The following is a 144,179-nucleotide window of genomic DNA, read 5'->3' on the forward strand; positions in this document are numbered from 1 at the left end:
TCCTAGTGGGGTCCTGCGAGTGGGCAGCTGGTGTAGGGGATCACGCGACTTGCTGCGCTTGTCCAGGCAGGGCAGGCAAGTGACTCTGGGCTGGGGTCCGGTCTGGGGATGGAGCTTAGGCTAGTGGCCAGTGTGATGGCGGCAGCCTAGTGACCGAAGATGTCCCAAGAGTCCTGTTTCACTGAGACCCCTGCTTCGGAGAAATGCATGGGGTGGGGCTGGGGTGCTGTCCCTGGGGGGATATTTCACTCACCAGATTCCTACCATTAAGCTACCTGGATACCAAACTCGGAGGAGCTCTCAGAATATGTGGATGCTCCGGTCGGCCATCTTCTTTATTCCTGTTTAATCATTTTTTTGAGCTCTTACAAATATCATAACATTTCATAATTCAGTCACATGGAGCAGTACTGTACAATTGCTACCACAGTTTCAAAACATTTTCTTCTTGACTTCCTTGATATCAGCTCCCCTTTTTCCCCTCCCTTCCCCATCCTCAATTTCTTTATTTTGGAAAACAGAACCTGGATGAAAGCAGCCTTATCTCTATGCTCCTGATCACAGGGCTTGGAAGACAGTACTAGTGTTAGAAGAAAACCTCCTCAAGCTCCAAGGATAAAGCTAGAGCCGAAATGCACAATCTCCAGATGGAGTTTTCTCCACAGCTACCCTATACTAAGATGTTAGTATACAGCTCCTACAGGCGCCTGACTTCTTGCTACTCAGCTAAGAGATGCCTAGCTTTAAAAGCAATCAGCTTCCCTTTATCACTTCTTCTCCCAAATGCCCTCTGGATCAGTCCTATGGGACGGTTGTATAATTGAAGGGCAGAAATAAAAAAGGCGTTATATTCTTTCACCTATTTATGGATAGCAATAACCCCCACCCCCAACACACACACACACACACACACACACACCTACCAACCTAACAACGTAGGCACAACTTTTACCCTGGGGGTTCTTGAAATAATTGGGTGAGCAACTTAAGACTAGTGCCGAGGGCAGGTGAATTGGAGTAACTGTCTCCTGAGTGGAGAGAACAATGACATGTCTGCTCTTGTAGTTAAAACTGCTGGCAGATAGGAATAAGCCATGTGCTTGTATGAGGTATCATTAAGGTAACACTATAATGAGAGGATATCATGAGGATAATTTTTAATTAGGGGAATGTGACTGGGACTCTTCTTCAACTTAAAAATGTGAATTCCTCTCTCCATCCAAATACTTGGCCTTGCAATCTTCTTTAATTTTGAGAAAAAATAATTAGTCTGTATCCTCTCTTCATGGTCCTCATTTTCCCACAGCCTAAAACTTATCATGGAGTGTTTAAAAAGAATTCAGGATATTTCAACATTCACATTTGTCCATTCTCTTTGTGTCTGTGCCTTCTGGAGTCTTGCATGACTCGCTTCTATATAAATTCACTGTTAAATGACCTTGCTATCTTATTCCGGTATTGGAGATGAGGCCACTCTACTAGGTTTTGCTGTCTGCTTTATCTTCCTTAATTATACCCACTATTCCTAAGGGCCCAATTGATGGTGGGGCTGGATCCCATGGTTTACGTTTGCTTAAACAGTTGGTGTACAAATCTAAATATCACTTGTAAGTGGTCTTACTTACAGGCATATGCATATTAACCTTCCACTGACAGAATTATTCTTCAGGGAAGATCTTGCCATGAACTGTGTGATGATGAATACGATGCCAAGCTTCTTTCATTTGTCAATCTCAGCCTTATAAACTACTTGATTATCTAAGTATAAATAGACAATACCACACTAAGTTTAATAATTCATAAACAATTGATTTTTAAACATTCCATTTTATTTTGACAACTTGCAGATTTTTCTTGATAGCACTTCATATATACCATCTTCACATTTTGATAATATGTGTGCAGCTATTTTTTTTCTCATTTTCAGTGTTTTCCTCCATCCACGTCATTAATGTTGACTTTACTTTGAGGATTTAGTACTTCGTCAGTATTATTTCCTTGTCATTAAACCTAAAGGGTTCATGTTCCAGAAGTAGATCACCAGGTCTTCCTCCCCACCCTTATTTCTGGAGATTCCACTAAGACCTCTCTACCATGGGTGATCCTGCTTCTATTTGAAATACTGGGTGGCACTGCTTATGGCATCACAGTAACATGCAAGCCACCGCAGGACAACACTGAGGGAGAAGTGGTGTAAGCTAGAATACAGGTTCCCTAAACATGCTGGCTCATCCATACCCGAAGATATTAGACCACCACGTTTGCCCATCAGAGCTCAGGTTTAGAAACTTCCTCACTGTTATCCTTTATCTGAGCAGTGTCAGTGTTGGATTATGAATTTCCTGAGGAAGCAATAAGGCTCAATTCTGTGCATAATGCTGAGTCAGTCTCGCTGTTATTTCCCCGGTGTAAAACACCATTTGGTAAGTGAGAAAATTTTCCCAATGACATTACCTTTTCAGGCAGGCACTGGAGACTGCTGTAGGGACAAATCTGAGGTGTTTGCTTGGATACAACGTGATCATCAAGGGTTGCACACTACCACTCTATGTGTGTGTATATTTCTTTAAAATTTTCCCTTTTCAATTTCTTTCCCATTTCTGCCTCCCTGTGGCTCTGCTCCACTGAGAGAACAACAGTGGAAAGGGGAGCAGTTAACCTCCCTGGCTGTCTAATTATGTCCATAATTTTGTAACCAAATTTTTCTTTATTTTTGAAGTGAAAACATTTCATAATCAATGAATATCAGTATTCTAACATGAAGGTTGCCAAAAATGGAGTTGAAAGTAATTTATTCGTGGTCCAATAACATTTCTGCATGCATTGCGCCACCAGTCCCTGGAGTAGGATCAGGCCCAGAAATTTGCAAATGATGTATTTGTTCACAGGATAGTTCTTTCTGCTTCTAGTAAACTTGTGAAGCATAGTAGCAGATTGTTGCTCTTCAACCGGTTTGTCTCCATAATAATTTTTTCAATGACCTCATCAATCAAAATAATTGTTACGCCAAAGGGTTGTAGTGGTCATCCTCTACTTGCATACCTGGTGCTCCAGTAAATGGGAATCTTGGTGGAGCTGGCTCTTCCATACCTGAAGACAATAGAGCACCATGTTTGCCCATCACAGAGCTCAGGTGTAGAATCCGCCTCACTGTCATCCTTTCTCTGAGGACTGGCATTGTTGGCTTAAGAATTTCCTGAGGAACCACTGTCGCGCTATTCTGTGCATAATGCTGAGTCACTGTTGCTGTTATTTCTCTGGTCTAAAACCTCTGTTGGCTTAAAATGAAACGTTTTTGATGCCATGGACAAAAATTTCCAGTCAGAAGATGTCCGGAGCAATGAGGCCCGGCCATTTGCTTGGAATTTACTAGCCTGAGCTCTGGGCATTCTTCTACCCCAGCCTACGTGACAGAGCACTGCAGCTGTAAAGCTTGAGCAAACAAGGGTTAATGCTCTTTAGATAAGCACCCATTTCCTGCATCCCTTTGTTTGGGCAAAAGATCGTCTTCCCCTATGCTTGATTTGCATGTACATGCCACTCCTCTGCGTACCTAATTGAAGACTGTAAGCCCTTACTGACTCATGGGCAGGGCACGCTCCCCTGAACTCCCTGATTGGCCTGTTGCCAAGGTAGCCTAATCTGCATGTGCGGCTGAGGCTGCCCCCTTGGCTGGCCCTTATAAGCTGTGACTCTTTGTTCATTAAAACAGGACTTGATCAGGATATTGTCTTGTCCTCATTCTCCATGCCTCTTGTACCCCCCAATTCCCACTCTCTCCCCCAGGACCTACGGTGAACGTCCCGCTGGCCGGGACATACTGGCGCCCATCGTGTGAACTGGGTATGAGGGATAAAGTGAGGGATGAAGGCGCAGGAATAAGCCGGCGAGTTAAAGTGGAAGAAAATTCCTTCGGCCGCCACGGGAACCTGCTGCGGTGTGACTGAAGGTGAGAGCGCCTAAAGATGGGTCAAGAATTGAGCAGCCATCAGATTTATGTGAAACAATTGAAAGAGGCTTTAAAGGCACGGGGAGTAAAGGTCAGGAGTTGCGATTTATTTAGATTTTTTGACTTTATAAAAGATACTTGTCCTTGGTTTCCACAGCAAGGGACAATTGATATAAAAAGTTGGAAAAGAGTTGGTAATGCTTTAGAGGATTATTATGAGGTCTTTGGACCGGAAAAAATTCCTGTCACAGCCTTTTCTTATTGGGCTTTAATTAAAGATTTAATAGATAAGAAGGAAAAATGTCCGCAAATAACAGCGGCCATTGCCCAGACAGAAACAATATTAAAAATCAGTTCTAAAACAGATCTTAGAGAGTCTCAACCAGGGAAGAAGATTGACCTTACTTCCCTAGATAGAGATGAAGAGGAGGCCAAGGACCCTCCTATAATAACAGATGAAAACGATAAAGAAGGGACAAAAAACTCTTCTATTAAAATTAAAGACCAAGAAGACACAATAGGCCGAAAATATATCCAATCTTAAAAGAATTCCAAGATAATCAGGATGAGTACAATCCTGACCCTTTAGAGAAAGATTGGGATGATTTTGAAGAGGAGGCAGCTAAGTATCATAATCCTGACTGGCACCCTCCTCCTTGTAATTTGCCCTCAGCACCTACAGTGATGGCAGTAGTGGACCCAAACGAGGAACTCAAAGAAAAAATTAGTCAGCTCGAGGAACAGATAAGACTAGAAGAGCTGTATCAGTCCTTGATTAACAGACTGAAAACGTTGAGAACAGGGAATACAGGCACATCGGACCCAGACAGGCAAGGGAAATTTGTCCGCCCACCCCAGCAGCACAGGCAGCACTCCTTTAAAGAGGAGAGGTATGCAGAAGGAGGGGGGGAGGGTCTCTCCCCTCTGCATGCTTTCCCAGTCACTGAAAGCACAGATGAGCAGGGGGAACCTATCAGAAGGTATACTGGTCTCACTTTTACCCTTATCAAGGAATTAAAGAAGGCTGTTTCTCAATATGGGGCCACTTCCCCATATAGCATAGCCCTTTTGGATTCCTTGGCTGAACAATGGCTCACCCCGGGAGATTGGAATGTGCTGGCAAGGGCTGTTCTCGCTGGAGGAGACCATTTGCTCTGGAAATCTGAGTTTTATGAGTCCTGCCGAGAAACGGCAAAAAGGAACGCTCAAGTGGGAAAGGATTGGGATCTTGACATGTTGATAGGCGAGGGTGACTATGCCGCAATTGAAACCCAAAAGCAGTATGACCCTGGGTTGTTTGCACAAATCCAAGCAGCCGCTACAAAGGCTTGGAAAAAACTTCCCGTTAAAGGGGATCCCGGAGCTTCACTCACAGGAGTTAAGCAGGGGTCAGATGAGCCCTTCGCAGACTTTGCTCATAGACTCATGACAACAGCGGAAAGGCTCTTCGGTAATGCTGAGGCTGGTCTAGATTACGTAAAACAACTGGCATATGAGAACGCCAATCCGGCCTGCCAAGCAGCAATTAGACCCCACAGGAAAAGGACAGACTTGAAGGGATATATCCGCCTTTGTTCAGACATCGGGCCTTCCTATCAACAGGGCCTGGCTATGGCAGCAGCCCTTAGTGGGCGAACAGTAAGGGATTTTCTTAACGACCGAGATAAAAATAAAAAGGGTTGCTTTAAATGTGGCAAACTTGGACACTTTGCTAAGGATTGTCGAGGGGACCCACATAGGAGCGCTGAGACGAGGGCTCCAGGCCCTTGTCCAAGATGCAGAAAAGGAAAGCATTGGGCCAATGAATGTAAGTCTAAAACTAATAGTCAAGGGAATCCTCTGCCACCCCAGCAGGGAAACGGCATGAGGGGCCCGCCCCAGGCCCCGAAACAAGCTTATGGGGCAGTCAGCTTTGTTCCAGCAAACAGCAACAATCCATTTCAGAACTTAATAGAGCAACCCCAGGGAGCGCGGGACTGGACCTCTGTTCCACCTCCCACACAGTACTAACCCCTGACATGGGAGCACAAGCCTTAAGCACTGGGGTACATGGTCCCCTCCCACCTGAAACCTTTGGATTGGTCTTAGGGAGAGGTAGTGTCATTACGAAAGGCATACAAATCTACCCAGGGGTAATCGATAATGATTATGCTGGAGAAATTAAAATTATGGCCAAAGCTGTTAATAGTATCATTACTATACCTCAAGGAGAAAGAATAGCTCAGTTAATTCTACTACCATTTGTTAAGACTGATAATAAGAGCCAATGTTCTAAAAGAGGGACAGGAGGCTTTGGATCCTCTAATGTATATTGGGTACAACCAATTACTAATCGGAAGCCTTCCCTGACCTTATGGTTGGATGGCAAGCCATTTACAGGACTAATAGATACCGGAGCTGATGTAACTATTATCAAACAAGAGGATTGGCCTTCTACATGGCCCACTTCGGAGACGCTGACTAATTTGAGAGGAATTGGGCAAAGTAGTAACCCTCGTCAAAGTTCTAAGTATATCACCTGGAAGGACTATGAAAATAATTCAGGCCTCATTAAGCCATTTATTATACCTCAATTGCCTGTTAACCTCTGGGGCAGGGACTTGCTCTCCCAAATGAAGGTCATGATGTGCAGCCCCAATGATATAGTCACTGCACAGATGCTAGCTCAGGGTTATAGCTCTGGAAAAGGACTAGGGAAAGGAGAAGATGGCATCCGGCAACCAATCCCAGCCTTGGGACAATTGGATAAGAAGGGCTTTGGAAATTTTTGATCTCGGCCATTGACATGCCTGCACCCCTAGGGTGTGCTGATCCAATCACTTGGAAATCAGATGAACCCGTATGGGTTGATCAATGGCCTTTAACAACCGAAAAACTGGTTGCTGCCCAGCAGTTAGTGCAGGAACAATTAGAAGCAGGGCATATCACAGAGAGTACTTCTCCTTGGAACACCCCTATATTTGTCATTAAAAAGAAGTCTGGTAAATGGAGACTCTTACAGGATCTGAGAGCTGTAAATGCCACCATGGTACTCATGGGTGCCCTGCAGCCAGGATTACCTTCCCCAGTAGCGATTCCTCAAGGATATTTTAAAATTGTTATAGACCTTAATGATTGCTTCTTTACAATCCCCTTACATCCGGCAGATCAAAAAAGATCTGCTTTTAGTGTGCCATCTACGAATTTTAAAGAACCAATGAAACGGTACCAGTGGAAATTTTTGCCTCAGGGAATGGCGAACAGCCCCGCCTTGTGTCAGAAATATGTAACTGCAGCTATACAACCCGTCAGAAACCTTTGGAAAGACATGTATATTGTACATTATATGGATGATATATTAATAGCAGGGCAGCTAGGAGAGCAGGTCTTGCAATGCTTTGCCCGGCTCAAGCAGGAATTGGCAGCGGCTGGGCTACAAATAGCTCCAGAAAAGGTACAATTACAAGACCCATATACTTATTTGGGGTTTCAAATAAATGGACCAAAAATAACCAATCAAAAGGCTGTCATTCGTAAAGATAAGTTAAAAACACTCAATGATTTTCAGAAACTTTTGGGAGATATTAATTGGCTACGACCATATCTGAAGCTAACCACAGGTGAATTAAAACCTCTGTTTGATATATTGAAAGGTGACTCCCATCCTAAGTCTCCCAGAACAATTTCAGAAGAGGCACTTATTGCACTTAAACGGGTAGAAGATGCTATTGCTGCTCAATTCGTTACTAGTATAGATTATTCTCAGCCCTTGACATTTATAGTCTTCAACACAGCAGTTACACCTACTGGTTTGTTTTGGCAAAATAATCCCATTATGTGGATCCACTTGCCCTCTTCACCTAAAAAGGTTTTACTCCCATATTATGATGCTATTGCTGATATGATCATTTTGGGCAGAGAAGATAGTCGAAAATATTTTGGAATAGAACCTTTGAAAATTATACAACCCTATTCTCGCTCACAAATTCACTGGCTTTTCCAAAACACTGATACATGGCCTATAGCTTGTGCTTCTTATGCTGGTGAATTAGATAATCATTACCCACCGGATAAATTTATTCAATTTTGCAAATTGCATGCGTTCGTCTTTCCTCGTATTATTAGTAAGGAACCTTTAAATGATGCGTTGTTAGTGTTTACTGATGGGTCATCTACAGGAGTTGCTGCCTATGCCTTTTCTGACAAAATAATTCAATTCAAGACTACGCATACATCAGCTCAATTGGTGGAATTACAAGCCCTTATTGCAGTTTTTTCAGCCTTTCCCGATCGGGCACTCAATATTTATACTGACAGTGCTTACTTGGCTCATTCAGTTCCCCTCCTGGAAACTGTTGCACAGATTAAACATATTTCAGAAACGGCTAAGTTATTTTTACATTGTCAGCAACTTATTCGTAAGAGAACTGCCCCCTTTTTCCTAGGGCATATTAGAGCTCATTCAGGTCTACCAGGGCCCCTCACTCAGGGTAACGAAATAGCAGATGCCGCCACAAAAATAGTGGCCACAGTTACCAATGAAGGCCTAACCTTAGCACAGGCCGCTCATGATCTGCACCATTTGAATGCTCAGTCCCTAAGACTGATGTTTAAAATAACTAGAGAACAAGCTAGACAGATAGTTAAACAATGTAATAACTGTGTGACATACTTGCCAGTTCCCCACCTGGGAGTCAACCCCAAAGGGCTTGTTCCTAACATAATTTGGCAAATGGATGTTACCCATTATGCAGAATTTGGTGATCTAAAATATATTCATGTATGCATAGATACTTATAGCGGGTTCATACTTGCTACCCCCCAAACAGGAGAGGCCACCAAACATGTTATAGCTCATCTGTTGCACTGTTTTTCCATCTTAGGTATTCCTAAACAAATAAAAACAGATAACGGTCCTGGCTACACAGCAAAGGCCTTTCGGAATTTCTGTGATAAATTACAAATAAAACATGTCACTGGGATCCCTTATAATCCTCAAGGACAGGGAATGGTCGAAAGAGCCCATTTATCTTTAAAGATTACCATTGACAAAATAAAAAAGGGGGAATGGTACCCCACTAAGGGTACCCCCAGAAATATCCTTAATCATGCTCTCTTTATAAAAAATTTTTTAACATTGGATGATCACGGAAAATCCGCCGCTGATCGCTTCTGGCACTCAGAATCTCAAAAACAATTCGCCATGGTAAAATGGAGGGATCCATTAAACAATTCATGGCATGGCCCAGACCCAGTGTTGATCTGGGGGAGAGGCTCGGTCTGTGTGTTCTCTCAAGAACATGATGCAGCCAGATGGCTGCCAGAGCGACTGGTGAAACAAGTCGACAATAACAATCAATCCAGGGAAGAGGTCATTCCCTGAGAGTACCCTTTCTTATCATTTCAGAAATGAGTCCTGGCACAATATTCCTGTGGATTGTCACCCTGCGCATCTACATGACTGGAATCCACGCTGGCTTCGATGACCCAAGCAAGGCTCATGCCTTACTATAAAATCGGTATGGCAAACCCTGTGATTGCGAAACAGGATATGTGTCAGCACCCCCAAAGAAAGTCAGGTCTATAGTGGACTGCGCCTCTCATACAGCATATCAAGACTGGACTTCTAATATGTGGCAGTGTGTTAAAAAACCGAACATAATCCCTTCCGAGGATGGGCATCCTGGGCCTTGCCCATGCACAACATTTTACCAAGCTATGCATAGCACCTGTTATGCCTCTTATCAGCCATGCACACACGGGAGTAATACTTACTTTACTGCCACCTTAGAGAGGACACGCCCCGGGTCCATTGGGGGTGATTGGAGTGTCATACCTCAAACCACAGGAGTATCTAACAACTTGGGAGTTGCCTCCTGCACAGGTACAGTGGGACAGCCTGTGTGTTGGGAGATCAACCCTCCTGTTCACATATCAGATGGAGGAGGTCCACAGGATAAGGTCAGAGAGATTGTTGTACAGAAGAAAATTGAGGAGCTACATAAAGCATTATATCCTCAACTTCAATACCATCCCCTAGCATTGCCTAAGGCTAGAGGTGAACTGGAACTCGATGCTCAGACTTTTGATATCCTTGAAGCCACATATAAGTTGCTTAACGCTTCTAATTCAAGCCTTGCTAAAGAATGTTGGCTTTGTATGAGGCAAGGATACCCTGTCCCCCTTGCCATACCTACACATTCCATGAACTATACAAATAATAGTTCTTGCATAATGATTCCTCCCCTACAGGTACAACCTTTACAATTTTCCAATTCTTCCTGTTTCTTCTCCCCCTCTTACAATAATACTGATGAGATTGATGTAGGTTTAGCTACATTTACCTATTGCAGTGCAATAATTAGTATTTCAAAGCCCCTGTGTGCTCCCAATAGTTTAGTTTTTGTCTGTGGTAACAACCTGGCTTACACCTACTTGCCTGTGAATTGGACAGGGTTATGTGTATTAGCCTCCCTCCTTCCGGACATAGATATCATCCCTGGAGATGAACCTGTCCCTATCCCTACTATTGATCACATATTGGGAAAAGTTAAAAGAGCAGTGCAATTTATTCCTTTACTTGCAGGATTAGGAATCTCTGCCGCGGTTGCCTCCGGAACTGCCGGCTTAGGTGTCTCTATTACTCAATATACCAAACTGTCCGGACAATTGATTTCAGACGTGCAAGCCTTGTCAGGCACCATACAAGATTTGCAAGATCAGGTAGATTCTTTAGCAGAAGTAGTGCTGCAGAACAGAAGAGGCTTAGATTTGCTCACTGCAGGGCAGGGAGGTATCTGTTTGACCCTACAGGAGAAATGCTGCTTCTACACAAACAAGTCTGGGATCATCAGGGACAAGATCAAACAGCTGCAAGATGACCTGGAGAAGCGAAGAAGAGAGCTGGCTGCTGACCCACTCTGGACTGGGCTGAATGGAATTTTACCCTATCTCTTACCACTTTTAGGCCCTATACTCAGTCTGTTACTAATGTGCTCACTGGGACCGGTGGTTTTCAATAAGCTCATGGCTTTCATCAAACAGCAGATTGAGGCCATCCAGGCAAAGCCCATACAGGTCCATTACCATCGCCTTGAGATGTCTGAACAGGGTGGCTCATACGAGTAGTTATGATAAGACCCCCTGCCCTTGTGAGCTGAACTGGCAGTCAATGACGGGTAAGATCGGCACAAGACATACCAACCTAAGACAGACATTGGTTTGCTCTTATTTTATGAAGGCATTCCATTGATCAATGACGGGTAAGGATGACCCTTGATGCCTGACAACCTAAGACAGACGCAGTTCCCGAAGGGATCTCTCTTGGCTTTGAATAATATATAAAAGGGGGACCTGTCCGGAGCCATGAGGCCCAGCCATTTGCTTGGAATTTACTAGCCTGAGCTCTGGGCATTCTTCTACCCCAGCCTACGTGACAGAGCACTGCAGCTGTAAAGCTTGAGCAAACAAGGGTTAATGCTCTTTAGATAAGCACCCATTTCCTGCATCCCTTTGTTTGGGCAAAAGATCGTCTTCCCCTATGCTTGATTTGCATGTACATGCCACTCCTCTGCGTACCTAATTGAAGACTGTAAGCCCTTACTGACTCATGGGCAGGGCGCGCTCCCCTGAACTCCCTGATTGGCCTGTTGCCAAGGTAGCCTAATCTGCATGTGCGGCTGAGGCTGCCCCCTTGGCTGGCCCTTATAAGTTGTGACTCTTTGTTCATTAAAACAGGACTTGATCAGGATATTGTCTTGTCCTCATTCTCCATGCCTCTTGTACCCCCCAATTCCCACTCTCTCCCCCAGGACCTACGGTGAACGTCCCGCTGGCTGGGACAAGAAGATTTTCAAAATGACATTAAAAGGCAAGCGGATACTGGAGAGTGGTCTATGGATAAATCTGAGGTGCTTTGCTTGGGTACAATATAATCCTCAAAAATTACACAGTAGCACTCTATGTGTGTATGTCTCTAAACGTTCCCTATTGAATTTCCCGCTCAGTCTCGCCCCCCTGTGGCTATACTCCACTGGGAGAACAACATTGGAAAGGGGAGCAGTTAACCTTCCTGGCTGTACAATATCAGTAATTTTGTACCCAAATACTTCATTATTTGTGAAGTCAAAAAAATTCATAATTAACTAATATCGGTATTCTAACATGACGGCTTCCCAAAACCGAGTGGCAAGTTATTTATTCCTGGTCTAATACCATTTCTGCAGGCGTTGCACCCTCCACTCCCTGAAGTAATGATCAGGCCCAGAAATTTCTAAAGGTTATTTTGTTCACTGGATCCCTCTCACTACTTCTAGAAATCTTATAAAACCGAGGAGCATATTGTTGCTCTTTGACCGAGGTTCCTCCCCGTAATCATTTTTTTTCGATGACCTCATCGGTCAGAAATAATTGTAAGTATGCCAAAGCTTTCTTCTGTTCAACGTCTACATACATAACAGGTGCTCCAGAAAATGGGAATCTTAGTGGAGCTGGCTCATCCATACCTGAAGAAAATAGAGTATCTCATTTGCCCATCACAGAGCAGGTGTAGAATTTTCCTAACTGTCATCCTTTCTCTGAGTAGTGTCGTTTTCGGATTGTGAATTTCCTGAGGAACCACTATCCCGCAATTATGTGCATAATGCTGAGTCAAGGTCACTGTACTTCTCTGGTCTAAAACCCCTTTTGGGTCAAAATGACACTCTTTTGAAACCATGGACTATAATTTCCAGTCAGAAGATTTTCTCAATGACTTAAAAGGGCAAGCAAGCACTGGAGAGTGGTCCATGGATAAATCTGTGGTATTTTGCTTGGATACAATATAATCCTGAAAGATTACATTGTACCAATCGTTGTTTGTATGACTATTTAAAACGTGCCGCATTGAATTTCCCACACAGTCTTGCCCGCCGGTGGCTATCCTCCCCTGGGAGAACAACACTGAAAAGGGGAGCAGTTAACCCTCTGGCTGTCTAATTATGTCTGTACTTTTATACCCAAATTCTTCTTTATTTTTGAATTGAAAAAATTCCATAATCAACGAATATCAGTATTCTAACATGAAGGTTCCCAAAAATTGAGTTGCAAGTAATTTATTCATGGTCCAATGCCATTTCTTTCTTTTTTTAAAAAAAACATTTTATTAGGGGCACATACAACTCTTATCACAATCCATACATATACATACATCAATTGTATAAAGCACATCTGTACATTGTTTGCCCTAATCATTTTCTTTTTTTACATTTTATTAGGGGCTCATACAACTCTTATCACAATCCATACATATACATACATCATTTGTATAAACACATCCGCACATTCCCTGCCCCAATCATTCTCAAAGCATTTACTCTGCACTTAAGCCCTTTGCATCAGGTCCTCTTTTTTTTCCCTCCCTCCCCGCTCCCCCCTCCCTCATGTGCCCTTGGTAATTTATACATTGTTATTTTGTCATATCTTGCCCTATCCGGAGTCTCCCTTCCCCCCTTCTCTGCCATCCATCTCCCAGGGAGGAGGTCACATATGCATCCTTGTAATCAGTTACCCCTTTCCAACCCACTCACCCTACACTCTCCCAGCATCGCCCCTCACACCCTTGGTTCTGAAGGTATCATCCACCCTGGATTCCCTGTGCCTCCAGCCCCCATATGCACCAATGTACAACCTCTGCCCTATCCAGCCCTGTAAGGTAGAATTCGGATCATGGTAGTTGGGGGGAGGAAGCATCCAGGAACTGGGGGAAAGCTGTGTTCTTCATCGGTACTACCTCACACCCTGACTGACCCATCTCTGTTTTGTTCTTTGTCAGTGGTTTGTTTTTGTTGTTTTGTTGTCTGATTGTATACTGTTGCTTTGTTTTCCTCTGTCTTGTTTTCATGCATGTTAGTGTCTCCACAGGTCTGTCTGAGTAGGACAGGCTGAATGAACTATCTGGAGGAAAAACAATGGGACTGATAGTTCCGGGGGATTTGGGGTGGGGGGCTAGGGGGGTAAGGAAATGGTGTTAACAAACACAGGGACAAGGGAACAACATGGGACCCAAAATGATAGAGAGGGGGGAGTGGCAGGCCTGATGAGGAATGATCAAGGGTAAGGTTGCATAGAGTGGCAGGCCTGATGGGGAATGATCAAGGGTAAGGTTGCATAGCTGTAGCCCAGGTGGTGATGGAGCATGGTAGTAGGGCAGGAGGAAAGTCAAGGGAGATGGAGGAAAGAGCTAGGAGTCAAAGGGCATTTATGGAGGTCTAGACAAAGTATGTACATGCAAATATATATATGAGGATGGGGAAATAGATCTATGTGCCTATATTTATAGGTTAAGTATTAAGGTGGCGGAAGGACCTTGGGCCTCTACTCAAACACTCCCTCAATGCATGAATACTTTCTTTTATTAAATTGGAACTCTATGATGCTCACTCTCCCGACACAACTGCTGAAGCCAAAGTGGGTGAAAAAGTAAATGTGGTGAAGAAAGCTGATGGTGCCTGGCTATCAAAAGAGATAGTGACTGGGGTCTTAAAGGCTTGAAGATAAACAGGCGGCCATCTAGCTCAGAAGCAACAAAGCCCAAATGGAAGTACACACCAGCCGGTGTGATTGAGTGGTCCCAAAGGGATCAGTTATCAGGCATCAAAGAACTAAAAATCATATAATTGGCTGCACAGCTCCATGATAGGATCGCTGAAGACAAAAGGGTGCATAAGCAAATGTGGCGAAGAAAGCTGATGGTGCCCGGCTATCAAAAGAGATAGTGTCTGGGGTCTTAAAGGCTTGAAGGTGAACAAGCGGCCATCTAGCTCAAAAGCAACAAAGCCCACATGGAAGAAGCACACCAGCCAGTGCGATCACGAGGTGCCAAAGGGACCAGGTGTAAGGTATCATGCAAAAAAAAGGATATATATATATATATATATATATATATATATATATATATATATATATATATATATATATATATCAGATTGAATGAAGGGGGAAGTGCAGAGTGGAGACCCAAGGCCCAAGTGTCGGCCACAGGTCCAATGCCATTTCTGCAGGTGTTGAACCACCAATTCCTAGAATAGGATCAGACCCAGAAATTTCCAATTGTCATATTTATTCATGGATAGTTCTTTCTGCTTCTTGTAAACTTGTTAAGCAGTGTAGCGGATTGTTGTTCTTCAACCAGTGTGTCTCCGTAATAATTTTTCTTTTTTAAAAAAATTATTAGGGACTCATACAATTCTTATCACAATCCATACAGACATCAATTGTGTAAAACACATCTGTACATTCTTTGCCCTCCTCATTTTCAAAGCATTTACTCTCCACTTAAGTCCTTTGCATCAAGCTCTCTTTTTTCCTCTCCCTCCCCGCTACCCTCTCCCTCATGAGGCCTTGATAATTTATAAATATTATTTTGTCATACCTTTCCCTGTCTGGCGTCTCCCTTCACCCCCTTTTCTGTTGTCCGTCCATCAAGGAGGAGGTCACTTGTAGATCCTTGTAATCAGTTCCCTCTTTCCAACCCACTCACCCTCCCCCTTCCAGTAACGCCCCTCACACCCCTGGTCCTGAATGTATCATCCGCCTTGGATTCCCTGTGCCTCCAGGTCCTATCTGCACCAGTGTACATCCTCTGCTCTAACCAGAGTTGCAAGGCAGAATTCGGGTCATGGTTGTTTGTGGGGAGGAAGCATTTAGGAACTGGAGGAAAGCTGTATTCTTCATTGGTGTTACATCAGACCCTGACTGACTCATCTCTTCCCCTAGACCCCTCTGAGAGGGGATCTCCAGTGGCCGACAAATGGGCTTTGGGTCTCCACTCTGCACTTCCCCCTTCATTCGCTATGGTAAGATTTTTTTGTGTGTGGATGATTCCTTATACCTGATCCCTTCGACACCTCATTATCACACAGGCTGGTGTGCTTCTTCTATATGGGCTTTGTTGCTTCTGAGCTAGACGGCCGCTTGTTCACCTTCAAGCCTTTAAGACCCCAGACACTATCTCTTTTGTTAGCCGGGCACCATCAGCTTTCTTCACCACATTTGCTTATTAACTGGTCTGTCCTTGGCGATCGTATCATGAAGGTGTGCAACCAATGATATGATTTTTTGTTTTTTGATGCCTGATAACTGATCCAATTGGAACCAAGTGATCACAAAAGCTGGTGTGTTCTTCCATGTGGGCTTTGTTGCTTCTGAGCTAGATGGCCGCTTGTTAATCTTCAAGGCTTTAAGACCCCAGACACTATCTCTTTTGATAGCCGGGCACCATCAGCTTTCTTCTCCACATTTGCTTTTTTACCTGCTTTGGCTTCAGCGGTTGTGTCAGGAGGGTGAGCCTCATAGAATGCCAATTTAATAGAAGAAAGCATTCATGCATTGAGGGAGTGCTTGAGTAGAGGCCCAAGATCCTTCCGCCACCTTAATACTAAACCTATAAATATAGGCACATAGATCTATTTTCCCATCCATATATATATATATATATATATATATATATATTTGCATATGTACATCTTTGTCTAGACCTCTATAAATGCCCTTTGCCTCCTAGCTCTTTCCTCTCTTTCCCTTGACTTTCCTTCTTTCTCACTATCATGCTCCGTCCCCACCTGGGTTTCAGCTATACCTTTTCGTCACCTTACTCTTGATCATTCCCTATCAGGCCTGCTACATCCACCTGACTACCAATTTGGATCCCTTGTTGTTCCCTTGTCCCTGGGTTTGTTAACACCACTTCTTTACCCCCCACCTCCCCCTATCCCATGTCACTCTGGAACTGTCGGTACCATTGTTCTTTCTCCAGATAGTTAATCCACTCCATCTTATTTAGGCAGACCTGTGGAGATAATAACATGCACAAAAACAAGACATATCAAAACCAAGAAACACTATACAACAAAACAACAACAACAAACTACTGACAAAGAACAAAAGAAACACAGCAAGAAAGAAACGCTTGCAGTTATTTCAAAGATCATTTGTTGGCCTTTAGGAGTCTTTTCCAGTCCAGTCTCTTGTGGCACCACGCCCTGCCGCAAAGTCCACTTAAAGCATTCCCTGGGGACCTTGCTGCTCCATTCCCTTGCTGTTCCACTGCACTCCCCCAGTGCTTTGCCTCGGTGTGGTGGGATCAGTTTGGGCGCAATTCTCACACTGTGTCTCCCATGCTGTCCCCTGCAGGGCCATCGGTCAATGAGGGACATCATATCTCATAGTGGGACTGGCAATGTGATTGTTCAGTTCTTTTACTTCATTGTTTCTCTACCGCTTTAGTTTTTTTTGTTCTAAAGCAAGTGTCAGAGCTTCTTCTGACATCTGCTTTGGTCTTTTCTTTCTTTTTAATGACCTTTCAAGTTCTGTATGTATGATGTCCTTGACGCCATCTCACAAGTTGTGTGGTCTTCTGTCATTAGTATCCAATGTCTTGAATTCATTCTTGAAATAGTCTTTAATTTAGATAGAATGGATTCAAGACTGTAATTTGGCTTCCCTGGACTTGTTTTGATTTTGTTTAAGTTCAGTGTAAACTTCCATGAATTGATCATATGGAAGTTCAAACCTAAATTTAGTCTATTTCAAGAATAAGTTTGATGTAGTTGGCCCCTGATTTTATTCAGACAGATGATATTGAGCCCTTCCATTGTCTCTTTCCACAGATGTAGTCTACTTGATTCTTGTTTATTCCATCTGGCAGGACCTGCATGCATAGCTGTCATTTATGTTGTTGAAAAAAAAAGTAATTGCAGTGAATAAGTGATTGATCTTATAAAGTTTTATTATGTGCTCTCTGGCATAATTTCTATCATCAAGGACTTATTTTTAAACCAGACTTGGTGGTGTAGTGGTTATGTGTTGCGGTGCAGTCCACAAGGTTAGGAGTTCAAAACCACTAGTTGTGCCAAACAGCAGCTTTAGGCCTTTCTCTTCTTGTAGAAAGAGTTACAGTCTCAGAAACCCACAAGGAGAGTTCTACCCTATCCTAAGGGTCACTATGAGTTGGCATTGACTAGATAGAAGTGAGTTTTGAGTTATCCTTCATTTCTGTTTGCCACTTTTACATCCCAATAATCAATAATTATCAACACATCTTGATTGCAACTTGGATTAATGTCAGATGTATTAACCCCTTCAGGTAAACTTCCTGATTTCCTGGAGCGCAAACCCCAGTGCTTCCTGAATGCCTGCACAGGAAGTTAAAAGTTACGTAGCACTTTTACAAATGGAAGCGCACATAAATTCACCAATCCCTAGTCTTACCTCACCATCTTTTGTGAGTATGTATAAATTACCTCTCTATTTCCCTGTACTTCTGAAAATCTCTAGATATTTGAAAACCCAGGAATCTTCTTGGATCATTGCTCAGGGCTTCTCAACAAATTAATTTTCTTTCTTTCTTAAAAAAAAAGCTATGTCTAGAGATTGGATTTCTGTGCACATTACACGTAGGGACACTTTTTGGTTAATTTACAGCTCAGTGAAACCAACTGACAGACAAGTAGTCTAGTGAGGGTGATAGTGTTGTTATTTTTGGTAGGTACCATTGAATTGGCTCCTACCCATAGTGACCCTATTTAAAACGGACTCAAATGCTGCATGGTCCTGTGCTGTCCTCACAATTGATCCTTAACGCCTGAGTGCATTGAGACAACTACTGTGACAATCCCTCTCCTTGAGGACCTTGCTCTTTTTTGCCATCCCTCCACTTCACTCAACATGATGTCCTTCTCTAGAGCCTGGTCTCTCCTGACAATATGTCCAAAATATGTAAGATGAAGTCATGCTATCCTTGCTTCTAATGAGCACTCTTGCCTTATTTCTAAGACAGGCCTGGTTTTCCCTTTTTGTCCATAGTACTTTCAATATTCTTTTGCAGCACCACAGTTAAAGTTCATCTATTCTTCTTAGTCCTTCCTTTTTCAATGTCCAACTTTCACATGTATATGATGCAATGGAGGGTACCATGGTTTGGGTCAGGCACCTTAGTCCTTAAAGAAACATCTTTGCTCTTCAATACTCTAATGAGGTTTTGTGCAGCTGATTTAACTACTGTAATACATCAATTTTATCTCTTGGTGCTGCTTCCATGAGCATTTATTGTTGTTTCAAGTAAGACAAAATCCTTGACAATTTCAACCTTTACTCCATTTATCAAGATGTTACCTATTGGTACACTTGTGAGGATTTTGGCCTTCTTTACACTGAGTTGTAATCCATACTGAAGGCTACTATCCTTGATCTTCATCAGCAAGTACTTCAGTTTCTCCTCACTTTCAGCAAGTAAACTTTTGTCATCTGCTTATACAGGTTCTTAATAAGCCTTCTCCCGGTTCTGATGCTGCACTCTTCTTCATATAGTTCAGCTCTCCTGATATTTGCTCGGAATGTAGATTGAACAAGTATGGTGAGAAGAGGCAATCCTCCTGAACAACTTTCCTGATTTTACACCATGCAATATCCCCTTGGCCTCTTTGCACACTGCCGCTTGATCCACGTACAAGTTCCACATGAGCACAATGAAGTGTTTTAGAATGCCCATTCTTTTCAAGGTTTTCAGCAGCTTATTACGATCCACAGAGTCAAATGCCTTTTTATAGTCAATGAAACACATGTAAGTATCTTTCTGGTATTCTCTGCTTTGAGCCAAGATGACCTGACATCAGCAATGTGATCAGTATAGAATAAGAGTGTACTGAAAATTAAGAAGGATGTCCATGCATTACATTGAATAATGTTATGTAAATGAACATGCTTAGTAAGTATAAAATAATATTTAGGGGCAATGCAAAGGCTGAACAAATGAAGTTATTCTACGTTTGACACTGTTCTTTTAAAAACAAATGTCACAGGTTGGTGGTCAGCTAGATAAAAATCTAGTGTCAACTGACATGCTTTATTTGATCCAAATATTTAGACCAGGCACATTTATTTGATCTCAACAATAAAATAAAAGATAATCCAGGCCAGTCTTGATTTCCAATTTAAAGTCGTTGGAGAGTAGACATGAGCTGTAACAATGCTAGACTGGAGCTGAGCAGTTATGAACGAATCCACATGCCACAGCCCTTGCACTTGTCATGGCCGCCTCTGAGCGCGTGTCGGTATTTATGCTACTGGTCTGGCCCCTGTGGGCTTTGTGGTTTACAACCTCTGTCTCAAAGCACTGTGTCTAGTTTGTACCTGGGATGTAAAGGAGTTGGAATAGGCCGTCAAGAAGCAAAGACTAAAGGGATAGATACATTTAAATTTAATGGCCTGTTTTAAGGAACACTTTTTATTGTTATCAGAGAGAAGTAAATGTGGTCACTGGGCTTTGGCTGTGTGCCTTGCTTTTGGCTGGAGCAACCCTGGAAATAGATCAGGCTACGAGTGTGCTCACAAAGCCCTGGCTCCTGCTCCCACTGTCAGCTCTGCAGACCAAGGAGTCCCTGCGCATGGCAGGGAGAGAAGGAGGGCTGGCTGCTTCTGTGCACCACGTGGGCCTGATCATGGAAGACACCCTGGCTTTTCCAGGGGCTGCCCAAGGAGTTGGGTAGCATGAGCTGCACCTGTGGGGCAGTTAGCAAGCCAATAGGAGAGACAAAGGCACCAGCAAGTGACATCATTCCTGGTGGCCATTCTGGATATGTTCCAAGTCAAAGCTTAAGCTGTGGACTGCAACCCCATCTGGGGTCACCTAACTGAATGTGGGGTTGTGAACAATTTGGCCACAGTAAAAGGTTTCTGAATATGCCATGACCAAAAATTAATTCAAAATCAAACTTGTAATGAGTGCGAGGGGTTTCTGGTAGTGCGTGGCAGCCAGCGTTGCAAATTTCTTGGGTGATAAGTGGTTAAGAGTGAGGAAAGTGTGCAAAGCCCTGTCGACGTGACCAAGAAATCAGGCACGTTTTCTGGTGAAGCTGGGAACAACTCCCACCATTTGGGATATGTTTATGGGGCCATGGCGGTGCAGTTACGCTGTAGGAGAATGATGTGCTGTTTGCTTTTGTAAATATGGTTGTCTGGAAAGCCCTGTGGGGATGTGCTAGTCTATTCTCTAGGGTCTCTATGAGCCGATCAATTGTTTAACACTTTTATTGGCAAATAATTCAAATATCACACAATTCAATAATTTACTCATATCAAGAAGTTATACAATTATCACTACAGTCAGTTCTAGAACATTTCTTCATTTAAAAATTCATTTTATTTGGGCTCGTACAACTCATCATAATCCATACATCCATTGTGTAAAGCACATTTGTACATTCGTTGACCTCATCATTCTCAAAACATTTACTCTCCATGTAAGGCCCTGGCATCAGCTCCTCATTTTTCCTCCTCCCTCCTCACTCCCCACTCCCTCATGAACCCTTGATAATTTATTATTTTGTCATATCTTACATTGTCCAACGTCGCCCTTTACCCACTTTTCTGTTGTCCGTCCCCCAGGGAGGAGGTTATATGTAGATCCTTGTAATCAGTTCCCCCCTTTCCACCCCACCTTCGCTCCACCCTCCTGGTATCACCACTCTCACCACTGATCCTGAGGGGTCCAGAGTGCCCTGGATTCCCTGTGTTTTCAGTTGCTATCTGTACCAGTGTACATGCTTTGGTCTGGCCGGATTTGTAAGATAGAACTGGGATCATGATAGTTTGGGGAGAGGTGCATTTTCTTCATTCTGGCACTCACTGTTATTAGCTTTCCATTTCCACCCAACCTTCCCTGCCACAGCCTCCAACTGATGGCAATGGGTCTGGATTTCTAGACGCACTTTCACTTTCCCGAGAATGCTCCTCCAGTCAAGTGTGAAGAAACAAATTTTATCGCACTCCTTTTTCCTAGGGACACTGACCAAGCACATATCTTCACTGACAACAAGTGGTAAAATTCCAAAAAACAGAGAACCCAATAAAATAAGATCACACACACTCCTACCGCACAGGGCTCACCACTGAGATTACACGGGAGTGTTTGCTGATGCGGCTGCTGCTCCCTCGCTGTCCTGTCTCCTCTCCTCCATTCTCACCGCAGCCTTCTTTGCAGGGGGAGGATTGGGCAAACTGCAACTGAGAAGTCACTTGGGAAGATATGACTATAAGATGGCTGAAAAGAAGGAGCTTTTGTAATGAAGATGTGGAGTAAGAGGAAAACAAATTAAACTGCACTAGCACAGGAGAAGTTAGGTACACGAAGAGTTTCAAGATTGCCTGGAGGGGTCTGCCCTGAAGGGCATCCCACTGGCCTGCAGAAAGCTTCGGCGGAGGGCAGGAAGAACAAGGACCACCGTGGAAGGCCCATTTCTGGTGAAAGAGACATTAGCTAGGAAATGCAAAGCACCTGGACATCCTCTCACAGAGAGGTCCCAGGGAAGACATGAGCCAGTATAGCACTGGTGAAATACAAACTTTCCTCTGGCTCTTTAATGCTTTCTTCCCCCCACTATCATAACGTCAATTCTATGTTACAAATCAGATTAGACCAGAGCATGCACACTGCTACAGATAAGAGCCAGCAACACAGGGAATCCAGGACAGATACACCCCTCAGGGCCAACAAGGAGAGCAGAGATACCAGGAGGATTAGGGGAGGGTGGGGTCAGAAAGGGGGAATTGATCACAAGGATCAAAATAGGACCCCCTCCCAGGGGGATGAATAACACAAAAGTAGATGAGGGGCTATGGAGGACGATGTAAGACATGAAAATAATAATCTATAACTTATCAAGGGTTTGTGAGGGAGTGTGGGTCCGGTAGGGAGAGGGAAGAAATGGGGGGAGGGGCTGATATCAAGGGCTCAAGTGGGAAGAGAATGCTTTGAAAATGATGATGGCGGCATATATGCAAATATGTTTGACAAGCTGGATGAATGTATGGATTGCCATAAGAGGTCTAAGAGCCCCTAATAAAAGTATTAATAAAATAAGAGGGAGAAATGAAAGTGGAGAGAATGCAAATTGAATTTACTGTGTTTACAAAAATTCCTATATGGTTAATTTTACTTTCTGTTTTCATAAGAAGTGGTTTGACAGTGGAAGGAAAGGAATTGTAAATAAATATGAATAATATGTAAATGCATTTGCAATAATACACCTGTGAGTGTCAAATGATGCCACTGGTCTGAGGGCATAAGTGCTCTATAAGGGGTTAGTAATAATAGCAAGACAATTCACTGCTAGGCTAAACACTAACTTGTTGGTATGGTTTGTTAATTATTTCTGGAGGTGACTTCGGATGAATGGCAATAAAAGTTTGGGGGAATGAGTTTTTGATTGACCCCAAAATGATTTTGCTGCAAAATTCAAATATGGTGAGCATAATGTGGAGTTTATCCTCCTCTAGAGAACTCTATAGGTTTTCATATCCCATTCTCATCAATAGCAAGATAATTTATCTTGATTACAAGGAGTACTGAAGGAAGTAATTGTCATGTGCTGCTTATTATAGTGCTTCTAAATAAATTAAAAACTCCAAAGATACAGAGGTTTGAAAGCCAGCCATAGGAGAGTTGTATGAGTCCCTAATAAAATGTAAAAAAAGAAAAGAGGAGAAAAAAATGATTAGGGCAAAGACTGTACAGATGTGCTTTATACAATTGATGTATGTCTATGTATGAACTGTGATAAGAATTGTATGAGCCCCAATAAATTGTTAAAAAAAAAAAAGAAAGCCAGCCATAGGGCATGCACAGTTGCATGTGTTTCGATGACCAATAGTAAATGATCCATGGACTAGCAATGCTTTCTTAAAATGACTGTAATCGTTTTAATTCCTTTCTTTTCCAGCTCATTTACAATCAGCTTTTAAAAACAATTCTGAACCTGGGCGCCTTTTCCCCAAAAAGAGGCTCTGGATCCTGACACTGGGCCCATGGTACAAGGAATCCCTTTGGGGATGAACCCAGTCTCACCAGTGACCCCAGGGTGGCCTCTACATCCAGCTCTCAGGTGCAAACACATAAACCTTGCATAGGGTTTGTTTGTTTTATAATTGGACTTCATTGTCAGCATTCAAAAACCAGAAGCTATCACACGAATGAGCAGACCTCTCAGGTCTCTTTAAAAATCAGAAACTGGTCACATTGGGTCTTCCCTGCCACGTATAGGTAGGAGAGAATAAGAAGCAGAAAGGAGGACAGGCGCCCTCTCTTTCAATTTGGAGGGCGGGGTCTCTCCCTTAGGCGAGGCCTGCATACACGCCCTCTCCCCCTATTCGGTTCCACAGCTTGCTCTCTTTCTGCAGGCGCTCTCCTTGGGTCCCAGCACTTCTCACTGAGTTTCTGGGCCTCCTCTTAACCAGCCATTTTCCCACGTGGTTTTTTGAACTACTCCAAAGTGGCCATTTTCAGTTGTGAACCCTCCCCGCACACCATGAGGCCTTACACACTTTCTAGAGATAGCATGTGCTATCTGCATGTAGCACATTCGGATTGTAGTGTATTACCTGAAACTTTCCTTTCCCTCCTAAAAGTTACTAGATTTACAAAAAAAAAAATGCTCCTGCCCCATGAATTCTTTCAGCATTGAGAAGCAGGAACAAGGGGAACCCATCCGAGAAACCTACACCATGACCGTCTCTCCTAAATGGGGTGGGTTCCACAGGCATATTGGTCCCCTCCCTTCTGTCTCATCTCTTCTATCTTCCAGGACATGTAGCAGTTCAACTTGGGACCATTACTCTGTCCTCCATCATCTTTAGTTCCTTGCACTTCCACCTGTCACTATGCTCAGAAAAAATGAAGGCTCCTCTTCATGACCCAGTCATCTAGGAAAGGGCAAGGTTGTCACAAAATGTCATCAGAATCCTCATCCTCATCTAGCCATTGTCTCCCAACCTGTGGCCCTTCCTAAATATGCTGATGTACTTTTTGACAAACTAGCCACTGAACAACTTGGTATCTTCATCAGCTCTGTTCAACAGGTAGAAAACTTGGAGGGCTTGGGTTCAGATGTCTGCTTTCTGCAGCACTGCCTCTTCTGTTGTGTCCCTCTGGTTGAGAAGAAAGGCTAGAATAAGGTGCGGGTAGTTAGTGTGCAGATACTAAAAGCAGGAACATCCACAGGGCCTCTTGTCCTCTGACTCAACCCTCCCAGGAGATCAAACGCAGCCCTCTGGAGGGTCATGAGGCCTGCTGCACATGAGACGATGCATTTTCTACGTTTATAGGCATGGTAACTACCTTCTTGAGACTCTGTTTCCTGATCTCTTTGGGTGGGCAAAGCTTTCCGTGGCGTTTTCATTGATGTCCGCATCAGAAGGAAGACCGAAAGAATGTGCAGTAGAGACCAAGGTGTCTATAATACTTCCACCATATGAACAAGCAATTGGATCACTCTCTAGTTCTCTGTTCCAACTTTCGCTGCATGGTCTAGTGGAAAGGAGTAGCCTGGAGTCCCGTTCCAGGAATCTTGATATGGCTTGAGGGTTCAGGCAGGGCTATAGGCCTAGATGCAAAACTGTTCCAAGCAGCAATCTGTGTACGCATTTTCTTCAGTTACTTTGGGGGAACTTTACCGCACTCAGTACAGGAGCAGTAGTAAGAGGTGGTACCAAGAAAGCACCTGCTGTGTAGACTTACAGTTGATGCATCTGCTGTGTTGGATACCTCTGGATCCCCTGTGGATCCAAGCATCACTCCCACCTTTCTAGAGACTTTGACCTGTGTCATATGATAATACCTTTTCTTGAACAGCTCCTCTTCAATGAACCTTAAGAGAGACATTGTCTGGGGCTTGTAAAGGCTCTGCAGTCCCCTGGTGACCCTGCTCAATTGCCCCTTATTCCTCCACCAATCCAGGATTCTCATTCAGACTCTTTTGTTTTGGCTCCCTTCCAAATCTCATTTTCTTTAGCAGAGCACATTGCCTCACCTCCTATGTCTGGCCATGAATAGTATCTGACAGGGGTCCGCATTCATGCTTTCGCTTTCGGTGTCCGACATCTGGGAGACAATTCAATTTCTTCATGTCTTTCTTTAGCGCCACACTACAGAAAGGATATGGGTGCGATTATAGTCATTGTGCTAATTTCAAAGTAGTAGTGGGTGTAAATGATACAGCACTACATTTGCAACAACTGTAATGCGACTTGAAAACACCTGTAGTTCCTATTGATGGCAAAGTCACAGAGACAACTACATTTCAGTTAGAGGTTAGAGAACATTGTGACCATTTTCTTCTGCATAGTGAATTCTTTAACATGGCATTTCTAGCCATGGTCTTTGTTATTCCAACCAAACATCTTCCTTATGGATCTCAGTCAGGGTAGAGACCAAGGGACCATGTGTGGTGAGATGCTGATATGATTCAGTTAAGAGTGATTGCTGATTGTGACTGTCATCTTGTTGGGTATAAAATGAACCATCTCATAAGAAGAGGGTGGAGGAGGATCTTATTAACCTCTGCTAATTGAAAAGAGCCAGAAATGAGTCCTTTGAACCTTGAGATCCCTGTGTATTGAAACTCCTTGATCCAGGAGGGGCAGTCAATGAGTGACAGAGGAGTGATACAGCAGAATCAAGAGTCAAAGAATGAGACATGGCAGTTGACTTCCCAGCCCATGGAGGAAATCAAGCTGATTGCCGTTGGTTGCCTAGTGGAATGAGATTCCTCCAAGCATATAATTAGAGGAGATAGGTTTACTGATTCACAGAGCTAGAGTTGAGTGTCTTGAAACTGAGGCTTACAGTGGAGTGGCATGCACTTTTGCATTTATTGTCATCCCTAAAGAATTTTGTCACATTGCATGAGCAGGGTAGAGGTCAAGGGACCATGTAGCTGAAAGATCAAAGACCAGAGAGAGGCCTGCCTGCACGCAGTCACTGCTAAATAATTGCATCCTGAGCATTTGTAGCTTGTTAACAAATCCCATAATCTTGAATGTTGTCTGTGAGCTCTGTGTGGTCATGATAGGAAGTGGCCAGCACAGGGGCTAGAGAGTGCTGTGGGAGGGATGACTGATATTCGAAATGACAAGGACAGCTGGAGGGTGGAGGCATGTCAGACCCCAGCCTCCTAGAAGCCGGCTTATAGTAGGTGATGCGGATGGCGGTGATTTTCCTTCCCCTCTGTGAAGCCCCCAGAGAAGGATGAAACTTTCTACTTCCATAAAGATGTACAGTCTCAGAAATGAGCAGGGGCAGTTCTACTTTGTCCCACAGCTTTGCCTTCAGTTGGAATTGACAGGATGGCAGTGAGTTGTGAAGCCAGAGGAGCCCTGGTGGTGTAGTGGGTAATATTTTGGGCTGCTAAACACAAGATCAGCAGTTCAAACCCACCAGCTAGTCCAAGGGAAAATCATGAGGCTTTTTACTCCTATGAAGATTTATAGCCTTGAAGTAGAGAGAGCAGAATAAAGGTCGAACATGATAGTGGGACAGGAGGAAAGTAAAAGGAAATAGAGGAAAGAACTAGCAGTCAAAAGACATTTATAGAGGTATAAACATAGGCATGTATGTGTATAAATTTATTACTATATAGCGATAGGCATATAGGTCTATATACATATATTTATAGGTTAAGTATTAGGGTAGCAGACAGACACCAGGCCTCTACCCAAGTCCTCCCTGAATGCAAGAACACTTTGTCCTAATCACCTGGCATTCTGTGATGCTCACCTTTCCAACATGATTGATGAAGACAAAATGGGGGTATAAGCTAATGTGGTGAAGAAAATTATGGTGCTATTACAAGATATAGCATTGGGGTCTTAAAGGCTTGAAGTTAAACAAGCAGCCATCTATCAGGGAATCAACAAAGCCACATGGAAGAAGCACATCAGCCTGTTTGATCACAAGGTGTTGATGGGAATAGGTATCTGTCCTCAGAAGACCCAAAATAAACAACTATTTCTATGTGAATGAGGGGAGTTAGAATGCAGATTCAAAGCCCATCTCTAGACAATTGGACATCCCCTTACAGAAGGGTCACAAGGAAGGGACAGGCCAGCCAGGGTGCACTATAGCACCAACAAAATATACAACATTCCTTTAAATCTTTAATGCTTCCTCCCCACACTGTCATGACCCCAGTTCTACCTTACAAATCTGGCTAGACCAGAGACTGTACACCGGTACAGATAAGAGCTCTGAACACACAGAATCCAGGACAGATAAATCGCTCAGGTACAAAAATAAAAGTAGCGATACCATGAGGGCAGGGGGTAGTTGGGAGAGAAGGGGAGAAAGGAAGAATTGTTCACATTGATGGACATACAACTGTCCCCTGACCCACCCAGCAGGATGAACAACAGAAACATGAGTGAAGGGAGACAGTGATGGTATAAAATGTGAAGATGAAAATAATTTGTAAGTTATCAAGGATTCAAGAGGGTGGGAGTGATGGGGTGGGGAGGAAGCAGTCTAAAAAGAAGCTGATACCAAGGGCTCAAGTAGAAAGAAAATGTTTGGAAATGATGATGGCAACATATGTACAAATGTGCTTGGTGCAATTGATGTATGGATTGTTATAAGAGCTGTAAGAGCCCTCAATAAAATGATTTATTAAAATTTAAGAAAATAATATAAATAAAATATTTACATCCTCAGAAATAGAGAGAAGTTCTACAGGGTTGCTATGGTTGGAATCAACTTGATGGCAATGAGTTGACACTTGAGTTGTGAAGCCAGAGAACTGACACATCACTTCTTAAAAATTCCCATGAAAGCCATTCTTGGTGGGGGTCTTTGAATTCCAGCTTACCCTCCTTAGTCGGGCTCTACCACTTTCCCATTCCATCTCTTGCCACCCTTCCTCATGGCCTCTGCCCCAGCAGAGGACTTCTGGCACTGCCTCCTTGAACATGTGAAACTCTTGCTATGCCAAAGTCTTTATACCTTTTTCCCTACTGCGTAGATGTTTGTCCCACTCTTCACATCTCAGTTCAAATGTCACTTCTTCATAGTGACCTTTTCTGATGTTTCAGGCCAGATCAGATCTTTCCTGTTATCCTTGCTGTGAAATATAGTTCCTTGATTTGATGATAATACTTAGCACAATTTTTAATTAGTCACAAAACAAATAAAACACAATCACACATCTACCCACACAAACTTTCAGCATAAAGGGGATAGGTCCGCATCTGGTTTGTTCTTCACAGTAAACCCAGAGCATGGCAGTGTTTGTCACCCTGGAGGAGACCAGTAAATTAATGATTGTAAATGAATGAGTCCCAGGCTGACAGATTGTCTAATTCATCTTTGTTTGCCAGTGCTTAGGGCCATGCTTGGTAGATAGTCTGCTCATCTAATGAGAACCAAATGAATTCAAGGCTACCTGATGGGGCAGAAGTTTTTCAGAAGACAGTGATGGAGCTATCAGGGCCTAGCCTAGCCCTGGACCATCTCCCAGAGTTCAACTGCTTAATTCCCTTAATATTTCTTTTTCTTTTTAAAATTAGGTCTCCTTTTCTATCTGTTGAAAGTGCCTGATTTAGGGGGAAGTTTTGAGCATCTGTCAGATGTAAAAACACATTCTTGGAGCCATCTTGGTGACAGAAACATCTCTCAGTGGGTTTGGCCTCTTGAGGAACTGCAGCTGGGCTGCCATGCAGTGCCCATTGGACAATGCACAAGCGTCACCCAACAACTTCCTTACAGTTTTTATTCTCCAGTCATCGTGCCATTGGCACATCTTTGCTGTGTCGTTTAGTAAGAATCACTTACTGCTCTCTGGGTGGGGCAAAGAGCCCTGAACTGCTCACTACGCTGTCAGTAATTTTGCACCAACGAGATGCTCTGTGGGAAAAAAATTAGGCTGTCTGTTCATGGAAAGATATAAAGTCTTGGAAATCCCAAAGGGGCAGTTCTACTCAGACCTACAGAGTCGCTATGAGTTAGAATGTACTCCATGGCGATGAGTTTGTTAGTGTATCTTACAGTTGCGGCAAAAAGCACTCGGCTGTTAATGGAAAGTGTGAATTGAGTCCATCCAGAGACTCCTGGGGAGAAAGGGCTGCTGATCTACTTTTAAAAGAAGCTGCCAAAGAAAACCCTATGGAGCACAGGCCTACTTCGACACTCAATGGAGCCACCACGACTTGAGGTTGACTTGGTAGCTTTTTGGCTTGGACAATGAGGCAAGGTGTTAGTGAATTTCATTGAGAACCTAGGAGACTGTCAGGGTAAAGAGGTAGATGAAAGATCTAATTCACCTCTTCCATGATAACATCTTTCTGCCCGGGACAGGAGTTTGTCCTGCTGCTTGCTAGTGGCATGAACATGAATGAGTCCTGACTTTTCCCTTCCAAGAAAAAAGTAATGATAGTGAAATTGAGACAGAAATCTAATATTCATGAAGTACTGATTACCCACAAATAGGATAGTGTCTTAAAGTATATGGTGTCAGTTTTGCAAGGGGTTGAGATAAATATGTATGTTTATGTGCCCAAACACCATAAAGTCTACTTACTGAATAATTCCACACGAAGATCAGAAATAGAGCCTGCCACAGCCCATTCGTCATCAGGCATGGAGCTTGGGTGAGTTGTGATTATTCAAGATAATTACACATGGCATGCAACATTCATGAAACCCAGCAGACATCCTTGCCAACTAGGAATAGGGAAGGGCTTTGCTTTGAAGCATGGCAAATCCCCCAATTATTATTTCACTTTTTGTAGTTCACGTTTGGGCCACTTTTCATAGGTGCTAATTAAGGTGTTCAGAGTACCTTCTGAGGGATGCTTGGGAGTACTGCTGGAATGAAAAGTTTTCCACCCAAGTGGCAAATGTACTAAATATTGTTCAATAAAACATTGCAACCTGGGAGTCAGTTAACACTCAAAATTAGCTAGCTTTGAGCTTCTCATCTTACTTAGCTCTTTTGCACCAAGCAAATACTCACATCTTGAACAAATCTTCCAGACTCAAATATTTTCCCCTAGTGAAACCAAAGGTATTCTACCCGTCTTTTCCATTAATTAAAATTAAATCTTCTATGACTGATGGGGAATTCAATCCACAAACATTGGATGAATTTTCTCTTCAGACACCTGTGTGTGATATTTTTTAAAGCAGCCATCTCATCTGTTCTCAAACACTTTCCTTTGTGTGCTTTCGGCCAAGGGCAAGGAGATTCGTAGTTCCATTCTGAGCCCCACAAACCAATCTGGAAAGTGGTGATGTTTAGATTCTTTCACTATTGCTGAAAACGAGCACGTTAAATTTGCAGAAATTGAAGGCGAAAACACCTCTCTATCACCCAAGCCCTGCTACCTACAGTCCAACAGGGAACTGAAGTGGCCGGGCCATTCCAATTTAATCCCTTCTCACAGACTCCAAAATATCTCTCCCTTCTATCCTCCACAGAGCTGCTAGATGGAATTCTTTCTTTCTTTTTAAAAAAGTTTTTTTTTTAAAGAAAGCTTTTGCTGTGTCATTTTCCCTGCTTAAAATAAAATCCTTCCAAGAGACTGAAGTCTAAAAGTTAGCAACCCTTTCTTTATGTTCCTCTGGAAAATCCCAGTGCTTTCCTCTACTGAAATAGGCCCAGGACCTTGAACTTTCATGGTTCTGCTAAGATCCCCTCACTGACAGGAGTGGAAGGCCACTGCATCTGTCCAGTCCTAGAGGGTCCGCCCCATGGATGGAGCCCTGCTATGGAATTCATCCCTTCTTTATTGTAGTACCTTCCATTCAAAGACCACCAGAGACAACCACCACGGATACTGGGTTGTTGTCGGCTGCCCTCAGGTTGCCCGGCTCTGGTGACCTTGGGTACAACAAAGAAATGCTGCTCAATCTGTTATCATGTCCAGGTCATTGCTGTAGTTTTTTTTGCTAATCCCCTCACAGGGAGTATGCCCCTCTCCACACTGCCTCTGCTTTATCAGATGTGATACCTGATCCATGCAGCAATGGATCCATCTTAAAGGGTACTGGCTGTGCTCTGTGGGGGGTCCCCCTACAGCTCTCCCTCCAGGTTCCAGCATATGCTTCCTCTTCTCGTCTCTGTACTCTCTTACTGCCGTCCTACCATCTGTCCTTACTTATGTTGGCTTATATAGGGTTCTCGCAGGAGCGGATGACCTTTACTTTCTCCGGAAGAGTGGCTGGTGCGTTTGATCCAGCTACTAATGCTTATGTCTCTTAAATTCTCCTTGAGAACCTCATCTGCTTCCTGTCTGATTCCAGGTTGTACCAGCATGGATGGAAGTGATCAGGGTTTCAGGGAGGAGAAGCCACTGAATTGAGGTCTTGCTGCCAGGAAGCAGGGATGCTAGGGCTGGAGTCTCGATTCTTAGTTCTGTGACCTTTTCTCTGAACCTCTGATTTAGAGTTGGGTCAGTGTACCTAGCAATCAGGATGGTTTCTCGATCAGTGTTTTCAAACTATGGTGTCACGAAATTGATTTAGAAGGTCTTGAGCCATGGTAAAAAGAAAACAGGACAGAAACTATTTGCAGTCGTCCCACACAATAATGATAAGTATTGTTTCATTATACATTGGCTTTAGTGGTGTGATTTGCGTAGGACTGAATATGAAATGCCACAGTCAAATAAATTTGAAAGCAATTTTAAAAATCATTTTATTGGGGGCTCATACAACTCTTATCACTGTCCATACATACCTCAATTGTGTCAAGCACATTTGTACATTCGTTGCCCTCATCATTCTCAAAATATTTGCTCTCCACTTAAACCCTTGGTATCAGCTCCTCATTTTCCCCATTCCCTCACCGCTCCCCCCTCATAAACCCTTGATAATTTATAAATTATTATTATTTTGTCATGTCTTACACTCTCCAACGTCTCCCTTCACCCACTTTTCTGTTGTCTATCCCTCAGGGAGGAGGTTATATGTAGATCTGTGTTATCGGTTCCCCCTTTCCACACTAGCCTCCCAGTATGGCCACTGTCAGGACTGGTCCTGAAGGGATCATCTGTCCTGGGAAGTAATTGTTTTAAAGAGAGCAGTGAACCCTCTCAGGATGCAAGTTGGAAATGAGCTTGAGACTTCACAGGGGCCGGCCCAAGGGTAGTCGAAAACATCTCAACCTGAGGGTCATGAAAAATTTGGCAACAATATAAAGTTTCTGAATGCACCATGACCAAAACTTAATCCAAAATCAAATATGCAATGGATCTGAGCTGTTTTAGGCAGTGTTTATCCATATTGCATTGCTGCAGCCTTGGTTCTGAACACACAGCACGTTCATTTTGCATGTTTTGTGCCCTCACGCCAGGCAATGCCACCGAGTGCTGCTATAAGCACCTCGACTCAGAGTCGAGACAGTTTTGTGTTGTGGATTGCACGGTTTCTTGCAGAGACATAATAGTTTAATAACAGAAAGTAAAGACTTTTAATATTTTTCTACTGTCATTCCTCAGCATATAAATATCAAATTAGTAGAGTATATCCCTTGATTGTATCGTGCTGAAATGCAGCATCCTCTTTATATTCAGTTCTCAAAAATCACTTTGACAGAGGAGGCCTCACTTCAGCTGGGGTCAGATTTTCAAGATTGGGCGAGTGGGAGATGACCTTTAATTGCTGACAAACAAAATTATGCTAAGGTCACCCAAAACGAACAGACACTCCTACCAGAAAGATAAGCGATGCTGAAGGGAAAGTCAAGTCAAGATAGGGGAAAAGGCTATGCACATTTTGGAGTAGGCAAGTGCATGTCTGTTGGTAAGAAAGTATTATCAATATTTATCCATATTTTAAGATAAAAATATTTTTATTATGGATAAGTGACTAAATTTAGACGGATGATGTAAAAATACTGATGATACGGCAGCTAAGTCTTCACTAGTAGGTTGAGTGCACCTACATTAACAAGAGAAAGGAAACAGGTGGCAGCCTTTTTGCAATATGAATTTACTTCTAATGATGGTGATGGTGTGGAGAAGCCTCTTTGTTTAATTTGTAGTGAAATTTTAGCTGTGGAGAGCATGAAACCAGCAAAATGAAAATGACCTTTTAATAGCAATTATGCAGCATACTACAATAAACCAAAGGAATATTTTAAATGCCTTCAAAATTAAAGAAAAATAATTTACTGAACATTTTGTTAATGTTAATGGAAACTCTTTACTTTCATCTAATGGAACTTCTTATTTAATTGCTATTTAAAAAACTATGTGATAGAAGAAAATATTGTGTTACCTGCTGTAATTAAAATGTCAGAAATAGTTCATGGGATAAAGTATGGGAAGAAACTCATGAAATTCCTTTATTGAATGATACTATTTCCAAAAGGATTTCTGAAATTAGTAATGACCAATTGCATCAGCTTCTTATCAGGCTTAAGGGAAGCCAAAAGTTTGCAATTCAGTTAGATGAAACAACTAATATAGCACAGCTATTACTTTATGTAAGATATGTCTCTGAAGGAAGCATACATGAAGAATTACTGTCTGGCTGCCCTTTGAAAGGGCACACAAGGAAAGAATATATATAAATATATCTTAAAGTCAAGGAATTCTTCACAAATAAAGGGTTTACATTGGAAAAATTACATGGGTGTCTGTACAGTGCTGAAGCACGATGCATGAGAATGTTGGACGTGTAGCAACAGTTAAAGGTCGTGGCATTGAGCATACCACTTTTACTCACCACATGATCCAACAGGAGGCTTTTGAAATAAAAATTAATCACCAGACTTAGATGTTGTACTTCAAGCTACTATCAAAATTTTTAACTTCATTAAGTATCCTTAATGGTTGTTTGTTTTTAAACTTATGCAAAGCCGTGGACTCCAATTACAAGTCTTCTTACTGCATGCAGAAGTAAGGTGGCTCTCAAGAGGGCAAAGGTTAAACAGATTAGAGAAACTATATTTTTGACGGAGCATAAATAAGAAATTTGTTAAATTTTTCATAATGAATTATGAATTTCAAAACTATGTCATCTGTCCATTATTTTTGAAGAACTCAATGACATGTTTCCTTCTTTTCTTTTCTTTTTTTTGCTTGCTGAAACTTTTATCAACTCAGTGAGGTCACGTTATCACTCGCTGGTCAGAAGTTCTGATTGGCTGTTGATGACATCATAGGAAGCGTTGGGACAGTGACTTTATTTACACTCAGATATGGATGTCAGTTGTTAATTTGGAAAGGGGAATATGAACGGTTACTTTTGTCGGTACAGTCTGGCAGACAAAATGACGGTGGCAACAGGACGTGTCTGCAGCACAGGGGCCATGGAGACGGAAAGCTCTGGAATCACCTAGGGGAGAAAGGCCATGAGCGCCTCGGTTTCTGGGGAGGGAATCCTGGTGCCTTGGAGGCTGAGCCCATGGGTTTCAAGGCTGAACGAGGGCACCCCCCTCTCTGTCTCTCTCACCCTCTGGGGTCTGCAATGCTAGCTTGAGAGGGTTTTCTTCTCTCACCGAATGGACCCCAGTTCCGGGGTCCCAGAGGCAGAAGAGTGGCCTGCGGGAAGGCTCAGCACAGGTGACTGGGCTGGTCAGCAGAGGGCTGGACAGGGGCCCCGTGGACTCCTTGTGTCAGCAGCTGCCCAGAGCGGACTCCAGGGGACGCTACTACACGTTCTGCTCCACCGCCTGTTTTGCCGCCTCCGCCTCGCCCTCCCCAGTGCCGCTGCCACCATTTTGTGTCCCGGCCCGGGACTCCGCGCTGCGCATGCGCTGGTCCTGCCTCTGAGAGGCCTCGCCTCGGCAGCGGCGCCATCTTGAGGGTTGATATGTTTCTTTGAGGAAAAAAGTATAACATGTTTATGTTAAAGGATAAAAATTGAAAATTTGACAAGGAGAGTTTGCATTTAGAAGAATAAGGTGGAAAACAGTTCTTCAGAAATGTTTACAGCTACAGATTATTTTAAAATTGAAAATAACCTTCCCAAATATTTAATTGTAAGTTACAATTGATCATCAGAAGTCCCTGGAGATACAGTTTCAGAAATACTTCACTTCAAATTTTGATTAAAAAAAATTGGGTTCGTTACCCATACTCAGTTGAAATAATAGTAAAAAATGCCAATCATCGGTCATTAAAAGTTCATGAAGAATTTTCCAAATTATTAAGTGACACAGGTTTGAAACTTGAGTTCCCAAAAAGAATTGTTAAATAAATTCTGACTTGTGACTAGAACAGAATTTCTAACAATTTTTGAAATAGCCCTAAACAAACTTCTCCAATTTTGTGCTACATATATTGTTCTCAGCATTGATGATTATAAAATCAAAATATTGCTAAACTCTGAAAAGCGTTAGAGTTGCTCTGCATCCTGCAATATCAAATAATCCACCAAGGTTAAATTCCTTATGTAAAAATAAATAAACACATACATCTCATTACTATGCAAATTTTAGTCTTAATAAATGGTAAGATATGTATACCAAAGAATGCTTTAAAATAAATTTCTTTCTGACTTATTATTAACTAAGTGTATTGCTGTGATGCTGAAAGCTATGTGACTGATTGATTTCAAAGACCTGCAGGGTCACCCAAAGTGAACAGGTTTCAGCAGAATTTCCAGACCAAGAACAAACAACATAGAAGGGCTCGTTTCCCCACGTCAGAGGAAGGAGCCACTGAAAATCTAGTACACAGCTTAGAAACATTGTCAGAGAGTGAAGGCCTAATGAATGGAAGCTGAGCATTATGGGAGATTGTTGGGGGATGTGTCCCGCAGGTCAGAGGCACTAGAAAGGTCACTGAGGAAGAGCTGCTTTCACAGAGTTATTTTCCAGGACGACCTCGGTTGAGTAAAGGCTGTGCGAGTGTAGTCTTCAGGATCTTCATTTCCTGTTAAGGCACGACTCAGGTTAAGGAGAAACAGGTGTAAACATTTGCAAATGATCAGAACTTGAAATGTGTGAAGTTAAGGGAAATTGGAGGTGGTCAAAAATTGAATGTAAGGATAATGGCCGATATGCTGGGCAGTAGTTAGCTGAAGTGGATGGGTGGGTATTCTCCATTTTAAATCAGAAAAGTGTGTGGTTTACTATGTCAGGAATAATACAATCAAGAGGAATAGTGTGACATTCATCGTCAAAAAGGACATGCAAAATCCATCATGAAGTACAATGGTATCTGTGATAGAATTTTATCTATCCACCTTCAGAAAATCCAATAAATACAACTATTATTCAAATTTATGCACCAACCACAAAAGTAAGTGATGAAGAAACTGAAGAATTCTACCAATGGCTTCAGTCAGAAAATGATCAAACATACAATCTAGATGCATTGATAATTATTGGTGATTGGAATGCAAAATATAGAAACGAAATGGAAGGAACATTACATTAGTTGGAAAAGATGGACTTGGAAATCACATGATATAATTTTGCAAAAGCAACAACTTGCTCATAGCAAATACCTCTATTCAACAACACAAAAGGTGACTATACACATGTACTTCCACAGATGGAGTACATAGAAATCAAATTAACTACATCTGTGAGAAGAGATGATGGAGAGTTCAATATCAGCAGCTAAAACCAGGCTAGGGGCTGACTTTGGAACATACCATCAATTGATCGTATGTAAGTTCAGGATAAAGCTGAAGAAAATTAAAACAAAACCATGGATCCAACATACAACCTTTAGTCTATCCCGCCTAAATTTTGAGAACATCTCAAGAACAGATTTACTACATTGAACAATAATAACAGAGACCTGGATGAACTGTGGGAGGACAACAAGACAGTCATCCATGAAGAAAGCAAAGGGTCATTAAAAAGACAAGAATTAAAGCAAAGATCAGAGTGGATGTCAGAAGACTCTGAAACTTGTTTTTAATCATAGAATATCTGAAGCAAATGGAAGAAAGAATGAAGTCAAGGAACTGAACATAAAATTTCAAAGGGTAGCTTGGGCAGACAGATATAAATAGTATAATAAAAGGTACAAGACCTAGGATTAGAAAACCAAAAGGGAAGAATATTCTTAGCATATCTTAAACTGAAAGGATTCAAGAAAAAAATTTAAACCTCAAATTGCAATGTTGAAAGATTCTATGGATAAAATATTGAACAATGTGGAATGGATGTGGGTATTAAAAGAGGATGGAAAAATGCACCAGAGACACTGTACCCCAAAGAACTAGTCAACCTTCTATCATTTTCAGGAGGTAGCATACGAGTAAGAACCAATGGTGCTAAAGGAAGAAGTTCAAGCTGCACTGAAAGTATTAGTCAAAAACAGGCTCCAGGAATTGATGGAATACCAATCCAAATGTTTCATTAAGTTGATTAAAAACTTGAATCCCTCATTCATCTATGCCAGAAAATTGGGAAGATAGATACTTGGCCAACTGAATAGAAGAGATCCATATCTGTGCCCATTTCAAAGAAAGGAGACCCAGTAGAATGCTCAAATTATAAAACAATATCACTGATATCACATGGCGGTAAAATGTTGCTGAAGATCAGCCAACAATGGTTACAGTAGTACATTACAGGGAGCTACCAGAGATTCAGTCTGGATTCATAAAAGGACATGGAACAAGGGATATCACTGCTGGTATCATTTGGACCTTGGCCCAAAGCAGATAATACCCACAAAATGTCTACTTAGGTTTCGTTGATTATGCCAAGGCATTTCACTGAGTGTTGACGAGTTCTTTTTGTTACAGTGAATCTGTGTATTCTTTCCCGCTTATTTGGATGCTTCCTCATCACTCAATATTTGGTTCATAGAACTGTGAAAGAAAAGGGAGGATTACTTGAAGTACTTGCTGATGAAGACCAAGGATTACAGTCTTTGGTATGGATTATAACTCAATGTAAAAACAACCAAAAGCCTTACAGCTGGATCAATAGGTAACAGCATGCTAAATGGAGAAAAGGTTGAAGCTGTCAAGGATTTTGGCTTGCTTGGATCTACAATCAATGTTCATGGAAGCAGCAGTCAAAAATATATCAAAAGAAGACTTGCATTAGGTAAATCTACTGCACAAGACTTATTTAGAGTACTGAAAAGCAAGAATGTTACTTTGAAGACCAAGGTGCAGGTGACCCAAGCTATGGTATTTTCAATCGCCTCATATACATATGAAAGTTGGAAAAGAAAACAGGAGAACCAATGCATTTGAATTTTGATGCTGAAGAAGACTATGGAAAATACTACCGACTACTAAATTGGCAAACAGGTCTGTGTTGGAAGAAGTAAGGTCAGAGTGTTCCTTAGAGGCAAGATTGAGACACTTCCTTCTACATACTTTGGCCATGCTGTCAGGAGAAACCAGATCCTGGAGGAGGCCATCATGTTTGATCAAGCAGCAGGCCAATGAAGAAGAAGTCCCTCAAGGAGATGGATTGACAGCATAGTTGCAACAATGGGCTCAAACACAGGAACACTTGTGAGGATGATGCAGGACTGGGCAATGGTTCACTCCGTTGTGCTTGGGGTCACTATGAGTTGGAACCAATTTCATGGCACACAATAACAACTACTACTACAAGCGTTTGATTTGTCTACCTGTTTTATGTACCTATATACCTGAGATTGAAGAAAATTTGCTCAGGCAAGAAGGGGTGGAGAGTGGAAAATGTTTAAGAAGTTCTGCTAGGGACCAGCACTTATTGATACCTTCCAGTGGCAAGAGCAACCTGCAGGCAAGCTCACCACTTGGACCCATCATCTTAGTCTAAGCAACAGACTATGGCTCTGTGTTCTGGGGACTTGCTTTGGGAAATGCTGCTTCTAGGTGAATGAATTGGAAAAAAATGGGACAATCACCTTTGGGTAACCCTGTTTAGATACAAGGAACCTTGGCTGTACAGTGGATTAAATATATGGCTGTCCATCACAAGATCAATGTTCCAGGAGAGAATGATGAGGTTATTTGCTCCTATGTAGATTTATGGTCTCAGAAACCTTATAGAGCAGTTCTACTATGCCATACAGGATTGCTATGAATCATAATTGATGATGGCAGTGGGTTTTTTTTATTGTGGATGGGAGCACGTTTTTTGTATGCTTTTGTCAGTAGGCTGGTCAAAAGGAACATTAGCACTTGATACTCACCCTCATGATGGAAGCCCTCATGATGAGTGCTTTAGCAATGTGTGGTGAAGAAATTAGATGATGCCAGCTATCAGATAAAATAATGCATGGGATCTTAAAGGCTTGTTTGTAAACAAGCAGCCATTTAAGTAAGATGTCATCTAAGGGCACATGGAAGAAGCACAGCAACATCCATGATTCAAGGATTGCAAATCCAAATCTGAAAGAGGGAATAGATGTATCAGAGCTTAAATTGTGAGATTCTGATGTGCAGAGTTTATGGATGACAGTGGAATTCCAAAATACATTTTCAGGATCTACACGGGGAATAAACATCCTCCAGTAATTTCTCTAACCATAACTGAGGATGAGAATAAATTGGTTATCAGACAGAGAGACTAGGAGACAAAAGGACTATAGTAGATTAGAATGATAAATCTGACTTTAATGGTTAGAACCTTTCCTCTTGATTTTCTCTCTGATACACTGTAGACTTGATCTGAAAGTTAATATTTTCTCCTCTTTCTTTTTTTCATATTGGGCTTTATCTCTGTTGCCTTTTGACATTGTGGGTAACCTTGACTCATTTTTTGTTTTTCTATGTTTTTTGGTATATGAAATTGAGGATTGATGAACCTACAGAGAAAACTAGAATAAAGATCTCTGGGAGGTGCAGTAGGGGAGGTGGTGGGTAGGGATAAAGGGGAACTGATATCAAGGAGTTCAAGAAGGAAGAAAATGTTTTAAAACTGTGGTAGCAATTTTACAGTACTGCTTGATATTATTGAACTATAGAATGGCATGATATCTAGATTCGTTCTTAATAAAATGTTTTTTTTTAAATCTCATTTTACTGGGGGCTTATACAGCTCTAATCACGATCTATACATACATAGGAGAAGGAGTGTTGGCCCAGCAAGTCCTTCTTGTGGTGAGCTCAGCAGCTGCTGGAACTACCTTCCATTATACTGGTGTCACAGGCATTTTCTCCTGTGTCCCCAGGTCCACTCCAATCTGTGGAAACTCCCAGATGTTTGCATATATGAACAAATCAATCTTGTACATTGTCCCTGGTCCCTGCTAAGGAGGCAGTATGTTCCAATAGAAAAAGGATGAGCTTTGGCATCAGGCCAACTCACCAGTTATAGCATTTTAATGTTGTCTCCCTTCTTCCAGCTATAGTTGCTTCGTGGGCACAGTGCAAATGACAATATCTTCCTCAGCACTATGGTGGGTATTAAATGATGTAACAGATTCAAAGTTCAAACAGAGTGCCTGACACCTAATTGACGCAGGAGCAAAGTTCTTCGTCTTCCTTCATCTCCTTTTATATATATTTTTCACCCATTTATGATCTATTAGCTGTTTGCATGTCCCCCGCGCCAAGGAGATCACCACCTTCCATGCCAATTCATTCTGTGCCTGAGCGCTCTGTTTCAAATAGGCTACAGTCTGTCTCCTTGTGATCAGTGTTCACTGCTCTCGATTTTGTCCATCTAGGTCTCTTTCATTTCACCTTAAGGAGACTAGACGTTGGGAAAAGGTGAGCAGAGAGTACTTTCACCGCCAGACACTTCTCCCCACTCGGATCAGTCTGGCTACTGGATCTGCCTGAGTCTGAGCCCAATTGTTTTCCAGCTTTCTCCTCTTTTAGTGGAACACACAGCAGAGACCTGGTACCATTTTAGGTGAGAGACTTTGCATCATAACATTGCATGTTACTGAGAAATTTAGAACTTATTTGAGAATAATATGAAAGGTGACAATTTTTATGTTCAATCTTTTTACCCCCTGAGAGAATGGAAAAATATCCCTAAACATTTACTGAGCACGGGCCTCGGGACTGTAGAGGAATTTGGGGTCTACAAGAACCAGGTAGTGAATATTTCGGTGGGAATGGATGACTAAGGACCTGGAGCAGGGAAGAAGCATTAGGCTAGACCTGGGATTGGCAAGCCTTTGAGATGGAAGAGCTAATCCTGTCCCTGACAAGCATTTAAGAAGAATTCTGGAGACATAAATATATTTTTCTAGACAAATGAAATCCCCATTATCTGAATAATTTTAGATATTTTAGAAATTTTCATTTTACTTCAGAGCTACCTGTATATACTCAAAGCACTGCATATGTCTTTGAGCTGTATTTGCTGATCCTTGGTAGTCCAACAAGCGCATGTTATTAAGTTCTGACGCTTCGTGAACCTATGCACAACAGAGCCAAACACTGTCCAGTACTGTGCCGTCCTCAGAATTGGGTTGGATTTAGTCCATTGAAACAGTCACTTTGTTCATCCATCTCCTCTTTTTGAAGCCCCTCCACTTTTACAAGCTCGATGTCATTTTCCAAGGAGTGCGCTCGCCTGATAGCATGCCCAAAGTATTTGTGATGAAGTTTTTCCATTCTTGGCTTCTAAGAAGCATGCTAAATATGTCTTCCAAGATAGATGTATTTGTTTTGCTGGCAGTCCCCCGTACTTTTCAATATTTTTTATCAACACCAGAGCTCAAATACATAAATTCTTCCTCAATCTCCCTGATTCTTTACCCAACTTTCACATATACACGAGGTGATTGAAAATACCATGGTTTGGGTCAGGTCCACTTTAGTCTTCAAGGTGATGTTCTTGGCCCTCAACACTTTGATGAGGTCTTGCGCAGCAGATTTACCCAATGCAATATTTTGTATAACATGTGCATGATCATCATTGTGGATGTGAGAAAAATGGACTCCTTGACAATTTTAATCTTTCTCCATCTGTCATGATGTTCCCTATTTTATGTGGATCGTGCTATTCTTGTGAGCATATTGGTGTTCTTTACAGTGAGTTACAACCAATACTGAAGATTTCAATCTTTGGGTGTCATCAGAAATTATTTCAAGTCATCCTTGCTTTTAGCAAGCAAGGTTGTGTCATATGAATATCACAAGTTATTAAATAAGCCTTCCTCTAATCCTGATACCATGTTCCTTTTCACATAGACCAGCTTCTTGTGTTAATTGCTCAGCATATGGATGGAATAAGAACAGTGAAAGGATACAACTCTGATGCACACCTTTTCTGATTTTAAACCATGCAGTATCACCTTGTCCTGTTCAAAGTCTCACTTTGTCCTATCTCTTGGTCTGTGTATAAGTTCCATATGAGTACAATGAAGTGTTCTGTAATTCCCATTCTTTTTAATGATGTTCCCAAGGTCCGCCTCCTTCCACTTGTGGTTTCCAGGAAGTGGTGTTGGGACAAAGCCTGGATAGTCTCACGGCAAGACCAGATCAGGAATGGAACTGAGTCGGGAGCAGCTTTATTTGCTTGCTCCAGGGAAAGTCTGCCAATGTGACTAAACCTCAGGGGCTTCCTACAAAAGACAAAGGTGAATCCCTCTCTCGTTACCCACTGATCACCTCTGAGCCTCTTGCTCTTGTATCCCTTGTACACACCTCTACCATTAGATGGACAATTCGATAACGTTTGAACACTTTTCTGATGTTCAGGGATAAATTAATAGCTGAGTAAATATTGACTGAAAGATGGTGAGTGGAAGAAAATATCTTTGCCAATTCCAGGTTGTGATGGAAATGAGAGTGTCCCCATGGTGGGTTTGCTGTGTTGTGCCCAGTCCTGAAAGTCTGAGCCAGGGGTTTTAGCATGGCCCCCTTTCAGAACAGATAGGTGGAATTCTTGGACCATGAGTTGTCCATAAAGTATGGCTTTACCAAGGAGATGTCAGCCCTGGAATGAAACAACCCAAGAACCTAGATCTTTGTGAAGGTGTTGGTAAGGGATGCAGCAGAAATCATAAACTTGTCTCAAGGCAAAGGAAGCTTTTCCTTCATGTGTCTGCAGCTGGACGAAGTGTTGCTGGTGCACACCCTCCTTTGTGATTCTTCTTGTTCTTTTTACGAGCTGTTCTGGCCTGTGCTCTCCCGTAAATCTAGAAGCTTTTTGCTGGTGGGGCAATTGTTATATCTCCCCCCAGATCCACATATCTTGTCCATAGTCCGTGGGCAATCCTTGTTTGCCAGATGAGTGGGGCATCTAAAGGCAGGCAGGGTTCACATACTTTTCCTAGACTTTCTAGAAGGACCAGAGCTAAACATCTTGCAGCCCTTTTCATTTCCTCTTTCTTTTCTCTATTTATTTTCCAGGAAACAGGAGAAGAAACACGATAGCATCTACTGACAGCAAATCAAATGCCATCGTGTGTGTTTGGAGGGCAGGCTGTTTCTCATTTGCCTAAATCATCAGTCCCATTGTGCCATGTCCATGTTAGATTTTAGGGAAGCAGATGACATATGTTATGATGCTAAATAAGCTAAAACAGTGCCAGGATGGAGACAGAAGGTGTTTGTTAATTTTTAAATGAAGCACAGCATTCTAGTGACTTATTGTGGTTGGGAAGGAGGGCACCGAGGGCAACAAGGCATGGTTGTGGCAGTGGTCTAGGAATTAAGACAAATTGTTGCTTCTGCAGCAGAGATCAGCTGCCTCTGATCTGTCAGTTACTTGAAGGGAGACTCTGCATTTGGTCAGACAAGTCTTAGTTTCCAGATGGTACCAGTTCCTCCTGAGCCTCTGTGGTTCCCATTGGACTACATAGGCCCAAATCACTTTTAGCTGAGCAACAGCAAATGGTAATGCAGACTTGCCATATGATCTTTTGCATACACTCTTTAAAAATTGTACTCAATATACATGCATCAAAACATTTGACATTTCCACGCTCTACAAGATTATAATTAAGTGACATTCTGCATGTTGTTCAAATATCATCCTTACCCATTCCAAAATTATGCCATCGCCCATATGGAAGCTCAGTATCATCTCAGGGCTGGCACTTCCCCTCCAGGTCCTACTGTGTTAGGCTGGGTTGTCTAGAGAAAGAAACCAAGGACACTCATATAGGTTTAAGAAAGACTCCACCCAACTTATTTATCTAATTGACATGAAATTATGTAACAACCATACTTACCTTCCTACCTATTCCCGGAAACAATTGATAGGTGTTTGTCTCTATTCATTTTCCTAGTCCAGATATTTCATGTGAGTGGAATTAAACAAAATCTGTCCTTGTTGAAGCTGATTTATTTCACTCAGCATAATGCTTATGAGGTTCATTCCTCTAGTAGCCTGGGTCAGGACTTCATTTCTCTTTATGGCTGAGTAGTATTCCATTGTATATACCATAGGCAACATGGTTGACTTATCCATTCATCTACTGATGGATATTTAGACTGTTTACACATTTGCGAGATTGGGAATAATGTTGCAAGGGACATCTGTGTATTTGTATCTATTTATGCTCTTGCTTTTAATTGCTTATATCCTTCATTTTCTTTTCTTGTTAGACCCAGTATGATCCCCATTCTGCCCAACCTCTAGCCTCACACCCTCTACTTTGTGTCTGATGTACCAGGATCTCACCAGGAGCCTTAACACCAAGATTCTGAGCCCTGACTGAGCATTCTGATCATCCAGGGAACTGAATATTCTGGAGCACGTAGAGGATGAAGATATAAAAACTCCTTAGGCATAACCAAACAACTGGAGGGAGTGCTTTACTGGGCTTGGGGGCTGGGGATTATAGTTGTAAGGAACACCAAGGTCAATTGTCATAACCTAGACTGTAAAGACAATGTTCGACATCCAGGCTGGTGAGTAGCAGCTGGATCTTAGAAGCTCACAAGTGGCCATCTAGGGGGCAAGTATTGTCACCCTCACTCTGGAGGAAAGAAGAGTAGTGAATGGATCACATGAACATTAGACTTCATGACTTTAAGCTAGATGATCTCTAACTATCAATTCCAACTTCTTTGAAAGGGATCATATCAAAAGGTCCTAGATAGTGAAGCAAAATTCACAGTCATAAAAGAGACCAGGTTTATTGGCTGGATAGGGACTAATGGAACCTCTGAAACTATGGTCCATATTCACTAAGTCTGAAAATGAACCCATACCTGCGGCTCAATATTCAGCCAAAGAATAGATTGGTCTATAATGGGAGCAATAACACAAGTGAGGTACACAAACCTTAAAATAGCAAACCATTTGATCTCAAAAGGGCAGTATTAATCCAAGGACCAAGTTCAGAAGGGTAGGAAGGGAGGAGGAATGGAAATAGAAGACACAAGTAGGAAGTGGAATAAGTGATATTATATTGTGGCGATTGCAATAAGTGGCATAAAACACAATGTGTATGAATTGTTGAATAGAAAACTGATGATCTTGGTAAACCTTCACCAATTCACAATAAAAACTTCAGGGAGAAAAACAATCCAAGCACCTAGGCTGCATTCCAGGCCAATAAAATCAGACTCAATGGAGATGAGACAAAATGTCTTTTGGAAAGCTCTCTGGCAATTAAAATGAGCACACAAGGCTGATACCCACCATCTGCAAACTTTGGGTAGGTGCTTCAGTAATGCCTCGGGGGAGCGCTTGGGTCTGTCAAAGGATGTGAGATGCAGAAGGGGCAAAGGTCATCAAACCTCACGGACAGCTTTACATTGGGGGGCTGTTCCATGAGGAATCTGGGAAGGGTCCACTTGCATGCTGTCTCTGTGCAACAGATCCAAGAGACTCAACACCTTTCAAAAGCTGACAAGAAAGTCAGAGAGACTAGATGTGGGCACTAAGCTGTGAGTTTTCCAGAAGGCACGAGACAGAGCAAGAGCAGTCACAGGAACACACATTCCTCCGGAAATGCTGTGATCAGCAGAATATGCACCTCTAATTTCATTTCAAACTCACTCGAGCATTCACTCCTTTTTACGGAAACCCAGCTTCTCATTAAAGTAGCCGGTTTAAAATGACAATCTTCTGTTGAGCAAGTCTAAGAAATAACCCTTCTTTATTTTACATGGTATAAAAATTCAGTTTCCTAGGCCGATGGGCTCCAGGGAGAGGTTTTTATGTACTAGATATGGCTTTCAAAGTTCTTCAATTGCCTAAATTAATAATGACTTTTCCTTTGGCTTTTCTGAGGGACAAATTAATTTTAACCTTTTTCTAAGGAAGTGAATCTCTAGCTATCTCATTTGGATAACTTTCTGCCTTCAGAGTAGAATTTGAAATAATCTGCAAGGTCACCCCTTCCACACCCTACCCTAGCAGCCCAGCCTCTCTCTTCCTTCCAGCCTCCAGCCACCGGGGTTTGGTTGGGAAAGGAGATGCAGAAGGGAATCTCTAGGCTTTTCTATCAAAAGGTTGGCCACAACCCCCATTAGACCAAATGTAATTCATTATGGGAGGTTTTGGTTTTATTACATTAACAGTTATCCTTAGGGAAATTACAAACAAACAGAAATAGGAAGATTTTATATTTTATTATGGAATGTACTGCTCAGCCTCATTATATTTTAAAAGACAAAGTGCAAAAAAAAATCTGGCTCCATTTAAAATGTCCTGACTAGCAGAACTTAAAATACACACATCTTAAAGTGAAAGTCTAAATGAATAGATAAAACAAACAACAAACCAGTTTTCTCAGGAAAAGGCATAATAAAGAGCGCGACTACTTTTTGAGCTATTTAAGATGCTCGTGTTACAGGGAAAAGAGTATCGTTGTTGACTTTGAAATGTAGAACCATTTGCTTAATTCAGTGATGGAATCTTTGCTAAAATGGGCAGTTCTGCTGAAGAAAGAAATTGACTTGTAGCATTTTATGAGCAATTTCATCTTTTGAATTCAGAAATGACCAGGGATGCGGACAAGCTTTTTATTCTTTTGAGAACCCTCTAACCAAGAAATCTTTTAAATGATCATTGCACAGTGAATGCCTGGAGGCTCTGAAAAATATTTATTTTGAAATTATTATAAGCTCAAAATGATTCAGCAATGCAAAAGAAGAAGAGAAAAAGCAATGAAATACTAAGCTGTAAACGCTGGAAACTTTTCTGTGCTGAAAATAATTGTACAGAGTTTTTTTAAGTAATAGTGTCCAAAGAGATTTAATGATCTGATTGCTTATGGATATGGAGCTTAAATATATTCCTTATTTTAAATTTGATATTAGAATAGCAAGATTATAGACAATGATACAATGTGACTGGGAGAAGTATTGTTTCATTAAATTATCAAGTTAAGGCTGAAGGAGCCTGGTGGAATGTGTGTGACCATGAGGCCAGCCAGTTGGAATCGCTAGTGGCTCACAGAGAAAGATGCGGTTCTCAGCTCCTGTAAAGATTTACAACCTTGGGAACCTACAGGCATAGTTCTACGTTGTCCTTTCAGGGATCCTCAGACTGTTTAAACGGGGCCAGTTCATTGTCCCTCAGACCCGTTGGAGGGCCAGACTATAGTGTAAAAATAAAACTGTGAACAAATTCCTATGCACACTGCACATACCTTATTTTGAAGTAAAAAACAAAACGGGCAAAAACACCCAGCACGCTGGATAAATGTCCTCGGAGGGCCATGTGGCCCACGGGCCATAGTTTGAGGACCCCCTAAATTGATGTGTCAGAATCGACTTGACAGTGTTAGGTTTCTGGGGTGGTTGACCTCAGTTCTTGCTTAGCAATGCTGAAAGAATTCACATGGCAGAAGCACTTTTGTAAATCCAAGTGAATTTTATGAAGGAAAGTTTCAGGTATCGCAGTCTCAAAAAGGACCGCTATCTCCGGAAAGCACGCCGGGCTGCATGGCAGGGGTGGCGAAAGTTTGCAGCTGAATATGGTGGTTTCATGGGAGGAATACCTGAGCAGGAGTGCAGAACCAGCTGAGGAGCCACGGCAGGAACCACCAAGGGCCTCACCCTCCACTTTCAGAGCACATGAAAAAGGGAGGGCAACAAGGAGCCCAGGCCTGCTTCTATCACCTCCCAGCACCACTGGAGGGCATTGGTCGATTTTACTGGCTGATTTAGGCACACTTGTGTGATGTCATATTCTGTGTGACCAGGTGGACCTTCCACCTGGGCCTAGATGACTTGGGTCAGAGCATACTCAGTTCTGAATTTTGCCATAGGTGTCTAATTAGTGTGCCTGATTTATTTCCAACCCCTTTTTTTGTGGCCTGGACAGCTCACTTTCGTTTAGTTTTGGCATTTGGGAAGACAATCCCTAATCTAGCAACCTATCAATAGCAGTAAGTGAATGGAATTAAAATTCAACTCATAGCCATAAATTCAATTCTGACTCAGAGCCACCCGAGAGGACAGGGTAGAATTACCCCCTGCGGGTTTCTTAGGCTGGAATTCTTTACGGGAATAGAAAGTCTCATTGTTCTCCCTCCGAGGGCTCCAAAGGACTGACCTTTCAGGGAGATGTCCAGCGGGTGCCAGCAGAGCTCCTTCATTGAAAATCTCTGCTAGTTTCTGAAGGGGGAGGGAAATTTTGAGGAGGCCGTCCTTGGCAGAGATAACTCTCCATTAAAGCCAAAGAGCTTTTCCACATCTCTCAAAAAACAAACAAAAAAAACTAAAGTGACTAGTTCAGATTAATACGCTGTAGGTAGAACCACCTCCCACCCAACAAACCAAACCAAACCAACCAACCAACCAACCAACCAACCAAACAAACAAACAAACAAACAAACAAACAGCCTGTTGCCTTCAAGTCAATTCTGACTCGTGCTCTCCCCTTGTGATACAGAGTACAATTGTTGCATGAGGTTGTCTAGGCTGTACCCTTTATGAAAGCAGATGACTCCTTCCTTTTGTGGTACAGCTAGGTGGGTTTGAACTGATAACCTTTATATAAGCAGCACTATCCAGTGAACTATGTCAACTAAAGTCTCAAAGCATGTAAAGACTGATCCACAACCCCCACTTCTCTCTTCCTCTGCTGTGATGACCTGGAATCCACCTTTTGATCTGGTGGCACCATATATGTGAAGCAGCCCGAATCACTGAGTGACTGTGCAGGATAAACACCCTGTAGAATTGCCCTTCCAGCGTCAGAATTTGCATGAACAAGAAATAAACTAGATTTTAAGCCACTGAGGTTTCAGGAGTAGCTTCTTTCTGCACAACAGACTAGGCTATCCTGACTGATCATCTCTTCACAGGGTTATTGTGAAGAGCTACTGGAGCAGCTCAATCCAGGGGAGCTGCCAAAGCTATACCTACACTTTATCTGGGATTGTGAGTTGTAGTACCAAAGTTTTTATTTGCCAGGGAGGCACTGAGTAATTTTTTTTTCTTCTGAAAACAGGACAACAGGCAAGTAAGTTTGGGGACATATGTAGCTGGAGCTTAAAGTCCTCTTACTTTGCAGTTTTCTTTGATAAAGATAGACTTGTTCTTAATGAAACCCATGACTGCAGCCAGTCAGTGTCACAAATGATTTCTGAGGAGAGGCCAAACAGCTAAGTCAAGGACCATCCTACCATTCTCTTCAACGCTGTCTCATGCTCTCATCTGCTCTGACGTGTCTGCTCAGGGGCATGTTGAAGCCACTGGGTGGGGCTTACCATTGGCACTGAAAATCATAGTAGGCGATATTAGTGGATTTACATCAAGAAACCTGAATTCTTGGCCATTGCTTGGGGGGTCACAGTTCCCAAGACAATCAGTGTCAAGGGCAAAACAAAATAAAACATGACGAGGCCTCTGGTGCTGGGTTGAGCTGGATGTATAACCAAAGTCCCTTTGCTCTTTTCCATATCTAAACAATTTTGTTTAACACACGTTCTGCTGCGGAACCTTCTGGGAAGCAGAAGAAAAATAATTTGTTTTCTTTTGAATTAAAATGAGTTGGGTCCAAGCCCTGTGTAGTGTGTATTCTTATCATAACATCGAAAGGAGTCTGATTTCACCATTCTTAGCTATTTAAAAAAAAGTTCCAGGCACAGTAATTCAATTTAAAATCAGACACCAGGAGTAGTTCATATTTAATACACTTTATACAGTTATTACAGGTACAAGCGAAGTACTTGTTAACTGCCAGGTTGCTGGCTTGCACCAAGAGCCACTCCACAGGAGGTATTCTGTTTCTGTGAAGATTTACAGCTTTGGAAGCCCACTGAGAGAGCTCTACTCTGTCTTGAGTCTGAAGGTGCTTGATAGCAGTAGTTTTTTGTTTTTATAAAGGTATAAAGCTTTCTAGAACAACAAAAAGTTCCTTTTGGAAGTAAGCCAGAGCTAAAACCACAAGTTACATGCTTTAGTTTTTTTTTTTTTTCTGTCCTGCTGTTGGCAGCCACCCTTTCAACGGTTCCGCACACTAGCATGGTGAAGTGGTGAACTCTGGGCTCTCACTCCCCTGGCTTCACACTCGGTCTCCCCACTCATCGTGTGGTTTCACCCAACTCGCGGAGCCTCCTGCAGGCTCCTCTCCCTGCTTGTGTAAAAGTGCGAAGGAGACAGACTTCCTCAGAGCTGTGCTTTAGAGAGAATCCTCCTAACATACTCAGCACCGCCTTGAATAGGGCAGCACTACATACATGACAACTACTTTATTATCTTTGATGGTGGTGGTGGGGTTTTTTGTACGGAAAAAAAAGAGCCCTGAATGGTTTATGTAACAAGTAAGGGAATAAATAGATCTTCCTTCATCCACCTTCATCTTTCATTATTCTATCACTCTTGAATTGCAATATTAGAGACAAAAATGGACAGAATTCCCACCTCTTAACAAAGTTTGTGCACATGTGTATGCATGCATGTGTGTACATGTGAGTGTGCCTGTACAATGGGTGCACATGTGTGTGTGCACATGTGCACTGGAGCCTGGCAGCACAGGGGAGGTGCCTGTCTCTTTTCAGCAGTATCTGAAGGCTGCTGCAGGTGTAATGAGAAGTGATTGATGATCTGTTCAGGGAGCTCCTGGGATGGAGTCAGGGAAGGAGCAGCAAAGAAGATATAGTCATCTCCCCCATATTTAGATGAGGTGACGGAGGTGGGCGGTAGAAGAGCAGCTCCTCAGTAATGAGATTACAGGGGAAAAACCTTGGATGAGGTGCCAGACAGCCCAGCTTTCCCAGAGAGGGTGGGGACTGGGAAGGAGGCTGCATCCTGCCTCATCAGTTACAGCTGCTCTGTCACTCTGGGGAGGGAGGCAGATGAGGCAGGGAGCTTCTGAAATCTCTCATCTCCAGACCTTCTAGGTGGCTGTGGGAGGGTGTGAGGACGGCCACACTGGAGGGTCAGGGTGGATCACATTGCAGTGTGGAGCCCGGCCTGGACCCATGTTGTGTAGGGTGAACAAGGAGCTTTGGGGGCAGGGTTCCGGGTGGGGGCTTTGTCTAATAAGACCCACAGCGGCACCCTGTATTGCAATGTTGGCATAAAATGTGCAGAGACTTGAGACAACGTGAAATGAACCATCCACTTCACTTGGAAAGACAGGAGGGCTGAAAATCAGACTGGGAGATCTCGTTTGCTGTATAGTTGTGAGAAGGAGATATTCGTGGCTTCTCTTACACATTAAACTACATTACTCCTCAGGCATAAAGGCAGTGATATGAATGCTTTGATAGCCTAGCATCTGTCAGCTGGGAGGCATAACATAGTCAGAGCCCTTATTAATCACTTGGAGATTAGCTGAGGGGTGGGAGAAGCCAGGCATGACGTTTTCCAGGGCTGCTCAGCCTGCACAGGAGACCTTTACTGAGTTGGACAGAGGTGCTGCCATCTGAAACCTCAGATAGAGTAGTTAGAAAATTGACTGACCTAGTACAAGATCTATTTACATATATTAAAAGATCCTGGGTAATAAAATCTCATATTTGTGCAGCATGCCACATTTGTCAAAGGGCTTTCTCATTTACTGTCTTACTTGGTCCTCAAACGAAGAGGCCTTTGGGCAGGTATTGCTGTTTAATTTTGGACGTGGTAACAGAGCTTTGGCTGGAGTACTGGACTTGGAATCAGACTGTGCAACCCACAGCAGGTCACTTAGCTGCTCTGGATTGGCTTTCTTCCTCTCTGAAGGTCAGGGCTTGGACTAGACCATTTTCCCAGTGGCAGCACTGCTGACATTTTGGGCAACATCATTGCTGTGGGGCCGTCTTGTTCCCTGCACCAGGATTCTAAGCGAGCATCCCTGGTCTCAGTCCACTAGACGACAATGGGACTCTCTTCTGCAGAATGTCTCCAGGCATGGCCAAATGTCCCCTGCAGAGCACGCTGCTGGGCTGGAGCACGGCAGGATAATGCACTCGATGAGCTGTATTTTAAGTTTTCAGGTACTTTACATGTCTGCACAGGGAGACTACATCAACAATTACCCAGCAGTCAATGGGTCATCACTGACCCTCTCTATAATTCCAACTGATGTCATCAAGCACCAACTGAGTTTCTGAGCTTAACCCCCTTCATGGCACAAGTTGTTTAGCACTCAACTGAAAACCAAAAGTTTGGCAGTTCAACCTATCCTGAGGTCCCTCAAAAAAATCCTGGTGGTCTGCTTCAGAAGAGTTGCAGCCATGAACACTCCATGGCGTGAAGAGATATAAACATGCATGTGGATGTGACTCTAGGTATAGCTACAACCAGTAACCATGGAATCAACTACATCATGGAATCAACTTCAACTCCTGGCCCCCTTATGTGTCCGAGCAGAACTATGCTCCCCAGGATCTTGAAAGGCTGCTTGGTCTGAAGTAGATTGACAGGCCTTTCTTTCTAGGTGCCACTGGGTGGACTCAACCTTCCAAGCATGCTATTAAAAGCCAATTCGTTACCTGTGTGCATCACTGAAGACACACAGACATAGGGAGCAATGCTCAAAGTCACACTACAAGTTTGCAGCAGCTAGTCTCTTGCCCTCTCTGGGATTGATAACAAAAGCAGGGCAGGCCAGCCACAAATATTGTGTGGCTAGCAGGGGAAAGCAGTTGGTGACACAATTGCAGATGGAGTTCATCCTTTGGACTCATTCCCCCCCCCACCCCCGTTTTCAACTGCATGGAATGGGTTCTAACTTTCCAGCACCAGAAAAGCAGACTTTGAGTTTTTTGTTTTATGAAATGTAGGCTGTCCCTGCTTAAGTCTTATATTCAGTCTCTGTTCTTCTCCCTCCTCCTGCACCTCCTCCAGTCATCAACAGTAAGTGGCTGCAGGGCGGTTTCCCAGCAGGGCTGTGCTCTAAGATTCATAATGCTGGGTTTTCCTATAATTCTCTACATTCTTGGGCTTGGAACAATCCAGGCATTACCATATCAAATGCTCATTTTAGGTGGGAAGGGCGGGGACACTGAAAACACCTTATGGGGCTCAATCCTTCTCTGCATGCATGTGAGGGTTTCCAGGAGTTAGAATTTCAACTTAAGTGATTTATTTTTTGTTTTACAATCATGTGCCTGGCACCTGCTAGACATTTCTTCTATAGTGTTTTGTTGTTGCTAACCCCATTTCTAAGATCGGAGATATAAGGGTCAGGCACAATAGGCAGTTTAATTGACTAATTCTGGGGTGTGAATCTGCTTCTTTCTGGTTCCCCATTGCCCTGAGTCATTTTAAATGGAGGTGTTGTGAAGGGTGTGGGTTCAGCAGCCACACACTGCCTCATCTCGCCTCCTGGTCGATGGGTATGTAGCCTTACGTGAGTTGTTTAGTCTCCTACCAAGCTTGTGTGATCACTACTTTTATTAGCTTCATTTTACCGAGGCTATGAGAGGTCAGGCGAGTGAAGGCTTACAGATTGCCTGGCATATAATATACAAATGATAGTCAAGATATATAACTAAGTGTGTCTCTGTTCTTGGTTCTGTCAGTACCTGGTGTGGCCACAAAGAAGAAACCTGGTTTCCTGCTATTTTGAGCATCTAGTGTGAATGGCAGGAGATAAGTCACATGCTAATGAACCCTGGTGGTGTAGTGGTTAAACACCATGGTGCCTGGCTATCAAAAGATATAGTGTTTGGGGTCTTAAAGGCTGGAAGATAAACAAGGGGCCATCTAGCTAAGAAACAACAAAGCCCACATGGAAGAAGCACAGCAGCCTACCCTGCCATGAGCGCTGAAGACAAAGCGGTACATAAGCAAATGCAGGCATGTTTTCTTGATGTGCACCCTTATACATACGAGTTTCTATGGATTTGTTTCCCTAATGCACCCAGACTAACATAAGCAGTGTGGAAAGCATTTAAGAAGCCTAGACAAGGGCAGGGCAGGATATTTGGAGGGACTGGATCCAGAATTACAGAGGAAGGAGCCCTGGTGGCGAAACAGGCTGCTAGCTCCCTGTCCGAAGGGGAACAATGAGATTGCTGTCTCCCATGAAGATTTACAGTCTTGAAAACTCCATATAGGGTCACTGTGGTTGGAATCCGCTTGATGGAAGTGGCCTTTTGGGATTGAAGGTGGAAGCCACCAATGACTTCCTGCCATTGAGCCAAGGAGCCTCTGGGAAGTGTGTGAACTTCTGGAATGCAGGAAACAAACTCTACACATCTGCTTTTCCTGCTACCCAAGTCATGCCCTTGGCCTTTGCTTAAACACATTCATTCAGAAGTGAACCACCCCAGCTGCTCCCTCAGGAAGCTGGTGGATGAGCTCTCTGGTTCCACTCCATGAGCATTTCTGGTCTAGGTACCTGCCCTCTGCCCCAGCACAGACAATGTGCTTTTGGAAGCAGCGCTCCCTGGGTAGTGAGAGTGATTTGGCTCCTCGGGGCTAACATGATGAATGCTGAGAGGGGGTGCATATTAGGGGGTTAAGTTCCCTGACCTTTCCCTAGCCCAGGGGAAAACTTACTATTTAAAGTAAGTTTTAGACAGAATCTTTAGAAAGATAAATTTTTTACTTAATGTACACAATTACTCCCCAACACATCTGTTTTGTTTGACTCAACACTCAACCTCATAGGTTGTGGATGACCTTGAGCAGGCACTCAAAGTCACAATGGTTTCTATCAGGATTGAAAGTTCATCTTTCGCAACTCTCCAACTGGTTATTAGCACCATTGTCTCATCTCTATTTGTGTATTTACTTTGTTTTAGGGGAAAACGACTCCCAATTCAACTATATTTTATTAGGAACTCCTTTGCTAAGTTTTACATAAGAAAAAGGCTAAAACTGATGTTCTCGATGAAGGAGAGCATCCGCATGAGGCCACAATGGTGTCGGAAGGACCCACAGCCACAGTTACTTAAATAAAATGACACCCTTTCTGTCCTGCTGACTCTGACTCATAATGACTCTGTGTAGGGATCCTGAAGTTGCTACTTTTACAGGAAGTGATAACCACATCTTTCTCCTGTGGAATGACTAGTGGCTTCGAACCAGCGACCTTGCTGCTAATAGTCCAACACTATCCAGCATTACCACCTGGGCTCCTGAATGCTTAAATAAGACATGGAAAACAAACAGCTTTGTCACAAAACTGTGACTGAAGACAGATCAATTCATAGAGTTGGAGTTGCAGGAGGGCCTGTGAGAGCATGAGCGGGACCTTCATTGGGATGTGCACACTACTGTATGTCGCTGAGTCTGGCCCGGGGAGTGGATGCAAGCACCCTGCCTGAGGGCCAAGCTTTCCATTGCCAGTCAGCAATAGGAAAGAACTCAATGCTGGATGAATCTGTGGCCCCTCAAAATGGATATAGTGTCTCCACATAGACTCTCACTGTGAGCCACAGCCTACTGGTCAAAATTTAAGCTCAAATACGACTTAAACGCCTAACATTCTGTTTCCTTAAACTAAGGTACTGCCAGGATTCGCTAGAGGCCTGGATGACCTATCAGGTCTGAACACCGATCTCAAATCACTTCACATGATCCATTCCGCCAGTCATGCCAAGGACAACTAGAGTTCTTCATGAGCAAGCCCAAATCGCCTCCTCACTTACCCATTCCAGAGGCTGTGCCTGTATTACCTATCGACTAACACATTCCCATATGCCGTGATTATGAAACCAACCATCCTGCTGGAATAAGGACCAATCACGATGCAAAGGTCAGGGTCAATGGGAAAGCAAGATAGGGGCTGAGGGGAGCCAAGAGGGTCCCTTCACTCAATCCCTAAACCTGATATAATGTCACTAGACTGGGATCTTCCTGAAATCTCAAGGGGACCCGATTCATGATTGACGTGAATTGTGCTTATTCAATCTTTGTTCTGCTTACTGTCCTGCCGTGCTGCCTCCTCTTCTTGCTTTATGTGCGTGGCTCCCTCTGTTGTGGTGACAAAAGGCTTGAGATGGTCTTGACAAAGGGAGAAAGCCCACCCACATCAACTGTCACCAGAAGCAGACACTAAGTTCATTTCTCTCTTTTTCTTTCACCTCACAGAACTATGCACACCAGACACTGGTAGAGCTGCCCGGAAGGAGAAACCTTAGTGCATTGGTTCTCAACCTGTGGTTGCGACCCCTTTGGGAGTCATATGACCCTTTTACAGGGCTCACTCAGTTCATAACTGTGGCAAAATTACAGTGATGAAGTAGCAAGAAAATAATTTAATGGTCAGGGGGTCACCACAACAAGAGGCCCTGTGTTAGGAAGGTTGAGAACCACTGCCCGAGTGTGTTTAGGACTTTGCTGCCCTCAGGGTCATCAGATACTCGTGGAGGCAGAGCCACTGGAGGAAGCCTTTCTGGGAAATGCCCTGAAGCCAGGTCTCAACCAAGTCCATCCACCCTTACCCTCCGAGATCCTAATCATAGGCTGCAGGGAACTGCTCCCTGCCACTTTGAACACAGTAAGTCCATGGGAGCAGAAAGCCTCCTCTTTCTCCCTTGGAGTGGTGGCTGGTGAGTTCACACTGCTCACCTTCTGGCTAACATAACCCACAGACCAGCTCCCCCTGAGCTCAGTTTGCTTTGCCGCACAGCACACATCGTTTGGAACCTTCTGAAGTAGCTATGCACATGTGCAGGTTGGGGGATTTCACACAAGATGCAGATTTCCACCCTCTCTTGGCAAAAATAATTTTTGCAAAAGGCTTTTATTCTCTTCTGGATCTGAGTAGCAGCTACTCTCATAAAGTCCTAGCACATACATGCATGCTACAGTCCTCCCAACTCCCTAATGTCTTATGCCGAGTCTGTTCCATGCTTTTCTGTGTCCTATGTGGCAGCTGTAGGCACCCAGGGCACGGGCTCTGCAGCCTACGTTCAAATCTCTCCTTTCCACTTCCTCACTGTGTGGTCATAGGCTCATGACTTTGTTATCCTGTGCCACTGATTTTTCATCAGTAAAATGAGGCAGGAATAGACTCCACACATAGGCTTGTTAAGTGGAATTATTGCATTATTACATACAAAAAGCTTAGAACAGTGCTAGGCATCTTGCAAATACTGTTAGGTAGCTTAGCAAAGGGAACTGGGTCATCCATTACATATGCTCAGGTTCCAACTTCCGGCCAGAAAGGGGTGGTACACCTAGGTGGCCGTTACACCTGGATTGGCCCATCTGGGCCAGTTAAATTCAATCCATCCAATGGGGTTGACCAGGACCATCAACTATGCCTCCCTATGGAGGAATTGAAAAGGCAGGATCTTGACCTGTCCGATTTCTCCCTTCACCGACTTTTCTGTTGTCCATCCCCCAGGAAGGAGGTCACATGTAGATACTTGTAATCGGTTCCCTCTTTCCAACCCACCCTCCCTCTACCCTCCCAGTATCACCACTCACAAATTATCAAGGGTTCATGAGGGATGGGGGAGCGGGGAGGGAGGGGAAAAATGAGGACTTGATGCCAAGGGCTTAAGTGGAGAGCAAATGTTTTGAGAATAATGAGGGCAATGAATGTACAAACGTGCTTTACACAATTGATATATATATATATGGATTGTGATAAGAGTAATATGAGCCCCTAATAAAACGACTAAAAAAAAGTACAAGAAAAGGCAGGATTGGAGACACAGTGTGGGAATTGCACCTGACCTGATCCCACCACACCGAGGCAAATCACTGGGGGAGTGCAGCGGAACAGTAAGGGAATGGAGTGGCAAGGTCCCCAGGGAATGCTGAAAGTGGACTTTGGGGCCAGGGCGTGGTGCCCCAACAGACTGGACTGGAAAACGCTCCTAAGGGCCAGCAAACGATCCCTGAACTAACTACAAGCTTTTCTCTTGTGAACTGTTTTGTTCTGTTCTTTGTCAGTGGTTTGTTTTTGTTGTTTTGTTGTCTGGTTGCATACTGTTGCTTTGTTTTCCTCTGTCTTGTTTTCGTGCATGTTAGTGTCTCCACAGGTCTGTCTGAATAGGACAGGCTGGATGAACTATCTGGAGGAAAAACAACGGGACCGACAGTTCCGGGGGGACTTGGGGTGGGGGGGGTAATAGGGGTAAGGAAGTGGTGTTAACAAACCCAGGGACAAGGGAAAAACATGGGACCCCATATGGTAGAGAAGGGGGAGTGGCAGGCCTGGTGGGAAATGATCAAGGGTAAGGTTGCTTAGAGAAGAAGTATACTCTAGCCCAGGTGGCGACAAAGCATGGTAGTAGGGCAGGAGGAAAGTCAAGGAAGATGGAGGAAAGAGCTAGGAGTCAAAGGGCATTCATGGAGGTCTAGACAAAGACATGTACATGCAAATATATATAGGAGGATGGGGAAATAGATCTATGTGTCTATATGTATAGGTCAAGTATTAAGGTGGCGGAAGGACCTTGGGCCTCTACTCAAACACTCCCTCAATGCATGAATACCTTCTTTTATTAAATTGGAACTCTATGATGCTCACTCTCCCGACACAACGGCTGGAGCCAAAGTGGGTGAACAAGTAAATGTGGTGAAGAAAGCTGATGGTGCCCAGCTATCAAAAGAGATAGTGACTGGGGTATTAAAGGCTTGAAGATAAACAAGCGGCCATCTAGCTCAGAAGCAACAAAGTCCACATGGAAGAACACATCAGCCTGTGTGATCGAGTGGTCCCGAAGGGATCAGTTACCAGGCATCAAAGAACAAAATATCATATCATTGACTGCACACCTCCATGATAGGATCGCTGAAGACAAATGGGTGCATAAGCAAATGTGGTGAAGAAAGCTGATGGTGCCCGGCTATCAAAAGAGATAGTGTCTGGGGTCTTAAAGGCTTGAAGGTGAACAAGCGGCCATCTAGCTCAGAAGCAAAAAAGCCCACATGGAAGAAGCACACCGGCCAGTGCGATCACGAGGTGCCAAGGGAACAGTTATAAGGCATCATGCAACAAAAAAAAGATATAAGTGTGTGTATGTATGTGTATATGAGTGTATATGTATATATGTATATGTATATATATACCATATTAAATGAAGGGGGAAGTGCAGAGTGGAGACCCAAGGCCCAAGTGTCGGCCAATGGAGATCCCCTCGTGGAGGGGTTTAGGAGAGGAGATGGTTTAATTAGGATGCGAGGTAGTACCTTTGAAGAACACAGCTTTCCCCCAGATCCTGGATGCTTCCTCCCCCAACTACCATGATCCGAATTCTACCTTGCAGGGCTGGATAGGACAGAGGCTGTACACTGGTGCATATGAGGGCTGGAGGTACAGGGAATCCAGGGTGGATGATACCTTCAGGACCCAGGGTGTGAGGGACGATACTGGGAGAGTGGAGGGTGAGTGGGTTGGAAAGGGGGAACTGATTACAAGGATCCACATGTGATCTCTTCCCTGGTAGAGGGACAGCAGAGAAGGGGGGAAGGGTGACTCCGGATAGGGCAAGATATAACAAAATAACGATGTATAAATTACCAAGGTCACATGAGGGAGGGGGCAATGGGGAGGGAGGGAAAAAAAAAAGAGGACCTGATGCAAGGGGCTTAAGTGGAGAGCAAATGCCTTGAGAATGATTGGGGCAGGGAATGTATGGATGTGCTTTATACAATTGATGTATGTATATGTATGGATTGTGATAAGAGTTGTATGAGTCCCTAATAAAATATAAAAAAAGAAAAGAGGAGAAAAAAATGATTAGGGCAAAGACTGCACAGATGTGCTTTATACAATTGATGTATGTATATGTATGAATTGTGATAAGAATTGTATGAGCCCCAATAAATTGTTTTAAAAAAAGAAAAAGAAAAAGAAAAAGGCAGGATCCCAGAGCCCACTGTGTGACTTTCTCTCCAGCAGCTTCTAGGCAGGCTGGGGGTGGGTGGGGGTGGTGGTGGTGTGAGAGGCCCTGAGGTGCCTATATAAACCTGAAACTTCTCTCAAAAAACTCACTTGGATCACAATCCAGGCTTCAGAGTGAATTCTTTCTTGCGTGAAGCCAAGGACTGAGGTATATCTCTCCCACGAGAGATCTAACAATAGTGTCTCTTATTAGATCATTAGGAGCCTAGGTGGTGTAGTGGACTATGCATCAAGCTGCTAATCGCAAGGTCAGGGGTTTGAACTGCCTAGCCCATCCATGGGAGAAATATGAGGCTGTCTATTTCTGTAAGGCACTGGTTCTCAACCTTCTGAATGCCCCCACCTTTTATTACAGTTCATGTTGTAGTCACCTGCAACCATAAAATCATTTTCATTGCTACTTCAGAACTGTAATTTTGCTATTGTTATGAATTGGGTGACCCCTGTGAAAGGGTTATTTGATCCCCAAAGGGGTCGCGACCCACAGGTTGAAAACCGCTGCTGTAAGGATTTAAAGTCTCAAAACCCCAAAGGGCCAGTTCTTGGTCCTATTGGTACAGTATGAGTTGGAGTCAATAAAACGGTAGTTAGTTTTTTTCTACATCAATATCAGATTCTGGTGGCAATCTCCGTCATTCTGCATTGTGGTCTGGTTTGGACTCCGGTAGATCTGTGGGAAATGACTGCTCTGGTTTGAGGTGAGGGCCACGGTGCATAAGTGGTAGATCTCTTATCATCTTTCACCGGGAAGACCCAGGTTCGATTTGCAGCCTAAGTGCCCCAGATTGTCAGTGAAGATTTGTGTGTTGCTATGACACTGAGCAGGCTTCAGCGATGTTTCCAGACTGAAATAGAATAAGGACGAAATACCTGATCATCTCCATCCACACATCGACCTATGGCCCACCACGGTTGGCTTACCCTTCCAGCCATGGTGGTAGCACAGACTGGCACAGTTTTCTCCGCTGCCCATGAGAAGCTGACTCGACAGCCATGGTCAAGATCAACAGCTTGAACTCCTTTCTGCGTCTATGGAAATAAGAACAACCTTCTGAAATGAGGTCACATTGCTCTTTGAGCCTGGGAGGATGCCTCTGTGACTCAGATTGCACTCTGGATCCCAAAGGAGACTTTTAAACACAGCCACATAGCAGCTCCGGAAATTGCCATAGTAGAAACCAGGTTTAAAAAAAAAAACAAAAAGCAACTTCTACTGACTTGCTCAAAGGAATCCGGGGGTGGATGGGGGTGGGTGGGTGGGAAACTCCTTTGCAAATGGACACATTTGTTTCCTTACATATCTGTCATGTCTTTTGGTCCTGAAAGAAAGAGAAAAAAAAAGCAGATGAGAGAATAAACGGAGACTGACCGTCATCTTGTTGGTATTCCCACAGCATCCCCTTCTTAAGCACTTGCTGCCATCTCATCCAACTCCACTCAGTATATTTTCACCCGGCAATGATGCAGAAATGTCTGTGTACTCCCATTTTATTGTAGTCGGGCAGTGTTTAAGGGTTTGTCTTTCAACTGACCATGGCAGGACGTCTAGAAGCAATTATAATCATCACCTCCCCTGTCTGTGCAGTGGGCAGGCAGTGACGTATCCCCAGCCTCTGGAACACTAATGCTCCCTCCAAGCTCAAGAAAATGATGGTGACACTTGGCTTCCTTGTTGTCTGGGGGAGCTCAAGGAGCTCTCCTCCACAACCTCAAATTATTGGCAATTCTTTGAGTGAAGACATCTAATTAGTGACTGGAAAGGAAGGCATCGGAGATGATTTTTGGTGACAAGACAAGCCTCAACCATCTCCAGAGAGCATGTCTCATAAGTGCAAAGTATGGAGAGGGAGGAAACAATTGATCACAAATGGAATAGACTCTGAGTCTCGCCACACAATGTGTGTGTGTGGTCACTGAGGCGCCAACATTATGGCTGGAGGACGGATACATTTTGTGCAGCCGTGATTGCCATCCAGAATGTGCCGTGCTATTGTGAAAAGTGATTTTTTTAAATTATTAGCAAATCTCTACTTCGACTTGCTTTAATGCTTCACCAGAGAGTAGGGGACTCTGGGAGGGAAGGGGCTGGGCTGACCTCAGGAACTCATGTATAAAGGGCTTTTTCTCACTTGGAAGCAGGCTGGGTTCACAGCTGTTCTTTCTGGTAAAGCTTGTTTCTGAACCTTGCCACATCTGAGTCTGAAGAGAGGAATGACGGTGACAAATGCTGCGGGGAGCCCTGGGCACATCTTGGCTATGGTCCTGCTTCAGTCTGTTTCATTTGAATCCCAGTTTTACCTTTCCTTCTTTCTGGGTTCCGAAGCATCAGGTGGGTGCCAAGCGTTTCCACGGACAACTAAAGCTGAACAAGGTGGAGGCAGATGAAGAGCAACGGGAGGTTGGTGTTTGGGAGACTGAATACTTGGGCTTCCTAGGCCAGTCCAGCTGGTGGTTAGAGCCCTGTTTCAGATTCCACTGAAATCTCCTAGTGTCCAAGGATCAAGTGGCTCCTAAGTCCAGAATTTCTGTTACATGTCTCACCAAGGAGTTGGGCTAAAATGCAGTGAAGAATAAAGCAGGAGCTTCGCTTGTGAATCCACTCTCTGATTCAGAAATTTCAAAGGCTTCATGCACACACATTTCAATACTGAAAGCACAGCAGGGAAAGCCAAAGATTCGGGCTTTCTCCTTGTCCCTCTTTTCGGGCTTTTATGGCTTTCCAAGGTGCCTCCCTGAGCCGAGTGTTGTATAGGTCATGTTTAAAGATGTCCTAGATCCGAGGGACCTGCTGTTTTGCTTTCTTTTGCAGGGAGGCCTGGTTTCTTGTCTTGTGACCAAACACAGAGCACAGATATCTGCGCGCTTCCTCCCTTTCCCCTGACCTTTGCTCTCTTCTCTGGTTACACTACTGACCTGTTCTCCCTTACAAGATATGAACTGCTCACACACTTGGATGAATTCTCATCCTAGTGAGAAGCATCTGAGCATCTTATTAGAGCCTGTATGAGTTCTGTTCTGGATGCCTATTTGTGAAACTTCAGGTCTCTGGCATGGAAACGTCCCATGCCCACACACACACACACACACACACACACACACGTAATATAAACTCCAACAGTAGTTTAAGGTTTAAGGTGGTAACAGGGAACGCTGGGGCCTGTGGCTCCTGGTGAACCACATAGGCTGTCTAAAGAGGCTAGTTCCATCTCAATGTAGCCATACAGTAATATAGACCTGTTAGGTAGCAAGACAACGGGTTGTTCCTCTCCATACTTACGGGGCCCCCTACAGGACGTTGGAAGCCAATGTGGGCTAAGGAGCATACACCAATTCAAGCCCAAGCCAGGAGAGCGTAATTGACACCACGCAGCTGAAAGCCCTTAAAAGGCTGAAACCTGGAGACCACCGCCCCTCCCCTTCAGCTGCTTCCCTGCCTTCCACTCAGCAGGGCTGGGTGTGCAGTGTCATGAGGGTGCCCGTGTTCAGTTTACTGTAATGCTGGAACCTTCTCTCCTGTTTCTAAATCCACTCAGATCACCATCCAGGCTTTGGTGTGACTTTCTTTCTAGTGTGTAGCCAAGGACCGAGACATGTCCCACCTGAGAAACCTAACAGACCCAGACGTACAATAAACCCATATTTTTATATATAAGGCAAGAGGTGAACAGGTCTAGCCAATAATGGTGAAGAGGGTCCTGGGTTTGAGAAAGATTCTGAAGTCGAATCCATAACCCTTAGAAATGTATTTGCTTGAGGGAGGGGGGAAAGGGGAGGGAGGGGAAAAAAAAGAGGACCTGATGCAAGGGGCTTAAGTGGAGAGCAAATGCTTTGAGAATGATTGGGGCAGGGAATGTATGGATGTGCTTTATACAATTGATGTATGTATATGTATGGATGGTGATAAGAGTTGTATGGGTCCCTAATAAAATGTAAAAAAAGAAAAGAGGAGAAAAAAATGATTAGGGCAGGGACTGTACACATGTGCTCTATACAATTGATGTATGTATATGTATGAACTGTGATAAGAATTGTATGAGCCCCTAATAAATTTTTAAAATTAAAAAAACAAAACAAAAAAAAACCAAAAAAAAACCAAAGGGCTCAAGCAGAAAGCAAATGTTTGAGAATGACGATGACAACAAATGTACAAATGTGCTTGACACAATGGATAGATGGATGGATTGTGATAAGAGTTGTATGAGCCCCCAATAAAATGTTTTTAAATAATTTTTTAAAAAAAGAAAAAAAAAAGAGTTTAGGAATGTTCAAGTTCTTTGATGTTTGTTTTGTAACCAATTCCCTTGTGTAAGAAGAGTATAAGGAGTCCTCCCGATGCAAAAAAAAAAAAATGTATTGGCTTTAGGGGAGGGGCAAAGAGGGCTGGATTGAGAAAGTCTCTGGCATCCAGTTATGACTTGACTTTTGGATCCTGAATCCTTCAGGAGTCATGACCTTACTCTCCAGCCAGACCTTCCAATAACCACCTTCTCAGAGCCTTGTTAAGTTCTCATAATACGTTACAGCTGCCATCCTGTGAGCAGCTACCAAACCCAGGCACTTTTTTCAAAGAAAAGCTCGCTCTCTCTATCCCAAAGAGCAGGTAGTTTGGGGATGATGGATGTGAGATACCAGAGAAGGTAAATCTGTTATCTTCCATGATGCACAAAACATGCTGTCACAACCAGGACTTGTGACAATCCCTCAGTTTCCTAAATTACTTTACTGCTGCTTTTTTAATTAAGCCTCATTAACTTGTCATATATTGATAACAGGGATGACGCTGAACTAGATGAATAAATTAAAGCTCTCCTCATCCTGTGCTTTTATATGAATGTGTTAATTATTTTTTTCATTAGGGAGAATGATGGAGGGATGGAGCAATACCAAACGGAGTTTGACAAAGTGTTGGTGTTTGCTGCCGTAAACATGGTGCGTGTCAGATACAATCTGTCACTCAGTGAGTCTGCAATTAACACCAAGGGACCAAGGTAGGATTCCCTGAAATAAACAGCCTTCCTCCCAGATGCTAATGGGGACCCAGCAGGACCCATTGTTGTGTTGTAGCAGTTGTACACGGGCCCTTAGAGGACACAGAGCTGGTGTTTGAAATGAGTTTTGTTTGCCCCCAGTTGGCTCACACATTTGTCTTTTAAATAGCATAATCACTAACATTTAAACACAGGGTAATTTCACATAACAATCTTCACCTTCTGAGAAATGGAGAGGCCCAACTTTGCTGGTTGACAGTGCGCCTCTGGAAGACAAGGGGCGGGGGGGAGGCTCAGAGGGGCTGGGGGAACAGTCAAATGTGGTGATCAGAGTTTGGAATCCTTGCTTTCCATGTACACGTGGCAAGGAGGTCAAGGTTCAGAAATTTAGGAGAGACGTATCAGACACACGTTTGTATGGTCCATAATAAACCAAATAGGAGTTGCTATATCAATCTGTTGGTTATTTTTTTGTGCTTGGTAGCCAACCAGCTCAGAAATCCTGACCTCGCCGATCTTGTGAAACAAGCACCATTCCAGAATTACAAAGAAGCAAGCACGGAGACAAAGGCATCCATCACCCCGAATGCGTAGAGGTCCGGAACTAAGTGCTTTCTGTAGAAAAGCTCCAGAAGGCAGACCTTTGGCTGGGAAACCTGTTAGGGAGCTAGCATAGGGACTGGCTCATCCACTACCCATGCTTAGATGTCCGAGCTACCGGCTCATGAAGTAGTGGCGCACTGCATGCTCAGAAGTTCAGGTTTCCAGCCAGGAGGGGGAGATATGCCTGGGTGGGTGCTGCACCTGCATTGGCTCACCAAGGCCAGGTGAATTCAATTAAACAATTCCGCCAATGGGGTTGACCAACTTCATCCATCACGCCTCCCTAACTCACAGGGATCCCAAACCAGGCCTCGGCATGAGCTGTTTCTCAGGTGGAGCCAAGTACCAAGGCATACCTGTCCCCGGAGAGGTCTAACAGAAGCGGTGCTGTCTGAATTGGAGCTATGATGTAAGCCGGCCCCAGGAGTGGGCCCTCCCATCCTGGTCTCACGGGTTGCGAGCCCCTCTGGCTCCTTTCACCTCACCACCCTCAGGAGAATTGTTGAGTTGAATTCGCCAGGCCTAGGTGTGCCAATCCAGGTGCCGTGCCCACCCAACACCATGGAGGCCCCTGTGGACACTTCTAGAGTATTGCCACAGCCCTAGCATTTTGTGTCCGTCTTTGCACCGTTTCTTGCTGGTGTGCGGGACTTGAAGTGCCTTTCTGTGCCTACCTTCCCGGGAACTCGCCTGCCTCCCCAGGCTGCATTTGGGGAGGGGACTGGGACACTGCTGCCTGGAGGCTGGGAGGATTTTGACTCCCAAAGCCTTCTTGCAGCTCAGTGGTGTGCCGGGGCTCTGGCCAGCGGATGGCTGGGGGCGCCCGCGTCCACCCTGTTGGATTTGGCAGGACTCTGGCTGGGTGGCTGGCCCCAGGCTGGCTTGTGGCTAGGCCATAACCTGCGGCCTCCATTTTCCCAGCCATGTGACCCACTCCCAGGCAGAATGGTGCCAACCTGTGTCTGTTGTAGCTACTGTCCATTCCCAGAAAGAAAACCACCCAGACCGCCGGCAAGGTCAACAGAACAAGTTTCATTTCCTGCTCAGGGACTGTCAGCTCTCTTGAGAGGAGACTGAGTGGCCTCCAGTCTAATTTTGCAAAGGTTTTTATACTTTTGCAATGTGCAGGTGTGCAAGCAAGCAAGCAGAGCACAGAAGTGGGGTATTGTGGTTAGCCATCCTTAGTTGAACAAAAACTGCTCTGGTCATTCTCGCAAGCCTTCTGAATATCCATTTCCTTCTGTACATTCCCTTGGGCTACGTCTGCACAGCCTACCTCCCCAATATCAGCTAGTTCATTGACAGTTCATAGCTAGTTTATTTACCATTCATAATGGCTCTGTCAGCTCAAACTGGCTTCTCTTGTCAGGCTGTTTAAGCTTTTCCCAGAGCTGCTACATTCCCTCCTGTTCTTAGCCAAGTTGAAATCATTGAATCTGCAGTAGTCAGCCCAGTGTATGGTGGGCTCAGCACTAAGCGTTTTATGGCTTGTACTTTCTGTGTAAGGAATGCCACTAGCTTATTGGTTATTATTGGTTCAAATGTGAAGCTTAGCAGGAGGAGGATTAGGGGTCCGACTAGGGTCGTTATTAGGGTAGTTAGCCAGGTTGACCAATTAAATAGCTTTTCAAAGCAATTGGTTCCTTCATTTCTTTTCTTGTCTCCTTCCTCTAATCTTTTCCTAACCAGGGCTAACCTATCTTTAATGATTCCCGAATGGTTTGGATAAAACAAGTTTCTCCCAATGCCATGCACAGCACTCCTTGTTTCAAAAAGAGAAAGTCAAGCCCTGAGCGGTTTTGCAACACAATTTCTACAAGGGAGTCTAAGGATCTTTCTAAATGGGAAACAGGGTTTTTTAATCCCTGTAAATCTAAATCAATTTGCTGACTAAGAGTCTGATAGTTTAAATGTCCTCGTATTAAAGCACCTGACCCGACTGCAGCTAATCCCAAGCCCTGCTAACAGTGGGACCAAAATTGGGACTCTTTTAACTCATCCAGAAATTCCAAAGTGATCCCTACCTCCTTCACCAGAATACAGGTACACTTGAGGAACAACATGCACTGTACACAAATACCTGAGTCCGCTGCTAATACTGGGGAAAAGAGACAGGGTGTTAGTACTGTGGAACGAGTAAAGCAAGTACTCATTGGAGCAGATAACAAATAAGGATTAACATTTGGTTCAATGGGAACAGCTTGAAGGCAAAAATCTCGATATCTTGATATACTTAAGGGTTAATTAGATGAATAAAAACACAGCCCTTGCCCTTGCAAATCTTAAAGTGAGCTTAGAACTGAGTCCATTCTAACCTCACCTACAGACTGTTGCTTCGTGTAATCCTTCATACTAACATTTTTAATTTGATTACACTCTGCACCAATAGTGCTATTTGTACCTGTGCCTACATAGTAAGGGGGAGCAGGGTTCAGACAAGTCAACAATCAGCTGTGAGGTTAGGATTTGAGTTCATAATTTGGAATACAGCATCCAGAGTATCAAACATAAAACCTTGAGGTGGTTCCTGAATGGGAAGGGCCCTTTGAGTTGGGTTAGCGGTGAACGGGAAAGTTACTGAAGTCTGGAGGGTGCGGCAAAAGAATCTTAGTGACACCCAGCTGTAGCTCTTCAGGATTTATCACCAGGTTTGGGCCTTTTTACGGACGGGAGGTTGCCATATTTTACTTTGCTGGATAGTAAAAGTTGCCCTGGGATCTCTATCATTTAAATAAGGTTGAATTCCCCATGTTTTCCCAGTGAACCCAATAACGCTTGAATCCAATTTTATTGGGTTACATTTGGAAACTATACACGTGGTGGAATCAAACCCCTCCGACTTTAGTCCCATTCTTATAAAAATAATAGGGTCGCCGTTAACAAGTTTCCACCCTGAAGATGATAGTTTCACAATCCTAAGCTGCACAATGGTAATGTCCCTCCCTTTGGCAGTTAGGGGTTCCATCAGCCAGGCATATATAGATATGGTTTGTTTGGAGCCTTCTTTCTATAGAGGGTATTCTGCACCCATAGGATGGGATTCCGGTTATGGGCCCCATTGTGCCCTTTATCTTTAAAGGATCCAGAATGCCAACTCTTTCCTAGCAAGTCAAACAAATCAAAGTGAAAACGGGGACATACCCAGTATAAGAGGTTACATATTCACTGCTGGAGGTTCGAATAGCAGTCCACAGATGTGTTTCTGCTTGGGGGAAATGTCTGGTGCTGTCAGCAATACTCAGACAAAACAATTAAGTTCTGTAAAGCCTTAATTTTGAGGGTTTTTCTGTCTTTCTGAGTGTCCATCTTTTCAGGATATGCTCAGGGAGGGCTTTTTTTTTACTTGTGACTGATGAATCCATGCCCCCTTCCCCACTACTTTAACAGCAGTTGGTGTTGTAAGTATCACCTAGTATGGGCCAGTCCACCTAGGTTCTAAGGTGTCGGGTTGGTGCTTCTTTACCCACGTCCAGTCTCCAGGTTGCAAGTTGTGGGCTGCCTCTTCACCATTCCCTTGGTTGGACGCAAAATGAAGGTGTCAGAGCAGTTGATTTGTCTCTCACCTGCTGCACAACCTGCAGGCACTTGATGCGGGACCGGTTGGTGAATTCCATTATTTCTACTTCCTTCAACCTTGGGAGGATTGGGGAAGGTCTGCCAAACATAAATCCAAATGGGGTCATGCTTTTCACATAGGGAGTGCAGCGGACTCAAAGTAGGGCAAAAGGTAAAGAAAGGATCAACCCAGTTCTCGCCAGTTTCTGAATGCAACTTAACTAACAATTCCTTTAGGGTTCTGTTTATTCTTTCTGCTTGCCCTGAACTTTGGGGCCTATAAGCCCAGGAGAGCTTCCAGTTAATATTTGGAAGCATTGCTAATACTTTAGTAATTTGAGCAATGAATGCTGGGTCATTGTCAGACCCCAAGATGGTGGGAAGGCCAAATCTAGGGGCAATTTTTGTTACTAATAATTTACACACAGTGGCAGCGGTTTCCTTCTTCGTTGGGAAGGCTTCCACCCATCCAGAATAGGTGTCCACGAACACCAGCAAATACTGGTAGCCATACTTTCTAAGTTTGATATCCATAAAGTCCACCTCCAGAATTCTCCAGTACTACTACCTCGAGCTTGTGGTTGGGGTTGCTACTTTTCTTTTCTAGAGTTGTTTCCCTGAGCACAGTGCAATCAACGGTGGGTGACACCTGCCACCGTGTCCAAGGCTGGGTATGTAAAAGTACCTGAGGAGCAACTGAGACAATTTAGAGGATCCCGAGGGCATACCTTCATGTAGTCCTTGAATCAGATCTCTCCCCAGAGCTTCTGGCATGAATCTTCTTCCTTAAGGATGGAGCAGCACCACTGGATGCTCCGAGTGTCTTTGGCAACCCAGCTCTTGGCTTACCTTTGGATCTTGTTCCGAGTATGTAGGTTGTGGCAGTAACACTGGGGACGGCATGAGGACGGTCACTACCTCAGGGGGATTGGTTGCATAATCCTGGCGTTCAAGATCCACCGGTCTGGGGGTCTGGTTAGGAGGGGCTCAACCATATGTCCCCCTACCACAGCAATATCCTGTCCCAGTGTAAGCTTCCTAGCTTCTATAACTAGGATGGCGGTGGCAGCCTCAGCTCGCATGCACCTTGGCCATCCTGCAGCTACAGAGTCCAATTTCTTTGAAAGATCGGCCAGAGGTCTCTTCCATGGCTGCAGGTTCTGAGTTAGCACTCCTTTTGCTGTGCCCTCTGGACTCATACATAGACAATTGGAAGGGCTTTTCTATGTCTGGAAGGGGAAGAGAGGATGCCCATATGAGTGACTTTTTTAAGAATTCAAAGGCTTGCTGTTCTACTTCAGTCCATTTAAGTTCTTTTACCTTTCCCCAGTACTTACATATAGGGGTTTGGTTACTTTTTTTTTTTTAACGTTTTTATTAGGGGCTCATACAACTCTTATCACAGTCCATACATATACATACATCAATTGTATAAAGCACATCTGTACATTCTTTTTCCTAATCATTTTCTTTTCTTTCTTTTTTTTTTCCTTTTCTTTTTTTACATTTTATTAGGGACTCATACAACTCTTATCACAATCCATACATATACATACATCAATTGTATAAAGCACATCCATACATCCCCCGCCCCAATCATTCTCAAAGCATTTACTCTGCACTTAAGCCCTTTGCATCAGGTCCTCTTTTTTTTCCCTCCCTCCCCGCTCCCGCCTCCCTCATGTGCCCTTTGTAATTTATACATCGCTATTTTGTCATATCTTGCTCTATCCGGAGTCTCCCTTCCCCCCCTTCTCTGCCGTCCCTCTCCCAGGGAGGAGGTCACATATGCATCCTTGTAATCAGTTACCCCTTTCCAACCCACTCACCCTACACTCTCCCAGCATCGCCCCTCGCACCCTTGGTCCTGAAGGTATCATCCACCATGGATTCCCTGTGCCTCCAGCCCTCATATGTACCAGTGTACAACCTCTGTCCTATCCAGCCCTGCAAGGTAGAATTCGGATCATGGTAGTTGGGGGAGGAAGCATCCAGGATCTGGGGGAAAGCTGTGCTCTTCCTCGGTACTACCTTGCACCCTGACTGACCCATCTCCTCTCCTATACCCCTCTATGAGGGGATCTCCACTGGCCGACATTTGGGCCTTGGGTCTCCACTCTGCACTTCCCCCTTCATTATATACATACACATATTCTTTTTTTTTAGTTGCATGATGTCTTATACCTGGTCATTTTGGCACCTCGTGATCGCACTGGCTGGTGTGCTTCTTCCATGTGGGCTTTTTTGCTTCTGAGCTAGATGGCCGCTTGTTTATCTTCAAGCCTTTAAGATCCCAGACACTATCTCTTTTGATAGCCGGGCACCATCCGCTTTCTTCGCCACATTTGCTTATGCATCCATTTGTCTTCAGCGATCCTATCATGGAGGTGTGCAGCCAATGATATGATGATTTTTTGTTCTTTGATGCCTGATAACTGATCCCTTTGGGATCACTCGCTCACTCAGGCTGGTGTGTTCTTCCATGTGGGCTTTGTTGCTTCTGAGCTAGATGGCCGCTTGTTTATCTTCAAGCCTTTAAGACCCCAGTCACTATCTCTTTTGATAGCCGGGCACCATCAGCTTTCTTCACCACATTTACTTGTTCACCCACTTTGGCTTCAGCAGTTGTGTCGGGAGAGTGAGCATCATAGAGTACCAATTTAATAAACGAAAGTATTCATGCATTGAGGGAGTGCTTGAGTAGAGGCCCAAGGTCCTTCTGCCACCTTAGTATTAAACCTATGAATGGAGAAAATTAGATCTATTTCCCCATCCTCATATATATGTTTGCATGTACACGTTTTTGTCTAGACCTCCATAAATGCCCCTTGACTCCCAGCTCCTTCCTCCCTCTCCCTTGACTTTCCTCCTACCCCACCACCATGCTCCGTCCCCACCTGGGCTACAGCTATACCTCTACTCTACGCAACCTTACCCTTGATCGTTCCCCATCAGACCTGTCACTCCCCCCTCACTACCATTTTGGGTCCCATGTTGTTCCCTTGTCCCTGTGTTTATTAACACCACATCCTTACCCTCATCCCCCTCCCCTACCCGGAATTGTCTGTCCCCCGGAACTGTCTGTCCTATTGTTTTTCCTCCAGATAGTTCATCCAGCCTGTCCTATTCAGACAGACCTGTGGAGACACTAACATGCACGAAAACAAGGCAGAGGAAAACAAAGCAACAGTATACAACCAGACAATAAAACAACAAAAACAAACCACTGACAAAGAACAAAACAAAACACTTCACAAAAGAAAGGCTTGTAGTTCGTTCAAGGATCGTTTGCTGGCCCTTAGGAGCGTTTTCCAGTCCAGTCTGTTGGGGCACCACGCCCTGGCCCCAAAGTCCACTTTCAGCATTCCCTGGGGACCTTGCCACTCCATTCCCTTGCTGTTCCACTGCACTCCCCCAGTGCTTTGCCTCGGTGTGGTGGGATCAGGTCAGGTGCAATTCCCACACTGTGTATCCGGTGCTGTCCCTGTATCGCCCTTAGTCACTGAGGGGCATCATGTCTCATAGTAGGACCAGCCATGTTGTTCTCTCTGTGGACTGGGTGCTCTACTCTGGAACATCATCCTCACGGCCTCGTGGGCCAGGCTGTGTTCCACTGTCTCCTCCTGCCCCTTCATCTGCTCCCGTGTGCTCTGATCAGATATGTTCATCTCCCGGAGCTGCAGAATCAATGTCATCCTTTGAAACAAATTCTTTTCGGGGAAGGGGCAGGAATCCACTTAATTTTTGGTGCTGGGCCCTACTCCACGCCGGGATATTGCATTCACACCTTGCGGCACTGGGTTGAAGTCTGGTCCCACTTTCCCTGTGGAGATATAAACAATACCCTCCCCTTGGGTGGATTAGTGCCCCATGCCCCCACTTCCCTTTTCTTCCTTATATTCATCCTTTTATTTTCCTTTCCCCACCTCCTCCACTGTTGTCTACCTTGTGCATCCCTGGTTTTGATCTGGTCTCTGCCATACTACACAGTCTTCACCCCAGAAATGTTGGTTTGGTTACATTTGCAAATCCAAAATTTCACAATGGACAGTACCTCACAGCTCCTAGAAACGCTTGCACCTGCCTCGAAGTCTCAGGTACTGGGATTTTGAGGATCTCCTCTGTGCGGCTGGGGGACAAGGTCCGTTTTCCCTCCTCCAGTTGGTAGCCTAGGTATACAGCTTTATTGACACGCAGTTGAGCCTTTCTTGCAGATACCCTGGACCCAAATTGGCCAAGGACTATTAACAGGTCCTCGGTAGCCCTTTGGCATTCCTCCAGGATTTCAGAGGCCAGGAGGAGGTCACCTGCATACAGGAATAAGGGGTTTTTGGGGCGTTCCTCCTTATATTCCTGTAAGTCTTCACTGGGTTGACTTACAGGGACAAGGGTGTGGAGAACAAAGCATCCTTTAAGTCCAAAACAGTATAACAAATTCAGTTTGACAGAATAGTACTCAGGAGGGTCTCGGGGTTTGGTACCGTGGGGTGGACAATTTCTACCCTTGATTTACCTCTCCGAGACCCTGCACCGGTTGAAAGTCCTCAGTTCCTGGCTTCTACACCAGCAGCAGGGGAGCATTCCATGTGGACTTGCAGGGCACCAAAATGCCTGTCCTTTTTAGTCTGCATATGTGAACATAATACCCACCTTTGCTTTCCATGGAGTAGGGTTTTGCTTGACACTCACCAGTGTGACCGAGCTCAGAAATTGTATGTCCCCAGATACCTGATGTTCAGCAAGGTCTGGCAGGTTGTTCTATGCACAAACAAAAGGAATATCTTTTACCCATTTATCACGAAGTTCCTTTGAGGAGGTCTCTTCTGCTCCTTGATAAAACACAGATCCCTCTGAAATTGGAGCGGTGAGCAAAACCTTTGCCTTTTCAAATTCAAGGGTTAAGGTGGTTGCAGATGTGAGAAAGTAATTATGGCCGCCATTTATCGTAATAAGTCCCGACCCATTAGGGGATAGGGGCATTGAGGCATTACCAGGAAGGAGTGTGTAACTGTCTCTTGTGCTAAATCTGTTATTCTGGCCATTGTCCATGGGTGTGCTTGGGTCTGGCCTGTGGCCCCTGTAATTAAAATATTTCCTTTTGACCATTAACCTGTAGTCTTTTCCAAAACCAAGAAGGTGGACCCTGTGTCCACCAAGAAATTTACTGGCTGGCCCCCTTTTTGGAGAGTTAGTCTGGGATCCTGGGGGCCAAGTGACACAGAGCCCTGACACCTTCATTCCGATTATTCAAGCATTATTGTTGCTTGCTTGGGTTTTTATAGGTGAAGATGAGGCGTATCCTCTATAGTGGTTGGTCATCCAACTCTCCTGATTTTTCCAATGTCCTTCTTTTCTGCAGTAGGCACATTGATCCTTCCCCAGGCCTTGGCGGTGCTCACAGGTCAGTCTCTCTGTGAGTGGGCCCTGATCTCCTTTTCCTGAGCCTCTGGGGTCTCTCATGGCAATTACTAGTATTTTAGCTAGTTTCTTTGCCTCTGTCGAGATAAGGTCATCTCTGTTGTTATTCACCCGCTGGGTCACTTCTACCAAATCACTAAGATTTTCCCTTTCAAACCCTTCCCACTTCTTTTTCATGTCTGAGGCAGACTGAGTAATAAAGACAATAATTATTGCCCGCCTGTTCTCGGGGGCCTCCAGGTCAATAGGGTTATAAAGCCCGTACGCTTCCATCAGCCACTCTAAAAAGGCAGGCGGACATTCTCTTGTAAGAGCCTGAAAATTCTTACTGACCTTAGATAAATTCATAGGTTTCCTAGCTCTCCCGCGAAGGCCCTGTAAGAGCAACTGGTGATACCTGGTTAAGCCCTCCTGGCCTTGCTAGGAGTTTGGATCCCACATTGTTCATGCAGTGGCAAAAAGAGTTTCTCTCAAGAGTGGGGAGTGCGTGCTGGCTGACCATCAGGTCCACTGACTGTCTTCTGGGCCTCTCTCTGGAAGGGCTCCCGTTCCTATGTTGTGAACAGCACCTAGAGAAGTTGCTGGCAATCCATCCCAGGTGGGCTGATGAGTATGGAACCCTATTTCTAGCAAAGAAACCCGACCTTGTGGTTTGTCAGAAAAAGGGATTTTGTTGTTTTCAATTATACAAATCCCTGGAATAAAAGGGGTCAACCTAAACTAAAAAAAGGGACTTGGGGGTCTTCCCCAGGTGTAGGGGCTGCTTGCCTTAAGGGGAGAATGGCTATTGCCGAGTCATCCTTTTCGGGGGTTGATAAGACATGCCAGCCCTAGTGTGTGTTGTGGGGTGGGGGGACTCAAAAATGGGTTGTGAGTCTTTCTCTCTCTCTGGCACCCGGGAACCTGATAGGTGGCAGCGGTACCAAAGGGTCAGAAGTCAGCTCTCCCACTCCCAGAGTCCTCATGCAAAATGGGATATAGCTGATGGGGAGGGGGGTGTGAAGGGCAGGGGGAGGGATGGCCTCCATCTTGGTGGTTTTAGGAACTTGGAGCGGTTGTTTTTCCGGGCCTGCCATGTTTCCTGAAATCTTGGAAACAGGAAACCTTTCAGTTGGGGGAGGGAGTAAGTCTTCTATATATGCTAGCTGATAAGTGGCAATGTCAATCGACACGCGAATTTAAGGGGTCGGATCGGGATGTCCTGGTTCCCCCTAAACATAACTATGAACTCTGAGTAATAGGGGAAGGGAAAAGGAGTCTTGCGTGGGTCAATCAGGGACTCCTTCTGCCCAATCACCTTTAAATAAATTGTGGAGTCTCCAAGCTTTGGGGTTGAAACCACATCCTCTTCCTGAGTGCCTAGAGCAGGCAGGGGTCCTCACACTACAGCCTGTGAGCCACATGCAGACAGCCAAGGACATTGATCCTGTCTGCTGGGTGTTTGTGCCCCATTTATATATATTTTTTTAACTTCAAAATAAGATGTGCACTGTGCATAGGAATGTGTTCATAGGTTTTAAAAAACTATAGTCTGGCCCTCCAACGGTCTGAGGGACAGTGAACTGCCCCCTGTGTAAACAGTTTAAGGACCCCTGCCCTAAGGGATCCTTGACTTAGGGGTTACTAAGCTCCCTGCCCTGAAACACCCCTGACCATTCCACCCATAGTAGGTGACACCAGGGGAATTTGGTGCCCGGTTAATTTACAAGCCTTTTACTCCAATTGAGCCCAAGAAAATTAAAAATGACTTAGGCAGTTACTCTACTTTTGATCCCTGTTGACTCCACCTGTAGTACCCCATCATTACCATTTAACTCTATAACGCCGAGCATGACGTTTTCATAACATTAAAAGAAATGTATATGTTAATATAGATATATTGATACTATGAAATAAAGAACCCAAACAAAAAAATTTCCCCTAAATTAAAATTGAAGCATTATAGGGTTAGAGGAAGGATGGGTCTTATGAGCGGGTCCAAGGCCTTAGGATCGTAAATGCAGCAGTGATCCCACTGCACCTAGTAGTGCCAAAGCCCTCCTAGGGGAAATTGTGAATGCTTTTATCCCTGTTCCTGTACTTACAGTGAACAAACACACATGCATGATAATCCTAAGATTTTTTTTTATTTCCTGTGACACTCGCCTAATTTCAAGGGCAGTGCCACCTCACACACTTAGCCTTGTGTTTGTCAAACTGTTCAACTTTTTGACCCTTTGTTTTTCCAGAAGTTCTCAGGGTACCAAGGCCTCTGAACCAAGTATGCCAACTCCACGACTACCATCTCCTGGATCACCTCAAACTTATGCACCCAGCAATGTAGGAAGGGTATGGACCCGAAGCCCCAGTTCACTCCTTTTGCCAGCAGGAAGTAGCTAGAGATGTCGTCGCCCAGTACCCCAAAGATTTGGGTCCATATCTCTTCACGGGGTAAATGTTAGGTAGCTAGCCTAGGGACTGGGGCATCCATTATGCATGCCCAGAGGGCCAGGCTAAGACCCCAGGTAGGAGTGGTGCCCTGTGCACGCTCAGAGGGTCAGTTTTCCGGACAGGAAGGGGTGGTACACCTGGGTGGGCGCTGTACATGGATTGACCCACCTAGGCCAAGTAAATCCAATTCAGCCACTGGGGTCGACCAGGGTTGCCCACCATGCCTCTCTAACTCTCCTAAAGCTCACTTGGATCACAGACCAGGCTTCCACGTGAATTCTTTCTCACGCAGAGCCAAAGACCAAGGTCTATCTGTCCCCAGAGAGATCTGTCAAACTCAGGAAGGCTCTTTGGAGGCAGCAGGACTGGACGTGAGTGGCTGGTCGATACTGTTCAGATGCATGGCTTTCAGCTTGGAAGGGTTTTTGTCACAGAGGACTGGAACGGAGGAGGTAGTACGTCTGTAACACATAGTATCCATGTCCACAAATGAGCTGCTCATTCCACAGTCCTGGCAGTGCCTTTTGAAATTCCTCTGCTTTGAAATGTCACACCTTGAAGATTACAGTGGGAGGGGCTGGGCCCAAGGTATGCTGCCTCTTACTCCCAGTTGCTGGTTTCTGGATGCTGATTGTATTTCTTACAGGATCAGTTAGTGGGCTTGTTTTCCGCCTCAGGCTTTGTTCACCGAGGTCCTCTAGCTAGTTGGTGGTGTGTGTGCTTGAGCAGAGCCTTCCTGCCAACCCCTCATGAATAGTAGCGCTCCCATGGTGTGGACTCCATGAAAGCCATGCCCCACACAGCTGGATTACAAGGAGGGTGGGCCCTGCAGCACAGGATGGCCATTCCCCCTGTGGAATGGCCTCAGAACCCCGCCTCCCTCACTGTCCAGCGCTTGGGACTGTGGGCCCTAAGATTGATGCCTGACTCAGTAAAGACACAGGGTGAGGCGACTCCAGTAGCCATTTTTACTGGTCCGATCCAGCCTGAGATCATCCTTGCATGAGCCCTCTGCCCAGATCTTTTTTTGTTGTTGTTAGTTTGTTTTATGATCTTTTTATCAGGGGCTCATACAACACTAACCACATTCCATGCATACATCAGTTGTATAAAGCACATTTGTATATTCATTGCCCTCATTGTTCTCAAAATATCCACTCTCCACCCAATTCCCTGGCCTCAGCTCCTCATTTTTTCCCCTCAATGCTTGCTACCCCTTCCTCATCAATCCTTGGTAATTTACTAATTCTTTTGTCATATCTTTCACTGTCTGATGTCCCCCTTCACCCACTTTTCTATTGAGGTCAATGTAGATCCTTGTCATCGGTTCTCCCTTTCCATCCCACCCTCCCTCCACCCTCCCAGTATCTCCACTCATAGTACTGGTCTTAAATGACTCATCCACCCTGGATTCCCCGTGTTTACAGTTCCTATCGGTACCAGTGTACAATCTCTGGTCTAGCCAGATTTGTCAGGTAGAATTTGGATCCTGATAGTTGGGGAAGAGGAAGCTTAAGAACTAGAGGAAAGTTGTGTTTCATCGTTCCTATCTCATACCCTGTCTTGGCTCATCTCCTCTCTGAAACCCTTCTGTAAGGGGATGTCCATTGGATTGCAAATGGGTTTGGGTCTCTACCAGGCAGTCCCCGCTCATTCGCCATGATAAGATAGTTTGTTCTCATGATGCCTGATGCCTTAACCTTTTGAATCCTTGTGATCGTACAGGCTGGTATGATTCCTCCATATGGGCTTTGTTGCTTTGAGCTAGATGGCCGCTTGTTTACCTTCAAGCCTTTAAGACCCCAGGCGCCATGTTTTTGATAGCTGGGCACTATCAGATTTCTTCACCACATTTGCTTACACAGTCACTTTGTCTTCAGTGATCGTGTAGGGAAGGTGAGCATCATAGAATGCCAATTTAGTACAACAGTATTTTGCAATGAGGGAGTACTTGAGTGGAGGCCCCATGTCCATCTGCTACCTTAATACTAAATCTATACATATATGGACATAGATCGATTTGCCCATGCTCATTTATAAATATATGTACCTGCCTTTATTTAGACGTCTTTTACTGGCCCTTGCTTCCCAGCTCACTCTTCTGTGATTTTCCTCTTGTGCCCACTGCCATACTCAGTCTTCATTTGGGTTTCAGTAATTCCTCTTGGTTCCATTACCCTTGATCATGCCCTACCAGGCCTCCTACATCCCTCTCACCACCGATTTGCATCACTTGTTGTTCCCTTGTCTCTGGGTTTCTTTACACCACTTCCTTTCCCCCCACCTTCCCCTCTCCCTTGCCCCCCTCGAAGTGTTGGTCCCGTGTTTACTCCTCCAGATTGTTCATCCAGCCTATCTTATTTAGACAGACCCGTAGAGGTAATAACACGCACAAAATCAGACTGAGCTAAGCCAAGCAGGAAAAGAAACAAAACAACAAAAATCCAATGACAATAAAAGAAAACAAAACACAACAAGAAAGAAAGGCTGATAGTTAGTTCAAGGACTGTGTGTTGGCATTTAGGAGTGTTTTCCAGTCCAGTCTGTTGGGGCACCAAGTCCTGGCCCCAAAGTCCACCTTTGGCATTCCCTGGGGACCTTGCTGCTCTGATTCCTTGCTCTTCTGCTGCACCCACTTAGTGTTATGCTCGGTGTGGTGGGATCAGTTTGGCCACAATACCCACACTGTGTCTCCATTGTTGTCCCCTCTAGGGCCATGGGTCTTTGAGCGATGTCGTGTCTCATCAAGGGGCTGGCCATGTGGTCTTCTATGTGGACTGGCTTCTCTGAGTGGGAACATCATCCTCAAGGTCTAGTGGGCCAGGATGTGCTCCAGTCTCCTCTTCTCCCTCTTCTTCTGCTCCGTGTGCTAACCAGAGACTGTTTCAAATAGTGTGTACCTGCCAGCTGCATTCTAGACCTGGGGTAGCGATTCTGAGTCCAGGATAGAGATAGTGTCCAGCAGGTGACATAAGTGGATCCATATTGAAACAGGAAGCCCACTGTGGAGATTTTGTCCTTCTGTTGATGGCCACCGGCCACCTACCCTCTCCTGCTATAACTGCTTCACTGGCTCAGCAGCTGAGCCAGGAGCCAGTGCCATCAAAACCATGTTGCTAACTGGCACAGAGGGCAGATAGATATTTTTTATCTTGGTATCTTGGGAAGCCCACCCAAACTCCATGCAAACATTGTGGTGTGAGTAATTTTTGGAAGCAATCATATGCTGACAGTAATTCAAATCTTCCCTTTTGTCAATGTGCCCATACTGTTTTCTGAACCTGAGGAGGTGGCCACTGTGTCCACCAAGAAATTTACTGGCTGGCCTTCTACTTGGAGAGTTAGCCTGGGGTCCTGGGGACCAAGTGGCACAGAGCCCTGACACCTTCATTCAGATTCTTCAAGCATTAGTGTTGCTTACTTGGGTTTTTCTAGGTGAGTATGAGGCCTGTCCTCTCTAATGGAGGGTCGTCCACCTCTCCTTGGGTTTTCAAGCCACTGATTTTTCCAATGTCCTTCTTTTCTGCAGTAGGCACATTGATCCTTCCCTAGGCCTTGGTGGTGCCCACAGGTCAGTCTCTCCGTGAGTGGGCCCTGATCTCCTTTTCCCGAGCCTCTGGGGTCTCTCATGGCAATTACTAGTATTTTCGCTAGTTTCTATGTCTCTCGTGTTTGGGTCATCTCTGTTGTTATACAGCCACTGAGACACTTCTACCAATCACTAAGATTTTCCCCTTCAAACCCTTCCCACTTCTTTTCCGTGTCTGAGGCAGACTGGGTAATAAAGGGAATGCTTATTGCCCACCTGTTCTCGGGGGCCTCCAGGCCAATAGGGGTATAAAGCCTGAAGCCTTCCATAAGCCACTCTAAAAAGGCAGGTGGACATTCTCTTGTAAGAGCCTGAAAATTCTCACTGACCTTAGATAAATTCATAGGTTTCCTAGCTCTCCTGTGGAGGCCTTGTAAGAGCAACTGGTAATACCTGGTCAAGCCTTCCGTTCCTTGCTAGGAGTTTGTATTCCACATTGTTCGTGCAGTGGCAAAAAGAGTTTCTCTCAAGTGGGGAATTGGTGCTGGCTGACCATCAGGTCCATTGACTGTCTTCTGGGCCTCTCTCTGGAAGGGCTCCTGTTCCTGTGTTGTGAACAGTACCTAGAGAAGTTGCTGGCAATCCGTCCAAGGTGGGCTGATGAGTATGGAAACCTGTTTCTAGCAAAGAAACCCGACCTTGTGGTTTGTCAGAAAAGGGGAGTTTGTTGTTTCCAATTATACAAATCCCTGGAATAAAAGGGGATGAACTAAACCCAAAAAGGGACTTGGGGGTCTTCCCCAGGTGTTGGGGTTGCTTTCCTTAGGGGGAGAATCGAACACTGTTGAGTCATCCATTTTGGGCGGTTGATAAGACGTGCAAGCCCTAGTGTGTGTTGTGGGGTGGGGGGACTCAAAAATGGCTTGTGAGTCTTTTTCTCTCTCCGACTCCCGGGAAACTGATAGGTGGTAGTCGTACCAAAGGGTCGGAAGTCAGCTCTCCCACTCCCAGAGTCCTCCTGCAAAATGGGATAAAGCCGATGGGGAGGGGTATGGAGAGGGCAGGGGGAGGGTTGGCCTCCATCTTGGTGGTTTTAGGAACTTGGAGCGGTTGTTTTTCCGGGCCTGCCATGTTTCCTGAAATCTTGGAAACAAGAAACCTTTCTGTTGCGGGAGGGAGTAAGGCTTTTATACGTGCTGGCTTATTAGTGGCAATGTCAATCCACACATGAATTTAAGGGATCAGATCGTGATGTCCTGGTTCCCAGGAGTCATGCATGGGTGAATCAGGGACTCCATCTGCCCAATCACCTTTAAACAAATTGCAGAGTTTCCAAGCTTTTGGGTTGAAACCACATCCTCTTCATGAGCACCGAGAGCAGGCAGGGGTCCTCAAACCACAGCCTGTGTGCCACATGCAGACAGCCGAGGACATTAGTCCTGTCTGCCTGGTGTTTGTGCTCCATTTATTTATTTTGTTTAACTTCAAAATAAGATGTGCACTGTGCATATGTATTTGTTCATAGGTTTTTAAAAAACTATAGTCTGGCCCTCCAACGGTCTGAGGGACAGTGAACTGACTCCCTATGTAAACAGTTTGAGGACGCCTGCCATAAGGAATCCTGGACTTAGGGGTTACTAATCTCGCAGCCCTAAAACACCAGGGGAATTTGCTGCCCGGGTAATTTACAAGCCTTTTACTCCAATTGAACCCAAGAAAATTAAAAATGACTTAGGCAGTTACTCTACTTTTGATCTGTGTTAACTCCCCCGTAGTACCCCATTATTGCCATTTAACTCTATAATGCCAAGCATGACGTTTTCATAACATTAAAAGAAATGTGTATATTAATATAGATATATTGATAACTATGAAATTAAAGAACCAAAACGAAAAATAATTTTTCCCAAATTAAAATTGAATTGTTATAGGTTTAAAAAGAAGGATGGGTCTTATCAGCGGATCCAAGACCTTAGGATCATAAATGAAGCAGTGATCCCACTGCACCTAGTAGTGCCAAAACCCTGTGCCCTCCTAGGGGAAATTGTGAATGCTTTTACCCCTGTTCCTGTACTTACAGTGAACAAACACACATGCCTGATAATCCTAAGATTTTTTTAAATTTCTTGTGACAATCACCTAATTTCAAGGGCAGTGCCACCTCACAAGCTTAGCCTTGTGTCAGTCAAACTGTTCAACTCTTTGACCCTTTGTTTTTCCAGAAGTTCTCAGGTTCCCAAGGCCTCTGAACCAAGTGTGCCAACTCCACGACTACCATGTCCTGGACCACCTAAATCTTATCCATCTTTGATAACGTTGCCCTGAATGGACAACCACTTCCAGCAGTGTAGGAAGGGTATGGACCCAAAGCCCCACTTCGCCCCTTTTTCCAGCAGGAAGTAGCTAGAGATGTCGTCGCCCAGTACCCCAAAGATTTGGGTCCATATCTCTTCACTGGGTAAATGTTAGGTAGCTAACCTAGGAACTGGGGCATCCATTATGCATGCCCAGAGGGCCAGGCTAAGACCCCAGATAGGAGTGGTGCCCTGTGCACGCTCAGAGGGTCAGTTTTCCGGACAGGAAGGGGTGGTACACCTGGGTGGGCGCTGTATGTGGATTGACCCACCTAGGCCAAGTAAATTCAATTCAGCCACTGGGGTCGACCAGGGTTGCCCACCATGCCTCTCTAACTCTCCTAAAGCTCACTTGGATCACAGACCAGGCTTCCACGTGAATTCTTTCTCACGCAGAGCCAAAGACCAAGGTCTATCTGTCCCCAGAGAGATCTGTCAAACTCAGGAAGGCTCTTTGGAGGCAGCAGGACTGGACGTGAGTGGCTGGTGGATACTGTTCAGATGCATGGCTTCCTGCTTGGAAGGTTTTTTTTCTCAGCCGACTGGAACAGAGGAGGTAGTACGTCTGGATCACATAATATCCATGTCCACAAATGGGCTGCTCATTCCACAGTCCTGGCAGTGCCTTTTGAAATTCCTCTGCTTTGGAATGTCATGCCTTGAAGATCACAGTGGGAGGGGCTGGGCCCAAGGTATGCTGCCTCTTACTCCCAGTTGCTGGTTTCTGGATGCTGATTGTATCTCTTACAGGATCAGTTAGTGGGCTTGTTGTCTACCTCAGGCTTTGTTCACCGTGGTCCTCCAGCTAGGTGGTGGTGTGTGTGCATGAGCCGAGGCTTCCTGCCAATCCCCCATGAATAGTAGCACTCCCATGGTGTGGACTCCATGAAAGCCATGCCCCACACAGGAGGATTACAGAGCAGCGTGGGCCCTGCAGGACAGCAGGGCCATTCCCCCTGTTGAATGGCCTCAAATCCCCCCCTCTCTCAGTGTGCAGCTCTGCGGCTGTGGCGCGAAACTTCATGCCTGACTCAGGAATAGATACAGGGTGAGGCGACTCCATTACCCGTTTTTACTGGTCTAATCCAGCCTGAGATCATCTTTACATGAGCCCTTTGCCCAGATAGATTTTTTTTTGGTGTTATGATCTTTTTATCAGGGGCTCATACAACACTAACCACATTCCATGCATACATCAGTTGTGTAAAGCACGTTTGTACATTCATTGCCCTCATTATTCTCAAAATATACACTCTCCACCCAACCCCCTGACCTCAGCTCCTCATTCCCCCGCACCCCATGTGCGCTGCCCCTCACTCATAAATCCTTTGTAACTAACTAATTCTTTTGTCATATCTTTCAATGTCTGATGTCCCCCTTCACACACTTTTCCGTTGAAGTAAAATGAAGATCCTTGTAATCTGTTCACCGTTTCCAACCTACCCTGCCTCCCTCCTCCCAATGTCTCCACTCATAATACTGGTCCTAATGGACTCATCCACCCTGGATTCCCTGTGTTTCCAGTTCCTATCTGTACCAGTGTACATTCTCTGGTCCAATCTGATTTTTAAGGTAAAATTGGGATCATGATAGTGGGGGAGACGACACCTTTAGGAACTAGAGGAAAGTTGTGTTTCATATTTACTATCTTGTACCGTGTCTTGGCTCATCTCCTCTCTGAGAACCTTCTGTAAGTTGTTGTGCAGTGGACTGCAAATGTTCCAGCTGGAAATTCCAATTTCCTTGAAGCTTCCCTGAGCTTCCATATGTCCCTTCACTTTAGAGATTTGAGAGTCTCCTCCCACCAGCAGGCATCTTGGAGACCCGTGGGGCCATCCCAAGCAGTGGTCCTCCTAGCTTGCTGTCTAGAAAAATAGGTCGACCAAAAGTTGCCCTAAGCGACTGGTCTTTGACCCCTTACCTCGGGCTAGGATATCTGCGTGAGGCATCAGTTTCAGGGCAACACAAGGATGTACTTTCAAGTGGGGTTTTTTTACCTTGAGGCAGCAAGCTCTGAATGGCCTCATTGTTTTGTGCTTTCTAGATGGGACTTAGCAGCTTGATACTCAGGAATTGCCCCCTTGCATGAATCCTGTCCAATTGAGTAGATTTGATATAGAGAGGCTGGACAAACAATAGCTGATACACTTTGCTACTATATTTGGCCACAGTAGCTTTTTGAGATAGGAGAATGGTGGCCAGAGAAAGGTACACTTTCCCTTCCAACCCTGATTCAGCTGGAACAGTTCTGTAGAGTGATGGGAAAGTCGGTGGAGATGTCATAAGTTAGAGCATTTCTCCTTTTGATGAGCAGTAGAGACCTTCATCCCCCTGTGTACCCAGGACCCCTAAGGTAGGCGTCCTCAAACTGGCCCTTGGGGCACATGTGGCCTGACGCCAATTATCCCACCCTCAGGGTGTTCTTGCTGCCACTGCCTGTCCTGCTTAACAGCCAACTCATGCATTGTGCATAGGAATTTGTTTATAGTTTTAAAAAAAAACTATAGTCTGGTTTTCCAGTGGTCTGACGGACAGTGAACTGACCCCTGTGTGAACAGTTTGAAGACCCCTACCGTAAGTGATCCTGGACTTAGAAGTTACTATTCTCCCATCTCTGAAACCTCCCTGAACATTCTACCCATAATAGAGGCACAGGGGAATTTGGTCCCCGGGTAATTTACAAGCCTTTTACTCAAATTGAACGCAAGAAAATTAAAAATGATTTAGGGAATTACTCTTCATTTGATCCCTGTTGACTCCCCCTGTAGTACCCCAATATTACCATTTAACCCATAACGCCGAGCATGATGTTTTCATAACATTTAATGGAATGTATATAGATAGATAGATAGATAGATAGATAGATAGATAGCTATGAAAGTGAAAAATAAAAACAAAATTTTCCCCCCAAATTAAAAATTGAGGCATTATAGGGTTAAAAAGGATGGTTCTTATCAGCGGGCCCAAAACCTTAGGATCATAAATGAAGCAGTGATCCCACTGCACCCAGTAGTGCCCAAATCCTGTACTCTTCTAGGGGAAATTGTGAATGTTTTAACCCCCATTCCTGTACTTAGAGTAAACAAACACACATGCCTGATAATCCTATGTTTTTTTTTTACTTATTTCATGTGACACTCGCCTAATTTCAATGGCACTACCACGTCACAATCTTAGCCTTGTCTCAGTTAAACTGTTCAACCTTTTGTCCATTTGTTTGGTTTTTCAGAAGTTCTCAGTTTACCAAGGCCTCTGAACCAACTGTGCCAGCTCCAGGACCACAATCTCCTGGAACACCTGAACCTTTTACATCCTAGCCCTGAATGGAGAACCCCTTCCAATAGAGTAGGAAGGGCATGGACCCAAAACCCCACCTTGCCCCTTTTTCCAGCAGGAAGTAGCTAGAGATGTCATTGCCCAGTACCACAAAGATTTGGGTCCATATCTCTTCAGGGTGTAAATGTTAGTTAGCTAGCATAGGGACTGGAGTGTCCATTACACACACTCAGAGGGCCAAGCTAGTGGCCCAGGATGGAGAGGCACACTGAGCGTGCTCAAATGACCAGATTTCCGGCCAGGAAGGGTAGGTACACCTGGGTGGGTGCTGCATCTGCATTGACCCATATAGGCCAATTACATTCAATTCGGCCACTGGGATCGACCAGATTTGCCCACCACGCCTCCCTAACTGTCCTAAAATTCATTTGGATCACAAACCAGGCTATGGCGTGAATTCTTTCTCATGCAGAGCCAAAGACCGAGGTCTATCTGTCCCCAGAGAGATCCGACAAACCCAGGAAGGATCTTTGAAGGCAGCAGGACTAGACATGAGTGGCTGGTGGATACTGTTCAGATGCATGGCTTTCTGCTTGGAAGGATTTTTGTCTCAGCTGACTGGAACGGAGGAGGTAGTACGTCTGGATCACATAATATCCATGTCCACAAATGAGCTGCTCATTTCACAGTCCTGGCAGTGCCTTTTGAAAATCCTCTGCTTTGGAGTGTCTCTCCTTGAAGATTACAGTGGGAGGGACTGGGACCAAAGTATGCTGCCTCTTACTCCCAGGTGCCGGTTTATGGATGCTGATTGTATCTCTTACAGTATCATTTAGTGGGCTTGTTGTCTGCCTCAGGCTTTGTTCAGCAAGTTCCTCCAGCTAGGTGGTAGTGTGTGTGCATGAACAGAGGCTCCCTGACAATCCCCCAGGAATTGTACACCTGCCATGGTGTGGAATCCATGAAAGTTATGCCCCACACAGCAGGATTACAGAGGAGTGTGTGCCTGCAGGACAGGAGGTCCATTCCCCCTGTGGAATGGCCTCAGAGCCCCGCCTCCCTCACTGTCTAGTTCCTGGGGCTGTGGACTGTAAGCTTCATGCGTGACTCAGGAATAAACCCAGGGTGAGGCGACTCCAGTAGCTGTTTTAATAGGTCTAATCCAGCCTGAGAACATCCTTGCATGAGTCCTCTGCCTAGATCTTTTTTTAAAAATCGTTTTATTAGGGGTTCATACAGCACTATCCACACTCCATGCATACATCAATTGTGTAGAGCACATTTGTACATTCTTTTCCCTCTTTATTCTCAAAATATCTGCTCTCCACCCAAGCCCCTGGCCCCAGGTCCTCATTTTCCCCTCCCTTCCCACTACTCTTCCCTCAGAAGTCCTTGTTAATTTACTACTTATTATTTTGTCATACCTTGCACTATCCGATGTTCCCCTTCACCCACCTTTCTGTTGAGGTTAAATGTAGATCCTTGTAATCGGTTGCCCCTTTCCAACCTACCTTCCCTCCACCCTCCCAGTGTCTCCATCGATAAAACTGGTCCTAAAGGGCTCATCCACCTTCGATTTCCTGTGTTTCCAGTTCCTATCTGTCCAAGTGTACATTCTCTGGTCTAGCCAGATTTGTAAGGTATAATTGGGATCATGATAGTGGAGGGGAGAGGAAGCATTTATGAACTAGAGGAAAGTTATGTTTCATCGTTGCTGTCTCATATCATGTCTTGGCTCATCTCCTCCCCGAAACCTTTCTTAAGGGGATGTCCAGTGGCTTTGGGTCTCTACCCAGCACTCCCTGCTCATTCGCAATTATACGATATTTTGTGCTGATTATGCCTGATACCTGATCCCTTTCAAACCTCGTTATCACACAGGATAGTTTTCTTATTCCATGTGAGCTTTGTTGCTTCTGAACTAGATGGCCGCTTGTTTGCCTTCAGCTGTTAAGACCTTAGATGCTATATCTTTTGATAGCTGGACACCATCAGCTTTCTTGAACACATTTGCTTATGGAACCACTTTGTCTTTAGTGGTCGTGTAGGGAAGTCTGCATCCTAGAATGCAAATGTAGTAGAACCAATCAATGGAGACTACTGTAGGGAGAAATCAGATGTGATTTGTTTGGTACAATGTGATCATCAAGGGTTACGCAGTACCACTCTTTGTGCGCATATATTTCTGTAAAACTTGCCCTTTACAATTTCTGTCTCATTTCTGCCTCCCTGTGTCTATGCTCCACTGAGAGAACTACACTGTAAAGGGGAGTAGTTAACCTCCCTGGCTGTCCAACCATGTCCATAAGTTTGTACCCAAATTTTTCTTTATTTTTGAATTGAAAAAAATTCATAATCAATGAATATCAGTACTCTAACATGAAGGTTCCCAAAATGAGGTTGGAAGTAATTTATTCGTGGTCCAATGCCATTTCTGCATGCGTTGTGCCACCAGTCCCTGGAGTAGGAACAGGCCCAGAAATTTCCAAATATCATATTTCTTCAGAGGATAGTTCTTTCTGCCTTTTGCAAACTTGTGAAGCAGAGTAGTGGATTGTTGCTCTTCAACCGGTTTGTCTCCGTAATAATTTTTTGAATGACCTCATCAATCAGAAAAAATTGTAGTTACACCAAAAGCTTTAGTGACCACCTCTACTTGCATACCAGGTGCTCCAGTAAATGGGAATTTTGGTGAAGCTGGATCATCTATACCCGAAGACAATAGAGCACCATGTTGCACATTGCAGAGCTCAGGTGCGGAATCAACCTCACTGTCTTCATGAATCTTAGCAGTGTCAGTGTCAGATTATGAATTTCCCGACGAATCACTATCGCACAATTCTGTGCATAATTCTGAGTCACTGTCGCTGTTATTTTTCTGGTCTAAAACCACTTTTGGGTTGAAATGACTCTGCTTTTGGAAACTTGTGAAGGAGAGTAGCGGATTGTTGCTCTTCAACAGGTTTGTCTCAATAATAATTTTTTCAATGACCTCATCAATCAGAAATAATTGTAGTTATGCCAAAAGTTTGTAGTGGTCATCCTCTACTTGCATACCAGGTGCTCCAGTGCATGGGTATCTTGGTGGAGCTGGCTCATCCATACCCGAAGACAATAGAGCACCACGTTTGCACATCGTAGAGGTCAGGTGAGGAATCTTCATCACTGTCATCCTTTCTCTGAGCAGTGTAAATTTTGGATTATGAATTTCCCGACTAACCACTATCGCGCAATTCTGTGCATAATTCTGAGTGATAGTGGCTCTTATTTTTTTGGTCTAAAACCCCTTTTGGGTTAAAATGACACTTTTTTATGCCATGGACTAAAATTTCTAGTCAGAAAATTTCTCCAAAAACCTTAAAATGGCAAGCAGGCACAGGGGACAGCTCTACGGATAAATATGAGGTGCATTGCTTGAATACAATATAATCCTCAAAGATTACCCGTACCACTCTATGTGTGTATGTCTCTTTTAAGACTTGCCCGGTTGAATTTCCTGCCTAGTCTTGCACCCCTGTGGCTGTCCTCCAGTGGGAGAACAACACTGGAAAGGGGAGCAGTTAACCTTCCTAGCAGTCTAAAACATCAGTAATTTTGTACCCAAATTCTTCATTATTTGTGAAATGAAAACATTTCATAATCAACGAATATCAGTATTCTGACATGATGGCTGCTGAAAAGAGAGTTGCAAGGAATTTATTCCTGGTCCAATACCATTTCTGCAGGCATTGTGCCCTCACTCCCTGAAGAAATTATGTGGCCCAGAAATGTCCAAAGGTCACTTTGTTCCCTGTATCCCTCTTTCTGTTTCTAGAAATCTTATGAAACAGGGTAGCAGATTTTCGCTATTCAATCGGTTCCTCCCAGTAATCATTTTTGATGACCTCATCGGTCAGAAATAATTGTAGTTACGCCAAAGCGTTCTTGTGTTCCACATCAATGTACATAACAGGTGCTCCCTTAATGGGAATCTTGGTGGAGCTGGCTCCTCCATACGGGAAGACAATAGAGCACCACGTTTGGTCATCAAAGAGCTCAGGTGTAGAACCTTCTTCACTGTCATCCTTTCTTTGAGCAGTGTCAGTGTAGGATTATGAATATCCTGAGGCACCAATATCACGCAATTCTTTGAATAATGCTGAGTCACTCTCGCTGTTATTTCTCTGGTCTAAAATTACATTTGGATTAAATTGACACTTTTTTGATGCCATGAACCAAAATTTCTAGCGAGTAAAAATTTCCCAATGACATTACATGGGCACGCAGGCACTGGAAACTGCTGTAGGGATAAATCTGAGGTGCTTTCTTGGATACAATATAATCCTCAAAGATGACACAGTACCACTCTATGTGTATATGTCTCTTTAAAACTTACCCTTTTGAATTTCCAACCCTGTCTCGCCCCCTGTGGGTATCCTCCACTGGGAGAACAACACTTGAAAGGGGAGAAGTTAGCCACCATGGCTGTATAATAATATCAATAATTTTGTACCCAAATTCTTCATTATTTGTGAAGTGAAAAAATTTCCTAATCAACGAATATCATTATTCTAACATGACGGCTCTGGAAAACCGAGTGGCAAGTAATTTATTCCTGGTCCCATACCATTTCTGCAGGCATTGCGCCCCCACTCCCTGAATTAATGGTCAGGCCCAGAAATGTTCAAAGGTCAAATTGTTAACTAGATCCCTCTTTCTGCTTGTAGAAATCTTATCAAACAGAGTTGCGGATTGTTGCTCTTCAATAGGTTCCTCCCAGTAATCATTTTTTTGACGTCCTCATCAGTCAGAAATAATTGGATGTACACAAAGCGTTCTTGTTGTCAATGTCTACATACTTATCAGGTGCTCCAATAAATGGGAATTTTGGTGGAGCTGGCTCATCCATACCCAAAGACAACAAAGCACCACGTTTGGCCATCACAGAGCTCAGGTAATGAATCTTCTTCACTGTCATCCTTTCTCTGAGCAGTGTCTGGGTCGGATTATGAATGTCCCGAGGAACCAATATAGCTCAGTTCTGTGCATAATGCTGGGTCACTCTCACTGTTATTTCTCTGGTCTAAAACACCATTTAGGTTAAAATGATACTTTTTTGACGCCATGGACTAAAATTTCCAGTCAGAAGGTTTTCCCAATGACATTAAAAGAGCAAGTATGCACTGAAGACTGCTTATGCATAAATCTGAGCTGCTTTGCTTGGATACAATATAATCCTCAAAGATGACACAGTACCACTCCATGTGTGTATGTCTCTTTAAAACATGCCCTACAGAATTTCCCTCCCAGTCTGGTCCCCCTGTGGCTATCCTCCACTGGGAGAACACCACTGGAAAGGGGCTCAGTTAACTTCCTTGGCTGTCTAATAATATCAGTAATTTTCCCCAAAATTTTTCAATAATGGGGAAGTGAAAAAATTTCATCATCAATGAATATCAGTATTCTAACATGACAGCTCCTGAAAACTGAGTTGCAAGTAATATGTTCCTGGTCTAATACCATTTGCAGGCATTGCGCCCCGACTTCCTGAAGGAATGATCAGGCCCAGAAATTTCCAAAGGTCATTTTGTTCACTGGATCCCTCTTTCTGCTTCTAGAAATCTTATGAAACAGAGTAGAGGTTTGTTGCTCTTCAATAGGTTCCTCCTTGTAATCATTTTTTTCGATAACATCATCGGTCAGTAATAATTGTAGGTATGCCAACGCGTTCTTGTGTTCAACGTGTACACACATACCAGGTGCTCCAGTAAATGGGAATCTTGGTGGAGCTGGCTCATCCATACCCGAAGACAATAGAGCACCACGTTTGCTCATCACAGAGTTAAGGTGTAGAATCTTCTTCACTGTCATCCTTTATCTGAGCAGTGTCAGTGTCAGATTAGGAATTTCCCGAGGAACCACTATTGCACAATTCTGTGCATAATACTGAGCCACTCTCACTGCTATTTCTCTTGTTTAAAACCCCTTTTGGATTAAAATGACACTTTTCTGATGCCATGAACTAAAATTTCAGGTCAGAAGGGTTTCTCAATGGCATTACATGGGCACACAGACACTGGAGACTGCTGTACAGACATATCTGATGTGCTTTGCTTGGATACAATGTAATCACCAAGGGTTTCACAGTACCATTCTATGTGTGTGTGTATTTCCTTAAAATTTTCCCTGTTCAATTTCTGTCCCATTTCTGCCTCCCTGTTGCTATGCTCCACTGAGAGAACAACACTGGAAAGGGGAGCAGTTAACCTCACTGACTGTCTAATTTTGTCCATATTTTATGGCCAAATTCTTCTTTATTTTTGAAGTTAAAAATCCCATAATCAATGAGTATCAGTATTGTAACATGAATCTTTCCAAAAATGGACTTGCAAGTAATTTATTGGTGGTGCAATACCATTTCATTAGGCATTGTGCCACCAGTCCCTGGTGTAGGATCAGGCCCCAAAATTTCCAAATGTCCTATTTTTTCACTGGATAGTTCTTTCTGCTCCTTTTAAACTTGTGAAGCAGAGTAGCGGAGTGTTGCTTTTTAACCAGTTTGACTCTGTAATAATTTTTTCAATGATTGCATTAATCAGAAATAATTGTAGTTATTCCAAAAGTTTGTAGTGGTCATGCTTTATTTGCATACCAGTTCCTTCAGTGAATGGGAATCTTGGTGGAGGTGGCTCATCCATACCCGAAGACTGAAGACAATAGTGCACCACGTTTGCCCATAACCCAGTTCAGGTGTAGAATCTTCCTCACTGTCATCCTTTATCTGAACAGTATCAATGTTGGATTATGAATTTCCTGAGGAACCACTAACGTGCAATTGTGTGCATATTGCTGAGTCACTGACATTGTTGCCTTTTGGGTCTAAAACCCCTTTCGGGTTAAAATGACACTTTTTTGATGCCATGAACCAAAATTTCCAGTGAGAAAATTTTCCCAATGACATTACATGGGCACACAGGCACTGGAGACTGCTGTAGGGATAAATCTGAGGTGCTTTCTTGGATACAATATAATCCTCAAAGATGACACAGTACCACTCTATGTGTGTATGTCTCTTTAAAGTTTGCCCTATTGAATTTCCCTCTCTGTGTAGTCCCCCTGTGGCTATCCTCCTCTTGAGAACAACACTGGAAAGGGTAGCAGTTAACTTCCCTGGCTGTCTAAAATAATAGTAATTTTGTACCCTAATTCTTCATTTTTTTCTGAAGTGAACACATTTCTTCATCAACGAATATCAGTATTCTAGCATGTGGGCTCCCAAAAACCGAGTAGCAAGTAATTTATTCCTGGTCTAAAACCTCTTTTGTTTAAAATAATACTTTTTTTGATGCTTTAAGCTCTCTCTGGTGATAGAGTTACACCTCGTTCCTTGGCTCTGCACGAGAAAGAATTCACGCCGAAGCCTGGCTCCTGATCCAAGTGAGTTTAATGGTAGTTAGAAGTTCCAGGTGTATGTGGCACCCATCGGATTCTTCCCCACCATGCAGGCTGGCAGAGACTGCTCGGTGTCACGCAAAGATCTGTTTCCCAAGTTCTCCTCCAAAAGTCCTGTTTCAAGTTTTTTCTCATGTTCTCTCCCCAGTTCCTCCTCTCCCCCACTGGTTCCTGCCTTTTCAAGGATTCCAGGGAGAGACCTGGTGGACGACCCCAGATCGACCCCATTGACTGAATTGCAATCACCTGGCCCAGGTGGGCCAATAAGCCCACCCATGCCCACTGTGGGAAACCTAGACTTTTGAGCATGTGCAGTGCGCCGCCCTTTGTTCTCATGCTTGGCTCTCTTGGGGTTGCGTCAATGGGCATCCAATCCCTGCCTCTCTGCCTAATATTTCCCCCTGAAGAGATATGGACCCAAATCTTTAGAGTACTGGACAACGACATCTCTAGCTACTTCCTGCTGGCAAAGTGGGTGAAGTGGGGTTTTGGGTCCATAATCTTCCTACTCTGTTATAAGGGGTTTTCCATTCAGAGCCCAGGATAGATAAGATCGAGGTGGGCTTAGAAGGTGCTGGCCCTGTAGCTGGCACATTTGGTTAGAGGACTTAGTAAGCTGAAAACTGAAAAACAAAGAAACAAGCCGGTGAACAGCTTAAGTGAGACATGGGTAAGATTGTGAGGTGGCAGTGCCCTTTAAGTTACGTTAGTGTCACAGAGTTTGGTCATTGTAAACACAGGAACAGAGGAAAGGTATTCACTGGCCTAAAGGCTGTGAGGGGTCTGAGGTAGAATCATCTGTGCAGCCCTCCTCTGACTTGGAGTGGCGATAAAATATCATCCCAAGACCATCCTGTGGCTCACAGGAGTATTCATCTGCTCCCATGGTTCCTGTGGGGGAATCTGAGGCTCCTCCACTGTGAGGAACAACTGGAAGCTATAGAGGGACCTTGATGAGGCCCGATGACTATGCAGGTGTGCAGCTTGGACAGCAAGTCTTGGCCTATGAGAGGAGCTGGACATTCAGGTAATAATAGGAAGCTATGAGAAAAATAGAAATTATCGCAAAGACATCTGAGGGGCTCAGTAAAATGTTTACAGGCTTTCCAGACACTTTCAGGATGGAGCCGGTGCGGGGTGCCAGAGGTCCAGAGAAGGAAATAAGGGCAGAGGCGGCTCCAGTATTAAAAGGAAGTTTACTGACCTTCCTGCCACGCTGATGCCCACACTAGGTTTCAGACCAGTAATAGTTACCATTTGCTGCTGGGCCGTCAGACTGGGTGCCTTCAGTCCTCCTCCACTGTTGCCAGCTGCCAGCTGGCCTGTGGGTGCCTCCCCTCCAGATTTTGGGCCTTAGGACAGAGGTCAACCCAGTGGCCAATCTGCTCGCAATAGACACATGGCGCCTGAGGAGGCTCGTTCCGGTCAGCGCAGTTCCTAGCCCAATGACCTGGTCGCCGGCAAATGTAGCACTTGGTACCTGGTTCAAAGGTCTGGGTAACCTGGGAGGCATTCAACGAGAGTCTGCTATTGAGTGCAGCCAATATCTGGGCATGCCTAATGTCCTTTCTTTCGTCCTTTTCCCGGGCTCGAGCCTCACTTTCTTGCTCCCTATTGTAAAAAGCTGTATTGGCATAAGCCACCACCTCCTCTAGGGTAGCTCCTTCAGGCTTTTGCACTATTTTTTGGACTTTCTTGCGAATATCCTGTGTGGCCTCTAGTCTAAAACTCTTATGGGTTATAATGACACTTTTTTTGATGCCATGGACTAAAATGTCCAGTCAGAATATTTTCCCAATGACATTAAAAGGCCAAGCAGGCACTGGAGACTGCTCAATGGATAAGTCTTAGGTGCATTGCTTGGATACAATATACTCCTCAAAGATTACACAGTACCAATCTAGGTGTGTATGTCTCCTGAAAACTTGCCCAATTGAATTCCCTGCCCAGTCTCACCCCGCCCCCTACCTGTGGCTATCCCCCACTGTGAGTACAACACTGGAAAATGGAGCAGCTAACCTCTCTGATTGTCTAATAATATCACTAATTTTGTACACGAATCTTCATTTCTTGTGAAGTGAAAAATTTTCATAATGCACGGATATCAGAATTCTAAAATGACGGCTCCTAAACCGAGTTGCAAGTAATTTAATCCTGGTTCAATACCATTTCTACAGGTGTTGCGCCCCCTCTTCCTGAAGTAATGATCAGGCCCAGAAATATCCTATGGTCATTTTATTCACTGGATCCCTCTTTCTGCTTCTAGAAATCTTATGGAACAGAGTATCGGATTGTTGCTCTTCGACAGGTTGGCCCCATAATCATTTTTCGATAACCTCCTCAGTCAGAAATAATTGTAGGTACGCCAAAGCGTTCCTGTGTTCAACGTCTACCTACATAAAAGGTGCTCCGGTCTATGGGAATCTTGGTGGAGCTGGCCCATCCATAACCAAAGACAAGAGAGCACCACATTTGCCCATCGCAGAGCTAAAGTGCGGACTCTTCCTCACTGTCCTCCTTTCTCTGAGCAGTGTCAGTGTTGGATTAGAAATTTCCCCTAGGAACCTCTATCGCACAATTCTGTGCATAATGCTGAGTCACTGTCGCTGTTATTTCTCTGGTCTAAAACCCCTTTTGGGTTAAAATGACACATTTTTTGATGCCATGGACTAAAATTTCCAGTCAGGAGAGTTTCCCAATGACAAAATGGCAAGCAGGCACTGGAACTGCTCTGTGGATAAATCTGAGGTGCTTTGCTTGGATGCAATATAATCCTCAAAGATTACACATTACTACTCTATTTGTGTATGTCTTTTTAAAACTTGCCCTATTGAATTCCCTGCCTAGTCTCACCCGCCCCCAGTGCTATCCTCCACTGGGAGAACAACACTGGATAGGGGAGCAGTTACGCTCTCTGGTTGTCTAATAATATCACTAATTTTGTCCCTGAATTCTTCATTATTTATGAAGTAAAAATTTTCATAATCAACGGATATCAGAATGCTAAAATGGCAGCTCCTGAAAACCGTGTTCCAAGTAATTTATTCCTAGTCCAATACCATTTTTACAGGCATTGCATCCCCACTCCCTTAAGTAATGATCAGGTTCAGAAATTTCGAAGGTCATTTTGTTCACTGGATACCTCTTTCTACTTTTAGAAATCTTATGAAACAGAGTATCGGATTGTTGCTCTTAGACCAGTTCCTTCCCGTAATAATTTTTTTGAATGACCTCATCGGTGAGAAATAATTGTAGGTACACCCAAGCTTTCTTGTGTTCAACGTCTACATACATAACACGAGCTCCAGTAAATGGGAATCTTGGTTGAGCAGGCCAATCCATACCCAAAGACAATAGAGCACCACGGTTGCCCATCGCAGAGCTCAGGTTCGGAACCTTCCTCACTGTCATCCTTTTTCTGACCAGTGTCAGTGTCGGATTAAGAATTTCCCGAGGAACTATAACACAATTCTGTGCATAATGCTGAGTCACTCTCGCTGTTTTTTCTCTAGTCTAAAACTCCTTGTATGTTAAATCTACACTTTTTGGATGCCATGGACTAAAATTTCCAGTAAGATTTCCCCAGTGTCATTAAAAGGGCAATCAGGCACTGGAGACTGCTCCATGGATAAATCTGAGGTGTTTTGCTTGGATACAATATAATCCTCAAAGATTACACAGTATAACTCTATGCCTGTATGTCTCTTTAAAACATGCCCTATTGACTATCCCGCCCACTCTTGCCCCCCTGTGGCTATCCTCCAATGGGAGAACAACACTGGAAAGTGGAGCATTTAACCTCATTGGCTGTCTAATGATATCAGCAATTTTGTACCCAAATTCTTCATTATATGTGAAGTGAAAAAATTTCATAATCAATGAATATCAGGATTCTAATATGACAGCTCTCGAAAACCGAGTTGGAAGTAATTTATTCCTGGTCCAATACCATTTCTGCAGGCGTTGCGCCCCCACTCCCTGAAGTAATGATCAGGCCCAGAAATTTCAAAGGTCATTTTGTTCACTGGATCCCTCTTTCTACTTTTAGAAATCTTATGAAACAGAGTATCGGATTGTTGCTCTTCGACTGGTTCCTCTCTGTAATCATATTTTTTGATGACTTCATCGGTCAGAAATAATTGTAAGTACGCCAAAGCTTTCTTGTGTTCAACATCTACATACATAACAGGTGCTCCAGTAAATGGGAATCTTGGTTGAGCAGGCCCATCCATACCGGAAGACAATAGAGCATCTCGATTGCCCATTGCAGAGCTCAGGTTTGGAACCTTCCTCTCTGTCATCCTTTCTCTGAGCAGTGACAGTGTTGGATTAGGAATTTCCCGAGGAAACACTATAGTGCAATTCTCTGCATAATGCTGTGTCACTGTCGCTGCTTTCTCTCTGATCTAAAATATCTTTTGGGTTACATCTAAACTTTTTTGTTGCCATGGATTAAAATTTCCAGTCAGAAGATTTTCCCAATGTCATTAAAAGGGCAAGCAGGCACTGGAGACTACTCTATGGATAAATCTGAGGTGCTTTGCTTAGAAACAATATAATCCTCAAAGATTACACAGTACCACTCTTCCGCCCAGTCTCGCCCTTCTGTGGCTATCCTCCACTGGGAGAACAACACTTGAAAGGGGAGCAGTTAACTTCCTTGGCTGTCTAATAATATCAGTACTTTTGTACCCAAATTCTTCATTATTTGTGAAGGAAAATAATTTCATAATCAACAAATATCTCTATTCTAATATGATGACTCTGGAAAACCGAGTGGCAAGTAATTTATTCCTGGTCCAGTACCATTTCTGCAAGCGTTGGGCCACCACTTCCTGAAGTAATGATCAGGCCCAGAAATTTCCAAAGGTCATTTTGTTCACTGGATCCCCCTTTCTGCTTCTAGAAATCTTACAAAACAGAGTATCGGATTGTTGCTCTTCGACCGGTTTCTCCCAATAATCATTTTTTGATGACCTTATCGGTCAGAAATAAGTGTGGGTATGCCAAAGTGTTCTTGTGTTCAACGTCTAACAATATGCTGAACTAGAACTTAAGGCAACTCCACTTAGTTGAAAGCAGTGGTTTTCAACCTGGGCGTCCTGACCAGTTTGGTTTGTCAAAAGACCCTTTCACATGGGTGGCAGGATTCATAGCAGTAGCAAAATTATAGTTCTGAAATAGCAAGGGAAAACATTTATGATTGGGGTATCACTACTACACATTGGGAAGTGTATGAAAGGGTTGTGGAATTAGGATGGTTGAGAATCACTGTCCTAGAGGAAGACGAAAGTGCAGTAGAAGGAGAGCAATGGAGAGGAAGCCGCTACAAGATTGATTGGCTGGAACTATGAGCACAAGCAAATAACCACTGTCTGGTTGGCTCAGTATGGGACAGTGTTTCATTATGTTGTGCATAGAGTTGTTAGGAGTCACAAACCAGTTGATGGCACCTAAAAAAATAAAGGATTTGTGCTTAGCAAAATGTGTGGAACTACATCTTGAAAGAAACATATCTTACTTTAGAACATCGAATCTGAATCTCTGGGTCACAAACCCTTTTGAGGGAGAACGACATTTTCACAGGGTATGGGCCTTCATAACAGTAGCAAAGTTAGATTTATGAAGTAGCAACAAAAATAATTTTATGACTCGGCGGTCACCACTACATTCAGATTGGCGTTAAAGGGTTGTGGCATTAGGAAGGTTGAGAACCACTGCCCTAGAGAAAGACATAAACTTGGTACAGTAGAAGGGCAGCAAAAGAGAGGCAGCTCCCTGAAGTATAGTTTAGCACAGTGGCTGCAACAATGAGCCCAAGCAAAGAACCATTATGACGATGGCATAGGACGGGCCAGGGGTTCATAATATTCTGCCTAGAGTTGCTAAGAGCCAAAAACCACTTGATAGCCACTAACAACATTAATAAGAGGACTCATGCATGTAACAATATGCTGAACTAGACCTTAAGAGAAATTTCTCTTAATTTATTTTTTTTATTCTTTTCACCTTTAAAAAAATCATTTTATTGGAGCTCAAACAACTCTTATCACAATCCATACATACAACAATTTTTTTCTTTTTTTAAATTTTATTTTAACAATTTATTGGGGCTCATACAATTCTTTTCACAGTTCATACATACACATACATCAATTGTATAAAGCACATCTGTACAGTCTTTGCCCTAATCATTTTTTTCTCTTTTCTTCTTTTACATTTTATTAGGGACTCATACAACTCTTACCACAATCCATACATATACATATATCAATTGTATAAAGCACATCCATACATTCCCTGCCCCAATCATTCTCAAGGCATTTGCTCTCCACTTAAGCCCCTTGCATCAGGTCCTCTTTTTTTTCCCCCTCCCTTCCCATTCCCCCCTCCCTCATGTGCCCTTGGTAATTTATACATCGTTATTTTGTCATATCTTGCCCTATCCGGAGTCTCCCTTCCCCCCTTCTCTGCTGTCCCTCTACCAGGGAAGAGGTCACATGTGGATCCTTGTAATCAGTTCCCCCTTTCCAACCCACTCACCCTCCACTCTCCCAGCATCGTCCCTCCCACCCTTGGTCCTGAAGGTATCATCCACCCTGGATTCCCTGTACCTCCAGTCCTCATGTGTACCAGTGTACAGCCTCTGTCCTATCCAGCCCTGCAAGGTAGAATTCGGATCATGGTAGTTGGGGGGAGGAAGCATCCAGGATCTGGAGGAAAGCTGTGTTCTTCATCGATACTACCTCACACCCTAATTAACCCATCTCCTCTCCTAAACCCCTCTATGAGGGGATCTCCATTGGCCGACACTTGGGCCTTGGGTCTCCACTCCGTACTTCCCCCTTCATTTAATATGATATATATATACATATATACATATACACATATATACACATACATACACACACTTATATCTTTTTTTTTTTTTTGCATGATGCCTTATACCTGGTCCCTTGGGCACCTCGTGATCGCACTGGGTGGTGTGCTTCTTCCATGTGGGCTTATTTGCTTCTGAGCTAGATGGCCGCTTGTTCACCTTCAAGCCTTTAAGACCCCAGACACTATCTCTTTTGATAGCCGGGCACCATCCGCTTTCTTCACCACATTTGCTTATGCACCCATATGTCTTCAGCGATCCTATCATGGAGGTGTGCAGTCAATGATATGATTTTTTGTTCTTTGATGCCTGGTAACTGATCCCTTTGGGACCACTCGATCACCCAGGCTGGTGTGTTCTTCCATGTGGACTTTGTTGCTTCTGAGCTAGATGGCCGCTTGTTTATCTTCAAGCCTTTAAGACCCCAGTCACCATCTCTTTTGATAGCCGGGCACCATCAGCTTTCTTCACCACATTTACTTGTTCACCCACTTTGGCTCCAGCCGTTGTGTCGGGAGAGTGAGCATCATAGAGTTCCAATTTAATAAAAGAAGGTATTCATGCGTTGAGGGAGTGTTCATACAACAATTTTTAAAGCACACCTATACATTCACTGACCTCATCATTCTTGACAATTGGTTTCCGCTTGGGTTCCTGGAATCAGCTCCTCATTTCCCTATTCCTCCTGCCCCTCCTTCCCCGCTTCTTCCTCCCACATGAACACTTAATGATATATAAATTATTATTTTATCATATCTTACACTGCCCAGAGTCTCCCTACACCCACAATTCTGTTGCCCACCCCCCAGAGAGGAGATTATATATAGAACCTTGTGATTGGTTCTCCCTGCCATGGTCCAGCAGCAGCAGGTTTGGGTCCCCTGCTAGGTGGGTAAGGCATCAACAAGCGGAAGACAGAAACCACACGGCTCAAAGTTTACGGGTGACTGTTCCAATTTTATTCATGCAAAGCTTCAACGTATATATTCTTTTTCTTGGCTTAAAGCTTATGGCCTAAGATCATACATTAGGAAATTCTCAGGCCACAGGACCGTAACAAGTTACATCAATCACATCATGATTCTTGGTTAAATATTAGTACATCTAGAAAATAAAACTTTCTCATACAAGGGTGATAAACCTTCTAACAGTAACTGAGCATACTTCATTTATTTAGGGCGCATTGTTCTAACTATGAAATCAATAAAGCATTAATATATTTCATTATCAAAAATTTCTTGACAAGCTTTGGCTGTTCTTTCTGTTCCTTCTTGGGCTGTTCCTCTTGGGTTTTCATTTCTTGTTCTTACTTTTCCACTAAGTTCCCATAAATTAAACTCCCCAAAGTCTTTCTGTACCACGGTATGAGTTGCCTCACAATAGGTAGCTTTGCTTCAGTGGACTTCAAGTTGCCTCACAATAGGTAGCTTTGCTTCAGTGGACTTCAAACATCACGAAGGCCCTCTTCTTGCTAACCGTTCCATAAAACTTAAACTACTAAAAAGAACTTTTACACCTTTCTTTGTTAACTATTCTTATGCCATTTTCATTGTAAATCCCTGTATAAGGTAAATCAGGGCCAGAAACTCTTTTTCTCTTTGGGTTATTTCCTGGATGGGGATGCCGTATTCTTCCCCCTATGCGGTAACCAAGATAAGGAATGGGAAAAACCATGGGAAGAGGATTATAAACTTTTTTAGAATCTTGCACAAAAGCACTCCAAATAATTATGGCAAGGCCAATCAAACAAGTCCAAATACATGTCAAGAGCGGGTTTGGGCAGCCAACTCCCACTGTCCAGCTCCTTTGAAGCAGGGTCAGGCATCGTTCGACTCTGTCTTCGACGTCATGAGGCAGGACTGGTCACCTCATCTCCCTTTCTGTCCCCACTTTCCTCCGGGTATTGCCACTCTCCCTGGTGCTCCGGAGGGGTTCATCTGTCCTGGATTCCCTGTGTTTCCAGTTCCCAACTGTACCTCTGTGCATCCTCTGGTATAACCAGGTTTGCAAGGTAGAATTGGGATGATGATAGGATGGTGGGGGCAGCGTTTAAAAGCTACAGGATTGTTGTCAATTTCTTCTCTAAGTTTAGAACAGCTGTTCTCAACCTGTGAGTTGGTACATCTTTGGGGGGGTCAAATGAACCTCTCATGGGGGTAGAACTGTTCATAACAGTAGCAAAATTACAGTTACAAAGTAGCAATGAAAATAATTTTATGGGTGTAGGGTCACGACTACATGAGGGATTGTATGAAGGGGTCGTGGCATTAGGAAGGTTGAGAACCATTGTTGTAGAGGAAGACAGATTTTTTAGTACAGTAGGGCAGCAAAAGATAGGCAGCCCCATTAAGATGGATTAGCACAGTGCCTACAATGAGCGCCAACAAATGCCACTATCAGTATGGCAGAGGAGGGGCATCATATCATTATACTGGGCATACAGTTGCTATGAGTCAAAACCGACTCGACAGCACCTAAAAAAAAACAAAACAAATTATTTTGCTTCTAACAATATGCTGAGGAAGACATTAAGAGAAACTCCTGCTATTTTAGAGCAGCGGTTCTCAAAATGTGGGTCTTGACTTCTTTGGGGGCATTGTATGACACGTTCACAGGGGTGGCCTGATTCATAACAGTAGCAAAATTAGAGCTATGAAACAGTAATGAAAACAATTTTATGATTGGGGTATCACCACTACATGGGGAATGGTATTAAAATGATGTGGCATTAGGAAGGTTGAGAACCACCGCCCTAGAGGAAGCCAGAAATGTTGGTACAGTAAAAGGGCAGCAAAATAGAGGCAGCCCCTACAAGATGGATTAGCAAAGTAGCTGCAACAATGAGCACAAGCAAAGAACCACTGTGAGGATGGGACAGACCTGGGCAGCATTACAATACGGTTTACAGAGAGTTGCTCTGATCACAAACCCTCTCAAAGACTCCTAAAAAGAGTAACAACGGGACTTGTGTATCTAAAAATGTGCCTGACGATATCTTAAGAAAATTGCCTATTAATTTAGAGCAGCAATTCTCAACCTGTGGGTCGTAAGTCCTTCGGTGGGACAAACGACCTTTCCATAGCGGGGCCCATTCACAACAGTAGCAAAGTTACAGTTATAAAGTAGCAATGAAAATACTTTTATGACTGGGGGACATCAATACATGAGGAATGGTATGACATGCTCATGGCATCAAGAAGGTTTAGAACCACTGCCTGAGAGGAAGACATAAATCTTTATAGAGTTGAAGGGCACTAAATGAGAGGTAGGCCCCCAAAAGATGGATTAGCACAGTGGTTGCAACAATGAGTCATAGCAAAGGAACCACTGTGAGGTTGGCAGAGGATGGGACAGCTTTTCATGATATTGTGCATAGAGTTGCTATGAGCCAAACCCACTCGACAGCCCCTAACAACAAGAAGAACAGGTCTCGTGCGTCTAACAATATGCTGAACTAGACCTTAAGAGAAACTCTACTTAGTTGAGAATAGCGCTTCTCAGCCTGTGAATCGTGACCACTTTGGTTGGTAGAAGGATGCGTTCAAAAGAGTGGCCATATTCATAGCAGTCTCAAAATTACTGTTCTGAAACAGCAAGGGAAAAAAATTATGATTGGGGTACCATAGCTACACATTGGGAAGTGTATGGAAGTATTGTGGAATTAGGAAGGTTGAGAATCACTGTCCTAGAAGAGGACGAAGGTACAGTAGAAGGAGAGCAAAATAGAGGAAGCCACTACAAGATTGATTAGCTCAGTGGCTAGAACAATGAGTGCAAGCACAGAACCACTGTCAGGATGGCACAGGATGGGGCAGCATTTCATTATATTTTGCATAGTGTTCCTATGAGTCAAAAACCACTCGACGGCTCCTAACAACAACAAAAACAAGACTTCTGCTTCTCAAATGGGCAGAACTACATCTTGAAAGAAAAAAGTCTTCATTTAGAACAATGGTTCTCAATGTCTGGGTCATGAACCCTTTTGAAGGTTGAATGACACTTTCACAGGGGCGACCCATTCATTACTGTAGCAAAATCAGATTCATGAAGGAGCAACGAAAATAACTTTATGATTGGGTGCTCACCACTACTTGAAGAATGGTATTAAAGAATTGTGGCATTAGGAAGGTTGAGAATCACTGCCCTAGAGAAAGACACAAATCAGGGTACAGGAGAAGGGCAGCAAAAGAGAGGGAGCCCCCAAAAAGATGGATTATCACAGTGGCTGCAACAATGAGCACAACAAAGAACCACTGTGAGGATGGTACAGGACGAGGGAGCATTTCGTTATATAGTGCATAGAGTTACTATGAGCCAAAACCCATGACAGTACCTAAAAACAATAACAACAGGATTTGTGTTTCTCCAATAAGCTGAAGAAGACATTAAGAGACACTCCGCTTGGCTTAGAGTAGCGTTTCTCAACAAGTGGTTCGCGACTCATTTGGAGGGGGCCAAATGACCCTTTCACAGGGGTGACCCAATTCATAGCAGTAGCAAAATTACTGTTATGAAATAGCAATGAAAATAATTTTATAGTTGGACATTTAAGACTACATAAGGAATTGTGTGAAGGGGCGTGGCATTAGTAAGGTTTAGAACCACTGCCCTAGAGGAAGACACAAGCCTTGGTAGAATAAAAAGTCAGCAAATGAGAGTCAGCTATGAATGAGATGGAATAGCTCAGTGGCTGCAACAGTGAGGATAAGCCGACGTCCACTGTCCGGCTGGCACAGGAAGGGGCAGCGTTTCATTATATTGTGCATAGAGAACCAGGACTTATGCTTTTGAAAAAGGTGCTGAAGTAGACCTTAAGAGAAACTCCTCTTAGTTTAGAGTAGCGGATCTCAATCTGTGGGTCGCGACCCCTTTTCAGAGACAAAAGACCTTTTCACAGTTGTGGGTTGTACATTATAGTAGAAAAATTAGAGTTATGAAGTAACAATCAAAATAATTTTATGACGTGGCAGTCACCAGTACCATGAGGAATGGTATGAAACGGTCGTGTCATTAGCAAGGTTGAGAATCACTACCCTACAGGAAGACAGAAATCTTGGTAGAGTAGAAGGGCAGCAATGGGAGATAATAGGTGGATTAGCACAGTGGCTGCAACAATGAGCACTAGCAAAAAAACCACTGTGAGGATGGCAGAGGATGAAACAGCATTTCATTATATTGTGCAAAGAATTGCTTTGACCCAAACCCACTCGACGGCCCCTAAAAACAATAAAAACAGGACTCGTGCATCTAACAATATAATTAACTAGACCTTAAGAGAAATTCCTCTTAGTTTAGCGCAGCGGCTCTCAACTTGTTAGTCGTGACCCCTTGGGTGTGTGTGTGTGTGTCTGTGTGTGTGTGTGTGTGTGTGTGTGAAATGACCATTTCATAGAGGTAGTCCAATTCATAAGAGTAGAAAAATTATAGTTATGAAGGAGTAATGAAAATAATTTTACGATTGTAGGGTCACCACTACATAAGGAACTGTGTGAAGGGGTCGTGGCATTAGGAAGGTAGAGAACCACAGCCCTAGAGGAAGTCTTGGTACAGTAGAGAGTAGCAAAAGAGAGGCAGCCCAGTAAGACAGATTAGCATAGTGGCTATAACAATAAGCACCAGCAAATACCATTGTGATGATGGCAGAGGAGGGGGCAAACTTTCATTATATTGCGCATACAGTTGCTATAAGTCAAAAATCGACCCTACAGCATCTAACAAAAACAACAGGATTATGCTTCTAACAATATTCTGAGGAAGACATTAAGAGAAATTCCTATTATTTTAGGGCAGCGGTTCCCAAACTGTGGGTTGTGACCTCTTTGGGGGGGTCTAATGACCCTTTCACAAGTGTGACCTGATTCATAATAGTAGCAAAATTACAGTTATGCAGTAGCAATTAAAATAATTTTATAATTGCGGGATCACCACTACATGGGGGAGGGTATAAAAGGAACGTGGCATTAGGATGGTTGAGAACCCCTTCCCCAGAGGAACGCAGAAATGTTGGTACAGTAGAAGGGCAGCAAAAGAGAGGCAGCCCCTACAAGATGGATTAGCAAAGTAGCTGCAACAATGAGCGCAAGCAAAGAACCACTGCGAGGATGGCACAGGCCTGGGCAGCATTACATTACATTTTGCAGAGAGTTGCTATGAGCCAACCCCACTCATCAGCCCCTGACAACAATAAAATCAGGGCTCGTGTGCCTAACAATATGCTGAACTAAACTGTAAAAGAATCTACTCTTATTTTAGAGCAGCGGTTCTCAACCTGTGAGTCTTGACCCTTTGGTTGGTCAAATGACACTTTCACAGGGGTGGCCAGATTCATAACAGTAGCAAAATTACAGTTATGAAATAGCAAGGGAAAATTTATGATTGGGGTACCACCACTGCACAATGGGAAATATATGAAAGGATTGTGGAAATATGAAGGCTGAGGACTACTGCCCTAAAGGAACACATAGTACAGTAGAAGGTCAGCAAAACAGAGGCAGCCTAGAAGACTGATTATCACAATGGCTGCAACAATGAGTGCAAGCAAAGTACCACTGTGAGGATGGCACAGGAAGGGACAGTGTTTCATTATATTGTGTATAGAGTTCCTATGAGTCAAAAATCACTCAACAGCACTTAAAAACAACCAAAACCGAACTTGTGCTTCTCAAAATGTGTTGAACTACATCTTAAAAGAAACAAATTTTCGTTTAGAACAGCACTTCTCAACCTGTGGGTTGTGATCCCTTTCAGGAGACAAATGATCCTTTCACAGCGGTGGACCATTCCTTACAGTAGAAAAATTAGATTTATAAAGTAGCAATGAAAATAATTTTATGATTGGGCTGCGACTACTACATAAGCAACGGTATGAAATGATCATGGTACAGCAAGTTTGAGAACCACTGCCTTGGAGGAAGACAGAGTTCTTGGTAGAATAGAAGAGCAGCAAATGAGAGGCAGTCCTCAAAAAAGGTGGATTAGCACAGTGTCTGAAACAATGAGCGCAAGCAGAGAACCACTGTGAGGATGGCACAGGATGTGGCAGGGTTTCATTATATTGTGCCTAGAGTTGCTAGGAGCCAAAGGCCACTCGATGGCCAGTAAAAACAGTAACAAGAGGACTCATGCATGTAACAATACACTGAACTAGAACTTAAGAGAAACTCCTCTTAGTTTAATTTCTTTTTTTTTCACCTTTTTTTAAAATGTTTTATTAGGGGCTCATACAACTCTTATCACAATCCATACATATACATACATCCATTGTATAAAGCACATCTCTACATTCTTTGCCCTAATCATTTTCTTTTCTTTTTTTTCCCTTTTCTTTTTTTACATTTTTTTAGGGACTCATACAACTCTTATCACAATCCATACATATACATACATCAATTGTATAAAGCACATCCATACATTCCCTGCCCCAATCATTCTCAAAGCATTTGCTCTCCACTTAAGCCCTTTGCATCAGGTTCTCTTTATTTCCCCCCTCCCTCCCCGCTCCCCCCTACCTCAGGTGCCCTTGGTAATTTATACATAGTTATTTTGTTATATCTTGCCCTATCCGGAGTCTCCCTTCCACCCCTTCTCTGCCGTCCCTCTCCCAGGGAGGAGGTCATATGTGGATCCTTGTAATCAGTTCCCCCTTTCCAACCCACTCACCCTCCACTCTCCCAGCATTGGCCCTCACACCCTTGGTCCTGAAGGTATCATCCACCCTGGATTCCCTGTGTCTCTAGCCCTCATATGTACCAGCGTACAACCTCTGCCCTATCCAGCCCTGCAAGGTAGAATTCGGATCATGGTAGTTGGGGGGAGGAAGCATCCAGGATCTGGGGGAGAGCTGTGTTCTTCATTGGTACTACCTCGCACCCTGACGGACCCAACTCCTCTCCCAAACCCCTCTATGAGGGGATCTCCAGTGGCCGACACTTGGGCCTTGGGTCTCCACTCTGCCCTTCCCCCTTCATTCAATATGGCATATACACATACATATATTCTTTTTTTTTTTTTTTGCATGATGCATTGTACCTGGTCCCTTGGGCACCTTGTGATCTCATTGGCTGGTGTGCTTCTTCCATGTGGGCTTTTTTGCTTCTGTGCTAGATGGCTGCTTGTTCACCTTCAAGCCTTTAGGACCCCAGACACTATCTCTTTTGATAGCCGGGCACCATCCGCTTTCTTCGCCACATTTGCTTATGCACCCATTTGTCTTGAGCGATCCTATCATGGAGGTGTGCAGCAAATGATGTGCTGATTTTTTGTTCTTTGATGCCTGATAACTGATCCCTTTGGGACCACTCGATCACCCAGGCTGGTGTGTTCTTCCATGTGGGCTTTGTTGCTTCTGAGCTAGATGGCTGCTTGTTTATCTTCAAGCCTTTAAGACCCCAGTCACTATATCTTTTGATAGCCGGGCACCAACAGCTTTCTTCACCACATTTACTTGTTCACCCACTTTGGCTTCAGCAGTTGTGTCGGGAGAGTGAGCATCATAGAGTACCAATTTAATAAATGAACGTATTCATGCATTGAGGGAGTGCTTGAGTAGAGGCCCAAGATCCTTCAGCCACCTTAATATTAAACCTATAAATGTAGACACTTAGATCTATTTCCCCATATTCATATATATGTTTGCATATACATGTCTTTGTCTAGACCTCCATAAATGCCCCTTGACTCCCAGCTTCTTACTCCATCTCCCTTGACTTTCCTCCTGCCTCACTACCATGCTCCGTCCCCACCTGGGCTACAGCTATACCTCTTCTCTACGCAACCTTACCCTTGATCGTTCCCCATCAGGCCTGCCACTCCCCCCTCACTACCATTTTGTGTCCCATGTTGTTCCCTGTCCCTGTGTTTGTTAACACCACTTCCTTACCCTCCTCCCCCTCCCCCACCCGGAACTGTGTGTCCCATTGTTTTTCCTCCAGATAGTTCATCCAGCCTGTCCTATTCAGACAGACCTGTGGAGACACTAACATGCACGAAAACAAGGCAGAGGAAAACAAAGCAACAGTATACAACCAGACAACAAAAACAAACCACTGACAAAGAACAAAACACTTCACAAAAGAAAGGCTTGTAGTTCGTTCAAGGATCGTTTGCTGGCCCTTAGGAGCGTTTTCCAGTCCAGTCTGTTGGGGCACCACGCCCTGGCCCCAAAGTCCACTTTCAGCATTCCCTGGGGACCTTGCCACTCCATTCCCTTGCTGTTCCACTGCACTCCCCAAGTGCTTTGCCTCGGTGTGGTGGGATCAGGTCAGGTGCAATTCCCACACTGTGTCTCCGGTGCTGTCCCTTGTATCGCCCTTAGTCACTGAGGGGCATCATGTCTCATAGTAGGGCCAGCCATGTTGTTCTCTCTGTGGACTGGCTGCTCTACTCAGGAACATCATCCTCACGCCCTGGTGGGCCAGACTGTGTTCCACTGTCTCCTCCTGCCCCTTCATCTGCTCCCATGTGCTCTGATCAGATATGTCCATCTCCCGGAGCTGCAGAATCAATGTCATCATTTGAAACAAATTCTTTTTGGGGTAGGGTCATGAATCCACTGAATTTTTGGTGGTGGGGCCAGCCTCCCAGACCTCTCCACTGGTTCCCTACTCCACACCGGGATCACCTTGTGGCAGTGGGTTGAAGTCTGGTCCCACTTTCCCTGTGGAGATATAAACAATACCCTCCACTTGGGTGGATTAGTGCCCCATGCCCCCACTTCCCTTTTCTTCCTTATATTCATCCTTTTATTTTCCTTTCCCCACCACCTCCACTGTTGTCTACCATGTGCATCCCTGGTTTTGGTCTGGTCTCTGCCATACTACACAGTCTTCACCCCAGGAATGTTTGTATACAGTAGCTTTTTCCCCTGCATCACTTTTGCATTAAAAATTTTTTTTTAATACTTACCTCAGCGGGCTCATGTTGTACTTGTCCTTTTGTGCCTGACTTAATTCGCTTAGCATGATTTCCTCCAGTTCTTCCCATGCCGCTATGTGCCTCATACGTTCATCACTGCTTTTTAGTGATGCATAGTACTCCATTGTATGTATATACCACAGTTTTTCAATCCAATCGTCAATTGATGGAAATTTGGGTTGCTTCCAACTCCTTGCAATTGTGAACTGTGCCGAAATGAACATTGGAGCACAGATGTCTGGTCTTGGTTTGTTCCTTGCCTCTTCTGGGTATATGCCCAGTAGGGGGATTGCTGGGTCATATGGTAACTCTATTTCCATCTGTTTTAGGTATCGCCAGATTGATTTCCATAGTGGCTGTACATACTTACAGGCCCACCAGCAGTGGATGAGAGTTCCTGTCTCCCCACAGCCCCTCCAACACTTGTTGTTTCTGATTTTTTGAATTGGGCTACCTTTGAGGGTGTCAGGTGGTACCTCATTGTTGTTTTAATTTGCATTTCTCTTATGGCTAAAGATCGGGAACATTTTCTCATATGTTTGTTGGCCATTCGGATTTCTGTCCCTGTAAAATTTCTGTTCAAGTCCTTTGCCCACCTTTCAAGTGGGCTATTGGTTTTTTTTCTTTTGGGAAGCTATCGGAGTATTGTAGATTTTAGTAATAAGACCTTTGTCTGATATGTCATTGCTAAAGATGTTTTCCCAGTCTGTGGAATCTCTTATTACTCTCTTGGTGAATTCTTTAGATGTACACAAGTGTTTTATCTTCAGTATATCCCATTTGTCAATTTGTGCCTCGTATTCCCTGCGCCAAAGTTCTCAAGTTGGTCCCAATTCCTTCATTGATGGCCCTAATAGTCTGGGGTTTAACTTTAAGGTCTGTGATCCACCTTGAGTTTATTCTTGTGCATGGAGTGAGATAGGGGTCTTGCTTCATTTTTCTGCATGTGGATATCCATTTTTTCCAGCACCACTTGTTAAAGAGGGCATTGGCTTCCCATTTGATATATTTGGGGCCCTTATCAAAAATCAGCTGTGTGTATGCTGATGCTTTTATTTCTGGGTTTTCAGTTCTCTTCCACTGGTCTGAGTATCTGTCATTGTACCAATACCATGCAGTTTTGAGAACTGTGGCTGCATAGTGTGTGCCAAAGTCAGGTAAAGCAAGCCCTCCCACAGTGTCCTTCTTCTTGAGGAGTTCTCTGCTAATTCTGGGCTTCTTCCCTCTCCATATGAAGTTGGTAATCAGTTTTTCCATTTCTTTGAAGAAAGATGATGGTAATTGTATCGGGATGTCATTAAACTTATATAGTGCTTTTGGCAGAACTGACATCTTAACTATATTAAGTCTCCCAATCCAAGAGCATGGAATATTCTTCCATTTGTTGAGGTCGCTCTTGGGTTCTTGTAATAGTGTTCTACAGTTTTTCCTATATAGATCTTTTGTTTTTTCAGTCAGGTGTATCCCTAGATATTTCAATTTGTGTTTGGCTATTGTGAAGGGTACCACCTTTTTTATCTCTTCTTCTGTGGTCTTATCTGATGTGTATAACAGTCTGATGGACTTCTGTTTGTTGATCTTGTATCCTGCCACTCTGCCAAACTCCTCTATTGCTTCCAGTACTCCCCTTGTGGAACTTTTGGGATTTTCCATATATAGAATCATATCATCTGCAAATAACGATAGTTTCACCTCCTCCTTCCCCAGTCAAATAATTTGATGTCACTTCTTTGCCTTATGCTGTTAGCTAAAACCTCCAGCACGATATTAAACAGGAGTGGGGACAAGGGGCATCCATGTCTGGTCCCCTTTTTCAGTGGGATTGTGTTAGTCTTTTCTCCATTGACTACCACTTTGGCTGTTGGTTTTTCATATATACCTTGTATTGTCTTGAGGAACTTTCCTTCCATTCCTATCTTCGCTAGTGTCTTAAACAGGAATTGGTGTTGAATGTTGTCGAATGCTTTTTCTGCGTCTATTGATATAATCATGTGATTCTTATACTTGTTCATGTCAATGTGACGAATAATACTAATGGTCTTTTGTATGTTGAACCATCCCTGCATCCCTGGTATGAATCCCACTTGGTCATGGTGAATTATTTGTTTTACATACTTTTGTATTCTGTTGGCTAGTATTTTGTTAAGGATTTTTGCATCGATGTTCATTAGGGATATTGGTCTGTAGTTCTCGATTCTTGTGGTATCCTTGCCTGGTTTGGGTATCAGAGTTATACTAGCTTCATAGAAGGACTTTGGGAGTTTGCCATCTTTTTCTATGTTCTGGAAAAGTTTGTGTAGGATTGGTATTAGTTCTTCCCTGAATGCTTTGTAGAATTCTCCAGTGTAGCCATCTGGTCCAGGGGATTTTTTTTGTTGGTAATCCCTTGATAACCTTTTCTATTTCTTCCATTTCTATGGGTCTGTTGAGATTCTTCATGTCCACCGAGGATAGTCTAGGGTGGGATTGTTTTACCAGGAATTTGTCCATGTCTTCCAAATTGTTGAATTCATTGGAGTACAATCCTTCATAGTACTGTGTAACTATCCTTTTGATTTCATTAGGGTCTGTTGTAATGACCCCTCTTTCATCCCTTATTCTTGCTATTGAGATTTGTTCCCTCCTTTCTTTGGTTAGGTTTGCCAATGGTCTATCGATCCTGTTTATCCTTTCAAAGAACCAACTTTTAGCGATATTAATTTTTTCCATATTTTTTTTATTTTCCTTCTCCTGAATCTCAGCCCTGATTTTTATAATTTCTTTTCTTTTGCTATTAGTAGGGTTGTCCTGCTGACTCTGCTCTAGTTTTTGTAAATTTTGTGTCAGCGTATCCGTCATGAGTCTCTCTTCCTTTCTCAGGTGTGCTTGTATTGCTATGAACCTTCCTCTGATGACTGCCTTTGCTGTGTCCCATAAGTTTTGGTACGTCGTGTGCTCATTTTCGTTGGTTTCGAGAAATTTCCTGATTTCGTCTCGGATCTGCACCAGTATGCACTCCTTTTGCAGTAGAGAGTTATTCATCCTCCTATTATTTGCTCTTATTTTCTTCGTCTTCTTTTTGTTGATTTCCAGTCTTATGGCACAGTGGTTAGAGAGAGAGGTGTGTATTATTTCAATGTGCTTAAATTTATGTAGATTTGCCTTATGCCCCAGCATGTGGTGTATCTTTGAATATGTGCCATGGGGACTTGAAAAGAATGTGAATTTTTTTTATTTGGATGAAAAGCTCTGTAAATATCTATTAGGTCAAATTGTCTAATTGTGGAGATTAGCTCTCTAGTCTCCTTGTTGAGTTTCTTTCCCTGTGATCTATCTTTCTCAGTGAGTGGTGTGTTGAAGTCGCCCACTATAATTGTCGAGTCTGTGATTTCTTCTTAATCTTTTGGAGTGTTTGGTTGACGTATTGAGCTGGTCTCTCATTCCGGGAATATATGTTTACAATGCTTAGAGGTTCATTGTCTACGATTCCCTTGAGCATTATAGTGTCCCTCCTTATCTCTTTTTATGGTTTTCACTTTGATGTCAATTTTATCCGAGATAAGGATTGCAACACCTGCTTTTTTTGTATTGCTGTTTGCTTGGTAGGTCCTTCTCCAGCCTTTGGTTCTCAGCCTATTTTTGTCTGTAGCCTTGAGATGTGTCTCCTGTAGGGAGCAAATTGATGGGTTGTGTTTTCTAAGCCATTCTGCAAGTCTCAGTCTTTTAATGCCTGAGTTCAGGCCATTGATATTCAGGGTTTTTATCTCAATGTGCGGACTCTGTGATGCCATTTTATACCTTTTGTGTTGGGAGTTTTCCTACTTTCCTTTATCATTAGTATGTGTTTTGTGTGTGTTTCATTCTTGACTTCTTTCCATCCTTAAGCCATTGCTATCTTGGGGCCTGTTTTGTGAAGTTTTTCTATGTGTTGGTCTCTTATTTGTGCTTGGTGAGTGTTGTTCTTCTGCCCATACTGAGTCGGCGAGGATCTTTTGTAAGGCTGGCTTTGTTGTAACGTAATTTTTGAGTTTTTCCTTGTGTGCGAAGACTTTTACTTCTCCATCGATCTTGATCGATAATTTGGCTGGGTAGAGTATTCTTGGATTTGCGTTGTTTTCCTTCAACTTTTGGTATATATTACTCCACTCTCTCCTTTTTTTCATAGTTTCTGCTGATAGGTCTGAGCATATCCTTATCTGGGAACCTTTATATGTGATTGCTTGCTTTTCCCTAGCTGCTCTCATGATTTTCTCCTTTTCCTCAAAGTTTGAAAGTTTAACTATTATGTGCCTTGGTGATTTCTTCTTGGGGTCCCGTCGTGCTGGTGTTCTTTCAGCCTCCTGGATGGTTGCTTGGTTTTCATTCATTAGGCTGGGGAAGTTTTCCTCCAAGAATTCTCTCGCTATTGTTGCAGAAGACTTCTTTGTTGTGTCTTCCTCCGGTAGGCCAATAATTCTAATGTTGTTCCTCTTCATAGCATCAGACATAGCTCTTAGGTTTTCTTCGGCTTCTCTGATGCTCTTATTAGATTTTTCTTCACGTTTATTAAAGTCTGCTTGGTTGTCCTCCAAGACACTGATGCGGTTCTCTGATTTCTCCAGTCGATTCTCAAGGAACATGATTTTGCTATTGTTTTTCGTTATTTCCTCCCTAAGCTCCTGTATTTCCCTTTGGTGTATGGCTTTTATCTCCTCTATCGTTTCATCCTTTTTCTGTATTGTTTCCCTCATATCCTGCATGGCTCCAAGCAGCATTCTAAGAGTTTTTTGTATGGCATCTCAATGTCTGCTTCTTCTATGTATGTTGCTATGTTCAGCACATCTTCTGCCTTTGTCTTTTGTTTCTCCTGTTTTTTCATTGAGGTCATTTTGGCTGATGGCTGTTTGCGTTGAGTTGTTTTTGAGGGACCAGGTGTCATTTTCTAGTCTCTCTCTGGAAGACTTATAGGAATACTTCTTCGAACTGCCTACAGCTGATTTTGCTAAGTTATTAGCCAACCAGTTTATCTTCCTGTGGCTTCCCTATCAGGGGAGTGCCCCAGATGGCGGGTCAGCTGCCTGCCCCAGTGTTGCAGAGGCTGGGCTGAAGTTCCTGCTATTGGTTTGAATATTGATAAGTGTTGGCTGAGCTGCCTTATGTCCCCAGGTTCACAGGCAGGAACTCCCTGGTGAGGAGTCTGAGAGTATCCCCTGGAGAGCAAGCAGGCCTTTCCCTAGCCTTGGGCTATCTATGCAGGGTGGAGCTCACCTATGTGGGAGTGGCCCAGGTGCAAATGCCCTAGGGCAATGGGAGTGTCCCATAAGTCTGCAATGGAGTGTGAGAGAGCAGTTCAGGAACAAGAGGGGGAGAAAAATTAAAAGTGAGACTGGACTGTGCAGGGGTACAGGGAAGTGAGAGAAGGAAAAGCAACTATGCAGCTGAGTCCCACTCCCTGCCTGTGGACCTGCAAGGGCCCACTCCCTGCCCCAAGCCCCAGCAGCAATCCATAGCTGAGCCCCAAGCAGAGTCGCAAGAAAGCTGCTGAGCAGCCCCCAGAGAAGTGGGGGGATAGAGAGCAGAGATGTTAACAGATGCCGCAATATAGTTGAAGCTTGATCCCTGCCTATGGAGCTGTGGGGGTTTGGGTTCAGTCCCTGCTCAGCCCATGCGGTGCAACAAGCTGTGGCTGTGCCCCGAAAAAGCCCCTGCAAAGCCCTCCAAGGCTGCATGGGAATATAGAGCAGAGATGCAAACAGAAGCAACAATGCAGCTAAACACCAATCCCTGCCAGTGGAGCCTCAAGGGCCCTGTCCCTGCCCTGAGGCAGGCAGGGGGAAACTGTGGCTGCGCCAAGGCCAAGCCCTGCTACAGGCTCCAAATGGTCCAGGCTTGGGCAGACACAGCAGCTAGGCTAGGGTCGAGCCCCAGCCGGCTTCCACTGAGGTAAGCCAAAAGCCCCCAGCCCCTCAAAACCCCGTGGATCTGTGCCTACTTATCTTTATGATGCTCCTCCTGTGATCCAGTGGCGTTCAATTTCCCTCTGAGCAACTCTCCTGGGCTGGATTCTGCGGAGTCCCTCTGGTATGTGTCACTCCATTGCCATCTTCCTGGAATCTCCTGTTTTTTCACCTTAAAAAAAAAGTCATTTTATTGGAGCTCATACAACTCTTATCACAATCCATACACACATCAATTGTTTAAAGCACACTTATATATTCATTGCCCTCATCATTCTAATCAATCGCTTTCTGCTTGGGATCCTGAAATCAGCTCCTATTTTCCTTTTTCTCCTGTCTCCCCTTTCCCCCTCCCCCCTCCCACATGAACACTTAATAATTTATAAATTATTATTTTATCTTATCTTACACTACCCAGAGTCTCCCTTCACCCACTTTTCTGTTACCCAGCCCCCAGAGAGGATATTATATGTGGATTCTTGTGATCGGTTTGCCCTTTTAATCCCTGCTTCCCTCCCGATATCACCACTCTCCCCGCTGGTCCTGAGGGGTTAATTTTGACTAGATTACCTGTGTTTCCAGTTCCCATGTGTACCGCTGTGCATTCTCTGGTCTAACCAAGTTTGCAAGGTAGAATTGGGATGATTATAGGTGGGGGGGAGGCAGCATTTAAGTGCTAGAGGAAGTTTGTCAGTTTCTTCTCTTAGTTTAGAGCAGCGGTTCTCAACCTGTGATTTGTTACATCTTTGGGGGGGGGTGTCGAATGAGCCTTTCATAAGGGTGGACCAGTTTATAACAGTAGCAAAATTACACTTATGAAGTAGCAGCAAAAATAATTTTATGGGTGTGGGGCCACCACTACATGAGGAACTGTATGAAGGGGTCGTGGCATTCGGAAGGTTGAGAACCATTGTCCTAGAGGAAGACAGAAATCTTGGTACTGTAGAAGGGCAGCAAAAGAGAGGCATCCCCAATAAGATAGATTTTTAAGACAGTACCTGCAGCAATGAGTGCCAGCAAACATGACTGTGAGGATGTCAGAGGAGGGGAAGCCTTTTATTATATTGGGCATACAGTTGCTATGAGTCAAAACTGACTCAACAGTACCTAACAAAAACAGCAGGATTGTGCTTCTAACCATAGGCTGAGGAAGACATTAAGATAAACTTCTATTATTTTAGAGCAGCGGTTCTCAAGCTTTGGTTCGCGAACACTTTTGGGGTCAAATGACCCTTTCACAAGGGTGGCCCAATTTATAACAGCAGCAAAATTATAGTTATGAAACAGCAATAAAAATAATTTTATGATTGGGATGTCACCACTACATGGGGAATGGTATTAAAGGGACATGGGATTGGGAAGTCTGAGAAGCACTGCCTTAGAGGAAAGCAGAAATGTGGTACAATAGAAGGGCAGCAAAGGAAAGGCAGCCCCTGCAAGACTGGTTAGCACAGTGCCTGCAACAATGAGCACAAGCAAAGAACCACTGTGAGGATGGCAGAGGATGGGACAGCGTTTCATTATTTGTGCACAGAGTTTCAATGAGTCAAAAACCACTCAACAGCAGCAAACAACAACCAAAACTGGACTTGTGCATCCCCAAATGTGCTGAACTACATCTTAATAGAAACAAATCTTCATTTAGAACAGCGGTTTTCAATTTCTGGGTCACAACCCTTTTGGTAGGCAAACGACACTTAAACAAGGGCAGCCCGTTCATAACACTAGCAAGATTAGATTTATGAAGTAGCAACAAAAATAATTTTATTACTGGGCAGTCACCACTACATGAGAATCAGTATTAAAGTGTTGTGGCATTGGTAAGGTTGAGAGCCACTGCCTTAGAGGAAGACACAAATCTTGGTACAGGTGAAGGATAGCAAAAGAGAGGCAGCCCCCAGAAAGACGTATTAGCACATTGGCTGCATCAATGAGCGCAAGCAAAGAAACACTGTGACGATGGCACTGAACGGGGCAGCATTTCATTTTAGTGAGCACAGAGTTGCTATGAGCCAAAACCCACTCGATGGCACCCAACAACAATAATAAGATTTGTGCTTCTAACAATATGCTGAAGAAGACCTTAGGAGAAACTCCTCTTAGTTTAGAGCAGCGGATCTCAACTAGTAGGTTGAGAACCCTTTCATGTAGCTGAATGACCCTTTCACAGGGGTGGCCCGATTTATAACAGTAGCAAAATTACTGTTATGAAATAGCAATGAAAATAAATTTATAGTTGGATATTAACCACTACATTAGGAAGTGTATGAAAGGGGCGTGGCATTAGGAAGATTGAGAACCACTGCCTTAGAGAAGACACAAATCTTGGTAGAGTAGAAGGGCAGCAAATGAGAGCCAGCTCCCAAAAAAACCGAATAACAAAGTGGATGAAAGAATTGAGGGAAAGCCAAAGATCCACTGTAAGGATGGCACAGAAAGGGGCACATTTCACTTTATTGAGCATAGAGTTGCTATGAGTCAAATCCACTCGACAGCACACAACAAAAAAACTTCAGGACTTGTGCTTTTGACAATGTGCTGAAGTAGACCTTAAGATAAACTCCTCTTAGTTTAGAGCAGCGGTTCATAACGTGTGGGTCACAAGCCATTTTGGAAGACAAATGACCCTTTCATAGTGGTTGCCTGATTATTACAGTGCCAAAATTGGAGTTATGAAGTAGCAATGAAAATAATTTTGATTTGGCAGTCACCCCTACATGAGGAACGGTATGAAAGGATCGTGGGATTAGCAAGGTTGTGAACCACTGCCCTTGAGGAATACAGACATCTTGGAAGAGAAGAGGGATAGCAACAGAGAGGCAGCCCCTACAAGTTTGATTAGCACAATGGCTGCAACAATGAATGCCAGCAAATACCATTGTGAGTATGGCACAGGACAGTGCAGCGTTTCATTATATTGTGCATAGAGTTGCTATGAGAAAACCCAACTCAACAGCAATTAACAATAAAACAGGATTTTTCTCTAACAATATCCTGAAGAAGACCTTAAGAGAAACTCCTTAGTTTAGAGCAGCGTTACTCAACCTGTGAATTGTGAACCCTTGTGGGCTTTGAACAACCCTTTCCCAGGAGATGCCCTATTCATAACAGTAGCAAAATAACAGTTATGAAATATCAATGAGTACAGTTATATAATTGGGTGAACACCACTCCATGAGGAACTAGATGGAAGGGTCTTTGCATGAGGAAGGTTGAGGACTACTGCCCTAAAGGAAGACAAAAAAACTTTGTAAATAGGAGGGCATCAAAAGTGAACAGCCCCCAAAAGGTGGATAAGCACAGTGACTGCAACAATGAGCGCAAGGAAAAGAACCACTGTGAGGATCACAAAGGACGGGACATTGGTTCATTATATTGTGCACAGAGTTGCTATCAGCCAAACCCACTCTAGGGAACCTAACAAAAAAGGACAAGACTTGTGCTTCTTACAATATGCTGAAGAAGACCGAAGAGTAATTCCTCTTTTTTTTAGAGCAGCAGTTCTCAAACTGTGGGTCGTGACAACAGAGGGGGATCGAACAACCCTTTCATAGGGGTGCCCTGATTCATAAGAGTAGCAAAATTACAGTTATAATTATCAATGAAAAGAAATTTATTGTTGGGGGTTCACTGCTACATGAGGAATGGTATGAAAGGGTCATGGAATTAGGAAGGGTGAAAACTACTGCCCTAGAAGAAGATACAAATCTTGATACAGTTGAAGGGCAGCAAAATAGAGTCAGCCCCCCCCCCCTCCACCCAAAGTGGAACAGCACAGTGGCGGCAACAATCAGCACAACCCAAAGAAATACTGTGAGGATGGCGCAGGACGGGGCAGTATTTCATTATATTTTGCATAGAGTTGCTATGAGCCAAAACCTACGCGATGGCCCCTAACAACAATAACAAGAGTATTTGTTCTTATAACAATATGCTGAAGAAGAACTAAAGAGAAAGGCCTCTTTAATTTAGAGCAGTGATTCTCAATGTTTGGGTCATGACCCCTTTGTGGGGGACAAACGACCTTTTCACAGGGGTGGTCCAGTTCAAAACATTAACCTTAAGAAGTAGCATTGAAAATAATTTTATGATTGTGGGGGGAGTCACCAATACATGAGGAACATTAGGAAAAGGTCCTAGCATTAGGAAGGTTGAGAACCACTGGCCTAGGCAAATACAGAAATCTTGGAAGAGTAGACGGGCAGCAAATGAGAGTCAGTCCCTAAAAAGGTGTATTAGCACAGTGGCTGCAACAATAAGCGCAAGCAAAAGAACCACTATGATGATGGCAGAGGATAGGACAGCATTTCATGATATTGTGCATAGAGTTGCTATGAGCCAGACCCACTCGACAGCCCCTAACAATAATAAGAACCGGACTCATGCATCAAATATATGCTGAACTAGACTGTAAGAGAAACTACTCTTAATTGAGAACAGCGGTTCTCAACCTGTGAGTCATGACCACTTGTGTTGGCCGAATGACCCTTTCACAGGGGTGGCCAGATTAATAGCAGTAGCAAAATTACAGTCATGAAATAGCAGCGAAAATAATTTTATATATGTACATTCACGAGTACATTAGGAATTTTATGAAAGGGGTGTGGCATTTGGAAAGTTGAGAAGTACTGTCCTCGTGGAAGATACAAGTCCTGGTAGAGTAGAAGGGCAGAAAATGGGAGCAGCTTCCAATAGGATGGAATAGCACAGTGGCTGAAACAGTGAGGGAAAGCAAAAGATCCACATTCAGGATGGCCCAGGAAGGGGCAGCCTTTCATTGTATTGAGCATAGAGTTGCTTTGAGTAACACCCACTCAAGATCACCTAAACAAACAAACAAACAAACAAAAAAAACCACCAAAAAAACAGGACTTATACTTCTGGCCATGTACTGAAGTAGACCTTAAGAGAAACTCCTCTTAGTTTAGAGCAGTGGTTCTGAACTTGTGAGTCGTGACCTCTTGGTGGTATTGAACGACCCTTTCATAGGGGTGACCTGATTCATATCAGTACACAAATTACAGTCATGAAGTAGCAACGAAAACTATTTTATGGTGTGGGGTCACCACTACATGAGGAACTGTATGAAGGGGTCATGGCATTAGGAAGGTTGAGAACCACTAACCTAGAGGAAGACAGAAATTTTGATACAGTAGAAGGACATCCAAAGAGAGGCTGCCCCAATAAGATGGATTAGCACTGTGGCTCCACAATGAGCGCAAGCAAACACCAGTGTGAGGATGGAAGAAGAGGGGTCAGCCTTTGATTTTATTGGGCATAAAGTTGCTATGTGTCAAAACCGACTCCACAGCACCTAAGAAAACAATAGCATTGTGCTTCTAACAATATACTCAGGAAGACAATAAGAGAAATTCTTATTACTTTAGAGCTGAGGTTCTCAACTTGTGGGTCTTGACCTCTTTGGGTGGGTTGGGGGTGGGGTGGGTCAAAGGAACCTTTCACGAGGGTGCCGATTCATAACAGTAGCAAAATTACAGTTATGAAATACTAATGAAAATAAATTTATAATTGGGCGATGACCACTACATGGTGAATGGCATTAAAGGGACGTGGAATTAGGAAGATTGAGAACGACTTCCCTAGAGGAAGGCAGATATGTTGCTACAGTACAAGGGCATCAAAAGAGAGGCAGCACCTCCAACATGGATTAGGATAGTAGGTGCAACAATGAGCACCAGCAAAGAACTACTGTGAGGATGACACAAGAAGGACCACCGTTTCATTAGATTGTGCATAGAGATCCTATGAGTCAAAAACCACTGGATGGCACTGAACAACAATAAAAATAGTACTTGTGCTTCTCAAAATGTGCTGAACTACATCTTAAAAGAAACAAATCTTCGTTTAGAACAATTCTCAACCTCTGTGTCACGAACCTTTTTGTGGGTCAAATGACACTTTCAAAGGTGGCCCATTCATAACATTAGCAAAATTAGTTTTGTGAAGTAGTAACGAAAATAATTTTATGATTGGGTGGTCACCACAATATGAGAAATGGTATCAAAGGGTTGTGGCATTAGGAAGATTGAGAACCACTGCGATAGAGGAAGACAGAAATATTGGTACAGTAGATGGGAAGCAAAAGAGAGGCTGTCCCTATAAGATTGTGGCTCATGTGCCACAATGAGCACAAGCAAATACGAATGTTAGGATGGAAGAGGAGGGAGCAGCCTTTGACTACATTGGGCATACAGTTGCTATGAGTCAAAACCGACTTAACAGCACCTAAGAAAATCAACAGTATTGTGCTTCTAACAATATACGGAGGAAGACATTAAGAGAAACTCCTAATATTTTAGAGCTGCGGTTCTCAACCTGTGGGTCGCGACCTCTTTGAGGAGTCAAACGAAACTTTCACAGGGGGACAAATTCTTAACAGTAGAAAAATTACAGTTATGAAACAGCAATGAAGATAATTTTATGAATGGGGGATGACTACTACTTTGGGAACAGTATTAAAGGGACGTAGCATTAGGAAAGTTGAGAACCACTGCCCTAGATAAAGACAAAATCTTGGTACAAGAGAAGGGGTCAAAAGAGAGGGAGCCCCCAGAAAGATGGATTAGCACAGTGGCTGCAACAATGAGCGTAATCCAATAATCACTGTGAGGATGGCATTTGACGGGGCAGGATTTCATTATATTGTGCATAGTGTTGCTGTGAGCCAAAACCCACTAGACGGCCCCTAACAACAATAACAAGAGGACTCGTGCATGTCATGATATACTGAACTAGAGCTTAAGAGAAACTCCTCTTAGTTTAGAACAACGGTTCTCAACCTGTGAGTTGTGACCAGTTTGGGGGCATAGAACCACCCTTTCATATGGTTGGCCAAATTCATAACAATAGCAAAATTACGGATATGAAATAGCAACAAAAATTTTTTAATGATTGGGGGTTCAGCACTACTGGTGGAATGGTATTAAAGTGTCTTGACATTAAGAAGGATGAGAAACACTGCCCTAGAGGAAGGTAGAAATGTTGGTACAGTACAAGGGCAGCAAAAGAGAGGCAGCCCATCCAAGAAGGGTTAGCAAAGTATCTGCAACAATGAGTACAATCAAAGAATGATTGCAAGGATGGCACAGGCCTGGGAAGCATTTAATTATTGTGCACAGAGTTGCTATAAAACGAAACCCATTCGAAGGCACCTAGGTATAACCACAGAAATTGTGTGTCTAACAATGTGCCTAGCAATAACGGAAGAAAAAATCCTCTTAGTGTAGAGCAGCAGTTCTCAACCTGTGGGTCGCAAGCCCATTGGGGGGACAACCAACCTTTTCATAGGGGTTGCCCAGTTCAAAACAGAAGAAAAATTAAAGTTATGAGGTAGCAATGAAAATAATTTTATGATATCGCAGTCAGCACTATATGAGGCATGGTATGAAAAGGTTGTTGCATTAGGAAGATTGGGACCCACTGCCCTAGAGGAATTCAGAAATCTTGGTAGAGTAGAAGGGCAGCAAATGAGAGGTAGTCCTCAAAATGATTGATTAGCACAGTGGCTGCAACAAGGAGCCCTAGCAAAAGAACCACTGTTAGGACGGCAGAGGACAGGACAGCGTTTCATGATATTGTGCATAGAGATGCTATGGGACAAACCCACTCGACAGCCCCTATCAACAATAAGAACAGGACTGGGGTGTCTAATAATGTGCTGAACTAGACCATAAGAGAAACTACTCTTAGTTTAGAGCAGCGGTTCTCAATCTTTGAGTCGTGAACACTTTGGTTGGTCGAATGAACCTTTCACTAGGGTGGCCAGATTGAGAACAGTAGCAAAATTACAGTTATGCAACAGCAAGGGAAAAATGTTATGATTGGGGGACCACCACTACACATTGGGAATTGTATGAAAGGGTCATAGAAATAGGAAGGTAGAGAACTACTGTCCTAGAGGAAGAAACAAGTAAAGTAGAAGGGCAGCAAAAGAGAGGCAGTCCCTGCAAGATTGATTAGCACAGTGGATGCAACAATGAGCGCAAGCAAAGAATAACTGTGAGGATGGCACAAGATGGGGCAGCACTTCATCATATTGGGTATACAGTTGCTATGAATCAAAAACCACTCGATTGCACTTAACAACAAAAACAGGACTTGTGCTTCTGAAAATGTGCTGAACTGCATCTTACAAGAAGCAAATCTTCCTTTAGAACAGTGGTTTTCAAACTCCGGGTCACGAACCCATTTTGGGGTCTAACGACACTTTAACAGGTATGGCCTGTTCATAACAGTAGAAAATTAGATTTATGAAGTAGCAATGAAAATAAGGTTGTGATTGGGCAGTCACCACTACATGAGGAACGGTATTAAAGGTTTGTGGCATTGGGAAGTTTGAGAACCACTGTCCTAGAGGAAGACACATATATTAGTAAAGGAGATGGGCAGCAAAAGAGAGGCAGCCCTCAGAAAGATGGATTAGCACAGTAGCTGCAACAAGGAGGGCAACAAAGAACCACTGTGAGGATGGCACAAGGTGGGGGCAGTCTTTCATTATATTGTACGCAGAGTTGCTATGAGTCAACACCCACTCGACGGCACCTAGCAACAATAACAACAGGTTTTCTGCTTTTAATAATATGCTGAAGAAGAGCTTATAAGAAACTCCTCTTAGTTTAGAGCAGCGCTTCTCAACCAGTGGATCGCCACCCGCCCTTTTTTTTCGGGGGGGGGGGTGACGCCTTCACAAGGATGGTCCGATTCATACTAGTAGCAAAAATAATTATGAAATAGTAACAAAAATAATTTTATACTTGGATATTAACGACTACATTAGGATTTGCATGAAAGAGGCATGGCGTTAGGAAGGTTGAGAACCACTGCCCTAGAGGAAGACACAAGTTTTGGTGGAGTAGAAGGGCACCAAATGAGAGGCAGCTCCCCAAAAGAAGGAATTGCACAGTGGCTGAAACAGTGAGGGCAAGCCAAAGATCCACTCTCAAGATGGCACATGAACAGGCAGCCTTTCATTATATTGTGCATAGTGTTGCTATGAGTCAAACCCACGTGACACAATCCAACATAAAAACAACAGGACTTGTGCTTCTAACAATGTGCTGAAGTAGACCTTAAGAGAAACTCCTCTTAGTTTATAGCAGCTTTTCTCAGCCTGTCACGACCACTTTCGGGAGACAAACGACCCTTTCACAGCGGTGGCCCATTCATTACAGTAGAAAAATTAGAGTTATGAAGTAGCAATGAAAATTATTTTATGATTTGGCAGTCAGCACTGTATGAGGAATGCTAGGAAATGGTCATGGCATTATCAAGGTTGAGAACCACTGCCTTAGAAGAAGATAGAAATCTTGGTAGAGTAGAAGGGCAGCTAACAACAGGCAGTCACCAAAAAAGGTGGTTTAGCACAGTGGCTGCAACAATGAGCACTAGCCAAAGAACAACTCTGAGGATGGCAGAGGATGGGACAGTGTTTCATGATATTGTGAATAGAATTACTATGAGCCAAACCCACTCGACAGCCCCTAACAACAATAGCAAGAGGACTCATGCATCTAACAATATACTGAACAAAACCTTAGGAGAAACTCATCTTAGTTCAGAGCAGTAGTTCTCAACCTGTGAGTCGTGACCTCTTTTGGGATTTGAATGACCCTTTCATAAGGGTGGCCTGATTCATAACAGTAGCAAACTTACAGTTATGAAGTAGAGCGAAAATAATTTTATGGTTGTGTGGTTACCACTACATGAGGTACTGTATGAAGGGGTTGTGGCATTAGGAAGGTTGACAACCACTACCCTAGAGGAAGGCAGAAATCTTGGTACAGTAGAAGGGCAGCAAAAGAGAGGCAGCCCTATACGATGGATTAGCACAGTGGCTGGAAAAATTTGCATTACCCAAAGAACAACTGTGAGGTTGCAGAGGATAGGACATCGTTTCAGTATATTATGGTGCATAGAATTGCTATGAGCCAAACCCACTTGATGGCCCCTAACAACAGTAAAACAATACTCATGCATCTGAGAATATTCTGAACTAGACCTTAAAATAAATTTCTCTTAGTTTAAGGCAGCGGTTCACAACCTGTGAGTCATGACCACTTTGGGTGGTTAAACAACCTTTTCTCAGGGCTGGCCCAATTCAAAACAGTAGCAAAATTACATTTATAATTATGAACCAAAATAATTTTAGGGTTGTGGATTCGCCACTACATGACAAACTGTATGAAATGGTCCTGGCATTAGGAAGGTTAAAAACCACTTCCCCAGAAGAACAAACAAATATTGATACGTTGAAGGGCAGCAAAATAGAGTCAGCCCCCCAAAAGATGTGAGGATGGCAGAGGAGGGGGCAGCCTTAATTTATCTTAGACATAGAATTGCTATGAGTCAAAATTGTCTCAATACCACCTAAGAAAAACAACAGGATTGTGCTTCTATAGCCAATTCTACCTTGCGGACCTGGTTATACCAGAGGATGTACAGCGGTGCAGTAGGGATCTGGAAACACAGGGAATCTTGGACAGACGAACCCCTCAACACCCTCAGTAGGAGTGGCGACACCAGGAGGGAAGGGGGTGTAGAAAGGGAGAACCGATCTTGGAGATCTATGTGTAACCTCCACTCTGGGAGATGGGCAATCTGGAGGTGGGTGAGGGGAGACACCGGGCAGTGTAAGATGTAATAATTATTTGTAAACTATTAAGGGACCAGGGGGAAGTGGGGAGCGGGGAGGGAGAGGGAGGGGAAAAAAGGGAAACGAGCTGATTCCAGGAACCCAAGTGGAAAGTGAATTTTGAGAATGACGAGTGCAACGAATGTGTAAAGGTGCTTTGCTCAATTGATGTACGTATGGATTGTGATAAGAGGTGTGTGAGCCCCAATAAAAAGATTTAATAAAAAAGGGGAAAAAAAGAAAATGAATAACAAATAAAGTTAACTCAATGTTACCAATGGCCAAGAAAAAAAAAAAAAGATCTGCTGATCTGCTACATGAGTGTCCATCTGAGCTGCCACCATTGGTCTCTCCCTATAAGAAACAAAGAATCATAAAAATATCAAAAACCTATTCAACTGCTAGTCTAAAGACTATTGGACAACATAAACCCCAGTCTCCATGATCCTGAGACAACCACTACTGACCACTCTGAAAAGGATCATACTAGGCGATTCTGCATAGAATTGGACCAAAATGTGGAGCCAAACTCAAATCCTCAGACTAGCCTTATAGGTCTGATAGAGAGCACAACTCCTGAAACTATGATCTTTTGACACCCATCAACCCTGGCACTGAACTTTCCTCTATGGCTCAACTTCCATCAAAATAATAGCCCAGATGGTAAGGTAAAAAATAACAACAGGGCAGTACACATCCCATAAAAAATTGACTCTAGGGGATCAAAGGAGCAGCATTTCCCAAGTAACAAACTTCAGAAGCCAGGAAGGGATAACAAAGAAGGACAAATGGAAATTCAAGCACAGGGAAGAAGTGGAAAGCGTGCTGTGACACTGTGGCTATTGTGATTAATGTCCAGAAACAAAAATATATACAAACTCGTATGAAAAACCAACCTGCCTTATAAACTTTCACCCAAATCACACACGCAAAAAAAAGTTAAAATAAAAAAAGAAGAAGAAGAAGATCCTGACCCTCTTAGATCCCCGAAGGAAATTGGGCTAAACTGAACGACCGAATAGGTGATTTTCAGGGAAATTAAAGAGTGCTGTAAAATGCAATTATTCATTTATGTGGAGGATACACATCAAAGTAAACTTCTAGAATAAAAATAATAATAAGAGAAATCCTATTAGTTTAGAGCAGCGGTTCTCAAACCGTGGGTCGCAACCTCTTTGGGCGGTGAACTACCTTTCACAGAGGTGACCTGATTCATAACAGCAGCAAAATTACAGTTATGAAACAGCAATGAAAATAATTTTATGATTGGGGGATCACCACTACATGGGGAATTGTATTAAAGGGTCGTGGCATTAAGAAATTAGAGAAGCACTGCACTAGAGAAAGGCAGAAATGTTGGTACAGTAGCAGGTCAGCAAAAGAGAGGAAGCCTCCAGAAAGATGGATTAGCACAGTGGAAGCAACAATGAGCACAAGCAAAGAGTCACTGTGAGGATGGCACATGAAGGTGCAGTGTTTCAGTATATCGTACAGAGTTTCTATGAGCCAAAACCCACTCGATGACACCTAAAAACAATAACAACAGGATTTGTTTTTCTAATAATATGCTGAAGAAGACCTTAAGAGAAACTCCTCTTAGTTTAGAGCAGCGGTTCTCAGCCAGTGGTCGTGACCCTTTCTGGGATAGGGGGCAAGGGGGGAGCAAATAACCCTTTCACAGGGGTGGCCCGATTTATACCAGTAACAAAATTACAGTTTTGAAATAGCAACAAAAATAATTTTATAGTTGGACATTCACAACTACATTCGGAATTGTATGAAAGAGGCATGGTGATAGGAAAGTTGAGAACCACTGCACTAGAGGAAAATACAAACTTGGTAGAGTAGAAGTGCAGCAAATGAGAGGCAGCTGCCAAGACTGATAGCACAATTGTGGCAAAAGTGAGGGCAAACTAAAGATCCACTGTCAAGATGATACAGTATGGGTCACGGTTTCACTATATTGTGCATAGACTTGCTACTAGCCAAAACCCACTCGACGGCCCCTAACAACAATAACAGCAGGACTCGTGCATCTAAGAATGTGCTGAACAGAACTTTAAGAGAAGCTCCTCTTAGTTTAGAGCAGAGGTTCTCAACCTGTGTGTTGCAACCTCTTTTGGTAGACAAACAACCCTTTCACAGTGGTGGCCTGTTCATTAAAGTAGAAAAATTAGAGTTATAATGTAGAAATGAAAATATTTTTTTGATTTGGCAGTCAACACTACATGAGGAATGGTATGAAAGGGTCGTGGAATTACCAAGGCTGAGAACCACTGTCCTAGAGGAAGACAGAAGTCTTGGTAGAGTAGAAGGGCAGCAAACAAGAGGTGGTCCCCAAAAAAGATAGGTTAGCACAGTAGCTGCAACAATGAGAACTAGCAAAAGAACCACTGTGAGGATGGCAGAGGACAGGACAGCATTTCATGATATTGTGCATAGAACTTCTATGAGCAAAAACGCGCTCGAAAGCTCCTAATAATAACAAGAGGACTCATGCATTTACCAATATACTGAACTAGAACTTAAGAGAAAACTTCTTATTTTAGAGCAGGGGTTCCCAACCTGTGAGTCATGACCTCTTTGAGGGGGTTGAACGACCCTTTCATGGGGGTGGCCTGATTCATAACAGTAGCAAAATTTGAGTTATTAAGTAGCACTTAATAACATGAGGAACTGTTTGAAGGGGTCGTGGCATTAGGAAGGTTGACAAACACTACCCTAGAGGAAGGCAGAAACCTTTGTAAAGTAGAAGGGCAGAAAAAGAGAAGCGGCCCCTATAAGATGGATTAGCAAAGTGGCTGAAACAATGAGCACTAACCGGAGAACCACTGTGAGGTTGGCAGGGGATGGGACATCATTTCAGTTTATCATTGTGCATGGCATTGCTTTGAGTCAAACCCACTTGATGGCCCCTAAAAACAATAACAACAGGACTCATGCATCTAAGAATATGCTGAACTAGACCTTAGGTGAAACTCCTCTTTGTTTAGGGCAGTGGTTCTCAACCTGTGAGTCGTGACCACTTTGGGGGTTTGAACGGCCCTTTCACAGGAATGGCCCAATTCATAACAGTAGCAAAATCACACTTATGAACTAGCAATGGAAATCATTTTGTGATTGTTGAACCATCACTACATTTGCAACTGTATGAAATGGATGTGGCAATTGGAAGGTTGAGAACCATGCACCTAGATGAAGACACAGGTACAGTATAAGGATAACATAAGAGAGGCAGCCCCAACAAAAATGATTAGCACAGTGGTTGCAAAATAAGGGCAAGCAAAGAACCCCTATGAGGATGACACAGGATGGGGCAGCGTTTCATTATATTGTGCTTAGGTTTTCTATGAATAAAAAAAAAAAAAGCACTTGACGGCCCCTAAAAACAACAACAGGACTTGTGCTTTAAAAAAATGTGCTGAACTACATCTTAATAGAAACATCTCTTTGTTTAGAGCACAACTCTGGGTCATGAATCCATTTGGGGGTTGAATGGCACTTTCACAGAGGCAACACATTCATAAGAGTAGCAACATTAGACTTATGTAGTAGCAACGACAATAATTTTATGACTGGGCACTCACCACGGTGGAGGGCAGGGACAGCGAATGCCCCTTTCACAGGGTTGGCCAAATTCATAAGAGTAGCAAAATTACAGTTACGAAATAGCAATGAAAACAAATTTATAGTTGGTCATTCACGAGTACATTAGGAATTGTATGAAAGTGGCGTGGTATTAGGAAGGTTGAGAACCACTGCCCTAGAGGAACAGAAATCTTGGTCGAGTAGGAAGGCAGCAAACACGAGGCAGTCCCCAAAAGTTGGATTAGTACAGTGGCTGTAACAATAAGCACAAGGAAAAGAACCACTGTGGGGATGGCAGAAGACAGGACAGCATTTCTTGATAATGTGCATAGAGTACTTTTGAGCCAAACCCTCTCTACAGCCCCTAACGACCATAAGAACAGGACTTGTGCATCTAACAATATGCTGAACTACACCTTACACTTTAGAGCAGCTGTTCTCAACGCGTGAGTCGTGACCATTTTGGTTGGTGGAACAACCCTTTCACAGGGGTGTCCGGATTCATAAGAGTAGCAAAATTACTGTTATGCAATATCAAGGAAAAATTTTATGATTGGGGGACCATAACTACATATTGGGAAATGTGTGAAAGGGTCGTGGAAATAGGAAGGTTGAGAAACACTCTCCTAGATTAAGACACAAGTACAGTAGAAGGGCAACATGAGAGAGGCAGCCGGACAAGAATGATTAGTACAGTGGTTGAAGCAATGAGGACAAGCAAGAAAACACTGTGAGGATGGCACAGGACGGGGCAGCGTTTCATTAAATTGTGCATAGGTTTGCTATGAGTAAAAAACCACTCGAAGGCAACTAACACCAACAACAGGACTTGTGCTTTACAAAATATGCTGAATGACATCTTAATAGAAACACCTCTTCCTTTAGAGCAGCGGTTCTCAAACTCTGGGTCACGAACCCATTTGGGGGTTGAAAGACACTTTCACAGGGGTGGCCTGTTCATAACTGTAGCAAAATTAAATTAATGAAGTAGTAACAAAAATAATTTTATGACTGGATGCTCACCACAACCTGAGGAACGGTATTAGAAAGTTGCTGCATTAGGAAGGTTTAGAACCATTTCCCTAGAGAAAGACACAAACAATGGTACAGGAGAAGGGCAACAAAACAGAGACAGCCTCCAGAAAGATGGATTAGCACAGTGGCTGCAACAATGAGCACAAGCAAAATAGCACTGTGGGGATTGTACCGTGGGGGGGGGGGTAGGGGGAGGCAGTGTTTCCTTATAGTGAGCACAGAGTTGCTATGAGCCAAAACCCACTCGAGGGCACCTAACAACAATAACAAGGGATTTGTCATTCTAACAATATGTGGAAGAAGACCTTAAGAGAAACTCCTCTTAGATTAGAGCAGCGGTTCTCAACCAATGGGTTGCAACCCTTTCAGTTGGGGAAGCGGAACGGGGGTGGGGTGGGGGTGAATGCCCCTTTCACAGGGTTGGCCCGATTCATAACAGTAGCAAAATTACAGTTATGAAATAGCAATGAAAACAAGTTTATAGTTGAACATTCACGATTACATTAGGAATTGCATGAATGTGGTGTGATATTAGGAAGGTTGAGAACCACTGCCCTAGAGGAACAGAAATCTTGGTTTAGCATAGAAGAACAGCAAACGAGAGGCGGTCCCCAAAAGGATGGATAAACACAGCCGCTGCAACAATGACCCCAAGTAAAAGAACAACTGTGAGGATGGCAGAGGACAGGACAGCGTCTCATGATAACATGCATAGAGATGCTATGAGCCAAACCTAATGAACAGCCCCTGACAACAATAAGAACAGGACTGGTACCTCTAACAATATCCTGATCTAGATCTTAAGAGACACACCTCTTACTTTAGAGCAGCGGTTCTCAACCTGTGAATTGTGACCACTTTGCTTGGTCAAACGACCCTTTCACAGGAGTCTCTGGTTTCATAAGAGTAACAAAATAACTGTTATGAAGTAGCAAGGAAAAAATTTTAAGATTGAGGGACCACCACTACACATTAGGAAATATATGAAAGGGTCTTGGAAATAGGAAGGTTGAGGACCACTGTCCTGAAGGAAGACACAGTACAGTAGAAGGGCAGCAAAAGAGAGGCAGCCCTCACAACATTGATTAGCACAGTGGCTGCAACAATGAGCATCAGAAATAACCACTGTGAGGATGGCACAGGAGGGGTCAGCATTTCATTATCTTGTGCATAAAGTTGCTTTGAGTGAACAACCGCTCAACAGCACCTAACAACAACAAAAACAGGACTTGTGCTTCTGAAAGTGCGCTGAACTACACCTTAAGAAGAACAAATCTTCGTTTAGAACAGTGGTTCTCAAACTCTGGGTCATGAACCCATTTGTGGGTCGAACAGCACTATCACAGGGGCAGCTCATTCCTAAGAGTAGCAAAATTAGATTTCTGAAGTAGCAATGAAAATAAATTTATGATTTGGCGGTCACCACTACATAAGGAACGGTATTAAAGGCTTGTGGCATGAGGAAGTTTGAGAACCACTGCCCTAGAGGAAGACGCAAGTATTTGTACAGGAGAAGGCCAGCAAAAAGAGGCAGCCCCCAGAAAGATGGATTAGCACCATGGCTACAACAATGAGTGCAAGCCAATAACCACTGTGAGGACGGCACGGGACATGGCAGCATTTCATTATAATCTGCGTATAGTTGCTATGAACTAAAACCCACTTGACGGCACATAACAAAAATAACAACGGGATTTGTTTCTCTAAAAATGTGCTAGAGAAGACATTTAGAGAAACTCCTCTTAGTTTAGGGCAGCAGTTCTCAGCATTTGGGTTGCCGGCCTTTTCGGGTGTGGGGGGGCAAATGACCCTTTTAAAGGGTAGGTCTGATTCACACCAGTAGCAAAATTACAGTTATGAAATAGCAACAAAAATAATTTTATATTTGGACATTCACTACTACATTCCAAATTGTATAAAATAGGCATGGCATTAGGAAAGTTGAGAACTACTGCACCAGAGGAAGACACAATTCTTGGTAGAGTAGAAGGGCAGCAAATGAGAGGCAGCTCCCAACAAGATGGAACAGCACTGTGCCTGCAACAGTGAGGGGAAACCAAAGATCCACTTTCATGATGGCACCAATGGGGCAGAGTTTCATTATATTGTGCATAGAGTTGCTATGAACCAAAACCCACTTGACGGCCCCTAACAACAGTAACAACATGACTCGTGCATCTAACAATATGCTGAACGAGACCTTAAGAGAAACTCCTCTTAGTTTAGAGCAGCGGTTCTCAATCCGTGTGTTGCGACCACTTTTGGGAGACAAACAACCATTGACAGCAGTAGCCTGTTTATTAGAGTAGAAAAATTAGAGTTATGATGTAGCAATGAAAATAATGTTATGATTTGGCTGTCAGCACTACATAAGGAACGGTATGAAAGGGTCGTGGCATTAGCAAGGGTGAGAACCACTGCCCTAGTGGAAGGCAGAAATGTTGGTACGGTAGAAGGTCAGCAAAAAAGAGGCAGCCCCCAGAAAGATGGACTAGCCCAGTGGCAGCAACAATGAGCGCAAGCAAGAACCACTGAGTGGTTGTTATAGGACGGAGCAGCATTACATTATATTGTACACAGTATTAATATGAACAGAAACTCATTCAAAGGCACCTAAAAATAGCATCAACAATGTGCTGAACTATATCTTTAATAAAAACTCCTCTTAGTTTAGGGCAGCAGGTATAAAACTGTGGGTCACAACCACTTGGGGGGATGAATGACCATTTCACAATGGTGGCCCAGTTCAAAACAGTAACAATATTACAATTGTTAAATAGCAATGAAGGTAATTTTATGATTGGGGCATCACCACTACATGAGGAATGGTATGAAAGGGTCGTGGCATTAGCAAGGTTGAGAACCACTGCCCTAGAGGAAGACAGAAATCTTGGTAGAGTAGAAGGGCAGCAAACGAGAGGCAGTCCCCCAAAAGGTGGATTATCATAGTGCCTGCAACAATGAGCGCTAGCAAAAGAACCACTGCCAGGATGGCACATGAAGGGGCAGCATTTCATTCTATTGTGCGTACAGTTGCTGAGTAAAACCTACCCGACAGCACCTAACAAAAAACAACAGGACTTGTGCTTCTGTCAATGTGCTGAAGTAGATTTTAAGAGAGACTCCTATTAATTTAGAGCCGTGGTTCTCAACCTGTGGACCACAAGTCCTTTGAGGGGGACAAAAGACCCTTTCACAGTGGTGGCTCACTGTAACAATAGCAAAATTAGAGGTATTATGTAGAAATGAAAATAATTTTATGATTTGGTAGTCACCACTACATGAGGAATGGTCATGGCCTAAGGACTGTTGCGGACCACTGCCCTAGAGGCAGACACAAATCTTGGTAAAGTAGAAGGGCAGCAAATGAGAGGCAGCTCCCCAAAAGATGGTTATCACAGTGGCTCCAACAATAAGAAGTAGAAAGAACCACTGTGATAATGGCACAGGACCAGGCAGAGTTTCATTTTTTTGTGCATAGAGTTGCTTTGATCCAAAACCCACTGGATGGCACCTAAAAACAATAATTACAGGACTTGTGCTTCTAAAAATATGGTGAAGTAGATCTTAAGAGAAAATCCTCAGTTTAGATACAGGTTCTCAACCTGTGGGTCTCGACCCCTTTAGAAGGTTGAATGACCCCTTCACAGGGGTGGCCTGATTAATATAGAATAATTACAGTTATGTATTAGCATCAAAAATAACTTTGTGGTTGGGGATTCACCACTACATTAGGAACTGTATGAAAGGGTCATGGCATTAGGAAGGGTGTGAACCACTGCACAATAAGAAGACACAAATCTTGGTACAGTAGAAGGGCAGCAAAGGAGGACACCTCTTAAAAGATGGATTAACACAGTGGCTGCAACTGTGAGCTCAAGCAAAAGAACCACTGTGATTATCGCAGAGGACGGGTCAGTGTTTCATTATATTATGCATACAATTCCTGTGAGCCAAACCCACGCGACTGCCCCTAACAAAAATGAGAATAGGACTCGTGAGTCTAACAATATAGTGATCTATACCTTAAGTGAAACTCCTCTTAGTTTAGAGCATCGGTTCTCAACCTGTCAGTTGTAACCACTTTGGGGATCGAATAACCATTTCATAAGGGTGGCCTGATTCATAACAGTAGCAAAAATAGAGTCATGAAGTAGCAAGGATAATAATTTTATGGCTGGGGGTAACCAGTACATGAGGAGTTGTATGGAAGGGTCAGGGCATTAGAAAAGTTGAGAACCCCTGTATTAGAGGGAGTCACAAATCTTTGTACACTAGGAGGACAGCAAAAAGAGGCAGACCCAACAAGATGGATTAGCACAGTGGCTGCAACAATGAGCACTATCAAATGAAACACTTTGAGGATGGCAGAGGTGGGGGCAGCCTTAAATTACATTGGACACAGAGTTGCAATGAGTCAAAATCGACACAACACCACCTAAAAAAACAACAACAGAATTGTGCTTCTGACAATATTCTGAAGAAGACAATAAGATAAAACCCTATTAGTTTAGAGGAGCGGTTATCAACCCATGGGTCACGACCTCTTTGGGGGGGGGGGGTCGAACTACCTTTCACAGAGGTGACCTGATTCATAACAGCAGCAAAATTATAGTTATGAAACAGCATTGAACATTATTTTATGATTGGGCAATCACCAGTACAAGAGGAATGATATTAAAGGGCTGTGGCATTAGGAAGTTTGAGAACCACTTCACTGGAGGAAGGCAGAAATGTTGGTACAGGAGAGGGGCAGCCCCCAGAAAGATGAATTAGCACAGTGGCTGCAACAATGAGCGTAAGACAAGAACCACTATGCTGTTGGCACAGGATGGGGCAGTGCTTCATTATATTGTGCATAGAGTTGCTGTGAGCCAGAACCCACTTGATGGCATGTATCAACACTAACAACAGGATTTGTGTTTCTCACCATATGCTGGAGAAGACCTTAAGTGAAAACACTCTTAGTGTAGAGCAGCGGTTCTCAACCAGTGGGTCGCAAACCCCTTTTGGTGGGAGGTGGGTGGGGATGTAGGTGGGTGTGGGTAAATGACTCTTTCACAGGGTTGAACAGATTCATAACAGTAGCAAAATTACAGTTATGAAATAGCAATGAAAAAATTATATTTCGACATCATGGCTACATTAGGAATTGTATGAAAGTGGCATGGTAATAGGAAAATTGAGAACCACTGACCTAGACGAACAGAAATCTTGGTAGAGTAGAAGGGCAGCAAACAAGAGGCAGTCCCCAAAAAGATGTATTAGCACCGTGGCTGCAACAATGAGCGCAAGCAAAAGAACCACTGTGAGAATGGCAGAGGAGAGGATAGCATGCATAGGATGCACATGATAATGTGCATAGAGTTGTTATGAGCCAAACCCAATCAACAACCCCTAACAAAAATAAGAACAGGACTCGTGCATCTAACAATATGCTGAACTAGACCTTAAGAGTCACTCCTCTTACTTTAGAGGAGTGGTTCTCAACGCGTGAGTCGTGACCATTTTGGTTGGTGGAACAACCCTTTCACAGGGGTGTCCAGATCCATAAGAGTAGCAAAATTACTATTATGAAATAGCAAGGGAAAAAAATTTTGATTGAGGGACCACCACTACACAGTAGGAAATGTATGAAAGGTCATGGAAATATGAAGGTTGAGAAACACGGTCCTAGAAGAAGACACAAGTACAGTAGATGGGCAGCAAAAGAGAGACAGCCCCTAAAAGAATGATTAGCACAGTGGCTACAACAATGGGCAAAAGAAAGAACCACTGTGAGGATGGCACAGATTGTGTCAGCATTTCATTATATTGTGCATAAAGTTGCTTTGCGTCGAAAACCACTCGATGCCACCTAACAACAACAAAAAAACAGGACTTGTGCTTCCTAAAACGTGCTGAAGCACATCTTACAAGAAACAAATCTTCTCTGCAGAAGGGTACCAGGGAGGAGATGAGTCACTCAGGGTTCAGTGTAGCACCAATGAAACTCAAAACCTTCCTCTAGTTCTTGAACGCTTCCTCCCCTCCCAATTATCATGACCTCAATTCTACCTTGCGGACCTGATTATACCAGAGGATGTACAGCGGTGCAGTAGGGATCTGGAAACACAGGGAATCTAGGACAGACCAACGGTGGGAGTGGCGACATCAGGAGGGAGGGACGTGCATAAAGGGAGAACCGATCTTGGAGATCTATGTGTAACCTTCTTTCTGGGAGATGGGCAATGGGGAGGTGGGTTATGGGAGACGCCGGACAATGTAAGATAGGATAAAATAATTATTTATAAACTATTAAGGGAGCAGGGGGAAGGGGGGAGCGGGATAAAAAGGAAACTGAGCTGATTCCAGGAACACAAGTGGAAGGCAAACTTTAAGCATGACGAGGGCAACAAATGTATAAGGGTGCTTTGCTCAATTGGCGTATGTATGGATTGTGATGAAAGTTGTATGAGCCCCAATAAAAAGATTTATTAAAAAATAAAATTAAAAAAAAAGAAACAAATCTTCATTTAGAACAGCGGTTCTCAAACTCTGGGTTATGAACCTTGTTGTGGGTCGAAAGGCACTTTCAAAGGGGTGGCGCATTCATAAAAGTAGCAAAATTAGATTTATGAAGTAGCAATGACAATAATTTTATGATTGGGTGGTCACCACTATATGAGGAATGGTATTAAAGGGTTGTGGCATTAGGAAGGTTGAGAACCACCGTCCTAAAGGAAGGCCAAAATGTTGGTAGAGCAGAAGGGGAGCAAAAGGGAGGCAGCCCCCAGAAATATGTATTATCACAGTGGGTGCAACCATTAGCGCAAGCCAAGAACCACTGAGAGGATGGTAGAGGACGGCACAGCCTTTCATTATATTGTGAATAGAGTTGCTATGAGCCAACACCCACATGATGGCACCTAAAAACAATAACAACAGGATTTGTGCTTCTAACAATATGCGGAAGAAGACCTTAAGAGAAAATACTCTTAGTTTAGAGTAGCGGTTCTCAACCAGTGGATCGTGACCGCTTTTGTGGTAGGGGTGAATGAACCTTTCACAGGTGTGACCCGATTCATACCAGTAGCAAAATTACAGCTATGAAATAACAACAAAAATAATTTCATTGTTCTATATTCACGACTACATTATGAATTGCATTATAGAGGCATGATATTAGGAAGTTTGAGAACCACTCCACTAGAGGAAGACAGAAATCTTGGTAGAGTAGAAGGACAGCAAATGAGACACAGCTCCCAACAAGATGGAATAGCACAGTGGCTGCAACAGTAAGGAGAAACCAAAGATCCACTGTCAGGATGGCAGAGGAAGGGACATATTTCATTATATTTTGCATAGAGTTGCTATGAGTCAAACTCACGCAATAGCACCTAAGAAAAAAACAACAGGACTTGTGCTTCTGACAATGTTCTTAAGTAGACCTTAAAGCAACTCCTCTTAGTTTAGAACAGCGCTTCTCAACCTGTGGATCGTGACCCCTTTCAGGAGACAAACGACCTTTTGACAGCGGTGGACCATTCATTACAGTAGAAAAATTAGAGTAATGAAGTAGTAATGAAATAATTTTATGATTTGGCAGTCAGCATTCCTGAGAAAAGGTATGAAAGGGTCGTGGCATTACCAAGGTTGAGAACCACTGTCCTAGAGGAAGACAGAAACCTGGGTAGAGTAGAAGGGCAGCAAACGAGAGGCAGCCCCCAAAAGTTGGATTAGCACAGCGCCTGCAAAACTGAACACTAGCAAAGGTACCACTATGAGGATGGCAGTGGACGGGGCATCGTTTCATTATATTGTGTATAGAATTGTTGTGAGCCAAACACACTCGATGACCCCTAGCAACAATAACAACCGGTCTCGTGAATCTAACAATATGTTGAACTAGACCTTAAGAGAACCTCCTTAGTTTAGAGCAGCGGTTCTCAACACGTGAGTTGTGACCACTTTGGGTGGTCGAATGACCTTTTCACAGGAATAGCCCATTTCATAACAGTAGCAACATCACAGTTATGAAATAGCAATGGAAATAATTTTATCATCAGGGGACCATGATTATATTGGGAACTCTACGAAAAGGACATGGAAATAAGAAGGTTGAGAACCACTCACCTAGAGGAAGACACACGTACAGTTGAAGGGCAGCATAAGGGAGGCAGCCCTGACAAGAGTGATTAGCACAGTGGTTGCAACAATGAGAGCAAGCAAAAAACCACAGTAGGGTGGTAAGAATGAGGCAGCGTTCCAATATATTGTGCATAGGTTTGGTATGCGTAAAAACCACTCCACGGTATCTAACAACAACAGGTTGTACTTTACAAAATGTGCTGAACTACATCTTACTAGAAACACCTCTTTGTTTAGAGCAGCGGTTCTCAAACTCTGAGTCACAAACTTTTGGAGGTCGAACAACAATTTCACAGGGATGGCCCATTCATAACTGTAGCAAAATTAGGTTTATGAAGTAGCAATGAAAATAATTTTATGACTGGGCATTCACGACTACACGAGGAAAGGTATTAAAAGATCATAGCATTAGAAAATTTGAGAACCACTTCCCTAGAGAAAGACACAAATCTTGGTACAGGAGAAGGGCAACAAACGAGAGGCAGCCCCCAGAAAGATGGTTTAGCACAGTGGCTGCAACAATGAGCGCAAGCAAAGAACCACTGTGAAGATGGCATAAGGGGGACAGCGTTTCCTTATATTGAGCATAGAGTTTCTATGAGCCTAAACCCACTCGAGGGCACCTAACAAAAATAACAAGGGATTTGTGATTTTAACAATATACTGACAGAGACCTTAAGAGAAACACCTCTTAGTTTAGAGCAGTGGTTCTTAAACAATGGGACGAAACCCTTTGGGTGGGAGGCGGTGCGTGGGGTGAATGACCCTTTCACAGTCTTGGCCCAATGCATAACAGTAGAAAAATTACAGTTATGAAATAGCAAAGAAAAAATTTATAGTTCGACATTCACGACTACATTAGGAATTGTATGAGACTGGTGTGATATTAGGAAGGTTGAGAACCACTGCCCTAGTGGAACAGAAATCTTGGTAGAGTAGAAGGGCAGCGAATGAGAAGCAATCCCCAATAAGATGGATTAGCACAGTAGAGGTAACAATGAGCGCAAGCAAAGAAGCACAGCGAGGAATGCACAAGCCTGGACAGCACTTCAGTATATTGTGCACAGGGTTGTGATCAACAGAAACCACTCCAGGACACCTAAAAATAATTTTAAAAATGACTTATGCATCTAAAAATGTGCCTAATTATATTTAAGACAACCGCCACTTAGTTTAGAACAGCAATTCTGAACCTATGGGCAGTAACCCCTTGGGGGGGGTGTCAAACGACCTTTTCAAAGGGGTGACCTAGTTCAAAACTGTAGCAAAATTACAGTTGTGAAGTAGCAAAGAAAATAATTTTATGACTTGAGGGTCAGCAATACATGAGAAACAGTCAGAAAAGGTCGTGGCATTCAGAAGGTTGAAAACCACTGCTCTAGAGGAAGAAAGAAATCTCAGTAGGGCAGAAGGTCACCAAATGAGAGGCAGTCCCCTGAAGATGGATTATTAACACAGTGACTGCAATAACGAGTGAAAGCAAAAGAAAACTGAGGATGGCAGAGGACAGGACAGTGTTTCATGATCTTGTGCATAGAGTTTCTATGAGCCAACCCCACTTGACAGACCCTAACAAAAATAAGAACAGGACACATGCGTCTCACAATATGCTGAACTAGACCATAGGAGAAACTACTCTTAGTTTAGAGTAGCGGTTCTCAACCTGTGAGTCTAGATAACTTTGTTTGGTCGAATGACCCTTTCACAAGGGTGGCCGGATTCATAACAGTAGCAAACATACAGTTAGGAAATAGTAATGGAAAAAAGTTATATTTTGGGGACCACCACTACACATTGGGGAATGTAGGGAAGGGTTGTGGAAATAGGAAGGTTGGGTACCACTATCCTAGTGGAAACCACAAGTAAAGTACAAGGGCAGCAAAAGAGAGGAAGCCCCAACAAGATTGATTTGCACAGTGACTGCAACAATGAGCATGAGCAAACAACCACTGCGAGGATGGGACAAGCCTGAGCAGTGTTTCATTATATTTCCCACAGGGTTACTATGGACTGAAACCCACTCCAGGGCACCTAAAAATAATAACAACAGGACTTGTGCATCTAAAAATGTGCCTAACTATCTCTTAAGGAAAACTCCACATAGTTTAGAGCAGAAGTTCTAAATCTGTGGGTCACGGACCCTTTTGGGGGGATAAACGATCTTTCACAGTAGTGGCCCAATTCAAAACTGTAGCAAAATTGCACTTAGGAAGTAACAGTGAAAATAATTTTATTACTTAGGGGTCAAAAATACATGAGGAACTCTCTGAAAAGGTCATGGCATTCAGAAGATTGAGAACCACTGCTCTAGAGGAAGAAAGAAATCTCAGTAGAGGAGAAGGTCACCAAATGAGAGGCAGTCCCTGAAGATAGAATAGCACAGTGAGTGCAACAATGAGCGAAAGCAAAAGAAAAGTGTGAGAATGGAGAGGACTTGACAGCGTTCCATGATATGGTGAATAAAGTTGCTATGAGCCAACCCATTCGACAGCCCCTAACAACAATAAGAACAGGACTCGTGCATCTCACAATATGCTTAACTAGACCATAGGAGAAACCAATCTTAGTTTAGAGCAGCAGTTCTCAACCTGTGAATCTAGACCACTTTGTTTTTTCAAATGACCCTTTCACAGGGGTGGCCGGATTCATAACAGTAGCAAACTCACAGTTATGAAATAGCAATAGAAAAAATTTTATGTTTCGGGGACCACCACTATACATTGGGAAGTGTATGGAAGGGTCATGGAAATAGCAAAGTTGAGAACCAGTATCCTAGAGGACGACATAAGTATAGTAAAAGGGCAGCAAAAGAGAGCAAGCCCCTACAACATTGATTAGCACAGTGGCTGCAACAATGAGCGCAATCAAGGAACCACTGAAAGGATGACACAAGCCAGGGCAACGGTTCATTATATTGTTCACAGAGTTGCTATGGCCCAAAACCCACTCCAGGGCACCTAAAAATAATAACAACAGGACGTCTGCATCTAACAATGTGCCTAACTATATCTTAAGAAAAATTCCACTTAGTTTAGAGTAGTAGTTCTGAAACAGTGGGTCGCGACCACTTTGTGGGGACAAAGGACATTTTCACAAGGGTGGCCGAGTTCAAAACTGTAGCAAAATTAGAGTTATGAAGTTGCAATGAAAATAATTTTAGGACTGGGGGTCAGCAATACATGAAGAACAATCTGAAAAGGTCGTGGAATTCAGGAAGTTGAGAACCACTGCTCTAGAGGAAGAAAGAAATCTTGGTGCACCATAAGGTCAGCAAGTGACAGGTAGTCCCCCAAAACATGGATTAGCACAGTGAGTGCAACAGTGAGCAAAAGCAAAAGAAAACTGTGAGGATGGCAGAGGACGGGACAGCGTTTCATGATATTGTACATAGAGTTGCTCTCAGCCAAACCCACTCAACAGCCCCTAACAACAATAAGAACAGGACTGGTGTGTATAACAATATGCTGAACTAGACCATAGGTAAACTACTCTTAGTTTAGAGCAGCGGTTCTCAACCTGGGTGTCGTGACCACTTCATTGGCCAAACGACCCATTCACAGTGGTGTCCAGATTCATAAAAATTACAAATTTACAGTTATGAAGTAGCAATAGAAAAAAATTTAAAGATTTGGGGACGACCAGTACACATTAGGAAGTATATGGAATGGTGTTGGAAATCGGAAGGTTGAGAACCACTGTCCTAGTGGAAGAAACTAGTGCAGTAG

The sequence above is a fragment of the Tenrec ecaudatus genome, chromosome 15 (assembly GCF_050624435.1).
Source record: "Tenrec ecaudatus isolate mTenEca1 chromosome 15, mTenEca1.hap1, whole genome shotgun sequence".
Taxonomy (NCBI): Eukaryota; Metazoa; Chordata; class Mammalia; order Afrosoricida; family Tenrecidae; genus Tenrec; species Tenrec ecaudatus.